Source organism: Enhydra lutris, unplaced genomic scaffold (genome assembly GCF_002288905.1).
Source record: "Enhydra lutris kenyoni isolate GAN:26980312 unplaced genomic scaffold, ASM228890v2 scaffoldscaffold2, whole genome shotgun sequence".
Lineage (NCBI taxonomy): Eukaryota > Metazoa > Chordata > Mammalia > Carnivora > Mustelidae > Enhydra > Enhydra lutris.
In genome coordinates, this window is record NW_019154086.1 from 18,034,120 (window position 1) to 18,178,298 (window position 144,179).

The window sequence follows — 144,179 nt, forward strand, 5'->3', positions numbered from 1 at the left end:
GGGCTCTGGCCTGGCTATCAGCTCTTACGGCCCAGAGTAGGGCGACAGCAAGATGCACCTGCCCGTCTTACCGTGCTATCCATGTAGCCATCTGGAAAACTCTCACTGCGCTCATGCAAGAAAAATGAAAAAGGAAGCCATGGGTTATATGACATTTTTCAGGTGTCATTCAAATCCTACCACTGGGTAAATACAAGGATGACATGAAAATCCAGTGATTTCTAAATTAAGAAGGAAACATGAACTTTTTCTTCTCTATGTTAGTTTTTGTCACTCACAGCCCAGCCAGATTGCCCATGCTTTTATAGCCTAGGAAGTATGTGGATCATAAGAAACTAGTAGAAAGCCCTCAGCTAGACCTGACCTTACAAAAGTGCACTCCTAGCCTCATCGCTTATATTCCAACTGCCCCTGCGTGGCTTGATACCCAGGTAGCATTTGGGACCTATAGGGAATTGCCCTTTGGAAGCCACAAAGCCTAGGGTAGGTTATACCACATGTGGCATATCTAGGAGCTCATTAGGACATTTCCGACACAGTGCTTTAGGACCCATTCGGCAGCCTCAGGAATTTCAGTTGGATACAGAAAGAACCTCTTGTTTGTTATTCTAATTGTGGTCCTTATACAAATGGAAATGAAATGTACATTCTGCTCTTCCTTTGCAAGTAGATTGGGCAAGTGATATCTGAAAGAACCAGCCTTGTCACCCACTTCTTTTACCAATCAGTATCCATCTCAGACAATAGATTAACTCATGCATTCACCCTTTCATTTATTCCACAAACACTTATCTACATCTCTCACGCACGGGGCTATGTGAGAGGGTAACACACATGGGATATACAAAAATGGTGAGAGCTCTCTGCCCTAGTGGGGAGAGAAATCTAGACAGATAAATTATAAGTACTATTTGTTTGTGAAGTGGTATAATTCATGTACCAATAAAAATCTATATCGGGAAACCCAAGCAGGCAGGTTTGGTAGAGATGTTATTTGAATCGGATTTGAGGAATGAGCAGGACGTTTCCAAACAGACAGCTCTGAAGACATCTTCGATGGGGAAAGAGCAAAGGCCTGCAGAAAATGTGTGTCAAGAGAATGCAGTGTTAGCCCCGGCCTAAGCAAAATACAATTCAGTAAAGGAAATCCGCTCTCCATTGCTTCCTCTCTGCCTTCCCTAAATCACATAACATGGGCAAACTCCAATACAAATAATCTGGCACTTGGTTTCTGTTCCTCTCTGCTGTTATAAACAAAGAAAAAGATTTTGTTACAAGGGCCACAAAGATGCCGCGCTCTTTGCCATCTCCTTTGATCTCACAGGTCGTAGGAAGCAATCTAACGCTGTTGCAGGACAGACGATGTCTCAAGGAGCTGGTTAGTGCCCCAGCAACGAAATGGTCTGGGGACTATATTTTCTAAAGACGGAGTGAAAACGCGGGGTCTGGTAACAGGACAATATTACCTTGAAGAGCTGCCAAGATAGAAGGGCACAGCAACTATCTCTCGGAGCAGATCTGTTCTCCAGACCGGGACTGCCCAGGAAGAATTTAATGTGAGGCACAAATGTGAACCACATATGCAATTTTAAAAAATTTTGTCACTACATTAAAAAAGCTTTAAAGAGTGAAATTCATTTTAATTACGTATTTTATTTACTCTCATCTACCCAAAATATAATCAATGTTGTTAAGTAGTAGCAAGATATTTTACCTTATGATATATATATTTATTTATATATATAAAGTCTTTTTGACATCCCATGTGTATTTTCCACTGACAGCACATTTCAGTTTGGACTTGCCCCACTACAAGTGCCAAGTAGTCATGGGGTTCTGGTGGCTCTGGTCTCAAAAGGCATGGATCTATACCTGAGAAGCTATCTGTGGTCCTCTCTTCCCTGTACCACTCTGCATTGGTTTGTAATCCCCAAATAATCAAAGGACTAGCCAGGGTTAATCAAGATTCTAGCTAAGGACAAGTGGTAAATATTCTCGGTTCTCCATTAATTCACTTACTCACTTACCAAACAATGGTTCAGCAACTATTATTATATGTCAAGTTATGTGCTTCATGTGGGAAAAACAAAGGAAATGGGTCTTGGTCTGTGCTATCAGAGTCTTGTTGAGAAGAAATAAGTACCCAATGAGGGTGCCATGCCTTGAATCTCTGACTGTGTGTCACAGGAAGTCTTAGGAGCTCAGAAGAAAGTCATGAGTGAACAAGGAAAAGAGGGGAGCTAGGGGAATCATTCAGAGCATGGTGGGGCCAGTGAAAGTTTAGTTAGACAGTTGTAAAGTGGAAGGGAAAACATACCTTGAAAGAAAAAGGAATATGTGCAAAGACCTAAGGCATTATTCTGCAAAAAGTCAAAAGCAAAAGTAAAGTAGGGTACCTGGGTGGCTCAATCAGTTAAGCATCTGCCTTCAGCTCAGGTCATGATCTCAGGGACCTAGGATCGAGCTGCACATCAGGCTCCCTGCTCAGCAGGGAGTCTGTTTCTCCCTCTCCCCTTGCCCTTCCCCTTGTTCATGCTCGCTCTCTCTCTCTCTCTCTCTCTGTCTCTCAAATAAATAAATAAAGTCCTTGGAAAAAAAAAAAAGTAAAGCATTATTTACAATAGCCAAGATATGGAGACAACCTAAATGTCCATCGATAGATGCATGGGTAAAGAAGATGCAGTGCACGTATACAATGGAATATTACTCAGCCATAAAGAAGAATGAGATCTTGCCATTCACAGTGTTGTGAATGGAGCTAGAGGGTATTATGCTAAGTGAAATAAGTCAGACAGAAAAAGAAAATACCATATGATTTCATTTATATGTGGAATCTAAGAAAACAAAAGCAAAACAAAACAAGTGAACAAACAAATAAATGCAAAAGCAGAAACAGACCCATAAATACTGAGAACAAAGTGATCATTACCAGAGGAGAGGAAGATGCGGGGGTGGACAAAATGGAGGAAAGGAAGTGGGAGGCACAAGCTTCCATTTATAAAACGAGTAAGTCACAAGGTTAAAAGCTACAATATAGGGAATATAGTCAATGGTATTGTAAGAGCTTTGTGTAGTAGCAGATGGTAGCTACACTGGTGGAGAGCAGAGCGTACAGTATAGAGAAGTGGAATCACTATGTCGTGCACCTGAAACTAATGTAACAGTCTGTGTCGACTGCACTTCAATAAATAAAATAAGTAAAAGCTTTAGCAGCGGGGTGAGGGCGTTCTGAGGATATCAGAGAATATGTTAGAAACATCTGTGTGCCTGGGTTGCGTGTACCCAGCCACAGTTGGCATGACATGGAACCAGAGAACCTGCAAGCCTCCGGTAGGGGTCTAGAATGTTCCAATAATTTCCAGGAAAATCCCTGCAACTTGCTTTTAGATAGGGACAGTAGGTGTCTGTTATTAACGCTCCAGTCCCAAACTAAAAATCCAACAATTTACACCACAAATGTATATGCCCGATGTGAATATAAGGTACTGTCAGTTACTTAAAATATTTTCAAACCAAAGACTGGGGGCTTGAGGTCAACATGTCTTGCTTATAAAATAGAACATCTGATACCAAATCGGAGAACTCTATGCTAAAATATTTCGGCAATAGCAGCAGAATTACACTTACCTTGGTTGACTCCCTTTGACTCTAAGATGGTAGGCAAGCTTGTTTCTCCTCCTACATCCCCACCCCGACACTCACATGTGCAAGCAAGCTGCACTCCAGTTGTGGCAAATCACACACCCTTCCTGAAATACAGAGCTGTGTCTCTCCCATTTGCCCACCCGAGCTCCTGCAATTCCCAGAATGCGCTGCTAATTTCTACCTAACCGGCTCCTTAAAACTCAGCTCAAACACAATGTCCTTGGGGAATCCTCCCCCATCCTCCCACTCTCCCCGCTCTTGGTGGGTGGTACTTGTAGGTCCTCTCTCGGACCCCAGTGAATATCTCCACCACAGCTTTTTCTTCCATTTACTTGCTATCTTCTCCCACAAGACTGTTAACTGCTAGTGGGCAAAGATTTTCTTTTATCTCTATATCCCCTACTCAAGTGCTAAGTGATGATAAATGAATAAATAATGAAACAATCAGTTAGAACAAAATGATTTGGGTTGAAGAATTTATGTTATGAATAATTTCCACACAAAAGGCAGAGTTGGGGCCAAATATTTTTTTATTGAAAGTAATACATGGTAAAGATACAAAAGGTTATAACTGATTTAAAGAGAGGCAGATTTGGGATGCCTGGGTGGCTCAGTCAGTCAAGCGGCTGACTCTTAATTTCAGCTCAGGTCATGATCTCAGGGTCCTGGGATTGAGCCCCGAGATGAGCTCTGTGCTCAGCACAGAGTTTGCTTAAGGATTCTCTCCATCTCCTTCTCCCAGCTGCCCCTCCTCCCACTTTCTCTCTCTCTCTCTCTCTCTCTCTCTCTCTCGTTCTCTAAAATAAATAAATAAATCTTTAAAAGACAGAGAGAAAGAGACATAAATTTGGGCTCAAAGTAGAATTTTCTAACATTCGGGGCCATCCCACAAAAGAAGGGCCCATCTCTGCCTAAGCAAATTATGCCAGTGGGCTGAATCCAGCCCATGCACATTTTTGCAAATAAAGTTTTCTTGTAACACAGCCACACCCACTTGTTTACACATTGTCCATAGATGCTTTCACACCCAGCAGCAGAAGTGAGTAGTTATCAGAAAACCCTAAGGCCTGCAAAGCCTCAAATATTTACCATCTGGCCCTGTAGAGAAAGAGTTTGCTGACCCCTGATCTGCTAATGAAGTTGTGAGATTCCCATTATAGAAAGTATTCAAGTAAGTCTTGATCTGTCCAGGATGTGGAAGAAGTATGTTCTTTTTTTTTTTAGATTTTTTATTTTATTTTATTATTATTATTATTTTTTATTTATTTGACAGACAAAGATCGAAAGTAGGCAGAGAAGCAGGCAGAGAGGAGGAAGCAGGCTCCCTGCAGAGCAGAGAGCCCGATTCGGGGCTCGATCCCAGGACCCTGGGATCATGACCCGAGCCGAAGGCAGAGGCTTTAACCCACTGAGCCACCCAGGCGCCCCAGAAGTATGTTCTTTTTTTTTTTATTTTTCTTTTTTTTTAAAGATTTTATTTATTTATTTGACAGAGAGAGATCACAAGCAGGCAGAGAGGCAGGCAGAGAGAGAGAGGAGGAAGCAGGCTCCCTGCTGAGCAGAGAGCCCGATGCGGGGCTCGATCCCAGGACCCTGAGATCATGACCTGAGCCGAAGGCAGCGGCTTAACCCACTGAGCCACCCAGGCACCCCCAGAAGTATGTTCTTTTAACAGGAGAGTGGTAACCTTTAAATTTCCTCCCCTCTGGGCAGGTCTGTGATTACAGGCCTCCTTTTCTATGACAAGTCATACTCTCTAATTCGTCTTTGACTGACAGCCCTTATAATGGGCAACATTTCTAGGTGTGGAAAAGGAAATCATTGCCCAGCCGTGGTTGAAGTAATGCATCTGACTCCCTAAATACAGTTTACTGGCACTCTGGATAATGAAAGAAATAAATTTTTGCCTTCAAGCATCACCACGGCCCTAGCATAGGAAGCTGTCATGAAAGATTCAGAGGAAGCCAAAAGGACAGTGACCTGACCTGCTGCTCACTCTGTATTTCCCACAGACCTAAACCCAGGCTCTCCCTCGGGACCCCATGTATTAATCAGCTGGCAGCCCTTCGGCCTTCGCTATTCTTTTCGAAGCTGGATGGTGGCAGTGGGAGAGGCCCTCTCCTGCTTGCTTTCTTCTTATCAACTCCCCTCAACAGTGCCTGGAGGTCAGGCCTTCAAGGCTGCTTTTCATCCTTTGGCAGGTTTACTTACCAATTCTTACAAATTCTCGGAGTCAAGCACTCTGGATGAAAAAGAATTCCCTTTCAGACAGTATTTCATCTTCACATATTAACATGAGATTTGTGGAATGTTGTTAATGTTGGACTAAAACTAGGTGTGTTCAACCATTTGTTGTATATTAGGAGGGTTGAAATGTCTGTATGCTTCCAGACTTTCCTTTCCAGAGGCAGGCCCCTTTGGGTAGATCAAGGAAGGAGCTCCTGCATCAGGAAGACAGAAGGTGTGCCTGTATCCTGCCATGGAAGGCCTTGCTGCAGGAAACTGGCCACGGAGGGCAGGGAGGAAGTAAGGGGTGTCTTGTTCCCACTGCCACATCAGTACAGCTCAGCGGCCATCTTAACACATTTATAGTACGACTAGGTATATTGTTCTACAAATAAAGAAGGGACGGAAGCTAGCCCCCAAAGACTTCTTTTTTTTTTTTTTTTAAGATTTCGTTTATTTATTTGACAGAGAGAGCGCAAGCAGGGGAAGCAGGAGAGGGAGAAGCAGGCTCCCTGCTGAGCGGAGAGCCTGATGTGGGACTGGATACCAGAGCCTTGGGATCATGACCTGAGCCAAAGGCAGACGCTTAACCAACTGAGCCACCCAGGCACCCACCCCAAAGGCCTCATTTTCAAGTGGTTACATGAGCTTTCCCCAAAGACACTTAACATTCATTCAACCCCCTTCAAATTGCTCCTCACTAAATCTATCAAGTCCCAGGAGATGCTCAAGGAGGAAGGCAGCTGAAAAGACCCCCAAATATTTGTGGTCGAAATTATTTATGGCTTCTGTTGACTTCTTCCTTGGCCACATTTGAAAATGCTTTCAGGTTTCTAACTAATCCTCCACCTGTCCTTCCCAACCCTTCACGCAGTGGCTGTCTCCTTATTAACCACAGTTGCTATGCCAAGGATCTGCTCTCTTGCTTCCAGATTTCTGCTGACCCTTGTTATCAGTCTGAAGGAACTGGCTGCTTTAGAAGGGAAGGGAAGAAATCTCTCCAGTATCATGTAGTATAAAGGAGGATCATGTAAGTTATAGATGTCTGGGGCCAACTTGCCCAGATCCCTGGCATTGGTTACCATCTCCCTCCTTCTCCCCCTCTCCTCGCTGCTGGAGGATACCTGTGGTAATAAAAAATAATAGAGAACATTTTGCTCCCATGAAACCTTATTGAGATGCTTCACGAGAAGGAGTGACTGGAGGTCCATAGGGAAAACGTTCGGTCAGTGGGATTCAGAGCATCACTCCCTCTTCTGAACTCTTGTAGCACCAACTGGCTGCACAAGTCCATGGCATCTATCAAATCCTGCTCTGCTCTGTTGTCTGTGTGTGTCTGTCTCACCTACTCAGAGAGCTTGTAAAAATTCCTAAAGGCAATATAATCGCATCTGCTCTCCCCAGTACTTCAATAGCTCCAAGCACAGGACTGTGCACCCTGAAATCATTTGACTTTTGTTTTGTTTTGTTTTTTGTTTGGTCTGCTACTTTTGAAGCCTGTGAGCTAGTTTGAATACACTTAAGAATTATTAAAAGTTTGGAGAGTAACCCGAACACAAAGAGAAAGGATCAGATTGTTTCATCCTTCCTTACTGCAGTAGTCAGAATGATGGCACTCCAAAGATGTCCAAGTTCTAATCCCCAGAAGCCGTGAGTGTATATTTGACATAGCAAGAGGGAATTAAAGTTGCAGAAGGAATTAAGGTTGCTAATCAGCAGACCATAAAATAGGAAGGTTTCCCTGGATTATGTGGTTAGACCCAACATAAACACAAAGGTCCTTGACAGTGGACGCAGGAAGTAGAAGGACCAGTGTCAGAGTAAGGCCATGTAAGAAAGACTCTGCTAGCCATCGCTGACTTTGAGGATGGAAGGGGACTCAAGCCAACCATGTGGGCAACCTCTGCAACCTGAGAAAGCCCAGAAAACAGATATTCCCCAGGGCTTCCAGAAAAGAAGGCCGCTCAGCCAATTCCTCACTTTTAGCTCAGTTCTGCCTTCCCCAAAGGTAAGGTAATAAATTTGTGTTGTTTTAAGTCACCAAGTTGATAAAAATTTGTTACAGAATTAGTAAGAAACTAACAGACTCAATTATCCAAGATTTATGGAGAAGGAAAAAAAGTTCAATGAGGAAATATTAAGGATGTTTAATAAGGAAGGGAGTCTAATTTCATGGAGAAGGATAATGTCACCCAGTTTACTTTCCCAAAAATGTCCCTCCTACTTCCCACTGGGCCTTGAGAACTGGGAAAGTAATACCTCAGCCAGTTGAATAGGGCACTGTCCGTGGTTTATGTAAGGAAATCTTTTTTTTTTTTTCTTTTTCTTTCTTTCTTCTTTTTTTTTTTTTTTAAAGAGAGCACATGGAAGGGGAAGAGGGACAGAAGGGGAAGAGGGGGAAGAGGGAGAGAGAATCCCAAGCAGGCTCCACTCTGAGTGCAGAGCCAGAATGGGGGCTCAATCTCACAACCTTAAGATCATGACCTGAGCCAAAATCAAGAGTCAGACAGATATTCAACTGCCTGAGCCACCCAGGTACCCCTCTGTAAGAAAATCTTGTATCAGCGGCAATCAGGGGTCTAGTTTTCATGATGTAAAACCACTCACTATGGTTCCTGGTCAACAAAAATGTCACTGAAAGTGGTGTCCCCAAACCTGATAAGCCGTGGACGTTGCCAACTGAGACAGGCTCAGAACCAATGATACTAGCTGGAAATGCAAGGTGATGCTTGCAGACACAGGTGTCTGCCAAGCCAGGAGGAAAATCAAGAGAACTGGGCTCCAAAGGCCATCTTTGCTAATATCACAATTTTGCTTATGGTCAAACACTTAAAGGGACAGGCTCCCCAGTTCAGTCTTTATCGAGCTGATTAGCCTGGGAGGGCTGCGGAGACTGCCTCTATTACACTCACCGAGTGAAATAGGAGCCTCCGGGGTTCCTGTAATTGCTCAGTACCAAGGTACGAGTCAAACACTTTTATGGGAGTTGGCCTCTAGCCCACTTCTTATGAATACATATAAACACACCTTTTATTGCTCAATAATGTTTTCCCTTTTGCAACTTTTTATGAACCACTAAAAAAATGGGGCCTGTATTTTAATTTTTTCCAAAAAAGGAACCAGAGAAATACCAAATCTTCCAAATGGGAACTCCTCTTGGCTGCTGCCTCAACCAAATATTATTCGCCAAGGGAGCGATGGAAGCCTCAGCATCGACAGCTTGATATTAATTTGGCCCAAATCCAACTGACTTGTTCCCCAGACCGAGTTTCAGCATTCCCCTTTATGAGCCCAATCTCAGCCTCCAGGGTGCCTAGGTGCAATGCAGCAGAATTCATCAGCTCTTTATGCCTATGGGAGGGGCTCCCCACTGGTTCCGTTACTATCAATGTTCTTGCCTTGGCTCCCATCCAGAGAAGCAAGAAGCTCTTTCCTCCACGTACACCTTTCACTACCACCTCTACATCGTGAGTCAAGCCTTTGTGAACCCCTACCTGGACCATTGCAGTAGCTTCCTAACTGAATACTCGATCTCCAGTATCCACGTTTCCCAATCTCTATAACCCACCACACCGTTGCCAAATTAATATCTAAAGGAGAGATGCAATCATATCAGGCCCTGCCCATCCTTAAGACCCAGTTCAGACAATACTTTGAGGCCTGAGAGCATCTGTCTTGCTGTGTACCTCTAATTCAAAGTATGCTCCCTCCTGTCTTGGAGTCCCCTTTACTTTCTTCCTTGATTTATAATTTTTATGTCTCATCCCTTTCTTCACTTGCTTTGGATTGAGAAAGTTACACACACACCCCCTTCTGCTCCAGTTTCTGGATCTATAAAATGCAGACAGTAATAACTGTTTCACAGAATCTTAGGATGTAATGGGATTAGCTCAGTGCCTGGCACATAGTAGGTCCTCAGTATATGCTGTTGTTGTTTGTATTAGCCTGTAATCATCACCATTATCTGTATATAACTCTTTTAGACTGGAAGCCAGGATGAATCTTTCTCTATGGACCTCAGTGAAATATTTTACATACAAAACTATTTGCCACTCCTGGGGAGAAAATGACTCAATCAATAGAACAATCAATCAATGAGGTAAGAAAAAATTTGGAAGCTGAAATTAAAAGTGGGATTTCAGTAGGCCTACTTTTTCTACTTTTGCTACCCAGTAACAGACCCCAACTAGAAGAGCAAGGGTCATTATAGAAGTTCTGAGAGACAGAAAGAGAGCTTTCCATTGAACACTCTGTGGTCGTGAGGCACTTGGAAATACAAGCCCCAGCTCTGTTCTTTTGCAGTGACAGCCTGTGTCTGCAGGTGATTTAAAAATTGGTAATGAAAAGAAGAAAGAAAGGAGGGAAGGGGAGAGGCAAGGAGACCATTCATTAAATCTTTAGAGTAGCCCGTGATAATAGGAAACAGATACCCTAGCCCCCGACCTAGTTTTCCAGCTCCGTCAGTAGTCCCATTAAGAGCCATCCTTGGCGCTGCTACTATGTACAGTAGTTAGGGATGTCCCTCAGGCTTTCTTATCTCCTTGGTTACCATTATGGTTCTGTCATCTATGAATTATCTAAACCTTCTTCAAATCTATTTATATGCTCAGCCTTTGCCACTTTCCACTTGTATCTTAAAGCTTTGCTTTAAGCCTCATCTGGATGACTGGGGTGGGGGGAACAAGCAAAAATAAGTCTTTCCAACAAAAAACCAAAGAAAGTCCCATTGAAATCTTACCTGTGCCACTCACTCAGCAGCCTCGGTCCAGGCATTTGCTCTCTCTGTTTCATTTTGATTCACTTAAAATTGACATAATAATCTTCAGATTAGTACATTAAAGGTTGATTAGATTTTAACTTTTCCTGCCATTTAAGAACATGAAGGAGATTAGATACATGTTACATCTTATTACTGATTCTGGATTAGAATCCATTTTTAATTTGCCTAAATGTGTGCCACTCCCTGATCACTTCTTTGTCATCATATTTTTTACACCCTTTGGATAATTATGATAGGACCACAACAATGGTTGTGTGGACTATGCACTGCAGTACCTAAGGGACAACATTCATATCTTGTTTATCATACATGTACATTTGTTATGAAGATTTCCGGACAAGTACCAGTAAGGTGTTTCAAGGAAGGGCTACCTTTTTCTACCTCACACAAAGATATTAAGAAGACATTATGGCTGGATTTGAGACAAAATATGTCTTCCCCCACTTTATCCTTGGGTCTTTAATACACTTCCATATTAAATAGATTCAAGGGAGCCCACTGGTAATTCGAATGCAATGACCTCCTGCATCAGACTTATCACTCATGGTGTACTGACAGTCCTTTGATGGCAGCTGTTCCTCATGGAGTTGGTTCTTGTAAGATGCCAGCAAGCGGGTGCAGAGGTCTTCTCAGTCAACAGCAGCCCAAGACAAGCCCCCAATGTAGGTAAGTTCCCTTGTTTCTTAAACCTGTCACCTACCAATCTGGAGTGGTCTGCCTCTTTCTTCAATCTCTTCCTGCCCTCTGTGTGCAGGGCAGAGGGGGACCAGGGGAACTCCTGAGACTACAAACCCCAGCACCTAGTCTTGGACCTAAAACAACATAGTCAGGAAATGGTGGCTGAGGGATGGGATGGAGGAAAGAAGTAGAGGGAGGGAGGGAGGGAGGGAGGGAGGGAGGGTAGAAGCAGCGAGGTGACAGGACATGAGGATTTGGCACTGAGACCCACAAGGCTCCATCATTTGGTACAAATTTGCCTCCACTTATAGATTCTGAACTTAAGAACAGAGATCAAAATTTAGAATCAACTTTATATTCCTCCAGCCAAAATGCCTAATATAGACACAAACATGTACTAAACATTCAGTAACTGTTCACAACTTTGAATGTCCTCAATGAAATGTGTTGGCTTCCTTCTTTCTCTTTTAGGGAGCGTGATGTGTTGATTAGCCATACTTTTTAAAATCCACAGGTTTTTGTGGACGGGTAGCTTCTAAATCCAAAATTATAATGAGTTTACTCCTAGTACTAATAGTAGTACCACTGCTCTTCTTGCCTTTTATGCCCAGGAATACTTAAGCAATCCATGGGCAAAGGAGACTGGAATCTTTTAAAAACTCAAAATTAAAGGAGCCTGTCTTCACCTTCTCTCCAGTATGCCAGCAAGAATTAATTGCCTGCTTTGGGACGAATGAGCAGAAGCATCACCCCATCTAGAATGGGAAAACCAGGCTCTTGGGACTCAGAGGACTTCAAAGCTGAGCCTGCTAAGCTGCATCAGTTTAAGGGGGATTTAAACACTTTAGTCTGCTTCCTCTGTGTCAGAAGTGAATCACATTGAGATGAAAGGAGGTCTAGCAATGACAGCAAGCATCTCACATGAGGTCAGTTGGCATCATCTATCCTAGATACTGGAAGTCTAAAGATAGCAACAGTGTCTCTGGAGTTAGCACAACTTTGAATTATTAAGAACAGGGATTCAAGATTAGAAAGAAGCCTTGCATTTAAAAACAGATGGGGGGACGCCTGGGTGGCTCAGTTGGTTAAGCAGCTGCCTTCAGCTCAGGTCATGATCCCAGTGTCCTGGGATCGAGTCCCACATCGGGCTCCTTGCTCATCAGGCAGCCTGCTTCTCCCTCTGCCTCTGCCTGCCATTCTGTCTGCCTGTGCTTGCTCTCTCTCCCTCTCTCTCTCTCTGACAAATAAATAAATAAAATCTTTTAAAAAAAAATAAAAAAAAATAAAAACAGATGGGTTTCTCTTAATTTCTAGGGAAATTAGGAATGCCTAGATGCTGCTGCTGATGGAATTGACTTCTCCTATTAAGCATACTACAAGGTTGATGCTGGGTCATTTGTGCTTTGTTGCTCTGTAAAATTCCAAAATCTTTAAGTGCTCTCAAGAGTAAAAACCCAAGCAAACGAAAAAAGCTCCTTTTGTCCACATCCCTCACCATCTTGCACTTCCCCTCTTCTGCTTTGCACTGAGCACTTTCTGATTAAAAGGCAGTCACCCATAAAAAGCAGGCAGAAGCCCAGAAAAGGTAATGTGTTTTCCCTTTATAAAATGAGTGGAATGTCAAGCTATTACCCAATACACCAGTTTTAAAGATCTTCAGCAAGCTTTCTAGGTGATAAGCAGTACACAATGATTCATTCGTTACCTGAACAAACTTTTCTTGAGCATCTATGTTATGCCGGGATTGAGCTGGCATATGTACTGGTCAGAATCCATCACCAAGGATTTAGGGCAAAAGGCAATGGTCTAGACCTCACAGGCACAAAGGCCAGTGCCCTCCATTCAGTCAAAGGTAGGCTATGATCTCTTCCCAATGATATACTGGCAAGAAAGAAAGAAGGTCTTCATAGTGCCTCTAGTGGCCTTTGAAATAAGTTTTTATAAATCTCATGACTTTCTTGTGAAAAACCTACTTACATTGCACTCTATTTTTGTGTTTCAAGAATTATTTGGTCATAGATAGATACACATAGATACACATATATTTTTTTAATATGCCAGTCTTTAACCCTGTTTCAGCATTTCTCCATGTGTGAATAGACTGGGTATCTCAAAATACGGAAGTGGCCCAGGCATCCCCGAGAGTATAAAATAATACAGCCAGCATTAGTTCATGGAAGTGACATCATTGTTTTCTAGCACTTAACTCATCTCAAAGTAACAATTACTACCCTTCTAAATCTCCACTAAAGGTTTCTGACAACTCTCTTCATAATGGCTTGATGGCATTTCAATGCAGTTTGGAATTATATTCTGCTGTACTTTCATCTAAATCCTCCCCACATCAATTTCCCTCCATTCTTTCTTGACCCATTGGTGTAAGTAGAAAAAAAAAGAGCCATTGACCATCTTTTATAGTGGCTACTCCTTACCTTCCTGCAGTGCATATAGACAAAGTACTTTGCTTATCATAGATGCTGAACAAATGTTGTTCAAATGTAACCCAACAGACTCCTACACCAAATATACCTATCTATAGCTATACATAGATATATAGAGAGTGAGACTATTGAGCAAACTGCTTCTTCCAAAAAACTTCATGTACACTATTTTGCAAAATTCCTGTAAAGTTGTTTTTATTATCCTTGATTATACCGCTGAGGAAACTAAGTTTCAGAGAGGCTAAGTGACTTGCCCCTGGTCACACTGCTCATAAATTACAGAGTTGGGACTTAAGCCCAAGCTCATCTGACCTCAAAGCCATATTTTTGGCTCCAGATTACTAGGTAGTGTCTCACCTTTGATCCTGGGGCTAGATTTGGCTGCTTCTAATTGCCAGCAGTCTCCATATGTACTTTCTAACAAAAACAATTCTTAGCTGTGAACAACTCTACAGAGAATTTGAAAAAAATGAAGAGTAAATTTGGAGAGGTCAAGGCTTTGAAATTTGTTCTCATCATATTTCTTGAAAGTAATTGCCCAGGAAGATAAGGTGGTACTTGCTTCCAGTAAAATGGTGACAGTCCCAGAAATGCTGACTCACTTGTAAGGGAACATCATTCCTGGAACTATGTCCCATATAAAGAGTCCTGTCAGAGCTCTAGTGGGCGTGAGAGGGCCTCCCTGACCATGGCACCTCTTCCCCCTCACGTCAGCGAAGGTGTTCAAGGGACACCGGTCTGCTTGATGCTGACACCACTTTTCTGCCTTAAAGAAGCCACCACTTCTCTGGTTGCATTCTAAAATATGTGGCTGCCAGGACACTTGTTTTCTTTAAAATGAACAGTTTGAAATTAATGACTTATTTTGCCTCCTTTCCTATTTTAGCATTCCACTGTTTGGATTATTATATGCTTACTTCATTTATGTGCAAGTCACTTTTACGAGTTCTGACCCTACATCGTATAGAGCAGGAAGCCGACCTCTGGCCAACCTCTCTCCAAAGCTCCCCACCCCATAATTTCTAGTGTCCTATGGCCAAGCTTTATAAAGATTCATGTCCAGCCTATCATTTCTCATTCTCTTTCTAGTGTTCAGCCTTCAACCCACTGTTCCCTCCACTACAGTAAAATGGTCTTAGTCATGTACTTCCCAAAAGTCACATTGAATGGACATTCTGTTCCTTATTTATTTAATCTCTCCAATATTTAGAACCACTCACCATTCCCTCCTTGAGACTTTTGTATCCTTTGACCTCCTTGGTATCATTTTTTTTTCTTGTTTTCCTCCTATTTGGCCAATTCTCCTTCCCATTTTCATTCATAGGATATCTTTCATATCCTTCATCATTCTTTTTCCTCCTGCATACTGAATGCTGATCATTCATGAGATCCTATTTCTGCACTTCTAACTTAGGTGACCTTACTCTTAAGACACTCTTATAATGTGCCCATACTGCGTCTGTCAACTACTGCAATCGTAATAAAGGCAAGGATCACACCAGTCTTGGTCTGGAGCATAGAAGATGGTTATTAGATGTTTGTGGAATGCAGTAAATATCTATCTTCAACCCAGGTCTCCTTCCTGGGTCCCAGACAATAAATGTATATATGTGTACGTGTGTGTGTACATACTACATGTCTACCTCCTGGACTACTCCACCTGCATGTCCTAAAGGCATCGCACATTTATCTTAGTCAAAAGAAGCTTATTCTCTACTGGCCCTCAGCCTCTTCCTTGCCTTTGGTCCTCTTTTTTAGTAAATGGCATCATGCAAATCAGATACCCTAAATGGTGTCTTTATGACTCCCTCTTCATGCACTTGCCCTCTCCCCATATCCAATTATTCATCAACCACTTATTTTTCTCTTCCAGAGCTTTCAAATCTACCCTCTCTAATCCATCTACCCATGTGACCACAACCTGAGTTCAGGCCTTCATCATTATGTATCTACCATGACCCTTCTAACTGATCTGTCTCTTCACTCTCTGAACACCTCCCGGCATCTTCTATATTGCCATCAGTCAGAGTATTTTTTTTTTCTGAAAGTAAACCCAGTCCTGCATAACTATATATCCAGCATTAAATGTCCATGAATTTCCCCTTTCTCCATCCTTATGAGGACTGCAACAAGCACATTTCATGAAAGCGGCCCTCAAGGCAAATGCAACTATACCTTTGTAACAGGATTCAGCCAATCCCCTGATGGGGATCAGAGCACCAGGTCAAGAGCACCCTAGATTCCTTTTTTTTTTTTAAAGATTTTATTTATTTGTTTGACAGAGAGACAGAGAACACAAATAAGCAGAGCAGCAGGCAGAGGAAGAGAGAGAAGCATGTTCTCCACCAAGCAGGGAGCTCAATGCAGGGCTCAATCCCAGGACCCTGGGATGATGACCTGAGCTGAAGACACACACTTAACAACTGAGCCACCCAGGCACCCCAAAGAGCACCCTAGATTCTCTGTGTTCATGCAAGCATGGTAGTGTCTGTACCATATTCCCAGGCAATAAACTCAACTTGAATAGTACTTATTTCACTGCTGTAAAATTTTTGCTAGCATCCCTTGGGCTAATTAATAAACCTTCTAGTGCTCACTGAGATGGCTGAGGCTTTAGCATTTACAGTAGCCACCTGGTTAGACTCTTGTAAATGCCAACTAACCTCCCCTGGAGTGTAGATTTCTGATCAAGGTACTTCCAGTATTAGCAAGCTGCCTTCGGAGGTAAGTTTAACTAAACACACACTTACGCATTACACTTTCTGTGCTGGAATGATTTTAAACTAGATGACAGAAAATATAATGCCCTATTTTGTGGGGTCTTACATGCTGGTGTAATTTACCTACTGGGTAATTAAGCGGTGCCAGTATATACCCAGCCCTTGGCATCCTTGCCTCAATAATCAATACAGGAAGGAACATGCAACAAAGGTTTTGTTAATGAATAAATGAGTGACTTTCTTAACTCATACGTTGTAAGGACAAAGATTCTGGACAGGAACTCAGAATTCATTTTACCTATCTAGGCTTCTATCTTCTATTTCTCTGATCGTAGCTAATATTAAGTTAAAACATATTGAAAATGCCATCTTTAAAAGTGAAAAACACGTGACTATTGGCAATTTTATATGGTTCAGCCTTCCATGAGGCTTCCAAGCCACCTTCAAATAAATGACAAGAGACAAGTTTAAAGCACTTGTAAGAATCAAGTTCTGTTGAGATGCCTAATGGTGGGGTCCCAGGAAGAGGAACCCCTGCCCAGTGTCGTTCATGCCTCCAACCCCCTTAATATTCCTTAATCATTCAGTGAGGGCTGTGGCTGCCTTGAAGTTGTCACGGATCAATTAAATCCTGGGTCCTTCAGAGGTGACATACAGATTAGTGGCCGGGTGAAAAGAAATCAATTCTTACTTCTCGGGCTGTGGGTACCCAACGATGTCCAGGCGTGACGAGTGAACTCTCATTTCAGACACAAAGGCAAGGGGGGGGCCTCCCTTTTCAGGGCCACTAGCTGATTGCTGAGGTGATGCATGGAAGAATAGGAACCCCAGGGGCCTCGCCTTGCCATTAAGGGCACTGACACAAAAAAGACCTCTTTATACCAGCGGTTCCAAAGAGGGCAGGACAGAATTCCTCTTTCACCAGTCCTTGAAGTAAAATTACCTTGAGAATTCGGGCTTCAAACAGGGATAAGAGCACCAGCTTTCATTACCCAGTCAACAGGTGAAGGGAAGAAATGCTTTCTGTGAAAGAGGGGTGAGGGGAAGGAGGAGCGAGTCAGGGTGAGGCAGGTGAATTCCACCATTTAATAAGCGATCACCCCTGACCCACCAGACCCAGGGAGTGTGATTCCTGAATGGTTAAGTCAAAGCAAAAGAGCAGGTAATTAGACCGCGAGCGCCAGAGCATTGACGAGTGCTCCATTTCCAGGGTTTGCACTGAGAGCAAATTGGATATATCTCCTCTGCTTTTAATATATTCTGTTTTCTAATTAGCAATCAGGGCTGATTTGTCAGTCATTCCACCTCTAATGCATAAAGCACTGGAACATGGGGCGGGGGGAGAAAGCAAGTTCGGAAAATCAATTATGCTTATATTTACATTCCCTCCAGGCTGAGGCGTTACAAAAAAATGCCGAAATATTATCTCTCTCTTTACAAAGGAGCAGAAAGGAAGGGTGAGATTGCAATTCAATATAATGAATAAATCTCTGGCTGTTTGGGGAGAGTTATAATAGCTGAATATTTATGAGACCAATGATGGGAAATGCATTTCATGTGGTCAGCAATTGTGGAAATAGTCTACCATTTTTAAAGAGCCTAGGAACAAGTGCATGGTGAAGAAATATAGGATCATCTTTTCTATGTGGGGAATTAACAGGAATGTTTAAAATCCAGCCTTTTTATTGAATGGGGGGAGGCAGCATGGGAATGCCTCGCACCCCTCCGAAAGCTGCGTGGGCGTAACCACACTCTTACAAGAGGTGGTATATAACCTCCTTCGGGGCTTCTCAAGGGTGTACTCTAAACTCATTCAGTTACACCACTTCCTCAGCCCGCATTCAGTCCCCAAAGAAAATGAAGGCATTTCTTTATCATCAGCCGGTCCGACAGAGCCCTCGGCCAAGGCCACCAGGATCTCTTAATTTCCAGTTTTGTGAAAACTTCCCATACTCATCCTAACAGACTTCCCTGTGATTGTTGCCACTGATGCCTCCTCCCTTCTCCAAAGGCCCTCGTCCTTGGTGTCTGGGATTCTCCGTCTGCCTCTCTGGCCACTCCTTTTGTATTTCTTCCATGAGCTTCCCTTTATCTACGTGTGTCATAAATATCTGTGCTGCCTGCTTCAGCCTGCACATATTCTTTGAGTGTTACTTGTTTCTGACCTTATTGTTTTAACTGCCACTGGCGGGCCAACGATGCCTAAGTCTCTGCCTCTTGTTCTGATGGTCCCTGAGCTTCAGGGTCAACATCTAACGTCCAGATGGGCATTTCCACTGAAAAATTCACCAGCACCGCACGCTCACATAGAACTGGCTTCTTATGGCCCCAGCCTCCAATTCCACTCTTCCTCTTGCCTTCCCTGCTGTGGTTTGCCATGTGTGGCAGGAACCCTCTCTGAGACGCCCCCAAGGCCTCCCACTTCCTGTTCAGGTGGTTTCATCCCCTCCCCTTGCATGTGAGTTAGAACTAGTAATTCGCTTCTAACACATGGAATATGGCCATAAGTACATCCAAGATTTGGTTTCCAAAAGAGATAGTGACTACCTTCTTGCTTGCTCTCTTCCTCTCTCTCCCTGGCTCTGAGGAAAGCCAGCTAGCACGTTGTGCACTGCCCTACCGAAAGACTCAAATGATGAAGAACTGATGTTGCCAGACAGCAGCCTGGGCGTGCCTGCGTCCTGCCGAAAGCCGAGTGAGTGAGTTTGCTAGAACATTCTCCCAGAGTGGAGCCTCAAGGTGGTTCAAGCTCCAGACACTTTGATGGGAGCTTTGCAGAGCTTGATCTGGCTTATATACTATAAGAATTCACTGTTGAATAGATTTAAACAGTGAATTATTTAGGAAAAAACACACATGGTGAAACAATAAAAAAAACAGAAATGATTAACATAGTATTGAGAGCAGTGGTAAACTTTGGTAGGAGAGTATGGAGGATAAAATCAAAGAACGGATCATAGGAACTTTGGAGGTGTTGGTACTATTTAAGTTTGATGGCAAGAAGTGTTTTGTCATTTAAATTTTATCTTTATATGTGTGTGTATGTGTGTGTATATATATGTAAAATGTACTCTTAGTGTACATTTGTATTTGCTACATTTCACAATAAGAAATTAATGTATCCCATACAATCCAACAATTCTATTTCGGGGTGTATATCCAAAGAATTGAAAACAGGGTCTCGAAGAGATAATTGCACACCCATGCTTGTAACAGCATTCTTCACAATAGCTAAGAGGTAGAAGCAAAGTGGCCATGGATAAATGAATGGATAAATAAAATGTATTATAAACATAAAATAGAATATTATTCAGCCATAAATATAAAACAGAATATTATTTAGCCTTTAAAAAGGAAATCTGGGGGGCACGTGGGTGGCTCAGTGGGTTAAAGCCTCTGCCTTCGGCCCAGGTCATGATCCCAGAGTCCTGGGATCGAGCCCCACATCGGGCTCTCTGCTCAGCAGGGAGCCTGCTTCTCTTCCTCTCTCTTTGCCTACTTGTGATCTCTGTCTGTCAAATAAAAAAATAAAATCTTTAAAAAAAAAAAAAAAAAAGGAAATCTGGGGCACCTGGGTGGCTCAGTTGGTTAAGCGTCTGACTCTTGATTTCCATTCTAGTCATAATCCCAGGGTCATGGGCAGTTGCTCCGTGTGGGGCTCCACACTCAGTGGGGAGTCGGCTTGTCTCCCTCTGCCTCTCACCCCAAATAAATCAATCTTCAAAAAAAAAAAAAAAAAGAGGGAATCTTGTCACGTGCTGCAACATGGATGAGACTTGAGGATATTATGGTAAGAGGAATACATCACATAAGGACAGTAGTGTATGATTCCACTTAGATGAGGTACACAGAGTAGTCAAAATTGGACATCAGAAGTTAGAATGGTGGTTTACCAGGGGTGAGGGGAAGGGAGCAAAGAGAAGTTGTTGTTGCTTTTAATTATGTTTTAAAGATTTTATTTATTTATTTGAGAGAGTGAGTGAGTGAGAGAGAGGTCATGAGCAGAGGAAGGAGAAGAGGGAGAGGGAGAAGCAGACTCCTCACTGAGCAGGGGGCCCGATGTTGGGCTCAAACCCAAGACCCTGGGATCATGATCTGAGCCCAAGGCAGATGCTTAACTGAGTGAGGCCCCCAGGTGCCCTGAGGAGTTGTTGTTTACTAGGTACAGAGTTTTAGTTCTGAAGGATGAAAAAGTTCTGGAGATCTGTTTTACAACAGTATAAATATTTTTAACACTACCAAATTTAACCTTAAAAATAGGCCAAAAAATGGGCAAGATGATATATTTTATGATACTGTCTTTCACCACAATTAAAAGAAAAAGTCTTTAATAAAAAAAGTAAATCTATGAGCACCTGGGTGGTTCAGTCAGTTAAGCATCTGCCTTTGGCTCAGGTCATGATCCTGGAGTCCTGGGATCAAGTCCCACCTCAGCCTCCCTTCTCAGCCAAAAGCCTGCTTCTCCCTCTGCCTTTTGCCCTGCTGGTGCTCTTTCTTGCTCTCTCAAAAAATAAATAAATAAATCGTTGAAAAAAATAAATATATTCATTTTTCGCTTCAAAATGGCAAAAGGTATACTTTTTATACAGAAAGATCCTTTCTGAGACTAGATTTAAATGCTAATAAATTGTTTAAATTTTATAAAAATAATTTTAGACATAAAAAAAGAACTGAAAAAAAGAACATTTAAAGTTCAAGTATACCCTTTACTCAGCTTTTTCTTCTAAACTCATATAATTTACATACACAATTTAATGATCAAAACTGGGACATTAACACTGTACCAATACTATTAAGTAAACTAGAAAACGTATTCAAATTCCATCAGTTTCTCCCCTAAAGTCCTTTTATGGCTCCAAAATCTAATCAGAATCCTAGATTGCCTCCTTAGTTTTATTTCTCATTTTCCCTTGTTTTTCATGTTCTTGACAGAATACTGGCCAGTCATTTTGTAGAAAGGAGCTTAATTTTTCTCTCCTGTTTTCTTATGACTGGATTGACCTTAAGTCTTTGGGGCAAGAACACGACATTAAGTACTGTTTGGCCTTCTCAGTGCCTATCAGAAGGTCATGCCTTATTACTTGTGATGTTAGCCTTGATCACTGGCTGAGGTGGTGCCTGCAAATTTTTCCTTCCTAAAGCTACTATGATTCCCTTTGTAATTAGCAGAGATGGTTTGAGACTGTGCTAATACCCTGGTTTTCCTCAAAATTTTACCCAATCATTTTAGTGTCTATCTTAGTTAGAGGATCTTTCTTCTGGATTCGCTCAGGAATGATTTTGTATTTCCTTTCCTTCTGTACTTTTTAATTGGATTTTTTCTGTAAGAAAGAGCTATCCCTTCTCTTCATGTATTTATTTGATTATTTATTTAATCAAATAATCAAGTATTGACTCAAGGATACTTACTTTATTTTATTGATTATATATTTATGTATGTCATATATATCAAATGTTATCATCTTTATATATACAAACACTAAGCCACAAATGCACACATCTATATTTATTTCTACATCAATCTATCTGCATTTTTATTAAAAACCATGAATTCGTATTGGTGCCTCTGATTTGAATCCAATACGATGAGGTTCATTCTTGCCCTCTCCCTTTATTTTTCTGTAACTTCTTTCCCCAGGGAGACCAAGCTGTCATTATCTACAATATATCATGTATTTGTTTAAAACTAGTTTACACATAAGGTTGTTACACTATTGTTCATCAATATCTCTAAGAGAAACAGACTTACTAACTGGATAACAATATTTGTATATCATCTGTTTCATCTTTGGCCTCTCAATATCCAGTCAAAACCTTTTCCAAATCTATTTAGGTAAGTTCTTCTTTAATCCATTCATTTCAGTGCAGTTATGCCTTTCATTTTTAATACAGTTAGATTTGTTTGTTATTGATTACATTCTATTTTAGATTTCCTTTACTTCCTCATTGATTTTATTTATGAAGGAGAAGGTTGTATATGAAACATTACTATGGTTCTAAAAGTCACACCTGTATTTTATTTTATTTATTTGTTTATTTTTTTGAAAGATTTTATTTATTTATTTGACAGTCAGAGATCACAAGTAGGTAGAGAGAGAGAGGAGGAAGCAGGCTTCCCAGCAAGCAGAGAGCCCGATGTGGGTCGGTCGATCCCAAGACCCTGAGATCATGACCTGAGCCGAAGGCAGAGGCCTTAACCCACTGAGCCATCCAGGCACCCCTCACAACTGTATTTTAAAACATGCATAGTACATACTTATATAATATAATGTGTGTGTGTGTGTGTGTGTGTGTGTGTACACCATTATGTGTGTTTCTCCCTCTTCATCCCTACTAACCTGTTCCCATTCATGCCTTCTTCCTGCATCTTTTCCCCCCAACTTCTGCAGGTAATCAATCTCTTTAGTTTCTCATTTATCTTTCCTGTATTTCTTTTGTACAGATGCACAGATACATGTGTATTTTCTTATTTCCCTTCTTTCACACATGAAAGGTAGCATCCCATATACATGTGTTTGTACTTTTCTTTTCCACTTATTTGTAAAAATGTCCTAGAAATCACTCCATAACAGCTCAGAGAGATCTTCCTCATTCCTTTTTACCAAAGCAGACTACTCCACTGTGTAGGTGGTCTATAATGCTTTCAGCCACTCCCCTATGTATTGGAATTTAGATTGTTGCAGGATTTTGCAATTACAATCAATGCTGTCATAAGTAACATTGACATATATATTTTATTTATTGGAAGTATATCTTCTGATTCCTAGAAGTGGGATTTCTGGGTCAAAAAGCAAGTGCATAGGTAGTTTTTTAAGATACTATTAATTTGGTCTCCAGGAGAGTTGTAATGGTGCACATTCTCACCAACAGTTTATAAGTAGGTGTCCGTGTCCTCACAGCTTCACTAACAAAATGTGATGACATGCTTTTTGGTTTTTACCAGTCTCATAGTGAGATGTACGTTAATGTACGTTTCTCTGTTTTAAGTGAATCTGAACATCTTTTCATATGTTTGAGGGCTCTTTGTATATTTTTGTGTCTATTCATGGGTTTTCCCCATTTTTCTAACATGTCTCAGACTTTGTCTCTCAATTTCTCTGTATAAATATCTTTGTGGTATATGTTATAGATATTTCGTCCTGGTTTGTCAATCCACCTTTGATTTTGTTTATGGTATACAGGTTTTATTGTGAAAAAATTTTTAATATAGTTAGATTTCTCAGTCTTTACTTTTATTGATCCTTGATTTTGAGTCATGACTAGAGAGATTTTTTCCTTCACCTTTAGTAAGGTTGAAGGGGAATTCGCTCATGCTTTCCTCACATATTGTACACTTTCATTTTTTACATTTAGATCCCTAATCTTTTGGAGTTCACTCTCGGGTACAGTATGAGATATGAGTCAAATAATATCTTCTTCCAAATGGCTACCCACTTGTCCAGCACTGTTCATTAAAAAGTCCAACCTTACCCCAATGATCATAGATGTCACCTAATAAACTAACTTCTAAAACTGACAATGAAGAGACTATGAGAACCATCAACTGACAAGAGATTTCCAAAAATTATTTATTATAAGAAGCAGATAGAAGAACATTGACCAAAGAGGGTGAGCTAAAGAAGCCATGCCTAAAATACATACAGAGGAGGGACATTTTCCAATGACCAAAAAAAAAAAAAAATCATCAAGAATACATAACACTCTTAAATGGGTGTAACTGTAACATGTCTCTTGACCAATGTTCTAATCTAACAAAATATTATGGGCCTCATTTAACGCAAAAGTTTGGGTTGGAAAGCCATTTCTTTATTGTTTAGAAATTGTTTTCCATTTTAACCCACAAAGCCAGAGGCACAACGAGGAGTTTTCAGCCATAACCATAGCAACATCTCAATATTCTCAACATCCTTTAGGTCCTTGGGACACAGCTGGATATAGTATTCATTTAATTTTTCCAGCTGTGAGTTTTTAGCTTTTGCTTTTGGCTTTTTAAAATTTTACCAATTAATTTCTATTTTTCAGGTAATGAAAATATCAAAAAAAATTTTAATGGAGTGGTTCTGGGGCAAGACTTTATTCTAAAAAGCCATGAAAAGTCAAGCAAAGCAGCTACTGGCTACATAGTACAGGCAATTCCGTTCTGTGTTAGTCCTGATCACTGCTCAGCTTCCCATTCTGCAAAAGCAATGAACTTCAAAAAACACTTTGTGTTCGTTACAAACTGGATGATGATTTTTGTTATAAGTAAGATCAGTTTGACATTTAGGAAACTTTCCAGAAGCTGGTTTTAAGGTGTGCATGAGATGGGTAGATTAAATAACTAGAATTCATACCAAAAGATTTTTCCATTTCTCTGAACTGTTAGAATCAGTGAGTCAGCTAAAGTCTTCTCTTCATGTTTATGAAATGTATTTCCTCCGGGGAGTTCTCCTCACACTCATTATCTCATTAATCATCCACCTATTCCCTTGGAGAAAGGAAAACGGGTAGACATAGGTTATGTTAGCTCTTTTATTCCCAGGAGGGAATATTGATACTCAGAGAGAACAAAAATAGTAATTCAAATCTGTGGGGGGAAAAAAATGCCAACCTAAGGAATGTGTGGAGTAATCATGTAGATTTTACTTTTAATTGATACTGAGAATAAAATGTGAACTCTGCCCAATGAGTATCATTAGTGTCAATTTGTGCTTTAATGTGAAAAGAACTTTAGGGCACTGTACCAATAATGTTGGTTAAAGTTTTGACATAAAATCCAAACTTGTAAGAGTTTTTCTGACCAAGCTTCTGAAAGCCCTATCTTCCTGTGCATGCTATGAAGACTTATCTGTGATCTGCCTCAGATGGGGATAAATTACTGAATTTCTTCGTCTATAAAATGAGTCCTCTGGCCTTGCCCATATGTTTTTGCTCTAGGTACTTGGTGAGAATGAAAGATTAGAGAAGTTCCTTATGCTTTAAGTTCCTTATGGCTAGTCCACAAATTGTTGCAGGTTGAAAGCCGCAGGACCTTAAGAGAAATGAGGACCTTATGCCACTATGACCTCAGTGAGAATTTTAAGAAAATGAAAATATACCATGAAAGTACCTACAGCTGTTTTGTGCCTCCTGATATTTATTTCTGGTGGATCGTGGTTATCATCCCAACCAATGAGGCTTTTATAGGTTGGTCGTTTCCATTTGAAGGTATTGATGGGTTTATCACACAAATGATAGAATGAAACTAATTAACATTTGGAGGTACTACCTTTTAGTGTGTAATTGCAATTATTCTTAAGATCAGCTAAAACAATAAAGCATTATTATCCTCCTTGAATATTTTATATAGATAAAATTATAAAAGAAACTTCTCTAGGATATCATAGCCAGTATGTGGTAGAGCTGAGATTTGAATTCAGGTATTTTAATTCTTAAATACAGGTTCTTTCCAATCCATGGAAACCTTGTCAGCCATAGTGTATCATTTTAATTTGAATTACTGCAATATTTTAAATTGTGTAATTTGTAAAATGGACATGCATCTGTATTTGCTGTTTTGGAAATCCTGGGGTTCTGGATAAGATGGGAACAAATTCAACCTTTGTAAGTAGAAGAAGGATACATAGTGTCTCTTCTTGAGAAAGGCATCCCTGGGGAGTTTGCAGCTCCTAGAGATCCTCTGAAGAAAGTTCCATAACCTGACATATCTGAGAAAAGAGTTGTTGTGGGTATTTTTAATACAACTGAATAGTGGGTACTTCCAAGATAACAATGTTCAAGGCTAAAATTATGACTGCCATTCAATATGACATAATTTTCAACTTTTATTTTGCCCCAACATCCCCGTGGGATACAATACACTGATACCAGTCATAGTGGTGTGGTTCTCTGCTATACCATCCACAGCCAAGTGAGCAATCTGTCTGATTTCTTAAGGATGAGGTGGTGTGGTCTCTGTAGAAATATGGAAAAGTTCCCTTTCTCACATAATTCAGCTGTGGGAGTTGGGGGAGGTAGGGAGAGCCATACTCTCAACATTAACTAACTCCAATACTTGGGACACCTGGGTGGCTCAGTTGGTTAGGTGTCTGACTCTTGATTTTGGCTCAGGTTATGATCTCAGGGTGGTGAGAATGACCCTTGTGTCGGGATCCACACTGGGTGTCAAGCCCGCTTAACATTCTCTCTCTCCTTCTCCCTCTGCATCTCCCCTCTCTCCCTCTGTCTCTAAATAAATAAATTAATTAATTAAATAAATCCAAACCTCATTAGAGCAGACCATGCTTTCACACAAATTATTAGAAATAACAGCCTAAAAAATTACAGATTCCTGTAATTGTATGGGCCTGGTGTAGCCCATACACAACAGGTAGCTTAAAAAGTACATATTATATACATCAGTCCCAAGTCTCCTCTCTGGGCTAACTGGGGGTTACTCTCCGCAGCTACCAGCAGCAACCACGTTCAGGGGCAGTGAAGATACAAATCTCCACATTTTATTAGAAGCACAGAATGACTCCAACCAAGTACCTGTTAAAAGATTAAAACTTCAATCTCTTTGCTCCTCAGTAATTATCAACAACTCAGTTGATTTACTTCCCAGAAACATTTAACCTAACTAGAAATTAAAGAAAAACAAACTAAAGTGATTTTCCACTTCTCAAAACTGTGATTTTTATAAAGTTTAAACCAGTGCTGATGACTCAGACATTTCTGCCTGCGGTGTGCATATTGGTACAAACTTGCTGGAAAGCACTGTGGCAAAGTGATTCAAAAAGTAAAGATAGAGACACCTGAGTGGCTCAGTCCATTAAGCCTCTGCCTTCAGCTCAGGTCATGATCCCAGGATTCTGGGATCAAGTCCCACATGGGGCTTCCTGCTCAGTGGGGGGCCTGCTTCTCCCCTTCCCCCAGCTTGTGCTCTCTCTCTCTCTCTCTCTGGCAAATAAATAAATGAGGTCTTAAAAATATATTTAAAAATTACAAAAGTAAAGATAAAGGCTACGTTATAATTCCAGCTGTTTTATATTCGGGAAAAGGCAGACTGTGGGGACATTAAAAACTGTCAGTGGTTGCCAGAGGTTAGGGGGAAGAGAGGAATGAATAAGTGAAGCAGATAATTTTTAGGGCAGTGAAACTATTCTGTGTGATACTATAAATGGCAAATACATGGCATTACAAAGTTGTCAAACTCATAGAACATACAACACAAGGAGTGAGCCTTAGTGTAAACTGCAGACTTTGGGTAATGACATATCCATGTAGGTTCATTGTTTGTAACATGTGTCCCACTCTGGTTCAGGATGTGGTTAAGAGGGGAAGCTGTGCCTCTGTAGGAGCAGGTGGTATAGAGAGAACTATAATTTTCACTCAATTTTGAGGTGAACCTGAAACTGCTCTAAAAAATTAAAGTATTTTAAAGGAAAAATTTTAAAATTTTTGTTTTAAAAATCTTACTACTAAGAATCAATCTTGAAAAAATACTCAAGATGCAATCAGAAAGTTACATTAAGGATGTTTATCAGAGTAGTTGTGAAAATTTAGAGACTAAATATCTACCAGTAGGATAACAGGAAGAGAACTAATGGTATAGCCATAATGGAATACTAGGCAGACATTGAAAATCAACCTTTTGATGAATACATAAAACTATGAGAAGACTCCCATTGAGGGTAAAAATCAAGATATAAAAGTAAAAGATATAAAAGTGAAGATATAAAAGTGAAATCAGTAGGATTTATAGTCCTTTCCATCTCCAGGATATAACAAAATCTGTATCTAGTAGAAAGTGTGAAAGGTTTTTCTTTTAATTTGTGGATGGGGAAGGCTTTCTGAAGCATGGCAATAAAAGCAGAACCCATAAGAAAAAATGGATGAAATTTAATTATGTAAAATATTTTAACTGCTGGGCATCAATCAAAACAACAATTTAAATAAAATTAGTTGTAAACGGGGGGAAAATACTCACAGCATATGTGACACAAACAAGCAGTGAACTAACCTCACAATCTGGTCATCCAGACCATTTCTTACTTGTGTCTGTTCATATTAAACCTCTCTTAAATCAGTTTCCGTTTCTCTAATAATAGCTACCATGTTCAGTTGTTGTGAGGATGAAATTAAACTTTGAAGTTCTTAGCACAACTTATGACGCATAGTTCTAAATTAAAATAGCTGTTACTAGTAATAAGCTAAAGAAAACTCTAGGAAGTCAGCATTTTTCACCCAAAATATTAGTAAAAACTAAAATGGAAAATAATGCCAAGTTTTGGGAAGGGATGAGGACTCTCATAGTTTGCTGGTTGGGAGTATAAACCTGTAAAGTCTTTTTTGAAGGCAATTTGGCAATATATATCAAAATCCTTAGAATACCCACATTTTCTTGGAGAAATATTGCTTCTTAGAATTTACCCTAAGGAATACCAAACACACTATGATGAATATACAAGGTTTTTCATGAAAAATTGTATGTAAGGTTGGAAATAATCTTAATGTTCAACAACAAGGAATTGATTAAATAAATTATGGTACATTAATACTACTAAGATTTTTTGGTTATAAAAGAGAGAATCATTCAATTTGCCTTAAGTAAGTGAATATTTATTGAAACTATAAATGGCACAGAATGAATTTGAGAATCTTATCCACATTATCATGCTTCGGTGGAACCCAAAAATATTCTCAGAGGAAGCACTAGTCCAACCGTCCATTAAGACCTCCCAAAGATGAGAATGAAATTAAAAGAACCAAGGAGTTATTCAGCAGGCAGCAACCTAAGAAACCCAGGGTATCTGTCCGCTCGGCACTCTGAGTTTGTGCTGACTCAGCTACTATTGAACCACTTCTGCTACCCAGCTACCCCATCCTAGTAGCTTCTAATAATAATAATTTTCTCTTACTCTTAGCATACTGCTCTTTCACTTTCCTTCTGTGATCTCTTCCATGAGGGTATCCTAATTTCTGCTCTGTCACTGACTAAATCCTTGAATTTATCATACAAATTCTCAAAAGAATATGATTGGTTGTGTCAATCGCCATGGTCTCTGAGTAAGCATGCTTTGGTAGTAGACTATCTCGTAGGTCCTAGGTCATTGGAACATGCACAATTGACTGCTCTTAGAAAGGCCGGGATTGGGGGGGCACTTGGCTGGTGTAGCACATTAAGGGATTGACTGTTGATCTTGGGGTTGTAAATTTGAGCCCCACGTTGTGTATAGAGATTACTTTAAAAAAAAAAAAAAGCAGGTTCAAATCAATAAGAGTAGTATCTCATTTTTTTGTAAAAAATATATAAATTTATATTCAGTCATTGCTTGTTGAATCTAATCCTTCCCCGGTTTGATACATTGGATTTCAAATCTGGAAGTAGTGGGAGAGTGGGCTATACCTATTCCACTATTTTAAGGTTATGTATTTTGGGAGAGAGCGTGTGAGTGGGGTGGGGAGGGGCAGAGGGAAAGGGAGAGAGAGAATCTTGAGCAGACTCTGGGCTGAGTGCAAAATCCAAGCAGAGCTCGATTCACGACCCTGAGATCATGACCTGCACCAAAACCAAGAATCCACCAAACCACCTGGGCACACCATATTCCACTATTCTAAATGGGAAAAATTATATATATATATAATCTGTCCATCCAAAAACCCCAACAAATTCTCCAAAATTTAACTAAATATTCTTAAAACCTATATAATAATATCCCTAAGGATTTCTGCATAAATGTATAAAATGCCAGCTACCTACTTATTTAATACTTTGTGGGCTTTTTAATGGATACAGCTTTATATAATATGCAACAATACAGTAGAAATTAGTTTTCCATCTGTACTGCAACAAGCACATATGATAGTGTAAATTTAAAAGTACTATATCTTTTAAAGTTATGTTATGAACATAAGTAACAAGCAAACATGGAAATTGTTTTAAATGATTACATATCAAATAAGGAGTTTAGGGAGAGGAAGGTAGGCACTGCTGATGTTGCTCAGGATGGGGTGAAGGTGGGGCTCCTGGGTGACTCAGTCTGTTAAGCTCAGGTCATGATCCTGGCGTCCTGGGATCGAGTCCCACAGAGGGCTCTCTGCTCAGTGGGGAGTCTGCTTCTACCTCTGCCTGCTGCTCCCCCTGCTTGTGCGCTCTCTCTCTGCCAAATAAATAAATAAAATGTTTTTTTTTTTTTTTAAAAAAGGATTGGGTGAAGATGAGCTGGAGGGAGGCGGCAGAGAGCAAGTGAAAACAGCAAACACCTACAGTTCACTCGTGTTAAGTCCAAGACTCTCGTGAACAGTCATCTCTCTTTGGCACTTGAGTTTCTAGAAGTGGAAGGCTGTGCACCATTATCTAAAATGGTAGATAACCACAGAGCAACCAAAACAAAAAACAAAAAACAAAAAACAAAATCTTGCAAGAACAGTCACTCGTCTGCATAATTCCAAGTTCCCTAAAGATCAGCAACAAATATTTACGGTTCTGCTTCCTTCTCTTCCTTTGACCTAGAATGAACATCAAGTCAAGCAAGTGCAAACAAATGCGTTGGTCCTAAGTTCTTTGTACCATCCACTTCACTAAATCTAGCCTTCTTCACAAGATTTAGGATTTTTGCTCTGCGTTAATCACTTCCTCCAAACCTTGAAAGTCAGCAACAATTGCGGGACTAGTTTCTCCCATACTGCTTTCATTGTTTGTTATGATACCTGCCAAACCCAGTTGATAAATCTGAAGACCTTCTGAATGTCAAAACTCTTCCATAAATCCTGAATCGAAGCAGTGTTGCCGGCATCATCAGACCATCTATCAGCAGATAAGCACCACATACTGCATCACCATCTGTAAACAATATGCCTTGAAGGCTGCAGCAACTCGTAGGTTCAGAGGCCACAGTAATGACATAAGGCTGGGAGGCAAAAAGACCACTGTGATATTATCTCCATAATCGTCAACACTGGAAGGACATCTGGGCGCATTGTCTATTCTCGAAAGAGCCTTGTTCGCAAGTTTTCCATCCTTGTGTGCTCTCTGATGAATAGAGACAGTTAGCCCCTTGTGTAATCACTGAACACTGCCTTGATCCCCCAATCTTTCTGAGCTGAGTATAGCAGAACAGACAATTCCCTCTTCAACAGCCCCTAAAAGGCGCCGGGGTTTTTGAAGTGATACAGCAGCAGTGGTTTTAGCGTCAACATCATAGTCACTTTAAAGCAACGTTAGCCTATTTTGGGTGGTTTATGTTCTAGCACTTTTGTCTCCTTTACTGAAATGAACATGCAAGGTAGCCTTCACTTCCAAATAGCCTCATTTCAACAACAATGAAAATCTGCTTTGCAGGTCAATTGCCTTTGTCAATTGTTGTCTGCAATTCACGGGCCCATTTACTTTCTTCACAGGCTTTTCAGCATTCTGAGGAGACATTTTCATTTCATAATGCGGGGGATCTGATGAAATAATGCACAACGTGTGTAAAGTGTGCAAGCGCGGGGTTCGGGGTTCCGTGTGATCAGAAGAAGAGTTGAGAATCCATTGCAGTGGGCTCTCTATGGTCTCCTCTGAATTTGTGTACAATTTGGTTTGGCTGTTGTGACAATGTGGGTTTGCTAAAGTAAGTTCTTTTTTCAGAGAGTGAATTTGGGAAAGGAGAAATTATGTCATTTAAACACGGATTTGTGTAGTGAGATTCGGAAGACAAGACCTGTTCGTTAGAGTGTGAGAAGAGTATGAAAGGATATAAGCCAAGGTTAACAGTAAACTATCCCTAAAGCCTGGGACAGCCATTTTCATGATTTTTCTTTCTGTTCATTAATGCTTCTAACCTCTCAAGAATGAGAACGTATCAATTTTGGAGCTGAAATGGGGAAAAGAGATCAATTAATAGAATAAAATGTCATCTACCTGGACTAGCAGATCACTTTACACCTGAACCACATGTTTTGGTCCTCAAAGCAGAAAGGCACTTTAACAATATTTCTCATCCGCTAATACTGACTGCAGAACTTTATTAAAAATGTAACAAGGTATTAGGGCTCCTGGGTGGCTCAGTTGGGTAAGCGTCCACGTTCGGCTCCAGTCATGATCCCAGGATCCTAGGATTGAGTCCTTCATCCTGCTCCCTGCTCGGCAGGAAGCTCGCTTATCCCCCTCCCACTGTCTGCTGTACCCCCTGCTTGTGCACTCTCTCTCTCTGTCAAATAAATAAATAAAATCTTAAAAAAAAAAAAAAAAGAATGGAGCACATCATACTCCAACCTTAAACACACCTTCCCTACCAGAACCCACAGGAAGTCATCGCCCCAGTCTGTTCCAGCCACAGATCTACTCCACAGTGGCTTGTCTTTATGTTCCACTCACTGTGACTCAAGGAACTGGTCCTGGGGATGGTGGAATCAGCTGTTGCACAGCGGAGAAGATGTCCAGAATACAGTGCGTGGGACCCGTCTCACAAATACACCAGACACTCTGCAGGCACGTGAGTGACAACCTCAATCCTGGCTTCATCTTAAAATTACTACTTTTTGCCATTGTTCTCTTTTCTCTTTTCCTGTACTACGTTTCTATAGAAACCACCTCAAATCCTTTCCGTACTGTGGCCGGGCAATAAATATATTTATCACAAATGTCTACGGTCCTACCTTAAAATAATTTGTACAAAAATTCATCTCGGACATAATTCAACTTTGTTCTGATAACTATAAAGAAGCTTTGGGGTCTTGTAGTGCCTTAAAATATTATCATATATTATGAACTCCAAATTTAAGGTCACAGGTAAAGAAGAGGACAGGAGGATAGGGGACTGAAAAGAGAGTGATTAAAATTCCTCTGCTAAACACTCTGGGAGATGGGGTGGGGAGGTTGTAGGGACAGTTGAAGGGAGGAAGGCAATAAGGAACACAGGAGAAAAGAGCCTTACAAGAAATTTCTGTCCCCCAAATCATGGACACTAAAATATGGCACGATTTTGAACAGCTGGAAGAGGGCTTGTGGAAGAAATCCATTTGATTTGGCTTTGATTGGCTAAAATATTGAATTTATAATCCTAAAATTATTTGTCTCTATATAGGACAGTATTCACTTCATCATAACAAAGGAAATACTGTGTATTAATATTCAAACTTTGAATTCACCTATAAACCAAACCTGGAAAACTTAACAATGTTAACAGAATGTAACACAATGTAAATGTTGCAATTTTAGCATTATATCGTTAATTTCTTTGGGCACAAACTGTTAATACTCTCCACTTGCCTCACACCCCCCACCATCCTTCCTGTGGCCCTCTGCTCCAGGGCTCCCCTCACACTGGAGCCCCTGCCAGGGTGCACGAGAGCACGCCCATCATCAGCACCACTGTTCCCACTTCCAATGCATCGGACTTGGGGGAGCTGCCTTTTCGTTTCTGGAATGTAGGGGCAGATGGATCAGAGAGCTTCCTCGGGAGGAGAACCACAGAGTAAAAAGAAGAATCATGATACTCTCCCTGTAGGAGGTGAACAGGATGTGTGTGGGGAATGAAAAGGAAAAAAGAGTGGTTAGATGTAGGGGACAGGAAACAAACGAAAAAGTGGATAGACATAGCGGAAGGTAGACAGGCGTTCTAAGAGCCTCCTTCATGTGGGAGATAAATATATTTGTTACAAACATATTTCTCACTGTGGGGAAACTGGAGCTTACTAACCAAGAGCACAGACTTTAGAGCTATCCCACCACCACCACTTATTAACTGGTAACCTCATGCAAGTTATGTAAGGGCTCTGTGCCTCAGTTTCCATGTGTGACAAAGAGGGGGAAGAATGGTGATTTCTCAGGTCCAATGTGAATGACATTGTGAATGACAAAGAGGGGGAAGAATGGTGATTTCTCAGGTCCAATATGAAGATAAATGAACTACCTGAGTGCTAATAAAAATTTGCTCAGTGGGTTAAGCCTCTGCTTTCGGCTCAGGTCATGATCCCAGGGTCCTGGGATTGAGCCCCGCATCGGGCTTTCTGTTCTACAGGGAGCCTGCTTCCTCCTCTCCCTCTCTGCCTGCCTCTCTGCCTACTTGTGATCTCTGTCAAGTAAATAAATAAAATCTTTTTTAAAAAAATGTGCTCAATAAATTTAATGTTATCTAAAGTCATTGAGAGGGGTGCCTGGTGGCTCAGTTGGTTAAAGATCTGACTCATTTAAGCTCTGGTCATGATCTCAGTACTATGAGATGGAGCCCTGTGTGGGGCTTCACGCTGGGCATGGCAACTGCTTAAGGTTCTCTCTCTCTACCCTTTCCCCACTCAAAAAAAAAAATAATAATAATTGGGAATTATGAGATGTTGTTTCACTTAGTATAATAAAAAATCAAACAAAAATAACAATTGTTTTAAATTGGAGGTAGAAGGGGGCGAGGAGAAAGTGTAACGTACGTAGACTAAGTATTTTTTAGCCTCTCAGAAGTCTAGCTAATAAATAATGCGTAAAGTTGACAGTTGAAGAAACGGCAGTGTTTTGTATTATTTAAAGTTAGGGAAGTAACCATTAGAAACACTAAAACCAGGAATAGTAAATGCATTTATTATTTTTTAATCAAGTAGAAAATTATACAGTTCTTCATTTAAAAAAATAAAGTTATAATAAATTTGGCATGAGTTAATTCTAGGGAAGTTGAAACCACAAAAGCCAAACAAATCAAGCTTAATCTATTCTTTTGCAAATGAATTCAGCCTGGCAGATTTATTTGGAAGTGAAAAATAATCTCTCAGCCTACAATATTTTCCCAAGTCTCTGCCACACTTTCCCAGGGTTATTTCCAGCAATGCCCCTCCTCTTGGCAGCGAGGCACAAATCCTGGGGAGGTATAATATTAGTGCCTTATGTCACATTTTCCAACTCTGCAAAAATTATCCTGGCCCACAGCCCAACTTCATCCGGGCTTATGTGGCTGCTTTTCTAGCTCCAGCATGTGGGTGCAAGGTATGGGGACAAGGAAACACTTTCCCTAATGGATTGCTACAGAGGTTATCAGTTTTCACACTTTTTGCAGGCAGGTGATCAGCCAAGTACTGTTTCCATCAGTAACAACAAGACCGCTCTTTCGACACTTTTGCAGGTCAGAGCTGCCACCTTTCTCATCTCTTTACCTAACACTCTTCCATGCAATGCTTACAAACTGCATTCTTCCTGTGGCACATCTAACTGAAACAGGTTTGATTCACACCTGCTGAGAGGAACTAAAACCCCAAAGGTATTTAGACATACATTGAATGTGGTTATTTTTCACTTCAGTGATGGAGTTGGTTCACTTTCCCCAATATACTTGGAAAATTTCCATTGTTATTGAGCACCTGTTACCTGTCGGATTCTGTGCTAGCAATTGACAATCTAGTTTAACAGAAAAATTTGACAGCCCCCCCCCACCCCTGCAAGTTCTAGGATGAGGGCAAACACAGAATGCTGCTAGAACATGTAGCAGGGGAACTAATCCAGCCTAAGCAAAAGAGTAGAGCAATAGGTAAGGTTTCTTAAAGGAGAGAATAGTTAAGCAAAAAAGGAGAGGAAGGGCATTCTAGGAAGAGGGTGCAGTATTGACAAGGAGCTAGAATAAGACTGGGAAATATTCTGGGAAGGTTTTATATGAAGAAGTGATGAGTGAGGGCTCTAAGGAGGTAGGAAGGGGGCAGATCATAAAGGGAGGACCATTATAATATTCTAAGAAGCATACATTTTTCTGGAAGTATCTAGCAGAAACATCAAAGTAATTTTAAATAAGAAAATAACAGAATCATTTGTTTTTAAGAGATTGTTCTGGGGGCACCCTGGTGGTGCTTAAGCATCAGTTGGTTAAGCGTCTACCTTTAGCTCAGGTAACCCCAGGGTCCAGGGATGGAGCCCTGCATTGGGCTCCCTACACAGTGGGAGTGTGCTTCTCTTTCTCTCCCCCTGCCCCTCCCCTGACTCATGTGCTCTCTGTCTCCTAAATAAATAAAATCTTAAAAAAATATATTACTTTGGCTCTAAAGGATGGACCACAGAAGTAGAAGAATCTGTCAGTTAGGAGGTAAATCAGACACTTCCTAATCTACTTCAAACCCGTCCCTCTTCTTACTGAAGCCAGTGCTGAAGTATGTGCTACCTACTTCTCACTTCTGCCCCAAGCCATTTCTGAGGCTTGGAGGTGTCAGAATTGCCTGGCATTCAGCATGCAAATACAGCCTAGAATTGCTGGAAACCTGACTTTAAAAAACTGGGGATGGAAGCTTCCCCCAATAACAAATAAAATTTTTCCACAGGACTGAGCAACCCTGGCTTGTGGTAGTGGCCAACTTGATAAAGCAAACTGTGTTGGATTTCCCGTCTCTCTTTCTCCATTCCTACTCCCCAAGATAAATCAACTCAAAACAAAACAAAACAAAAACCTTCGACACAGCCTTGTTCCACATTCTGCTTTTGTAGAATGTAGACTAAGACTTGATTACCATATAAGTCAAGGAGAAAGTCATGTACACCTGAAATAAAGTATAATAATTAGAATAGTGATGTAGGCATGGATTCTTTTATAAGATCCTAAGGAGTGAGATCCCAGGCTGACTATGAAGAATAAGAAAGAGAGACAAGCCAAGGCATTGGATGATTCCCTGGAGTCTGGCTCAGGAGACAGTGTGGACAGTAATGCCATTCATAGAAAGACATAGAGGGGAAAAAAAGAAAGAAAAGCAGTATTACAGGGGTGAAGGAGGAGGAAGAGACTTCAGATTTGAACTACAAAGTGTGAGGTGGCTTTAAGTCAGGGAATGGTTAACTTGGGAGCACCCTAATATATAAATCAATTAATAACCAACATAAAGAAACTCATTTATAATAATACAATAATAGTAGCGTACTTCAACAACCCATTTATAACAATGGACAGATCATCTAAGCAGAAAATCAACAAGAAAACAATGACTTTGAATGACACATGCGGCCAGAGGGACTTAACAGATATATTCAGAGCATTTGATCCTAAAGCAGCAGAATACACACTCTTCCCAAATGTACATGAAACATTCTCTAGAATATATCACATACTGGAACACAGATCAGCAAGTAAAAAAAGACTGAGATTATACCACACATATTTTTAGACCACAACGCTATGAAACTTGAAGTCAACCATAAGATAAAATTTGGAAAGACCACAAATACATAGAGGTTAAAAAACACCCTGCTAAAGAATAATTGGGTTAACCAGAAAATTAAAGAAGAAATTAAAAAAAAAAAATACATGGAAGCAAATGAAAATGAAAACACAACAATCTAAAACCTTTAGGACGCGGGGTGCCTGAGTGGCTCAGTGGGTTAAGCCTCTGCCTTTGGCTCAGGTCATGATCTCAGGGTCCTGTGATTGAACCCCATGTCAGGCTCTCTGCTCAGTGGGGTGCCTGCTTCCCCCACCGCCTGCCTCTCTGCCTACTTGTGATCTCTGTCTGTCATATAAATAAATAAACTCCTTAAAAAAAAACAAAACTTTAAGACACAGCAAAGGCCATCCTAAGAAGGAAGTATATTGTGATATAGGCCTACCACAAGATAGAAGGAAATCTCAAATACACAACCAAACCTTACACCTTAAGGAGCTAGGAAAGGAATAGCAAATAAAGCCTAAAGACAGCAGAAGGGAAATAACGAAGATTAGGGCAGAAATAAACAATATAGAAATGAACAAATAAAAAGAAAAACAGTAGAACTGATCAATGAAACCAGAGCTGATTCTTTAAAACAATTAATAAAATTGATAAGCCCAAAGCCAGACTTAACCAAAAGAGAAAGGACCCAAATAAATAAAAGCACAATGAGAGAGGAGAAATCACAACTAACACTACAGAAGTATAAACAATTGTAACAGAATATTATAAAAAATTACATGCCAAAAAACTAGACAATCTGAAAGAAATGGACAAAGTCCTAGAAACAAACCAAAACTGAAACAGGAAGAAATAGAAAATTTGAACAGACCCATAACCAGCAAAGATATGAAATCCATAACCAAAGATCTACCAACAAACAAAAATGCAGGGCCAAATAACTTCTTAAGGGAATTCTACCTACCTTTATTTATTTATTTATTTACTTATTTATTTATTTTTAACATTTTATTTATTTACTTGACTGAGAGAGAGAGCAGCAAGAGAGGGAGCACAAGCAGGGGGAGTGTGAGAGGGAGCCTGATGAGCACGGAGCCTGATGCAGGGCTCTATCCCAGACCTCTGGGACCATGACCTGAGCTGAAGGCAGACGCTTAACGACTGAGCCACGCAAGCACCCCTCTACCAGACATTTAAAAAAGAGTAATAACTATTTTTCTCAAACTGTTCCAAAAATTAGGAATGGAAGGAAAACTTCCAAATTCATTCTATGAGTCAAGCATTACCTTGATTCCAAAACCAGACAAAGATTCCCTGGAAAAGAGAAACACAGGCCAATATCCCTGATGAACATAGTTGCAAAAATTCTCAAAAAGATATTAGCACAACCGATCCAACAGTACATTAAAAGAACTGTTCACGGGTGCCTGGGTGGCTTAGTTGGTTAAGCAACTGCCTTTGGCTCAGGTCATGATCCTGGAGTTCCTGGATCAAGTCCCACATCGGGTTCCCTGCTCAGCAGGGAGTGTGCTTCTCATTCTGACCCTCTCCCTTCTCATGTGTGTGCTCTTTCTCTCTCAATCCCTCTCTCTCAAATAAATAAATAAATCTTAAAAAAAAAAAAAAAAGAACTGTTCATCATGATCAAGTGGGATTTACTCCTAGGCCGCAGGGGTGGTTCAATATTCCTAAATCAATCAATGTGATATACCACCTTAGTAAAAGAAAGGATAAGATCCATATGATCGTATCGATAAGATACGATATGATAACATATGATTTCGATAAGAACCATATGATCCTCAATAGATGTAGAAAAAACACTTGACAAAATATGGCATCAATTCTTGATTTAAAAAAAAATCGTCAGGGCACCTGGGTGGCTCAGTCGGTTCAGCAGCTGCCTTCAGCTCAGGTCATGATCCCAAGGTCCCTGGATCAAGTCCCGTATTAGGCTCCCTGCTCAGCAGAGAGCCTGCTTCTCCCTCTCCCTCTGCCTGCCTTTCTGCCTACTTGTGCTCTCTATCTCTCTGTCAAATAAATAAATAAAATCTTAAAAAAAAAAAAAACATCAGCAAAGTAGGAAGAGGTGGAACATACCTCAACATCATAAAAGCCATATATGAAAGACCCACAGCTAATATCATCCTTAATGGGGAAAAACAGCTTTTCATTTATGGTCAGGAACACAACAGGGATACGCACTCTCACCACCGTTATTTAACATAGTCTAGAAGTCTTAGCTTCAGCAATCACAACAAAAGAAATAAAAGGTATCCAAATCAACAAGGAAGAAGTCAAACTTTCACTATTTGCAGATGACATTATAGTCTACATAGAAAAACCAAAAGATTCCATCAAATAATTGCTAGAACTAATACATTAATTCAGCAAAGTTGCAGGATATAAAATCCATGTATAGAAACCTGTTGCATTTCTATATACCAATAATGAAGCAGAGAAAAAGAAATCAAGTAATAGATCCCATTTACAATTGCACCAAAAACTGTAAGATACCTAGGAATAGATCTAACCAAAGAGGTGTAAGATCTTTACTCTGAAAACTATAGAACACTTATGAAAGAAATTGAAAAGAACACCAAAAAATGGAAGTGTCCCATGCTCACAGATTGGAAGAATGAATATTGGTAAAATGTCTATACTGCCAAAAACAATTGACACATTTAATGCAATCCTTATCAAAATACTACCAGCATTTTTCACAGAGCTAGAACAAAATCAATCCTAAATTTGTTTGGCACCACAAACAATCTTGAATAGCCAAAGCAATCCTGAAAAAGAAAAGCAAAATTGGAGGCATCACAATTTAAGACTTCAAGCTATATTACAAAGCTGCAATCATCAAGACAGTATGGTACTGGCACAAAAACAGATCAATGGACTAGGATAGAAAACCAAGAAATGGACACACAACTATATGGTCAACTAATCTTCAGCAAAGCAAGAAAGACTATCCCACGGAAAAAAGCCTCTTCAACAAGTGGTGTTGGGAAAACTGGACAGCAACATGCAGAAGAATGAAACTGGACCACTTTCTTACACCATATACAAAAATAAATTCAAAATGGATGAAAGACCTAAATGTGTGAAAGGAAATCATCTAAATCCTAGAGGAGAACCCTAGAGCAGCAACCTCTTTGACCTCAGTCATATCAGCTTCTTACTAGATACATCTCAGGAAGCAAGGGAAACAAAAACAAAAATGAACTATCGGGAATTCATCAAGATAAAAATCTTCTGCACAACAAAATAAACAATCAACAAAACTAAAATCCAGCTTAGGGAATGGGAGAAGGTTTTTGCAAATAACTTATCTGATAAAGGGTTATTATCTAAAATCTATTAAAAAAGTTATCAAACTCAACCCATTAAAAAAAAGAAATAAGCAGAAGACATGAATGGACATTTTTCCAACAAAGGCATCCAGATGGCTAACAGATATGTGAAAAGATGCTCAACATTGTTCATCATCAGGGAATCACAAATCAAAACCATGATGAGATACCACCACACACCTTTTAGAAAAGGCTAAAATTCACAACCAGATGTCGGTGAGGATGTGGAGAAAGGGGGGACCCCTCTTACACTGTTGGTGGGAATGCAAACTGGTGCAACCACTCTGGGAAACAGTGCAGAGTTTCCTCAGAAAGTTAAAAATAGAGCTATCTTGGGGCGCCCTGGGTGGCTTAGTGGGTTAAAGCCTCTGTCTTCAGCTCAGGTCATGATCCCAGGGTCCTGGGATCAAGCCCCGCATCGGGCTCTCTGCTCAGCAGGGAGCCTGCTCATATAACCCTTTGTAATATTGATATACACTCTGCAAACAATTTGTCATGTTACAATCCCCCCGCCCCCATAGAGACACGAAACTTGTATTTTGATTGCTTGGATTCCTATCAATTTCCCACAAATGGTGAGTTCCATATTTTTCTTCATGCTCAGTTATACACTAAATTTTTTTTGTATTTTTAATATTTTTAAATTGTATTTCATAAATGTTTGATATTTCCATTAGAAGGATACCCACTCTAACTGTAGTCATGTTGCCCAAAAGTCTTTAGTTAGAATTTTATGAATTACAGTGGCTGAGTTTTATTAAATGACCTTATAGAATCTATTGATAAATCATGGTTTTTTCTCCTATAAATTGTCAGTAAGTCATGTTCGTAAACTTCCAAATATTGAACCACACTTGTATTCTTGAAAGAACACTATTTGATGCAGTAAAATCCCTGAAACTATTCAAAAGACTCTTTACATTAATATTGGATCCATCTAAGAACCTGATTCCCATTTTGGCTCCATAATGGTGCAGAGTTGAGAAATTTGAATCAAACTACTGAGTCTAGGATTTTGATAGATTCTTCCCTCACACTGTGGTCTTTTATCCATTTTGAGTTTATCTTTGTGTATGGTGTAAGAGAATGGTCAAGTTTCATTCTTCTATATATAACTGTCCAATTTTCCCAGCACCATTTATTGAAGAGACTTTTTTCCACTGGATATTTTTTTCCTGCTTTGTCAAAGATTATTTGACCATACAGTTGAGGATCCATATCTGGGCTCTCTACTCTGTTCTGTTGGTCTATGTGCCTGTTTTTGTGCCAGTACCATGCTGTCTTGGTGATCACAACTTTGGAGTAAAGCTTGAAATCAGGCAACAGAATGCCCCCAGTTTTGTTTTTCTTTTTCAACATTTCCTTAGCAATTTGGGGTCTCTTCTGATTCCATACAAATTTTAGGATTGTTTGTTCCAGCTCTTTGAAAAATTCCGGTGGAATTTTGATCGGGATGGCATTGAAAGTATAGAGTGCTCTAGGCAGTATAGACAATTTAACAATGTTTATTCTTCTGATCCATGAGCATGGAATGCTCTTCCATCTTTTTGTGTTTTCTTCAATTTCTTTCATGAGTGTTCTGTAGTTCCTCAAGTACCGATCCTTTACCTCTTTGGTTAGGTTTATTCCCAGGTATCTTATGGTTCTTGGTGCTATAGTAAATGGAATCGATTCTCTCATTTCCCTTTCTATATTTTCATTGTTAGTGTATAAGAAAGCAACTAATTTCTGTACATTGATTTTGTATCCTGCCACGTTACTGAATTGCTGTATGAGTTCTAGTAGTTTGGGGGTGGAGTCTTTTGGGTTTTGTATCACCACGGACAGGACTGGAGAAGATTATGCTGAGTGAATTAAGTCAAGCAGAGAGAGTCAATTATAATATGGTTTCACTTACTTGTGGAGCATAAGGAATAACATGGAAAGACATTGGGAGATGGAGAGAAGTGAGTTGGGTGAAATTGGAGGGGGAGATGAACTATGAGAGACTGTGGACTCAGAACAAACTGAGGGTTTGGAGGGGATGGGAGTGGGGGGTTGTGTGAGCCTGATGGTGGGTATTATGGAGGGCACGGATTGCATGGAGCACTGGGTGTAGTGCATAAACAATGAATTTTGGAACACTGAAAAAGAAAATTTACAAAAGTAAATAAACAGGCACATACACACATACACTCACACTGCAGAACAGAATAATCAGAAAATAGAGAAAAAAAATGAACACCGTATTAGTCTGCTCAGGCTGCCCTAACAGAATACCACAGACTGGGTGGCTTAAACAACAGAAATTTATTTCCTCACAGTACAGGAGACTGAAAATTCCAAAGTCAAGATGCTGAAAGTGTTAGCTTTGGGTGAGGCTTCTCTTGTTGACTTGCAGGTGACCATCTTCTTACTGTGTCCTTGGATGGCCTTTCCTCTGTGGCCACCACTCCTAGTATGTCTATTCCTCTTTTTTTTTTTAATATTTTATTTATTTATTTGACAGAGAGAGAGAGAGAGATCACAAGTACGCAGAGAGGCAGGCGGGGGGGGGGAGCAGGCTCCCCACTGAGCAGAGAGCCCGATTCGGGACTCGATCCCAGGACGCTGAGATCATGACCTGAGCTGAGGGCAGAGGATTAACCCACTGAGCCACCCAGGTGCCCCATGTCTATTCCTCTTCTAAGGACATTAGTTATATTGGATTAGGGCCCCATTCTTATGGCCTCATTTAACTGAAATTACCTCTTTAATAGCCCTCTTTCCAAATACAGTCACAGTGGAGTTAGAGCTTCAACATATGAATTTGAGTGGGGAGGACATAATTCAATCTGCTGCAAACATTAGACTCTCATAATATTCTTTTAGATATATGTTATGTATAAATATGTGTACACTATATAATTTTTTTAGATTTATTTGAGAGAGAGACAGAATGTTTGTGTGGACGAGTGGGAACAGGGGTAGAAGGAGAGAGAGAGGGAGAAAATCCCAAGCAGGTTGCATGCCCAGGATGAGCTCCACCACCCAGATCATGACTTGAGTCAAAATCGAGAGTCAGGCTTAATGGACTGAGCCACCCAGGCACCTCTGCAGTATGATTTTTAAGAAAATTATATCAACTATTTTGTTTGGTAACTTGCATTTTAAATTAGTTCATCATGACTGCATGTGAATAGATGCATTTCAACAACTTTTTTTTTTTTTAAGATTTTATTTATTTGACAGAGATCACAAGTAGGCAGAGAGGAAGGCAGAGAGGGAGGGGGGGAAGCAGGCTCCCTGCTAAGCAGAGAACCCAATGCAATGCAGGGCTCGATCCCAGGACCCTGAGATCATGACCTGAGCCAAAGGCAGTTCAACCCCTGAGCCACCCAGGTGCCCCTCAACAACTTTTTTTAAAAAGATTTTATTCATTTATTTGTCAGAAAGAGCACAAGTAGGTAGAGAGGCAGGCAGAGGGAAAGGGAGAGGGAGAGGGAGAAGCTGGCTCTCCGGTGAGCAGGGAGCCCAATGTGGGGCCGGATCCCAGCATCCTGGGATCATGACCTGAGCCAAAATCAAGAGTCAGAAGCTTAACTGACTGAACTGCCCAGGCGTCCCATGTCAGCAACATTTTTAATGGAAGTATATTATTTCAACGTCTGGATGTTTGATAATACCAATTCTTTTTTTCCTTGACATTTGGATTGTTTTACTTTTGCTACTAAAACTTTGAACATAAAAAAAAAAAACTATTGAGTCTAAGAAGGCTAAAGTAATAGATGAAAATATACTCAGACTTCAGATTAATGTAATGCACCATTATCCTATAATCATGTTGTATGTCACATGACTGATCTTTCCTTTAGTCAAGGGAAGTGTGTTCCATTTACTATGATCATTTTGTTGATTTAGCCCTACTATGTTTATTGGTTAGTCTAATGGTCATACATTGGTTAGACTGTATTTTAATTGTACTCCTAGACTTAATTGTTCATCATTTATTTAGAATGACTGCTTCTATATTCAAAACTGAAATTAATCAGTACTTTCCTTTCTTACATTATCCTTTTAAAATGTTGATAGAATGCTTGTATTTTAACTTCATGAAATGAACTAGATAGCTGCCCATCTTTTTTAATTCTACAAAGTAGAACCATTACTATACCTTAAGTAGTATTTAAATGCTGGAACTCAGCTTTAAAATCATTTGGAATTTGCATCTTTTTCTAACAGTGCATATTTACCTTTCTAACTTGTGCTATTTATGGGGCCATTAGAAGTTTCTACATCCTCTTGAGTCAAGTTTGGCTATACTTTGCTTAGGTCCTCCACATTTTCAAATTCGCTATGGAGTTAAACATTTTCTTATGTCTCTCTCATGAATGTGATTCTTTATTAATATTGTTCTATATTCAATACATCATATATGAATTATACAGTGTAACCCACAAATACAAGAATGGGTTAACATTACAAAATATATTAATATAATGCAACAGATTAAAGAAAAGTGGATAAAACATTTTCTCAATAGAGGTTAATTTTATGTAATATCCATACATGATAACGCATCTTAACAGATAAAGAATATAAACAAACTGTTTTTAATTTGTTAATGGGGATATGCCAAAAAAAAAAAAAACTAGATCTGAGAACAGGTCTCATTACTGAGAAAAACTAGAGGCATTCCCTTTAAAGTTAAAATTAACTACCTGCTAATATTTTGCCAGTATTCACCCAATACATTTCCAACTTCATGCCTTATCTCAGGTCATTTCCTCTCCCTGAAACACCGTAGCTTTGGAGGGAATCAAAGTTCCATCTCCAATAAAATGATAAAAGCTGTATAATTTCTGCCAGAAAAATGTGTACATGCACTAAACACAAATATTTTAAACTATCATAGGATTCACTAGCTCCATACTGCAAAATAGATTCCAGATTAAAAGCTGCTGTGCTGGAGCATCTGGGTGGCTCAGTCCATTAAGCATCTGACTTCAGGGTCCTAGGCTCAAGCCCCACATCGGGCTCCACGCTTAGCAGGGAGTCTGTTTCTCCCTCTCCCCCCACAACTTCCTGCTCATGCTTTCTAATAAATAATTTTTTTAAAATTCCTACATATAGCTCAGTATATATAATGCTTAGAAATGTTAAAGGAGAAAGGAATAAGCAAATAAATAGGCAAGCAAATATGTGAGAGAAGTTGATTTAAGCATTCATACTGACCTATGAAAATTGGTGTAAAGGAATTGTTTAAAACATGAAACAGGGGTGCCTGGGTGGCTCAGTTGGTACCATGTCCAACTCTTGATTTCAGCTCAGGTCATGATCTCAGGGTCTTGTGATCGAGCCCAGCATCATACTCCATGCTCAGCAGGGAGTCTGCTGGAAGGTCTCATTCTCCCACTTCTTCTGCCCCTCTCCCACTCTCTCCAAAATAAACAAATAAATCTTTAAACAACAACAAAAAACATGAAACAAAATATACTTGAGTTTTAATTATTTATTTACAAAGTTCTTACTAATACAACTGCTTTTAAAATCTATCAGTAGAGTGATTTACTATTTAAAAATGGCAAATATGTGGTATAGAAAAAAATCTATATAGTCAGTTAAACTATTAAAGCAGATGACTGGAAATTGTTAAATGACAATTAAGTGTTTACAGTACTCCCTAAACAGATAGGAAAAATAAAAAATTCATAGAAACTTGATTATTTTGTATCACTGACTATTAAAAAAAACCTATTGCGAAAATTAACATCAGGTTTGAAAGATATTTTACAACAGCAAATAAATGTATTTTGATTTTACATTTAATTATGGGACCAAAATAAAAGGCAGACCATACAAATACCTATGTATTTTACTGCAGATTGGTAAAACTGATGCCAATTTTAGAATTATTTCATAAAATGTGTAACAGTCTATACCACAATTTCCCCATGGTCTTACACTTCAAAATAAAATTCCTCACACTATCAAACTAAATGAAGATTTGCTAGTGGCTAAAATCACCCAAAATATATGGTCCCTGAAAAAGTAACAAGTATATACCAATAATACCATATTTGTCAAAATATACGTTATTTTTTAATCTTTCTTTTCTTATCTCAATTTGCAAAAATATTTTGAAACCATCTCCTTTAACTATTATTCTTGTTAATGAGGGCAAATCTTTTAAAATCCACACTCTAGATCTTGAAAACATTTGAGAATAAAATAAACTGCAATAGGAGCAGTTAAATAACTACTTCAAACAGCGCAGGTGAAACAAGTCCCCACTATTAACCAGGAATCTGTGCAGGTGTTTTATCTAGTAAGTTCTGTGATATTACTTAATTTCTTCACAAACTGAGATACACAAATAGGTATTTCCAAAAATTCATTCATGGACAATATACAAAGAGATTCACAGCAGTATTTGGCAAACACCAATAAAATTTATTTACTATTGTCAAGTTGCAAAGCTACTAATATCATGAATAACTTAAATTATTGGTCTTCAAATGAAAGATTTGAGCAAAGAGAAAAATTACATCAAAATCAATATAATTTTTTACATGAATTAACTCAAAATAATGTAAGAGGTTAATCTTACTCTTTCAAGAAGAAAATCAAATGACATAGTTTTAGTGTTACCTATATATTCTTTCCAGCTTTCACCAAGTGCTTATGACAAGTACCATTTAAGTCAGTTTCTTGAGTATGAAGTGTTTATAAGTTGCTATAAATTAACATTTTTTAAGCTTCATATCAAATGAGTTGTAGATCTGCTTAAAGTATGACTTCTTCTTTCAAAGAAGGAAGGCAGGCTGACAAGGGAGGGAGATGGGATACCCTGTAAAGACAAGACAAATATTTTTATATTTACATTTTTCTTTTAAAAAATTATAACATAGTTTAGCATGATGCATATTACTTTACAAATTAACACAACAATTAATTTTAAAACATCCAAAATTCTAAACTCTTTAAATAAATAAAATAATTTAAATTAGGGGAAGGGGAATAGGAAGAAAACATAATTAAAACTATTTTAGCATTTCGAAAACAAAAAAACAAATGGACAGGCTAGTTAACTACATATTAACTGAACTGGTTTACTGCTAATAGGGTATTTCTGTGTGACATTAAAGACTGTTTCAGGTTCTTTGAGAAAACTATAAATCAGTAAATTTTTGAGGTAAAAAGACAAACCCTAGTGGTTTCTTCTTAATCATAAAGCAAAATTAAGAGGAGTGAAATTACTTCATGAAAAATAATTCTCTAAAATTAAAAGGTCATATAGTCCTACAGTTTTTGCATTATGTGTATAATCCATATATAGGTGTAGGTATATAATTTTGCTCCATATAAAAACTGAGCAAAATAGCAGCACTTCTGATAACAGAGATTATTAAGTTACTAAGCTATCTAAATTTATTGTTTCAGAGGTCAAAGCTAAACATCATAAGAATTTTCAATAATAACAAAGGAACATGTACAAGAACACCAAAAACTGAAGAGCAGGTATAAATCAAAATGAATTATAAAGAAAGCTACTGCTTTATTTTAACATACATGAATGTCTAACTATAACTAAAATTAGAGCCAACAAGGTAGCTGGCTGTAAATTCTCATCAACAAGGTAGTAAAATGCAGTATTTAAAGAGCTAGGTTGGTAAAGAATTACCATTCAGGTGATAACAAAGATGATTTAAGTAGATAGTATAAAAGCTTACATTTTCTTCAAGGGAAACGTTTATGATTTGCCATATTAAAAAGCATGAATTTTATATAAATGTCATAAATCTAAGATTAAGAATTAGATTTGGAATAAAAATCTACTTTACATCAAAATTATTACTATTCTTGTAAAATGATCATTTTCATAAATTGGAAAATTTCTAAGGGGATTGATTTTTTTCTGGACGTAAAATTACCTAGCAAAAAAATTTTTATGTGCCAATACACAAGGAATCTCTATCAAGCTTAAATTGTTGTGAATTCAAAGCAGAAATAAAGTTGTGAATTCAGAAGTCCCCACCCACCTAATAATGATTCAGTGAAGAAAGAATACTTTCTTTTTTCACAAATACAAATTTCAAATAGCTAATAAGCTCACATTAAACTTTCACGAGGCTTGTTTCCATTATTGCTTGGCATATCTCCTAATTCTTCACAAATGTCAAAGATGACTTGGATAGGACTTTTTTTGAAATTTGAAAAATCAATACTTCCTTCTAGTATCTCTGAAAAACTAGCTCGTGAGGCAGAATGACGGACAGATCGAAACCAGGAGTTTTGAGAGCGCCCACCAGAAGAGTTTGAGCGCTGTACATAAACATGCTTAGTAAATCCAATTATATTGCTTGTGGAAACAGAATGGACAATCTGTTAGAACAGAAATAAGCAATTGAGAAGAGGACATGAAGGTCTTAAAGATATTTTAAGTACTTCTTATTTATATTATCTACATAAAAGTGACAAAACCATAAATAATTTTCTAAAAATTTTCTGTAAAATCCAATTATATTCATTTGAAAAGCAATGCTTATAATAGTTACAGTTATATAGATGCAGGATATAAAGAAGGGGCAGTACTTTGGCCTAACTGTATTTTGTCCACTTTAATTCGTTTTATCAAATTTCTTTGCATATATTTATATTATCAAGCATAACTTCCCTCCTACTGAAAGGTTGACCTTCCTCCAAAATTTGTGTAAACATACTCATAGGTTAAACTGTAAGTCTCTGAATTAGAGACTGAACAGGCTTTAAAAAATAAATATATAAATAAGAGTTATTGTGTATGAAGTACCTTATCTATAAATTTCATATAATAAAAGGTAACCATTCATAAAACACTAGGCCACTCACTATGTGCCAGGAACTATTCAAAGCAATTTGCATATATAAACTTATTTAATCCTTACAACTACTACCTTAAATTCATCTAACTGATAGTGAACTTGAAACAGAGAGATCTTTAATAACTTGCCAAAAGTCATACAGCTAGCAAATAGCAGAGCCAGGATTTGAACATGTGAGTTCCAGAGTTCATGTTGATAACCACTATTCAAACTGTCTCTCATTAGATAATCACATTGTGTGTGTGTGTGTGTGTGTGTTTAGTCCTTATAGTTAACACTATATGGTTAAGTACTTTTAACTTCTTTTCTCCTCAGCTGCAAAAATGAAGATAAGAGAATAAGAAACTTGCTGAAGGACACACAACTAAGAAGTAACAGTCACTTGCTTTTCTTAACCTTAGTAGATTAGATCAATAATAATTTTACAAAGAATAGATACATCACTCACATAGTTAGTGACAGTAATAAATGTTAGAAATGTCCCTAATATTAATTATCTAATAATTCTGACATCACTAGGAATTTGAATTATTCAGAAAACATTTAAAAATATTTAAAACATTTAAAAATTTAGAACTATATCATCCTCCACATATGAATTTAGAATCCATATCACCCTCATTATATTCTACTCATCAGAGAAATAGTTTAAAAACAAAAAACAAAAAACCTCAATCTCCACTGTATTCTTGGAGCCAATCTCCATAAACAGAACCATTTTATTACTTACACTAACGTGAGGGGCCTAAGTAAAACATGTACCTTTTCTTAGATTTTTTAATGTATCTCAATCTCAATAAAATTTCATATCAAATTATACACTAAGTATGTCTCTAGTTCATTAAGTGAAGTTTCTCTCAGTTACCTTTACCCAATAAAGAGGCTAAAAGTTTAGAGATTTAAAAAAAGAGAGTTATCAAGACTTCCATCTTCAAAAAGTTCACAAATTCCAGACCAACTCCATAAATATGAGTAAGTCTTTAGCCCATAAGATCAAAGCCACTTACTGCTAATGATGATGTGCTAGTCAGACGACTCATTACACGCTGGTCATTGCTGGAAGGACTTCTTCCCTCCACTGAGCTTTGGGATGTCATAAGGGCCCTTCGCAGAGCTCTTTTTGGAGTTTTTGAAAAAGAGAATGCTCTTGTAACCTAGAGATAAAAGGAGTTACAATTAATTAAGCATAGATAAATTTAATACAATTGATGAGAATATAAACAATGCCAAATATACATGACGTTTTTCTACAAATGGTATACGGCAGAATTAGAATTTCTTTGGACAAAACTGTGTGAGAAGATGAAGTACTATATTGCAGACTATTCCACCATGCACTCATAAAGCACTATAGCCCAAAGGGAGAAAGAAAACAGGCTGGAAAAAACTGGACTGGAAAATTAGAAACCTGGGTTTTTATCGGATTCTGCTAAAATTTGGTTGTGAAATCTTTAGTCCAAGGCCACTTGAACCTCAAGTTATTTATTAAAAAAGTGAAAGAGCTCATTTGACATTATTCAACATGTTTATCTAGTATACATTAAATGCTAGGAGATACAAAGATGGTTAAATAAAGTAGAAGGCCTCCCCTCGAAAACAATAACAAAAAATTATAGATCATGACTGCAAATTTTGCTCGAACTATTAAAATTCTAGTTCTACTTTTAAGAAGTCTCATTACATGGAGTGCCTGGGTGGCTCAGTGGTGGCTGCCTGATTTTGCCTCAGGGTAGTGAGTTCAAGCCCCATATTGGGATCCATGCTGGGTTTGGAGCCCACTTTAAATGAATAAATAAATATCCCACTGCCAACATTCTTACATAGTCCTCAACTCTGATAGGCTAAGAAGGGAAGTGATGATCATCATTAGGAAACTAAAACATACTTATGATCAAGAATAGATCCCAGGTCTCCTGATTCTGTCAGTGCCCATTGCCAAAAAATATCTGAGGCAATATTTAAGATGAATGTACACATATCTACATCTAAACGACCTCCAGTACATTTATAGTGAAGCATGGGGCATAGAAGCATCACTATAACAAGAATGGGAGGGATAACAAGTTGTTATAATTACTGAGCAAAAGAATTTGCTGAACTAAAACTATTATCTCTATGCGCCATTTCCTAGAACCAAGAAAACAGCTCTGTTAGACTATCCTTATACTGGTATTTATGGCAATATTATTTTAGTATACTCTGAAAAATACATTTTGGAGATATGTTAAATAATAAGCTAAGACTCACCTTTTTTGAAGTCTTTTTAATTGCTCTAGATGCTCTACTCAATGTACTGTCCATATCTTTAGTATTTACTTCAAAGGATTCTGGATCAGCACTATAGATAAGATTCTCCTGTTGAAAAAAATAAACCTTTTTTATTATTTTAAAATAAATCAGTAAAACAAAATAAAAATACACAACTGTTTCTAAAATCAAGGCTCTAAGCACATGGGAGTATATACAAACGAAGCTACTCGGGCTTTTTATATGCTTGACATAATTTCAACTCTTAAGTGTACTAATTTAAGGAGAGTAAAAAATTAGCATTCACTAAATGAAAAATACATTCCAAGGACTATGGACACCAAAGCAACTGAAACAAGAACTCAATACAAAATCTTTTTAACAACCTTAAAACCAACAAGTTAGAACCTTAGTGGACATAATGCTTCAGTATAAAGTCTGCTATAAAACCAACATCAAGAAACAATTCCCTTGAGATTATCTCAAATTAAAACTTAGACTTTTTCCTTTTTCCTTTCTTCCTCAACCAACATCTAGATGGATTCTAAATTGGAGGTTCTGAATCTGTGATCATCCTAGGAGTGCTAATGGATAGAAATAGGAGGTAGGCAACCTCCCTGAAATCCTGTGCAAAATTCTGTGTGTTCATAAATGCAAAGGTCAGTTTTCTGAGGAACAGGTTTGTAGTTTATGTTACATTCTAAAAGGAGTCAAAGAGTTCATATAGGCCAAGAACACTGATCAAAATTAACCTTAAATGAGACAGCTAATTTCCAAGTAATCCAAAATATCACTTGCTCAAATTACATCTGGACTTTTCGAAAAAAGCAGGGGAGACAAAATGTTTTTGCATACTCCTATAACCAATTTGCACTTTAAATTTATAAATCTAGGTCATGAATCAAGTTTCCCCACTAGTCTAGCACTATTGAGACTAACCTCCACCACTGTCATTCTGTGGCCAGAGAGAATTTAATACAACCTTGTGAATATTGGTTTTTCTGAAAATGTTCTCATATGCAAAATGTAGAAAATATCTGCATATTTAACCCACAGGAATTATGAAACAAAACAATGCACAGTAGTTCTTTAAAATAAAATGTTAAACCCCCTTGCAAACAAATAGTCTTAAAAATCATACTCTACAGTTTGCTTGTTTGGCTCTCTACCATTGACATCCACATAGACAGGCTTGATTTTGCCAAAGCTTCTTAAAACAAGCAAATTCACCATGCCTATTCCAGACCCTCTCTTTCCACTTTGTCCATTTGCTAAAAGACTGTCACTTATCTAATTCTGATGAGGTAATATTACTTGCAATCATCAGTAATTTTTAAAAATATTAATATTTTTCCTGAGTGTAAAAAAAAAATTCCATTATAGAAAAAAAATTTTTTTAAGATTTTATTTATTTATTTGACACAGAGAGAGAGAGAGATCACAAGTAGGCAGAGAGGCAGGCAGAGAGAGAGGGAGAACCAGGCTCCCTGCTGAGCAGAGAGCCGGATGCGGGACTCATCCCAGGACCCTGAGATCATGACCTGAGCCGAAGGCAGAGGCTTAACCCACTGAGCCACCCAGGCGCCCCCCATTATAGAAAATTTGAAAGAAAATTTTAAAAATAAGAAAATTACCCACTGTTAAGCCCAAGTTTTCATGTCCAAGAGACCACCAAGGAGCCAACACCGATGCAATCACATGAGGGTTTATTTGACAAGCTTAAGCTTGGGCCCAAGTATACCCGACACAGCGGAGTAGGGACTTGGACCCCGAACTGGATTACAGTCAGAGTTTTTAAAGGCAGAGTGGGGGTGGACTCGGCAGTAGATAATTGGGCCACGACTGCTGGCTCAGCAGTAAGTGAGGACAAAGGAGATGTTCAGAAGGGCTATCAGGGTAAAGAAGACTGTCAGGATATTGGAGGCCTGGTTATTATCAAGTCAAGGCTGTTCTCCCACTGAAGAGGCACTAACATGATGATAATTGGGAGTTTCCTGGTGGAATGTCACATTTCTCCTATCAAGTGTTCTTGTTAGCGAGATTTAGGTTTAGCTTTGTTTCCATTTTCTTCAACCTCAGCCTCCTTCAATTTTATGGAGGGGAGGGCGATGTTAGGGCTTGAGGAACTGAGTTACTTGTAAATCTCTAGGACATCTGTAAACCAAGGGAGACTCCTGTCTTGCAGGATTGTGATCTCTGCAAGTTAACTGTTTGTTTTTCTTGGCCTCCACACCCACAAGTGTCCTGATCATTTGCTATTTACATTTACACACACTTCTTACATATATTTTTATATGCAAAAGTGTTTTATTTTAACAAAATTTGAGTGGTTCTATTCAGTTTTATATCTTATATTTTTCAATTAGCTGTATATTATGGTTTTCCATATCATTAGATACTCAAAGGAATTACTATTAATGAACAGATGATAAAAGTCTCTTCTGATTATTTGAGAATTAATTTTATCATTTCATTATTTTCTAACACAAAATGCCTCTACTTTCTTCTCCTTAAGAAATAAATATCACATCAGAAAAAAATAAAATACTTAGGAATAAACTTAATCAAAGAGATGAAAGACATACATTGTAAACTACAAAATGTTGTTGCTGAAAGGAATTTAAAAAATACATGAATAATTGGAAAAACATCCTGTGTTCATGAATTGGAAGATTTAATATTAACATGTCAGTACTACCCAAAGCAATCTACAGATTTGATAAAATCCTTATCAAAATCCCAGCGACTTTTTGGCAAAGAAAAAAAAATTTCATGCCAAAATTCATATGCAATCACAAGGGGCCCCAAATAGCCAAGACAATCCTGGGAAAAAGGCACAAAGTTGGCAGTCTCAAACTTCTTGGTTTAAAAACCTACTACTAAAGGGTGCCTGGGTGGCTCAGTTGGTTGAGCATCTGACTCTTGATTTCAGTTCAGGTCCTGATCTTGGGGTCATGGGATTGAGCCCCATGCCAGGCTCCTCCCTCAGCAGGGAGTCTGCTGGAGAATCTCTGCCCCACCCTACACCCCACTCTCTTCTCTCTCTCTAAAATAAATGAATCTTAGAAAAAAAAAAAAAAACTACTATAATCAAAAAGGTACTGTATTGGCATTAAGATATAGAATAGAATGGAATGAAACAGAATGGAGAGCCCAGAATAAACCCTCATATAATATGGTCAAATGATTTGACAAGGGCATTAAGATTATTCAATAGGAAAAGGACAGCCTTTTCAACAAAGATGCTGGGAAAACTAGATATCCACAGGCAAAAGAATAAAGTTGGATCCTTACCTTATACCACACACAAAAATTAATTCAAAATAGATCAAAGATCTAAATATAAGAACTAAAACTATAAAACTCTTAGAAGATAAGAATACATAGGTCAAAACCTTCAAGATACTAGATTTAACAGTACTATCTTGGATATAACACCACAGGCAGAGGCAACAAAAGAAAAACAAAAAAAAAAGAGATTTAATAAAAATTGGTAAATGTTGTACAAAAGACTCTATCAACTCTATCAACTAAGGCAACAAAAGAAAAAAAAAGAGATTTAATAAAAATTGGTAAACATTGTACAAAAGACTCTATCAACTAAGCAATCCAATAGAACAGGAGAAAATATACATCATATAACTGACATATCTGAGAAGGGATTAATATCCAGAATATACAGAGAATGCCTAAAACTCAACATCAAAGAAAGCAAAACAAGATTCAAAATTCACCACCTACAACTACATTTTCTTACAAGTTTTTTAATGGTTTCACTTTTAACTCACGACTCTACCTATAAACTTATGTGGATATGAGGTTAGGATATATATCTAATTTTCCCTACGTATTTAACCAACTATCGTAGCACCATATGTTAACAATCTTATTAAATTGTTAAAGTACTATATTTATCATGTGTAAAGTCTTATTTCAAGGACATTTATCCTTTTCATTGTGCAGTAATGTTCTTATCATTGTAACTTTAAAAATATAATGTAATATCTCATAAAAGAAGTATAGTTCTTTACTTTTTTTATTATTGCTTTTTCTTTAAAAATTATCTTTGGAGTCATTCTGTGAAAATCCAGTAATGTCCTGTAGGATTTTATAAGAACTACAATGAATTGACATCCTTGTTAGTCAGCATTCTCATTCAGGAACATCATAGATTTCTCTGCAAAGTATTATATAGTTTCCTTAAAATAGTAAACTTTCATTTATCTCTTACAAAGCTATTCCTAAATTTATACCAAGTTTTATTGGAAAGAGGGGTCTTCCTTTCCTATACCTTCTAGTTGGTTACTGCCAGCATAGAGAAAAACTACTGAGGGGCACCTGGATGGCACAGTCGGTTAAGCCTCAACTCTTGGTTTTGGCTCAGGTCATGATCTCAGGGTCATGAAATCGAGCCCTATGTTGGGCTCCATGCTCAGCGGGGAGTCTGCTGAGGACTTTCTCTCCCTCTGCTCCTGCCCCCCTCCAGCCAACTGCCATGCTCTCTCATGGGCTCTCTCTCTAAAATAAGTAAGTCTTTAAAAAATAAAAAAGAAAAACTATTAATATATATGTATTTATGAGAAACTATGAGAAACAAAGCAGTCAGGACTGTGATTCAAGTTCTGCCTATCCCTGAGTCTTCCTTATCCCCATTCACATACACCTGTAAGGTTCTGCATTAAGATTTCCTACATCTTATAATAAAGGGATCACATTTCCTTCATTGCTGTACATATGACACCATAAACTAAGCACAGCTGTAACTTTAGTTTTATGAATTTGAATTTGTTCTCATTTCATTTTCAATTTTAGTTTCATCTGATTTCATTTCAAACTGGCTTTCATTCAATCAACAAACATATATTAAAAACCTATTTGATAGAAGTTTTTTATGTTCCTAGATACAAAAGGAAATTCAGAAAAGGGATGTTTTGACACAAATATCTCTTCCCTCATGATGTTTTGTTTTCAAAATTCAAAGTAATTCATCAATGCTCACTCTCAATTGGTCAACCCAAGACATTTTTAAAAAATTAAACACTTAAGGGATGCCTGGGTGGTGAAGTCAGTTAAGTGTCAGACTCTCAGTTTTTGGCTCAGGTCATGATCTCATAGTTGTGAGATTGAGCCCCACAATGGGCTCCACGCTCAGCATGGAGTCTGCTTAAGATCGTCTTTCCCTCTCTCTCTGCTCCTCCTGCTCATGCGCACGCTCTCTCTCTCTCAAATAAATCTTGAAAAAAAATTAAACACTGAAAGATCCAATAGAATTAGGTGGGACACAATAAGAAGCTATAGGAGAATTAATTTAATAAAAGTGACTAGTTACAAAACTAACATCCATATCAAACATTAACCTACATACAAAACAACTAGAAAACAATTTAGCTAAAAGATCTCATTTATAAATAGAATTATAGATAGAAAATTACCTAAGAATACATCTAACCAGAAATCGATGTGTCTACACTCTTTTTTTCTGGAAAGATAGATGAAACTGTCAAAAGTTGCACTGCTGAAAAAAAGACTAGTGGGACAAGGGCATATGTTTTACTGGAGTATACTTCTGTCCATTTGATTTTTTCTTATGTGCAAATATTATTTTTCCATTTAAGTTAGAGAGTAAAATTCACAATATGAATATAAAACGAAATCCCTAAGCAGTTGCTAATAAAGAAAAGAGATATTTTCCTATTGCTATCTTAACTATTATTAAGCATATAATAACAAACTTTGAACTGAAAAGAGAGCAGATGGCTTCCTGTTTTCTCTCAACAAACAAATAAACTACTTCTAATTTGGTTAGGGTAGATATAGGGGGTCTTTTACATTTCTAGAAGCTCTGGGTTCAGAATGCCTGAAAGAGTAAGCACCTAGGTAGCTCTAGTGGCTGAGAAGACGTATAGCTGTTTGCGAAGATATAAAGATGGAAACACTTCCTTTAGTTCTCTCTACACAGAGAAAGGTAAATAGGGCAAATCACAGACAAAAATGTAAAGTAGGAGAAACTCTTCTTTATTATTCCACGGTTTTTTTCTACTAGTCTTGTCTTATTAACAGTTCCCATTCTCTCTACTCCAAATATTTAAAAAACTTACTCTGGGCTTCCTGTCGTGACCTGGTCTTTCCCGAAGTTTTTCCTCTCTCGTCCCCACTCAGGCTTCTCTGACAGGCACTTCTGCAGAGGATTGGATATTGAGACTGTCTAAAGCCACAGGGAAATGGTGGGAAATTCACCATAACCATTGCCAGAAAGAGTGATTTATGGCTTTGTTCTTTTCTTAAGCTCTCAGCTTGGCTTCATACTATATCTTGTGTGAGCTTTTTATTCCTGAATCTTGGCTAAACTCCTCAGGCTTAACCTATTGGCCTCAAAAATAGTAGGCAATTGCACTACTCATCTACCTCCTCATTACCATAGTAATCGGTTATATACTCTTATAAACCTGATGAGTACCTCTCTACTCAACTCCATTTATACAATCCCAGGCAACTATGCTAAAAATCAACAGCAGAAGAAATACCAAGAAGACACCAGCCCAACCTTAAGAGATATTCCTATTAGTGAAGTAAATTAAATGTTCTTTCTTGCAGCCAAAGAACTTTATGTCAAAAAGTAAATTGTATGAAGACTAACATCAAGCATTTAAAGTTTTGATGAAATAATTTTGACCATAATTATTTTTACTATCTTTTATAATACCTAACACTGAAATGTAAAAAAAGTTGAACTTGTCTTAAGATTAAGTTCCATTGATATTATAAAATGTTCTCAAATATTAGAAATTAATAAATAAAATACAGCATAACCACATACCAGACTTTTTAAAAAGTAATTATCAGTAAAAGCAAAGTCCCTCCAAATAAAAACTTTATTCTATTCCCCTAAATTAATCGTCTAAAAAAAACTTTACTCTTCTAAATTTCCAAAATAAAAATAAAATTTATGCTAGAACTAAAACTCACTTTTAATAACATACTAATATAATTCTAAAAACATTTCATGATTTACTCAACATATCTCAAGGATTAAAGGCTAGAAAGGGAAGGAGTTCTTCAGTAAGCCCCAAATTCACATGTACCTAAGACTCGTTCTAAAGACAGATCTGCAAATTTTAAGATTAGAAAGTAGTAATTGGGGGCGCCTGTGGGGCTCAGTGGCTTAAGGCCTCTGCCTTCGGCTCAGGTCATGATCTCAGAGTCCTGGGATCGAGCCCTGCATCAGACTCTCTGCTCAGCGGGGAGCCTGCTTCCTCCTCTCTCTCTCTCTCTCTCTCTCTCTCTGCCTATTTGTGATCTCTGTCTGTCAAATAAATAAATAAAATCTTCAAAAAAAAAAAAAAAAAAAAGAAAGAAAGTAGTAATTGATTTCTCCCAATGAGAGACATATTAATTTCAGGAGAAATTAAATCTCAGCTACAAATTTATTCATGGGTGTTAATTCAAAAGAAATTTTCCAGCATTTCTGACATCTTGAGCTAATGAGCCCACACACGTGAGTTATCAAACCCTTTTTTCCTTAAGCTCTCCTCTCCTACTAGTCTTCAAACACAGATGCTAAAGAAAAAGTAACTAGTATCATGATGCCTCCCCTTAGCTTGTGCGTCAGTGATTTCCTCAAGCTCTATAATCATATTTACAGCTCAGAACGTCTGCTTTAGCCAAATTAAAATAGTACCAATAACAAATATTTATATTAGCAACTTATTATGTGTGGCTAATAACCAGCAGAATAATTTTAAGTACAAATCATAATAACTCCATTATAAATAACATTGGCTCAGAAGCACAAACTCTTATATGTTCCACTTTCAGTCTATTATTCATGTAGCTAGTTCTTAAACTTGTAAACAGAATTTCTAAGAATGAATATTGCTACTGAAAAGTAGCCAGGTGATTTGACTAAAATATTAAAACTTGATTTTCTTAAAGAAATCTGAAGAATTAGTAAGTAGTAAAAGAACTGAACTGCAAAAAAAAAAAAAAAAAAAAAAAAAAAGAACTGAACTGCAGCATTGGGCATTTAATTTTCAAATTACTTCCTCAGTAGGGGCAGTGGAAGAATAACATTGTTTAAATCCACTTGTTAATAAATTATACTTTTGATATTTGAGATTAGAAATCTGCAATGGCTTTAGAAAGCTACCATCTGGTCTTAGGCAATATATGAACCTTAAGAGTATGGACCATACATTTAAAGGCTACATGCTGGCAAGAGAACAAAAATACAAACCTAAGTATTCTGAGAGATAAAACTCTCAACAGATTAAAACTCTACTGTTAAATTCTAAAAAAACAGACAATGGGACACCGTATCCATGGGGAGAAAAGCTATACAAAAGGGTTTAACCAAGAATCGGAATACCTGGGTTCTAATGTAAGCTTTACGTTCTTGTCCCTAATGTCACAGGTAAAATAATGAGATTAGATTAGGTTTCATTTCAGCTCAAAATTTTTAAGTCATTTATAAATGAGCATGAAGAATGAAACAGTACAGAATAAGTCAGCTATATTACTTTGACTTTTAATTAAGTAAGCTCCCATTGTTTAGGTAACCCAAAATTTGTAATAGAAGGACAAAAACTACTGATTGAAAGAATCAAGAAAATTTTATCTTTACACTGTGTGTGTGTGTGTGTGTGTGTGTTTATTTAGAAATCTTCAACAGGCAAATGTTATCAAATGGTAAGATATCAACTCAGGGCTTTTTAAAATTTACTCTATGTAGTATTTTAAATGTGGGAAAGAACTCAACTGAAGTCAGTGAGAATATCTCAATTTACAAAATATTTCTTAGTAACAAAATTTCACAACTTGAAAGAATTTTGTGATTTAAGTATAAATCAGGACATAGTTAAACATTTGCTGCCATCTTGTGGCTAATGTATGAAATTTTTCCATTAGCTGTTTATATTTTAGTTCCAGAATTATTAGCCATCCTATGGCTAGTAATTCAGTAGATTATTTTATGGAAATTTTTCCACTGAGAGCACTTCAGTATTATGGTTATAAATTTGGAAAGAACTACATAAGCCATCTAGTCTGACATGATAAATGTAGGAGTAATTTCTACAATAGGCAGTCACTATACTACAAGAATCCATTTTGTATATGCATTCTTAGAGAGCTGTGAAAAAAAAAAATTCCTCCTAACAATGAGCATTTTTGTAAGCTTTCTAACAAAAGCTGTCTCCATCATTTTTCAAGCTAGTACTGTTGTATGCACTAGCCTTCTGTGAACCTTTTTGTGGAACAATCTTTTATTTATAACAACATATTGTTGGCCCATAGAAATTAAAAAAACAAAAACAAAACCAAATCGTGCCGGATGAAGTGTTCTGTAAATGACAATTAGGACAAAGTAGTCAATCTCAGGATTTTATTCTTTGGTTTTCCCTGTCAAAAACTGAAATCTTGGGTGCCTGGGTGGCTCAGTCATTAGCATCTGCCTTCAGCTCCAGTCATGATCCTAGGGTCCTTGGATCGAGTCCTGCATCAGGCTCCCTGATCAGAGGAGAGCCTACCTCTCTGCCAACTTGTGCTCTCATCCTCTCTTTATCTCTCTCTCTCAAAAATAAACATATAAATAAAATATGTTTAAAAAAAAAAAAAGAAAAACATTTAAATCTCCTCATTAAAAAAAAAAAGGTCTGTTAATTGTTCTCAACATTTAAGGAGGTTTTAGTCAAATATTATCTACTCTATAAACCACTAAAATTATACCTCAATAGTCTTCAAGGTCAGACTTAACTATGATAAAATAATATTCCAACAGGAATGTCCAAGGTAAATTTCCATTATGGTGCTACTGTACTGAAAAGGGTTGTTTATCAATACATTCTCCTCTATCTATGTCATTTGTACAAGGACGAAAGGGTCTATACCTGTCTATCACGTCTCTCCCATATATAATGAAGAAAATATATCAAATTATCTGTTAAGGGATCTAGATTTCATCCAAGATCTCCTATAGGCTCTCTGATTTCTGTGAGTCATTTAACTTTAGTAATTTGATTTTCTCATGTATCTGCATGTTAAACTGTGTAAGATAATTATATATTCATAATGGTATTTGATTTTCAGAGGTTGGGTTGAGAAAACCGGATTGGCAATTTGCCGAACAGAAAAAACAACTTGCTACAACTCATCTATTGCTTTCAATAAGATAAAAGACTAGAACAAGATGCCCTCTATTTTACAAACAGCCAGGTCAAAGAGCACCAATAAAAATCTCAGGGTACATCAGAACAAGTCCCAAAAGCCTCACTCAGTCAGAAAGGCACAGGAGCTATTAGGCTTTGAGGACCTATCTGTAAGTTAGGGACTCAAAATGTCCGTGTGTCTATATTTTTAAAAATCTTTTCCAAAACAACTTTTTAAACCAGTTTTCCTCAATTCATGTAAAACTAAAACTCTCCTACATTCATAATCACCGAGTCATCAGAAAGGTACAGGGTTAGTCTGAATGCATTGCAATGAAGTTAAAACTTTCATTTTAATAGTTGTTTAAGAACTTACAGCGTCCGCTTTACAAATGGTATTGGCTACATGTCGACATAGCATCTTTAACCAGTTTTCTTTTGGAAGTTCCTCTGATGTCATCTGGAAACTGAGCAGCACATTTGCCCGCTCTGTTGGTGGCCTCACGAGCAAGGCAAAAGCATTATGGCAATCTAAGGTTCCAGAATAAGTATAAACATTAAGTGTTACTCCTTAGAAATGATAGATTTATTCAAGCTTAGTTTCCTCAGAGCAATAAAGTTCCAATAAAATTATCTCTTCTCCACCCTTTTCATCCCTCTATTTTTTTTTTCCCAAGGAGATCCTTCTATCCCTCTATTTTTAACTGGACAAAGAACATCCATATTACATTGAAACACTGGTAAAAATTATAATAGTAAGTACCATGTAAGAAACCAACAATGAAATTTACTGACATTAAGTAGTATTTTCTATGAAATTTAATATTTTCTATGAGATAGTTTTTTGAATTAGATTATATCATTTCTTAGAATTCCTGAATTTAAGTTTTAAATTAAAATGGTATAAGATTAATTTGGTAACTTAAATCAAGTTCAAAGAAATAAAATATCCAAATATCAAAACTGTTACAAAATGTTTTTGAACCAAAATGCTAAAACAGAACCTATTTTAAATAATAATTATAATCTATAAGTCAAATCCAAAAATATGGAGGTGATTTAAATAAAGGCACTATTATAACCCTTAATAAATCCAGAATTTGACAACCAAATCAAGGTAACAATATAAGTTGCTGTTCAAGTTTTCTTTGTTTCTCATAAACTTCAAAGTCTTCCATTATTAGTGGGCCGGATCAGTAATGGAACCAGCTTACACCATAAAAACATTATGTCTAACATCTAAAATAGGGCCATACACACACATCACTAGATGCCAACTAACCAGATGATACTGGTTTTGGTAGGTATAAACTTTTGGTAATTTCAGGCCTTCAGAGAATCTCCCTAACACTATCAAGCTTGAGTAGAAACTCTCCTTAATACACATTTGACCCATGTTAATTCTACCATAGTTACTTTGGGTGCATTTATTCAAGTACTTCTTTCCTGGCCATATCCTAAACATATTTCTAGCAATGCAGCCATTGCTGACAGGGAAGGAATAAGATGCAGAGTACAGGCAATAGACGTGATTTCTTTTGGATTCTGAAGGAATAAAAGTAAGTTTTGTTGTGGTAAGAGGCTAGATTAAGGCACTATCTTTTTTTTTTTTTTTTAACTTTCACATCATTTATTTTAAAGATTTTATTTATTTATTTGACAGAACTCACAAGCAGGCAGAGAGGCAGGCAGAGAGAGGGGAAAGCAGGCTTCCTGCTGAGCAGAGAGCCGGATGTGGGGCTCCATCCCAGGACCCTGGGATCACGACCCGAGCCGAAGGCAGAGGCCCAACTCACTGAGTCACCCAGGTGCCCCTAGGGCACTATCTTGACACAGAACCATTTAAAAGCTACTTTATCCCTTAAGGGATGGAAGATATCCCACAGGTTGAGAGAGCATTTTCATTTAAGAAAAGTAAGATATCAAGTAGGTTCCTAGAGAAGAGTGGGGATAGATGTCTAAGAAAAATTACAAAACTAACCAACTGTATTTAAAGATAATTTACCAGTTTAGGAGTGCCTGGGTGGCTCAGTTGGTTAAGCGCCCAACACTTAATTTCAGCTCAGGTCATGATCTCAGAGTTGTGAGATCAAACCCATGTCAGGCTCCAGGCTCAGTGGCGAGTCTGCTTGAGATCGTCTCCCTCCCCTTCTCTCTGCCCCTCCCCCAGCCAACACGCTAGCACTCTCTCTCTCTCAAATAAATAAATCTTTAAAAAATAAAAATAAAAATAAAAGGAGAGTTTATCAGTTTAAAACAAAAAAACAACTCAAAAACAATGAATAAAATTATTTTCATTTGCTAACAGTTTATCCAGTGAGCATACCTTCTGTTTCTCTTATGTCCAGTACCTTCTTAATTTGAGAAAGAGGCATTAGATGAATATGCTTAAGAGAAGCTGGGGGTCGGGTATGGCCAGGAGGACTCCTAAAAGTGCCAATAACCTTGTGTCGTTTTCTTGCTATCTGATTACAGAAAAAAATAATATGAATGAAAACAAAGACCAAATACATAAAAATGATAATCACATAAATTTACATGAGATCCATTTGACAATTAGTCATTCCAGAATTACTCTGTGATAAAAAGCAGAGTTACCATGTGACAAATTCATACAGGCATGTAATTGTGTAACAGAAATGCTCATGTATGTACGAGAAGAATGTTAAAAGTCAGGAAAACAGACCAAAGAAGATCTATGCAAAAGGTCCCAGAGGTGTGAAATAACTTAGAAGCACTTTGAGAGGGAACAGCATTGAAAGACAGAGGAATCTTCAACAAAAAGCCTTGAGTTCAGAAAGGGGAATAGTTGTTCTGGATCTTGGTCTCAGGTTCAAAAGATAATCGATTTTAGTTTAAGAGCAGAATTCACAATGATCTCAGATCCTGTACAAGACATTGAAGACAAAAGAGTAAAAAACACAGAAATGGTTCTGGGTCTCGTGATATTTACATACCACTGAGAAAGAGGCAGAGTAAAGAACTAACTAAACAATACATTATGCAAATGATACAAATTATGAACTCAAGGTGCAGTGTTAAGATTAACTTTACCTAAACTAGGAATTCCTGCAAGAGAAAGAGATAGGTAAAGTAACTCAGGGGAAGACAGGAGTAAAATCAGAAAGGACCCTGTGATTCATAATGTACTGAATTCTGTGAATTTTCTAAGGTCTTTAAATTTATTTTTTTCATTTCCATGAAAGTCTAGTGTACTATTTTGCGTTTTTAGAAGAACATCTTTTTTGAGGTCATAATCATCAACTGAAAGACATTAACACAAAATTATTTAGGATAAGTTAATTAATGAATTGAGATTGGTCATCATCATGAATGATAAAGTCTGGCTAAAAATGCAAAAGACAGTCAATATCATATTCACACTGAAGCAGAAATAGGATATGGATCTATGTTACATTATCAAATATTAAAATTTACATTAACATAGGAAAAATAAGCAATAAAGATTTTCTTTAAGTAATTTCCACTATAAATCTGAATATACGTTTAAATCAATTTGGCTAAGCAAATAATTTTAAAGTTCATTTTTTTAAAAAGAAAAAACAATAACGAGTACCAATAGTGATGACACAAATGCTAGCACATCAAAGTAAAAATTCAAAGCACAGATAAAATATAAAAAGGAATACATGTCTGTAAATCCTCTATCAGCTTAGCTTCAGTAAAACATCAACTGTCAAATTTAAGAGAGGTCAATTTAGATCTTTATCCATTTTAAATGTTTCTAACTTTTATCATATTCTTCACTGCAAATTTGCTAAGGGTTTGGTTTTATTTTGTTTTTTTTTAAACAAGCTAAGGAATAAAAGTTTAGAATTATAAATCTTGAAGTCTAAATTGAATGTTGGGGATAGAGCTCTTTCGGTTAATATGATTCTGAGAGAGAGAGATAAGATACATAGAACAAAAAGTCAGTGGACTTAAGGTAAAAGAAATATGAAACTGGAATATCACATAATGAACTCAGAAGCTACAGGGAATAACCAATGACAGAAATTAAAGTGGCAGGTAAGTCGATGAGCCAGTTATAGAAAACTCAATGGAATTTGAAGACATATGACCAAAAATTTAAAGTAAACCACAACTCTGTCAAGATTAAGAGGATAAAACCCAGAATAGATTAGCAAAGAAGTACAGACAATGGAGCCAGTTGACCTGGGCACTTCAATGGGAAAAACCGAAAACGGGATTTTAAGAGAAGTTAATAAATAGAAGTACTGAGCAACTATGTACAGTAAAACCTCACTGGAAATTGACTTCACCCAGCCCCTGTTCTCCAAAAGCAGGCTGAAGTTCTCCTCATGGGGGTGACAAGTAGTTCAAAATTATCTGCCTCATGATTTTTTATGACTTTTTCAGTTCAGGGTATGGTCAATTATGTGTAGTATTTTCACTGTCTTTTGTGACATTACTGACCAATATAAATATCGTTTTTTATTAACCTCACTACAACAAAACTCTGCATTTAACACAAATCAAGTTTTGGTGAAATTTTATTATACCTGTAACTGCACATGGTTGGTTCTTTAGAATTCCCCTGTATTTTATACTTTAAATAATAATATACATAAGAGGGCAGCACTTCTAGAGAAGTAGAAAAGCATAAAAGGAAGAGGTACAGACTTTAAAGAAAAAGGAAACCCATCAAATCATTGCAGTGAAAGCAACAGCAAGTTACTCAATAACAGAAATGTCAAAAGTCTTCTGGTTAGTATTTGTTTTCAAAATACACAGGTATTTTTTTTTTTTTCTGAGATAAAGGAAAATACACATCTTTATATCTTCCATTAGACTGTTTAGTTGTTTAAAAATACTATTAAGAGTTGGAAAAGCACACAAAGATGATTCAATTTGCCCACATAATTAATATGTGGGAAATACCTGAATAGAGGAGAATTTTAAAATTAAAATCATTGCACCCCATCTGATACATCAACCACTCACCCTAAAATGGGCTGTTTTAAGCAAAAATCAGGGATCACAATTCATAGTAGTAAATAATCACATTATCCCACTCATCAACAAAATATAGGCTCCCTCTTCGCTTGAAAAATCTACTTAAATTTCAAATTATTTTGTGGATCTTGAACAAACATACATAGAAACAAGAAGTTCCTAAAATTCTTAACCTAAGCATTTATTAGCATGAAAATAAACTAAATTTTTCATTTTGACTTGTATTTTAAGTCATGAAAATTTATCACACTTCCTAGTATTGGCCTTCTCTAAAAGCAGTCTATTAATAGTATTAAACCAACAAGCGGTCTCAAAAAACTGATTACAGGGGCACCTGGGTGGCTCAGTGGGTTAAAGCCTCTGCCTTCAGCTCCGGTCATGGTCTCAGGGTCCTGGGATCGAGCCCCACATCGGGCTCTCTGCTCGGCAGGGGCCATGCTTCCCTCTCTCTCTGCCTGCCTCTCTGCCTACTTGTGATCTCTCTCTGTCAAATAAATAAAATCTTTGGAAAAAAAAAAAAAACTGATTACATTAACTTTACTTTAACTTGTATATTATACTTCAATCAAAGCTTGGCTTTAAATATTCAGGCAAGTCACATAAATCAGCAGTTTATTATACTACATTAAGTACAAATTTACCTCCAGGCAGTCATTGAAGAGAAAGAGAGTTACTTGCTCCCCTCTGTCACAGGGGTGTTCACCTAGAGAAATTGTTTCAACTCGCTGGACTAAGCTTCGGTGAGAAGACAAAAGATTAGCCTGTATAGAATGAAAATATTAGTAAAAGAGATCACCTGGTAGTAATCTTTTTAAAGTTACCATTTAAAAGAAAATGGTGCCAGGCACCTGAGTGCCTTAATTGATTAAGCATCTGGGTCTTGATTTTGGCTCAGGTCATTATCTCAGGGATCAAGCCCCACGCTGGGCTCTGTGCTCAGTGAGGACTCTGCTTCAGATAACTTTCTCTCCCTCTCCCTCTGCCCTTTCCCACCTTCCAGAATAAATAAATTTTAAAAAGAAAAAAAGGAAAAAGGAAAAGAAAAAGATGGTGCCAAAATTCTGTTCATATTTAAAATACAGAATCTAAATAATAAAAATAAATTGACACTCATCAAAAATGAATACTTACTGGGCATCCATCTACTTCATAAACAACATCAAAAATTTGCTTTTGGGCTTCTGTTTTTCTCTTATCCTCGTTAATATGGCTGAAAAATTAATAAGTTTAGTTTTAAAACTTCAACTTTTAAAACTTAATAAAATAGGAAAACTGCATACAAAGACATCTCATGTCACAAAAAAAGATCTTCCATGTGAGTCTATCTTAATTTTGACAACTGAATCAGTTAAGATATTTCCCAACAGCAGCCAACTATATTAAAAAAATTCCATAGAATCCTTCAGAAAATTGTTTTACTATCTTCTTTTATATTATTTTTTTATTATACCCACGATATACTTCCTAAAATACAATAAACCCATACAAACTTTAGGTTAATAGAAGTTCTAAATCTAAGTTCAGTTAAGATTTTATGTAGGTTATTCCTAAGTCATATGCTAATTATTTTATTGAAACAAAAACTAAGACTACTACTTCCATATAAGATGAATTAAGAAGGAAAGGATACAACTTCTTCCTGAAACAACTAAAAAACCATCAAGATATAAAGAAACAGGGTTGGGGCGCCTGGGTTGCTCAGTTAAGCATCCAACTCTTGATTTTGGATTAGGTCATGATCTCAGGGTCCAGAGATCAAGCCTGGCTCCACTCCATGCTGTGTGTGGAGTCTGCTTAGGGTTCTCTCTCTCTCTTTCCCTGTGCTTCAATCATACCCCTAACCCCCCACCCTCACCACGCACAGGGTGCTCTCTCTCTCGAAAAAGAAAGAAAGGAAAGGAAAGGAAAGGGAAGAGGGGGTGTCAAGACACTAGGAAGTCAATTCTGTGAGACAGGAGACAAATAAGGCAAACCCAATTTAATGCTGTCTATAAAAGACACACTTTCATATAAATAGGCCGAAAGCTAAATGATAGAAATACTCTACCCAATAACAACAAAATACACATTCTTCTCAAGTGTATATGGACCATTTTCCAGGTTAGGCCATAAAATAGGCCTGAAAAATTCTGAAAGGATTGAAATAACACAAAGCATCTCCTCCTACAACAACAGAGTAAAATTATAAATAATAAAAGGAAATTTGGAAATTCACAAGTACGCTGGAATTAAACAGCACACTCCTAAATAACCAATGGGTCAAGAAGAAATCATAAGGAAATTAGAAAATCCTTAGGGAGAAGACAAAAACACAACATACAAAACATACAGCATGCAACTAAAGCAGTACCTATACATTTATAGCTATAAATGCACATATAATAAAAAAAAATTCAAATCAATAACCTAAACACGTTAGGTTATATTGATTTAAGACTCCGCTCTGAGCAATGGGGAGAAAAACAAAGTAAATCTAGAGCAAGCAGAAAGAAAGAAAGAAATCATTGAATAGAAATTACTGAAATAGAGAATACAAAAAATAACTGAAAAATGAACAAAATTATTTACTTCTTTAAAAGATTGACAATATTGATAATCCTTTAGCTAGACTGGCCAAGAAAAAAGAAAAAAAGAAGACACAAATTACTAAAATCAGGAATAAAAGATGGGACAGCACTACCAACCTTACAGAAATAAAAGGGATTATGAGAAAACTATGGACAACTACACGCCAACAAATTAGATATCTTAGCTGTAATAGACAAATCCTACAAAGACACAAACTATAGAAACTTGCTCAAGAAGAAATTAAAAGTCTGAATAGATCCATAACAATAATTTCAATTAGTGATTTTTAAAGCCTAAATGGCTTCACTGATGATTTCCACCAAACACCTAAAGAATTAGTACCAATTCTTCCCAAGTTCTTCCAAAAACCAAAAGAAGGTAACTTTTCAAAGTAGTCTCTAAAACCAGTATAAGCCTGATACCAAAGCCAAAAGACATCACTAGAAAATTATAGACCAACATCCCAAATGAATATAGACACCAAAACCCTCAACGAAATACTAGCAAACCAAATCCAGCAACATAAAAAAATATACTACCCCAGGAAATACAAGCTTGAGTAAACAAGCAAAAATCAATAAATGTAATACATCACACCAAGAGAATAAAAGGCAAATACTACATGATCACTTAAAAAGACAGAAAAAGCATTTGACAAAATCCAATGTCCTTTCAGGATAAAAACACTCAACGAACAAGAAATAAATAAGGACTTCCTCAATCTAATAAAGGCAATCTATAAAAGTCCCAAAGCTATTCAGTGAAAAACTGAATGCTTTACCCCTAAAATCAGTAATAGGGCAAGAACAGGATGTTCACTCTCACCACCTCTGTTTAACATTGCAGTGGAGCTTCTGGCCAGGGCAATCATCACATGAAAAAATGCTCAACATCATTTGTCATTAAAGGAAACACAAGTCAAAACTACAAAGAGATATCAATGGATATACACATCTATTGAAATTTCACAAATTAAAACAACTAACATCTGAGAGTTGGTAAGGACATGGAACCCCTGAAATTCACCATATACTGATGGTAGGAATGTGAAATAGTACAACTACTTTGGAAACAGTTTGGTAATTTCTTTTTTTTTTTTTTTTTTTTTAAGATTTTATTTATTTATAGGCAGAGAGGCAGGCAGAGAGAGAGGAGGAAGCAGGCTCCCTGCTGAGCAGAGAGCCTGATGCGGGCCTCGATCCCAGGACCCTGAGATCATGACCTGAGCTGAAGGCAGAGGCTTAACCCACTGAGCCACCCAGGCGCCCGGTAATTTCTTAAGTTATACATACACCTACTAGTTGACCTACTCATTCCTACCACTAGGTATTTATCCAAGAGAATGGAAAGCATATATTCATACAAAGACCTGTTCACAAATGTTCATACCAGCTTTATTTGTAAGAGTCAGAGATAGGGGAAACAATCAAAATGTCCACCAACACATAAAAGCATACATCAGTTGTGGTACATCCATACAATGGAAAACAATAATAACCAAGGCACTACTGATATGAGCAATGACCACTCTCAAAATAATCATGCTGAGTGAAAGACTGACGAAAGACAATATACTGTCTGATTCTAGTTTTGTTTTGTTTTGTTTTGGTCTGATTCTATTTAGGCAAAATTCTAGGAAATGCAAATTATACTGATAAAAACAACACCAGTTGTTATCCTGGCATGAGCAGGACTAGGCATGAGTAAACTTTTGGAGGTGACAGAAATTGTCCCTTATCTTGATGGTAGTAGTATACATGGGAGTGTATACATACCAAAATTAATCAAACTACATTTGAAGCATAATATAGCTTGAAAATAAAAAACAAAAAACACATACATACTAAAGCTACTAAAGCACGGATCTATAACAAATTAATCTGTATAAGCTAAGCATGTGTGGGCATCTGGGTGGCTCAGGGGCTTAATTGTCTGCCTTCAGCTCAGGTCATGATCCCAGGGTCCTGGGATCAAGTTTGCATCGGCCTCCCTGCTCAGCGGTGAGTCTGCTTCTCCCTCTGCTCCTTACCCCTTTCCTGACTTGTGTTCTCGCTCTCAAAAATAAATAAAAATTAAAAATATATGTAAATAAATAAAAACACCAAGTTAAACAAGTGTAACTAATGTTGTAAGAATCTAATCTTAGGAGGATTTTGTTTGTTTAAATGGTAAGGACTAGTTAATTGGCCTGAAAAATTATAGTTGTTTCAGTCAAACATAATAAGCATTTAAAACCCAAGCTAAATATTCAAAAGTCTCAAGAACTCAGATGTGGTGAAACTGTATTAAGTTTATAAATCAGCATCACAATTCAACACTAAAATAGCAGCTCCTATAACTCAACACTTATTGAAAACCTATTATGAGCACAGCATTCAGGATAGGGATATATTAGAAAGATTCTTAAATTCTCAGAAAGCATAAATAATGTTGAAAAAGAAAAAAATCTTTAATCACCTGTCTTATCAGTATGGCTCATTATCCCTAAAGCAGCCAATAGATACTATTCTAAGGGAGACAACAGGTCAAATGACTATTCCCTACTTAGGTAATCTATAATCTTTGTTTATAGAACATATCATACATAAATACCAAATACTATAAGCTGCCATCAAAATAATACTGGTAAAGTACTCTACACACCAAACAGGTAGATTGGGCAAATAATAACCTTTCAGTACTCTCTTTTGTGAGGACAAGTTACCACTGACTGTCTACTTCATAGTTTGTTGAAAGGATCAAGGTAAATTATGTGCAGAGTATGTTAAACCATGAAGTGCTGGAAAAAACTATTCTCCTACCGTCAAAATAACAAAGCAAAAGCATGAAGGCTGGCTGGCTGACATATAAAATATAAACATAAGCAAAAAACAAAACACCTGTAATCCTTTCGGCAAAAACAGAAGCTATTATTCGTTAATTTGAGCATTATTCTACTGGTGGACCCTCCCTCTAGAGCTAGCAAAGTCTCTAAGAGCTCCTTTTCAAGTATTTTAAGAAACTGTTTCATACAGAAGCACCTCAAGAAATCTGAGAAGTCATTTAAGGAAATGACTTCTATCTATTAAACATGTTGATGACAAAGTCCAAAGAGTAGAAGTGCCCTCACCCTCCTTGAGGCAAAACAATTAATAGCAACAGTTTTTTCTGATTATAATAATCAGGAAAGATAATTTCTGCGGTGCCTGGGTGGCTCAGTCGGTTAAGCATCTGCCTTTGGCTCAGGTCATGATCCTGGCATGAGAGTCCCACATCAGGCTCACTGCTCAGTGCGGAACCTGCTTCTCCCTCTCCCTCTATCCCTCCCCCTGCTGGTACTCTCTCACTCGCTCTCTTGTTCTCAAATAAATAAAATCTTAAAAAAAAAATCAAAATGTAAAATATAAGAAATAAAGATCATTTTTTTTTCTTTAAGTTTATTTGCTTATTTATTTTTAAATAATCTCTACACCCAACATAAGGCTTGAACTCATGACCCCTAAGATGTGGTATATATATGTGTGCACACATACATGCACACACACACAATGGAATATTAGCTATCAAAAAAAAAAAAAGAAAGAAATCTTGCCATTTGCAATGACATGGATGGAACTAGAGGGTATTCTGCTATTATGCTAAGGGAAATAAGTCAATCAGAGAAAGATAATTATCATTTGATTTCACTCATATGCGGAATTTAAGAAATAAAACAGAGCATAGGGAGGGAAGGGATAGGAAAAATAAAACAAGATGAAATTAGAGGGGAAAACAAACCATAAGAGACTCTTAGTCATAGGAAACAAACTGACGGTTGCTGGAGGGGATGGGGGTGAGGGTGATGGGCATTAAGGAGGGCATGTGATGTAATGAGTACTGGGTATTATATAAGACTGATGAATCAATTAACTCTACCTCTGAAACTAATAATAGACTATATGTTAATTAATTGAATTTACATTTTAAAAAAAGATCATTTCTGATTAGAGCTATGTCTCCAAGTTAGACCTATAGTAATTAGCCTAAGTTTAACAATCAATCACCCAAGTCAATTCTACAGGGTTTATACCTTTAATACATCTCCAACCAACCCTATCAATTCATACTCCATTAAATTCAAGGTAAGAAACAAAAAGTCAAAAGTAAAAATGAAAGAAGTATTATAAACCTTTTTTTTTTATTTCACCACAGTCAACTTCCTAGTTACATTTGAGTAGTTTAAATGAAGACAAGAACATGCTATGACTGGAGGTATATAAAGAACATGTCCAGAAGTACGTTTATAATATTACCAAATTTCTAAATCATTGTTTCTTTCTATACATAATAGTTTAATACCTTAAGAAATAAATGTTTTTGGTTAATCAATGTATTCTCACAATACTTCTCTCATCATTTTAATGTATAATCATACTATTAGAAAAATAATTCAGACATTACTTTATAAAAATTTGCTATTAATATTTTTCTCTCCATTTATGATTCTAACTATTCTACAATTCCATTTTAATCTAGGAAACAATAAGAAATTGAAATAATGCACTTACGTCATTACTTCCTTTAGTGATCCAATAGCTTTTTCTAGAGTGCTTTTGTCAGGATTTTCTTCAGCTGTATGCTTCTTAAGATCTGTTATATAAAATGTTTTTTTTTCCCAAGATTAGAAAAATAGTAGTAAAAAAAAAATCGTAGTTTTTTATGTAAGACTTCAAAATACTGTACATCTTAGAGTTCCGGGGTGGCTCAATTGGTTAAGTGTCTGACTTTGGTTCCAGTCATGATCTCAGGGTCCTGGGACCTTGAGACAGAGCCCATTGTCGGGAAGCTCAGCAGGGACCTGTCTGCTTATCCCTCTTCCTCTGCCCTTCCGCCTGCTCATGTCTCTCTCTATCTTTCTCTCACTCAAATAAATAAATCTTTAAAAAATAAATAAAATGGTGTCTATTTTTATATAGGCTGATTAATTTTTAAAGATATTACCTAAGCTTCACTTCAAAAGTTTTATGCCATGCTCTCTTGGGAGTTCTCTTCTTGCACAATTGTTAAGGTTCCACAATTTTGTTGACTAAATTTTTAGAATATGTACAGATTTTTCTTACACTGTTATCTCAATTCTCTTTTAGTAAAACTTGGGGACACCTAGGTTCTTCAAGCTGTCCTTTTTTTTTTAGATTATAAGGAGACTAGATGAACAAAATAGTGTGATTTAACTCTGTAAAGCATTTTTCAAGCTCTCTCCATAGTGCTGAATGAAAACACACAATCCTCAAATTAGCTGAGAAGTCATTATATGTTATATTTCATGTTGGGGCCCATGGCTCCATCACAGAGAGCATTTGGTAACCTAGAAAGAAGGTTTTGTGTAACTTAGAGGTTTATCACATGCTGAATCTTTGACTCTTATCCAGGTTAAGTTCCCTATGCTATGTTCCATCTGATGGTTTCCTAGCACCATGCCGACCTGATCTCTGAAATTCGAATGATAGGAGAAAGGCTTAGAAACTATTTGATGGATTTCTACATGTACTTAATGAAAAAATAATGAAGACAAGTAAATAAAAAAAAAAAATGCTTTACAGAGTTAAATCACACTACTTTGTTCATCTAGTCTCCTTATAATCTAAAAAAAAAGGACAGCTTTTAAAGATGGGGGAAATCATCTTATAAACTAGCTATTCTAATCTACATTAGAGGACCTTAAAAGGAACAAAAATGCAAACAAAAAAACCAAAAATTTTTAAATTATAACAATTCATATATTACCCAAAATATTTAAAGAGAAAAATAGATTAAACAGTCATAAAATTAGCCTCCTTATTTGCTGCTATCCATAATAATGTGCTTAAGGACTGGGGATCAAAATACTTTATTACAGACTTACTCCTATTTGTAATTTAGTTTTCATACTTAATTTTAAATATATAAAAATTGATCCTGTCCTAAAAATATTCACTACTTTAATCAGCTAAACTTAAAGGTATACACATATGCTTTTCTTTTGCTACAGGCAAAATTTACTCATAAAAATTAACTGCAAAAAAACAAAATTGGGGCGCCTGGGTGGCTCAGTGGGTTAAAGCCTCTACCTCCGGCTCAGGTCATGATCTCAGAGTCCTGGGATCAAGCCCCACATCAGACTCTCTGCTCCATGGGGAGCCTGCTTCCTCCTCTCTCTCTCTACCTGCCTCTCTGCCTACTTGTGAACTCTGTCAAATAAATAAATAAAATCTTAAAAAAAAAAAAAACACCAAAATTAACTCTCTTTAAGCTCTAGAATAAATGGATGCAGGCTTCAGGAGTCCGGTACAATTGAAGAAACAAAGTATATAGACCAAGTACACAGACTTTATAAAGATTCAGATTGAGACATGAGTCATCTCTCATCTTGTGATTTTGTGGGTGAATTTTGTTTACATGGATATAAACTGATTTTCCATTAATGACACACCATGAAATGTAAGGTTTTCCATAGAAAAACAAAACCTGAAAAAATAATAGTCAATGTAGTTGATATGGTAATAAATAAAGCATTTTAGGAGACTGAATTATTATAGTATCTGTGATTTTAAGATTATCCATAAAGGTATTTTCTACATAAGACATAAACTTTAATGCTGAAATTTAAGAAAACTACGAAAATAAAAAGAATTTCAAAATTTTTAGAGCAAAACAATTCATAAAAAACATCCAAAGTAATCTGAAAACAGATCTGACAAGTACCATTTAAAAGTAACGCAACACTGGGTAACCTCTGTACCGGTCGAATGAGAAGTTCAACAAGGCTTTGCCGTCCACATTCTGGTTTAGCTTGGTTTATCTGAAAGGAATTAATTTAACAATAAAAAAGTTTTCCTGCAAACATCAAACACCTTACATTTATTAGGTTATACCTTACCACAAGGGTCCTGAAAAGAACTAATAGAAGAGATGAGGTAGCAGTTGTTCTCTGGAAGATTACTGTGGTGGAATAATCTTCCAGGACCTGAAATGACCTCCTGGCCACTCAAGGATTAAGATCTTAAACACAAAGTGAGTTTCTCTGCACACTCCTATAAATTCCATCTTAAGTTTCTCTTGAGTCTACACCATTCACGAGAAAAAAGTTTTTGAGGTATTAAGTATGCAGATACCACTGAGTAAACAAAATAAAGCACTGGTAAAGAAAAAAAAATCCTTAAAGGCAAAACCAAATCACACCAACAAATGTCTGAGAACTAAAACATGTATAACTTTAAAAAAATCTGAGTAGTTACAAATAACATTTTCACTCACTCAGCTCCCTCGCAGCTTCTGCTATCTAAATCTTCGGAAGACTATTATCACTGCCCCCCCTTCAGGTCTGGCTGAAGTTAACAGGTTAAACATTTAAGATGTTCTTATATGGATAGATTTTTACTAAAAGCATAATTTAAATGAACTCCTTCAGAAATTATTCTCAGACTTTTTTTTTTTTTTTAAAGAAACACACATTACCTTCAGAAAAGCATGAAATCTTGGTTTCTGTTTTTCACATTTAATAATTGTTTCCTTGCTCATTTCAAAGAAGTTTACAAAGGGAGGGTAGGTTTTTACCAAATCTTTCGACTAGGAAGAAGAAAAAACACATTAATTTGTTATATATGTTACCCTTAGATAATGAAATTTAAAGCCAAATAATAAATAGTCAAAATCTGACATACTGGATGAAAAAGAAAAATTTAAAGTAAGTTTCTTCTCAAGTTAAATATAGAAATTTTACAAATTTCTCATTAATGAGTTAATTGCTAACCAAAACGCATCAACTGGTACATATAGCCTAAAACTTGAAAAGCAAAGATTCAGAAAGAATACTAATTCTTATTGCATTGACAGAAACATGACAAAGTTTAAAAACTTCTGTAAGTTCAGAATATAGTAATTAGTACCCAAGAACATGTTATTTATTGATGAATCCAAACCACCATTTTTTTTTTTTTTTTAAGATTTTGTTCATCCATTTGACAGAGAGAGAGAGAGAGAGATCACAAGTAGGCAGAGAGGCAAGCAGAGATAAAGGGAGAGGCAGGCTCCCTGCAGGGCTCGATCCCAGGACCCTGAGATCATGACTTGAGCCGAAGGCAGAGGCTTAACCCACTGAGCCACCCAGGTGCCCCAGTTTTATTTTCAAACTACCATTTCAAAGATCAATTATATTACCCCAAAACTCAACAACAAAAAAAGGAAAAATGTCTTGGCTAATTGAGGAGACTAAAAGGTATCAAAAAGATATGCAAAACATTATCCAAAATATGGAAAGAGCCCAGTTGTCTACTGACAGATGAACGGATAAAGAAATGTGTATGCATGCATGCACGCACACTCTCTCTGAAATATTACTCAACCATCAAAAAGAATGAAGTCTTGCCATCTGCAACAACATAGGTAAAACCAGAGTATGGTATTATGCTAAGTAAAAGAAGTCAGTTGGGGAAAGACACCAAATGATTTCAATCACATGTGGAATTTAAGAAACAAAACAGATTAACATAGGGGAAGGGAAGAAAAAATGAGATGAAAACAGAGAGGGAGGCAAACCATAAGAGATTCTTAACTCTAGGAAACAAACTGAGGGTTGCTGGAGGGAATGGGGTAACTGTGTGATGCGCATTAAGGAGGATACTTGAAATAATGAGCACTGGATGCTCTATACAATTTGATGAATCACTAAATTCTAGCTCTGAAACAAGAAAGAAAGGAAGGAAGGAAGGAAAGAGAGAGAGAGAAAGAAAAGAGAAAAGGAAAGGAAAGGAAAGGAAAGAAAAGAAAAAGATATGTAACAATAATCTGCATATTTGGAATTCTCAGTCAACCAGAAAAAAAACATATAAGACTATATGGTAAGGATGGAAGTTAGGAGGAGGTTTCAGAAAAGTATATGCACCAGAACTCAAGGAACTGAAACTTCTAAATTATATTCAAAGAAACTGAAAGATACTTATAAACCTTATTCACAGCATCTCTTTCAAAATGAATATACTTTATTTGATAAAATTAAGTTATGTGGCTCCTACCCTAGTAGAGAAAAAGCAGTTCATTAGAAGCTGTTAGGCAGAGAAATAATGACAGCAAAAAAGGTATCAACTATAAAGAAAAAAAACCTCAATTATAGAAAAAAAATTTTTAATTCTATGATGGACAAATAAAGTCATATATAATAAGAGATTATAGCACAGTATGACAATTAGTGTCCCTAACAATGACCTTAGGGTATCAAGAAAGTGTCAACTTATATATAGCAATTATGTTTCAGAAGACAGGAACACTTCCAATATATTTCACAAACAACAACGTCAAAGTTGAAAGCTCTCACATTTAAACAAGTAACTGTCATTCCCTGTGAGTACTTGAGATGATGCTTTAACCTGAAATCCTAAAAGAGAAATAAAATACTTACATATTTAAGAAAGATGTCACCAATGCTTTTGCTCTCATCCCAATTAACAATAAGGTCTTCAAGATCATCCTATAAGAGCACAAAGTGAAACATTTAAGCTTGCATTTGACAGTCCCTTAAACATCTTTCAGTATTTTTGAAATATTTGAAAGAAGCACCTTACAAAATATCTTACTTTGATGTGCAAAACAATTAATATAACACATTCTTTCTCCTCAACAAGGAATTAACTTTTTGACTAGAAGGAAAATAGCCTTGAAAAATATTAAGAAAATATAGTGTCACGTCAATAAGACTAAGCCTAACTTTCCAAATTGATATGACAGCTGAACATCTTTTTCTATTAACTATAAAGTTGATTGCCGCTATTAATTATAGAAAACTACTTTTGATCTTGCTGCTGAAGCATCTTATTTTACATCAGCCATTTGAAACTATAATCTCTAACAGGTCAGCAAATTTTACTTAAAGGGCCAGATGGTAAATATGTTAGGCCTTGCAGGCCACATGGTTTCTGTTACAAGTACTCTGCCCTTGTTCTGTGGAAGCAGACATAGACAATCCATAAGTAACTGAATGTGGCTGTGTTTCAATAAAACTTTCTTTACCAAAACAAGCAAAACACCAAAATCCAAAACTGACTGGATTTGGTCCATCAACCATAGTTCGTTAATTCCTGATCTATAAAACTTTTCTATCGTCATCCTAAAAAATGAAATATTTATAAGAAATTAGAAGACATGTAAAACCATTATAGTATAATAAAACACAAATCAGAAGATAAAATGAGATGCCAAGAAATGACACATTTCCTAACTGAAATTCTGAAAGTGACTTTAAAGTAGAAATTAATCAATAAGCTCTTATAACCAAAAGTTCTCCAAGTGTCAACAACAGGCCCCTCAGGACATCCTTTTAGTGGGATTCATGAGATTAAAACTATTTTCATTACAATACTAAAGTTCTATTTGACTTTTCCACTCTAATTCTCTCAAATTATACAACAAAGTTTCCTAGAGTCTACATGATTTGGGATACTGCAAGTGACGGAATTCAGAAGTTGATATGAGAAGCTGTCTTCTCTTAAACCAGACAGAAAAAATGTAAAACACCATCACTCTTCTCACTATTTCTGCTTTGGAAATTATTCTCCATAAAGATTATGTTACTTATGCTACCCACATAATGAGTTATTATTACTTTAAATGTATTAATTTTTAAATTGGATTGGATATCCACATGCAAAAAGATGAACCCTCACTTTACCCAAAAATTAATTCAAAATGGATTACAGACCTAACTATAGAGCTAAAACAATACAACTTCTAGAAGAAAACATAATCTTTAAAACCTTAAGTTAGGCAAAATTTCTTAGATATGAAAGCAAAAGTAAAGTAAATAAAAGAAAAAATGGATAAACTGGACTTCATCAAAATTAAAAACTTTTGTATTTCAAAAGACACCATTAAAAAAATGAAAAAAACAAACAATAGACTGAGACAAAGTATGTACAAAACACATAGCTGATAAAGGACTCATATCAAGCATTTATAGAGAACATTAGCAAGTCAATAAGATGACGAACACCCCAATCAAAAAATCAGCAACAGAACTAAACACACATTTCACCAAATACAAAAATGACAAAAAGCGGGGCACCTGGGTGGCTCAGTGGGTTAAATCCTCTGCCTTCAGCTCAGGTCATGATCCCAGGGTCCTGGGATCGAGCCCCACATCCGGCTCTCCGCTTGGTGGGGAGTCTGCTTCCCCCTCTCTCTCCTCCCGCCTCTCTGCCTACTTGTTATCTCTCTCTCTGAAAAAAAAAAAAAAAAATTTTAAAAAAAAAAAAAAAAAGAAAAAGCACGTGAAAAGATGCGTAACATCATTAATTTTTTTTTCTTTGAAAAGGCAGGCAGAGAGAGAGAGGGGGAAGCAGGCTCCCCACTGAGCAGAGAGCCCTACGTGGGGCTCAATGCCAGGACCCTGGGATCATGACCCAAGCCGAAGGCAGAGGCTTTAACCCACTGAGCCACCCAGCACCCCAACATCATTAATTATTAAGGAAATGAATATCAAAGCCACAATGAGGGGCAGCTGGCTGGCTCAGTCAATGGAGCGTGCAACTCTTGATCTCAGGGTTGTAAGCTTGAAATCTACGTTGGGTGTAGAGATTACCTAAAAATAAAATCTTATACAAGCCAAAAAACCAAAAAACAGACCACATCACATCCTAAAAATGGCTTAAAAAAAAAAAACGATAAAAGTATTGGCAAGACCATGGAGACATTTGAAGCTCATACATTACTGATGAGAATGTAAAATGATGTAAAAGTTTGGCAGTTTCTGAAAAGTTTTAAATATAAGACTACCAATATGACCCAACAATTCTCTTCCCAAGTATCTACTGAAAAGAAATGAAAACATGCTCACACAAATATCTACATACAACGTTCATAGCGGCATTATTTGTAAAAGCCAAAAACTGGGAAAACCCTAAATTTCTGTCAACTGGTGACAGGATAAAGAAATGTGGCAGAGCTATGTAATAGAATATTATCTGTCCATGCACAGGAACTACTAACATGCTACATCATACAGGAAATTTAAAAATATGCTACATGAAAGAAGTCAGACATACAATATACTGTATATTTGTATTTGTATGAAATGTCCAGAAAAGGCACATTCATAGAGACAGAAATCAGATCAGATTAGTTGCATCACTTAGTAAAGTCATTAAATCATTGAATAGTATATTTGAAATAGGTGAATTTAAAGACATATAAAATATACCTCAATAAAGTTAAAAAATTTGAAGCATCTCGAAAAATATTTTTAAATTTTCCATTTTAATTTCAAATACAGTTAATACCAATAAATAAAACCCACATTAACAAAAGTTCCTCAATAATGATACTAGCAGATTCAGAAAAGTTTTAAAAAGGGGGAAAAAAATACTTCTGATAGCAGAAGAGTAAACTCAAAGCAATAATACCATAACAGCCCAAAAATCAAGAACTAAGATTTAACCATTTAAAATTGCATTTGGAAGAAACAAAAGAAAGCACCCCGCAGAATTCTTCTAAGTACTTAGTATTAATTTAATCCTTTTAGATAGAAATTATTATCATCCTTATTTTTCAGAACAGGAAATTGAGACACTGAGAGGTTAAATAACTTGCCCAAGGCCACAGAACAAACCCTAGAGCCAGAATTTAAAACTAGTTAGTCAGTGTCAGAATCTACTACATTATATTGACCGAAGCATAGTCTTATTTACAAACTTCCTCTCTCTTTTGTTTCTCTTTTGGTAGAACATACGACTCTTGATCTCAGGGCTGAAGTTTAAGCACCACATTGGGTGTAGAGATTACTTAAAAATAAAATCTTAAAAAAAAAATCCTTAACAGATTGTAGTGCTAAGCTGTTATTAACTATATTTACGTATGTATTTAATATAAAGTACACAGAAAATTCAGAAAACTGTGATACAAAAGAGAAAAAAACTTACAGGTCTGGCAATCTAAACTAGTGGTCCTTTTCTGAAGAGTAAAAAACTGGGGTCCCTGGATGGTTCAGTCAGTTAAGCATCTGCCTTCGGCTTCAGTTATGATCTCAGTGTCTTGGGATTGAGCCCTGCGCTGGATGCCCTGCTCAGAGTGGGGTCTGCGTGCCCCTCTCCCTCTGTCCCTCCCGCTGCTCAAGCTCTCTCTCAAATAATAAAATCTTAAAAAAATAAAGTGTAAAAAACTGTAAGAAGGGTGTATATACTTTTGTAAGAACATTGCTATCAGAAAGCAATATAATCTCTAGGCACTCTGAAAAATAATCTATTTCTGATGAACCTTGAATTCCTAATGTTTGTTGATTCAGCATTTCTGCCTTCATGAATGGTTACCTCAGAAACTATGTAATAAAGAAATTAAGGCTTAGAGAGATCAAGCAATTTGACTCAAATCACATAGTTGTGAACCAGTTCAAACTCAAGTAATCTAGCTCCAGATTCCATTATTCCACTTGATCTACACAACAGGTCCTCTCCATTAGAAATGGGAGTCAAGACAGGCAGGTAGGTCCCTAAGGATAATATTCATAGTGCCACCATTTCTTACAATGTTTCTGTCTGAAAATGCTTCTCCCAATTTAGCACAGACACTGGGGTACATCTCATTCTCCTTGCCCATAACACATCAGGAATTCTCCATAGGATTCTCCCAGGTTTACCTCCTAGCCATTAAGAAAGAACTCCATAGTTCTAAGACATAGAGCAGGCTCCAACAACCTGCTGGAAGAGGAGAAACTAAACAGATGGGACTAAAAGAGCTGAGCTTACTTCTTTTCATCTTTGTTAAGATTTCTTTTGTACTGTTATTATCTACTTTTTTAAATATTTTTTTTGTTTTGTTATTATCTACTTATATTTAAGATGGATTTCTCTTTTACCTAGCTCACCACACAATAAACCAAATTAGCAGACTTCCCAATACACACCTGTTCCTGAAACAAGCACCAGGATACTTTGAGACTTACATTAAATTAACAAAGGATAAACATATAAAGAAAAAGTACTCTATCCAATCCCTCCCCCTTCTCTTTTGTTTCATCATAGTTCCACACAAAAGCAGGCATTTGTACATCAAGGATGAATGTTGATAAATTCTGAAAAGGAAGTATTCACAAATAGGAAAAGAGAGATGTTGATAACAACCTCAAAAACTCTCATCTTAAACTAAGTGTCATCAGTGTAGTACTTTGGAGTCAAATTAAGAATGAGGCCAAGTTGTTCATGTGCTATCTAGATAAGGAAACACAGACTTCCAGTCTGATCTGGACATGTAAAACCAGCATGACCACCATTCAGCAAACATTTACTGACAGAAATCTAAGTGCCAGACACAGTGGTTGTAAACACAGTGAGCAAAACTTGTTTTAATCCTTTACAAAATGTCTGAACATTAGTTTACTCAGCTTCTGAATTTAGATTATTAATATGAATTGCTATTGTTATTTATTGAATGCTCAGTTAAATATCAAGCACTATGCTTAGTGTCTTCTAAATATGTAAAAAATAAAAAAAATTCCACAACCCCCAACTCAGACACTTACTATCCCCATTCTACAGATAAGAAAACTGAAGCACTTCACTACCTGACTTCATGACCAAATATGCCTCATTCCACAGTCTACATCTGTAATCTCTATGTGATACCATAAAATACATACACACCAGTGCTTCTCAGGAATTCTGTATTAACAATATGAAAAACTTTACCAATTTAGGACACATTTACACAGTTTAATCCTTTACACACTAAAAGAGTATACCTACAGCATGATCAAGTTGCAATATACCATTAATAGCCAAGACATGAAACAATCTAGCATCCATCAACAGATGAATGGGTAAAGAAAATGTATGTGTATATAAAACTGAATATTACTCAACCATAAAAAAGAAAATCCTGCCATCTGCAACAAGGATGAACCTTGAGGGCATTATACTAAGTGAATTAAGTAAGAGAAAGACAAACATTGTATGATCTCAATTATATGTGGAATCTAAAAAAACCCAAACTAACTAAAGAAATAAATAAAACCAAACTCATAGATACAGAGAACATATTGGTGGTTGCTAGAGCCAGGATGGGGGGCGAGGGGGAGGCAAAATGGGCAAAGGTGGTCAGAAAATACAAATTTCTAGTTATAAGGTAAGACAGACCTGGGGATGTAACATACAGCATAACAATGGCTAATAATACTGTTACATGTTTGGAAGTTACTATGAAAGTAGATCTTAAAAGTTCTCATCACAAAGAAAAAAGAATTTGTAACTATGTGTGGTGATAGATGCTAACTAAATTTATTGTGGTGATCACTTCACAATATATACACATATCAAACCATTATGTCATATACTAAAACTAACACAATGCTATACCAATTATATCTCAAAAAAAAAAAAAAAAAAGCAAGATAGCATTAGGGTTTAAGAAAAGAAAACAGTCTTTGAAATCAGATAAACAAGTGTTCAAACCCTGAATGCAGCATTTATTAGATGACTTGACTTTGGAAATATTATTTAATTTCCATGTGTAGCAGTTTTACATCTATAAAACAGAGACAATAATACCAACTTCTTGGTACTACTCAAATAGCTGTGGCAGTACTTGGTGGCTAGCTACATTTAAAAGAAGGGAAAAAAACTGCTATGTATAAAAAAAAAACAAGAAAATACAGAAAAACCTTTCAAATTTGGGTGATGAGATTATGGGTATTTTCTTTTCTTTCCTTTTTTTTAGATTTTTTATTTGTTTGTCAGAGAGAGAGAGCACAAGCAGGGGGAGCAGCAGGTAGAGGGAGAAGAGGCTTCCCGCCCAGCAAGGAGCCCAAAGGGGGATTCTATAATTCAGATTGATCTTTTTATGGAATATGGACTAAACATTAATATAAGGTGTCCTGAGGAGAAAACGGATCAATTTTGCTCAAGCACCTTTTAGGAAAAATAAGAGGAAATAAAGTTTAACTACTTTTAAGAGTTCAGCTAAACTTGCTCCCAAATTACTTAACTATGAGAGACTGATAGCTATAAATCACGAACACTTCATCACAGGAAAAAAAATCATTAAAAAGATAGCACTGTCTTATGTGGTTTTTGTATTTATTTGACCAAATATAGAGAAACAAACAAAATGGTCTCTAAGTCTTTCCAGCTTCACAGTTTTTCAAACATCCCAAAGCAAAACAAAACATACAAACTGAGAGGAACAGTAGAAAAATAAGAAAATAAGCACTAGCAACCACATGTCTCTTTTCTCTAAAAAAAGACTTAAGAAGGTTTAATCCCTTATTTTCAGAATTAAAAAAAGAATCAAAAAGCAGGCAAACAACAAATATTAATAAGGCACTGGAGCAGAGGGACATAAACGATTGAAAGGAATAAATAAGAGAATAAGAAGTTTTAGGTATAAACCTCATTTGGCCAATCAACAGTACTCGAGAAATTATATAAACACAATCCAAAAAGAATTACTTACCAACCTAACATATAAAATTTACCTTTATCTTCATGTGCACGTCAAAGATATCAGGGATACTACCAAAAATAGTCTTAATCTCTTCTGGTGCAAGGATAGGCCCACCACGTTGTCCTTCCTCTTCCAAAGGTACTTGAAATAACTAGAAGATTTAAAAAAAAAAAAAAAAAAAAAAAGACTAGTTTAGATAGATTGTAGGAAAAGGAAAAAAAGAGCAATCATATAGATAGTGATAAGAGAGGAGATATTAAGAGGTGCCAGGGTGGCTCAGTTGGTTAAATGTCTCCCTTTGGCTCAGGTCATGATCCCAGGGTCCTGGGATGGAGCTCTACATCAGTCTCTCTTCTCAGCAGGGAGTCTGCTTCTCCCTCTGCCTCTCCTCCCTTCTACTCACCACTCCTCACCCCTGGCTTGTGCTTTCTCTCACAAATAAACAGATAAAATCTTTAAAAAAAATGTTAAAAAGGGAGATGTTAATGGAAAAGAAAGAACCAATTAAAACAATACTTCTTAAATTTGAGAACTTTTTTCTTATAACATTTTCTATTTTATCCTATTTATTTATATATCTCTGTGTGTATACACATTCCTTTAATAAAATGCTGTTAGAATCTAATAAAAGTTTATCACACAGTTCTACAAATCATTTAAATTGTTAGAAAACAAGAGTAATTTGGTTTTTTTTAAAAAAGATTTTATTTATTTGAAAAGATTTTATTTTTTTATTTGACAGAGAGAGGCAGGCAGAGAGCGAGGAGGAAGCAGGCTCCCTACTGAGTAGAGAGCCCGATATGGGGCTCGATCCCAGGACCCTGAGATCATGACCTGAGCCGAAGGCAGAGGCTTTAACTCACTGAGCCACCCGGGGGCCCCAAGAGTAATTTGTACTTTCTATTCAAGTTACTAAGGAAGACAATAAGCAATCAGTTTTTTCCAGACATGCACTTAATATAAGTACTAAATGTCTTGACATAGTAGTGTAGACACCTGGTTTATAAATAGAAAAAAGACTGGATTTCAAACCAGAAGACCTGTTAATGTCTATATTGGTGCTTGTATCAATCTTAAAAAAAAAAAGGAAAAAACCTATAACTAATAAGTGAGCTTAGCAAGGTCACAGCTCAGCATTCAGATATGCATGTTCTCACTCCCTCTCTCAACACACAGATCACATTCCTATATACTAGTAATGTACAAATGAAAACCAAAATTCAAAAAGCAGTTCACTTACAATAAAGAACTAAAATTAGTATAAATATAATAAAATACATACATCATGCTGAAAGTTACAGGAAGTTGATGAAAGAAACCAAAGACCTAAATAAATAAGGACATGGACCGAAAGATTCAACACGGCAAGAAATGTCCATTCTTCCCCAATTTGACTTATTGATCTAACCTGATGTCAATCAAAATTCCAGGACTTTTTGTAGATAAAGAAAACCTAATTCTAAAAATTTATATGTAAAGGCAAAGGAACATCTTTGTATAAAGTTTCAGTATTCATGACTGTGATATTGGTGAATGGAAAAATATATAAGATTAATATAGAATAGAAAAACATCCACAAACCAACACACACACAGATGACCAAGTAATATTTGACAGATACAATGGTGGAAGGCTTATCATTCAACAAATGGTACTAAAACACCATTTGCCCTAGGCAAAAAAATAAACTAAAAACGGATCATAGGAGGCGCCTGGGTGGCTCAGTGGGTTAAAGCCTCTGCCTTCAGCTCAGGTCATGATCCCAGGGTCCTGGGATCGAGCCCCGAATCGGGTTCTCTGCTCAGCAGGGAGCCTTCTTCCCCATCTCTCTCTGCCTGCCTCTCTGCCTACTTGTGATCTCTGTCAAATAAATAAATAAAATCTTAAAAAAAAAAAAAAATGGATCATAGACCTAAGCAAAAAACCTAAAACTATGAAACATTTACAAGAAAACATAAGAGAAAATCTTGTAATTTGGGCTTAGGTAAGAACTTTTAGATAAAAAAATCAAATGCATGAACTATAAAAGAAAAAAAATAATAATTAGACTTCATCAAAATTTAAAAGTTTTCAACCCAGAATAAAAAGACATGATAAGGGGGTGCCTGGGTGGCTCAGTTGTTGAGCATCTGGCTTCGGCTCAGGTCATGATCCCAGGGCCCTGGGATGGAGCCCCAAGTCAAGTTCCCTGCTCAGCAGGAAGCCTGCTTCTCCCTCCCCCACTCCCCCTGTTTGTATTACCTCTCTCACTGTCTCCCTCTCTGTAAAACAAATAAACAAAATCTTTAAAAAAAAAAAAAAAAAAAAGACATCCTAGAGACTAGGAAAAGATATCTGCAAATCACATATCTGACAAAGGACTAGTATGCAAAATATATAAAGAATTCTCAAAACTCAGGAAGGAAACAACTCAATTAAAAATGGGCAAAATCTTAAGCAGTTATTTTATCAAAAAAAGATACAGAGAAGAGATGTTCAACATCGTCAATCATTACAGAAATGAAAATTAAGGCCATAATAAGATACCATTACATACTTATCTGTGTGGCTAAAACAAAAAGTACTGATAATATCGAAACTGGTTGGGATGTGAGCAACTGGAACTCCCACACATGGATGGTAGAAATGCAAAATCGTAACCCCTCTGGAAAAGGGTATGACAGTTTCTTATAATGTTAAACATTACTTACCATATGATTAAACAATTCCACTTCCAGGTGTTTACTCAAGAGCAATGAAAATTTATGTTCACATAAAACCTATACATAAATGTTGTTAACAGCTCTTTTTATAATCATCCAAACCAAAAACAACCCAAATGTTCTTTAAGGAGTCACCAAATAAAAATGTGGTACATCCATACAGTCTTATACTATTCAACAATAAAAAGGATCAAACTATTCACACAGACAAGTTAGAAGAACCTCAAAGGCTAAAAAACACTAGTCCAATAGTTATATTAACTGCAATCCCATTCACAGGACATTCTCAAAAAATACAAAAATTTTTTTTAGAAAGACAAAATTATAGTGATAAAGAAGAAATCAGTGGTCACCAGGAGTTACCATGAGGAAAGGGTGTGACTTATAAAGGAAAAGGAAGTACCAGGAGTTTGGGGTGGGGGGCGGATAGAAATGTTCTGTATTCTGACTGTGGTAGAGGCTATACAAATTTTTTCATGTGTTAAAATTCATAGAACTGTACAAAGAAAGTCAGTTTCACTGTATGATAATTTAAAAAGTAAAATTTTAAAAAGTCAATTGACTATTCAAACTAAAAATAATAATGTATTGTCGGGATCTTAATATATGTCAAGTAAAATGAACGCCAATAGCACAAAGGGAAGGAGGAGATGAAGTAAAAAAACAAAAAAGCTAAAGATAAAAGGAAAATACATTATAAACAGTATATAACTATACAAACAGTATATAACTATAAACAGTTTATAGTAAGCATAGTGGTATGAGACTATCTACAGTCTAATAATTCAAGGGCTTTTTTTTTTTTAAGGCATTTTAGTGAATTTAATTAATATAAAAATTAAATTCTGACCCCCCCCCCCCCCCCAGTGCATTTACCATGGCCTGAAAGGATTTACAGTTCCGGGTAATAAATGCTACCAAAGTACATGAACAGTATATGCCAAGGGGATTTTCTGCTACTTGACTACATTTTGGCTGACTATAAAAACTTAACTCATCTAGAAAGATTTCCCTTGAGGGAGAAGAGCAAAGCTGACTTAAAACAAGTAAAGTTCAATACAGCAGAGGGCCTCATAAACCCGTGACTACAGCTAAACAAATTAACTGTGAAGAATAACCTCTCCATGAATACCAAGAAAGAAGTCTTTCCATTTCTTATCCATGCACTTTATCAACAGCACAAGCAACTAAAGGCTATTATACTGAACACTAATGAGTTATATTAAGAATTCAAATAGAGGTCCATTAAAAATTAACCCCAATCAGAAATTCCCTATTATTTTTCTATTCAAAGACAAGCTTGATGGTATCAACTTTATTTTCCTGACAATCTGCTTTATAACCTAAAACAATCTATTCTCTCTGCAGATGCCAAAATAATATACTAATATTGTCTTTCAGAACCTTGAATTTCAGTTTATTCTTAGTATCTTCTTCAATCGCATCCTATAAGGATCCATTAGAATTCTTCTTCTTTGGCAATAACTTCACAGTACATTTTAATGATTTGCAATGAGTTAACATTTATGACTAACCACTGCATATTCTAAGAAACTTGATACATGAAAGGATCACCAAAATAATTACATCCATATTGTTATGCTTCATTGCTATTGCTTTTCACATATTTACAGCAGTAAATAAAGCAACGACTCCTAGAATGCACACTTTCAGGAAACGTTACCTACCATATCTATGTATAAATATAAATAAATGCAGTATCATGACAGGGAACTTGTGAAGTTCTGTATCAAATAAAACTTGGTCTCCTCTAGATCATCTACAGAGGATCCTTCTCTTTTTAGTCACTATAGAAAAAGGTGTTATTTCTGTATGAATAAAAGCTACTATTGTAGTATGGCATTTCCCTAATAGCAGTTTTTTGTCATATATTTTCATTTTTATTACCTACGTACAAATTCTATGCTTATATAATTTTCTTATAAGAAATATTATCTCTGGGCGCCTGGGTGGCTCAGTGGGTTAAGCCTCTGCCTTCGGCTCAGGTCATGATCTCAGGGTCCTGGGATTAAGTGCCGCATCGGGCTCTCTGCTAGGCAGGGAGCCTGCTTCCCCCCCCCCCCCCCCTGCCTCTCTGCCTGCTTGTGATCTCTCTCTGTCAAATAAATAAATAAATTCTTTAAAAAAAAAAAAAAAAGAAATATTATCTCTTAGATTTTTTTTTTTAGTTACAACATGGATCATTTTGCAACCAAACTTTTACCTGAATAATTGTGGCCAATATATTTACATAATTACTTTCAGTCTGATAAAGTTCTTTTGCAACTTGCCATCTGGCTGACTGCTTCGAAGGAACTGGAGTGGAATTTTTAGAAGACTTAGTACAAGACTTTGGTGTTTCTAAAAGGTAAAAAGGAAGAAAGATTTAATGAAAAACCAGATGTAAGTACCAGACATTCTGCAGATTTAAGAACAAAAAAAGGGGTAAGTATATCCACTCTTAGAAATATACCCATTTAGCTTTTCATTAAAGTAAAATTTCCTCATAGGATAAGGCCAGAAAAAAATAATGGTCAAAAGTATCCATGACTCCAAATTGACAGACATTATACAAATAACTGGCCTGTACTCTTCAAAGATGCCAAAGTCATTAAAAACAAAGAAAGCTGAGGAACTATTCCAGATTAGAAGAGACTAGTGAGAGATAACAACCCATGATCCTGGACTGGACCCTAGACCAGAAAAAAGAATTTTTCTTTTCCTATAAAGGGTATTAGCTAAACAACTGATAAAAATTAAGTCAGTCATACTATTAATATCAACTTCCTAATTTACAATACCTCTACAGTAGCGGTACAAGAAATGTCCCTCTATTTTGGGAAACACACATTTAAGTATTTAGAAGAAAAGGCACATCATATCTGCAATTTAGTTTCAAACAGTACAGATACAAAAAATATGTGTACATATAGAAAAAGAGAGAGAATGAATGAATGCTAAAGCAAACATGGCAGAATATTTCCATTTGGGAATTCTGAGTAGAGTACTAGAATCTCTGTACTATTTTTGCAGCTTTTTGCAATCTGAATTTCAAAATAAAAAGCTCAAATAATAAAATAAAATGAAGAACTATATAAAAATATTTAAGTTTAAGGATAAAAAGGTTATGATGACATAGTAAGAGAAAACTTACATATATAGAGGAAGGCTTCCTCAACAACACACAACAACATCAACTGCAAATTCTGTTAGTTCTCAACATAATATAAAACATCCAGTGCAACACAAAGTGGGAGGACACATTAGAATACTTTATATGTGTTTCAAAAAAGTTAAATTTCATAAGAGCTGGAGATATACTTTCTTACTCTAGATACGGTTAAAGTACTTTAACATAATGTACAGAATCTCCTAATGGCAAGTTTTTAAATAAGAAAACAAATGTATAACACACAATGACATGACAAAAACAATATAAAGACCCAGTATATCATTTTTACTCAATGATAATTTTAAATATTAAAACAATGATGCATACTATGGAGTCTGAATGCTCTTTAAAGCTAACAGACCAAAAACTTTCCCACTTGCCATGCATTATTTCAGACTATTTTCCAGACCCAAGAGCTTCTGCCATTACATGTCAAGAAGAAAAATCTGACATACATTTATTCAATTTAATTATTATGTTCACACAGTGATCTACTAACTGGGGATTCTATACAGAGCACCTAATATATTAGTATAGTTGTCATGTCTATTATCTTTAGTGATTCATTTCCTTCTCCATCCCCTAAACTGCATATTCAAAGCTTCAGTCCTTTATGATCAGCTCTTACCACCCCATGCCCAGTATGTCACAATCATGGAACCAACAAATTCTCAGACCTAAGTGTCTAATCATAATCTTTCCACCCAAGCACCAAATTCAATTTTTCCAAATACCCGCCAGACATTTGTACCTCAATTTAACCTGGATAGTCTCTAAAACTACACTATCTTCCTCCAAAATATAGACTTCTTATTTTTGTCAAGGTAACATTTCTTCTATTTTAATACTCTGCTGTCATCTCTTATTCCCTTCCTGTCACTCCATTCCATCACTATCTCCATAGTGCTTCCTACTTTCCTTTCCAACCATTAGCAACCCTGGTTCAGGGCTTTATCACCCTGTGGGCAAGCCACTATAGATTACTTCATGGTCTAGCCATCTCTGAACAGTCTTCATTTTAATCATTGTTCAGAATAATCTACTACAAATTACCTACTCAATCAATTACTCTACTGCTCAATGTTTCTAAAGTTCATTATTAACGACAATACGAAGTTCAGACATACCAGTCTGATTTCAAAGTACTTTAATATTAGGCCCGAATTAACCTTTCCAATTTAATTATTACTCCTCCATACTTGTAAGCAAACTGACCTATTCGTTATCCCTTAAAATGCAAGTTTGTATAGTATTATTTGTATTCTCGCTCCCCTCATTGCTCAACTCCCCCTCAGTTTCCTGGGCCTTCTACAAGTTGACACTCAACTCCTTCCATGAATATTTACTGAGTACCTACTCTATACTAGGCATTGAAAACAAAGCAAAGTAGTAGACAAGGTTCTTGTTCTCTTAAAGCTTACATTCTGGTGAAACAAATAAAAAATATAATTTCTAACAGTGAAAACTATTGCTAAAAACAATTAGGTAATGGGTTAGTGAGAAGTGCTAGAACAGGGACTTAACTTCGCAGAAAACACAAAAAGATTTCTTTAAGGCAAAGAGGGCAAGTATAAAGTTCCTGAGGTTTGAATGTAATGGAAATATCCAAAAATAACAGAGATAGTGTGACTGAAGCTTAGAGTATTATTGGAGAGCATGATATTGTCGTATGAGGTTGGACATATGTGGGAAGGATCACATAGGAACTCGAAAGCTATGGTAATACAAAATCATGGGAATGACTTCAAGCACAGGATTGGCATGATCTAATTTATATGTATTTTAGGACCTAAGTGCTGCATATAGAATGGCACAAATGTGGGCACATGCTGACTCAGAAGAGCATGCAACTCTTAATCTCAGGGTCATGAGTTCAAACCCACGGTGGGTATAGACATTTCTTAAATAAATAAATTTTTTAAAAAGGCAAAATGAATATAGAGAAAGCATTTAGGAGACCAACATAATCATCTAAGAGAGATCCATTTTATAGAAAAGGCTGATAAAGGAAGAGTGGCAAAGGAATAGAGTTGAGAGTGGTAGAGAGTATCAAAATCCAGAGTTTTAATTTGATTATGGTAGGTTTAAGATATGTATTAGACAAGGACAAGTAAGTATTAAGTAAGCAGTTGGACAGGGAAGAAGACATATTGGAGAGTCAACAGCATATGAATGTTTCTTTTTTTTTTTTCTATAATCATTTTTTTTTAATTTATTTTCAGCATAACAGTATTCATTGTTTTTGTACCACACCCAGTGCTCCATGCAGTCCATGCCCTCTCTAATACCCACCACCTGGTTCCCCCAACCTCCCACCCCCCCCCCCCTCTTCAAAAGCCACAGAATTCAATGAGACCACTTAGGGAGAATACAATAGACTTCAGGAACAACACTCAACGGTTAGAACTGGAGAAGTTAGGCAAAGGAGAATGAGAAATGAGGTACAAAAGTTAAGAGAAAAAAACTATATCCAGGAAGAAATAGCTATTCATGTGTTAAATGTTGCTGACTGCATAAAAACTGTCAGTCTTGGTGCACCTGCGTGGTTCAGCTGGTTAAGTGTCTGACTTCAGCTCAGATCATGATCTCAGGGTCCTGGGATTAAGCCCCACGTCAGCCTCTAGGCTCAGCAGGGCGTATGCTTGTCCCTCTGCCTCTCCCCTGGCTCATGCTTTTTCTCAAATAAATAAATAAAATCTTAAAAAAAAAAACAAAAAAAAAAAAACTGTCAGTCTCCTCACCAAGAGCAATTTCATGTAGTAAGGGCTTAAGTTCAATTGGAATGGGTTGAAAAAGACAATGAAAAGCAAGGAAATGACACAACAGATCAAGGCAATTCTTTGAAGAGTACTCATGTAAAAGACAAAAGAGAAACGGAATAATAAGTAGAGTGAGTCATGGGGTCAAGAGGTTTTGATTATTTCTTGAATCTAAAAAACAACATATTTGTGTGAAGATTAAAAAATAAAAATACAGGGGAAAAATTGATGATCATGAGGAAAGTGTTAATTGTAGGGCCTTCCTATATCATTTGAGAACAAACTGAGCTCACCCTCCACAGATTTCACCATACCAATTTTCTCCATAATACATGTGACACCCTCTGTGATCTTGTTTTGCTAATGTTAAGAATTTGCTCTTTGAACAGCTCTATCATTTTCTAGAGTGATATACAAATAAAATATAGAAAGCACTTAGCATATAATAAGCAATCATTAAATGGAAGCATTTTTCTGTGCTTTTTCTCCTCAGCTAGAACAAAGGTAATAAAAGGCAGAACCTTTCATATTCTCTGTGGTAGTGATTTATCTATATTCTAGTAATTATTCCATTCCACTAAATTTTAATGATCAATTTTTTAAAATGTGAATTACCTCCATAGTTAATGCTAGACTCTGGTGTGTTGGAGATATCTAGGAGTGACCCTATAGAAAGGGAATGTTCAGCTGACGGGCGCTTACGGGGAGGAAAAGGTGACATGTCTGTCTCTCTTGAAAGCTGAGCAAGGGTCTCTTTTAAACGACGTCTTTTGCGATTGCTGTTTGGGGTATTTAGAGAAAGCAGTGACACTGATTTCTTGAGCTCAGGAGTATTAGCCTGCAATCAAAAGCACAAAAGCTCAATTTTACTTCCTTGGTTCTATACTGAGACAGGAACAGAAGAAAAATATATTTACAAGTCTAACAAAATCTGGATTCTGCACAATAATTTTACCACTCCATACTCTGCCAGGTAGTTTAGAAGAGTCATAAAACACAACAGTCCAGGGACCACTGTAATTGCCCAACCCCAAGCACCTCATTCTGTTTCTTCACAGCTCTAACACCATTCCATATTCGTCCGTAAGCTTGTTACTATCTAGTCCCCCACTAGGCCATAAACTCCAGAGGGCAGGGACCATTCATAGTTTGTTCACTGCATCCTTAGCATTGAGCACAGTGTCTGGACATATTGCTCTCCAATATTTGCCAAATAACATTCGACTTTAAAAGTTCTCTCCTGAAATTTTAAGCAGTTTTAAAACTTTATGGGTAAGAGCCTTACGCTGAGAACAAGAGTCAGAAGACAAGACAATAGAGTACCTATCTAGATTTTATAGTAATACAATAAATCTGCACCTCACCTTCATTATTCCATTCAAATTAAATCTCCAACTAAAGAAAATCTTTAAGTCTGCTTCTACGACTTTATGCCACATTTTGGTGAATGATACCACTCTTCACCAATCTAGCATGAAGGTTCCATTTTCCTTGCCTACAATTTACTACTAAAGTCAGTTTTCTAATGACATCTCTTCTCTTAATATTCTTCAATGGTCCCCAATACTTAAATTCTTTAACATTATTAAGAACTCCTTAGTTCTACCTAAATCATAAGCTTTATTTGTTGGCCTTCTTTCCCACACTCTTTTTCTAGAGCTACACTAAACTACCTGCTATTTCAATATACTTTCAAGCTTCACACCATCTCCATCTGCTATCAAACTTGAATGTCCTTACAAGATTACGTTAGAAAGTTGGCTCAACATTTATTTGCTCTTTTCAGTCCTGCCCGAGTCTCTAAGTGAGGCTAGTTAAAGTAATTACTCAACTATAGTATATATTCTGCACTATAATTGTATTATCTATTTTTCCCTTAAGGTTCTAAGTTTCTAAAGATAAGATTTTATTGTTCATAATGGCATCACTAAGAAGTACCACAAAATGACATATATTAGATTAAAGTAATTCTATTGCATTAGTTTTACTTAAATCTACACAAACTGTTACTCAGTATCTAATTGTTCAATTATTCTCAAACTCTTAAACATGACATAAAAGATGATTGGTAGGCCAATTCTACCATGCTCTTTTTGGACAGAAATGTTATCTTTACACAATCAAATTCACAGAACAAATGACTAATGGACAAAAAAAGCATACCTTTTCATATAAATACATAGTTTCTCCAGCTCGGGCATCCATTTGAATGCTCCCCCAGAACCACTAGGTAGGAGAAAAAAAAATTTAATTAAGAATTTATCTTATCAGAGAAGTGATTAGTAGTATTTTTAAAAAGCCAATCTTGGAGCTTCTAGCTGACTCAGTTGGTAGAACATGCAAATCTCAATTTCGGGGTCATGAGTTCAAGTCCCGCATTGGGTGTGGAGCTTACGTTAGATAAAAAATAAAATGAAAATAAAATTCTATATATTTAAAAAAAAAAAGCCAGGGGTGCCTGAGTGGCTCAGTGGGTTAAGCTCTGCCTTCAGCTCAGGTCATGATCTCAGAGTCCTGGGAGGGAGTCCCGAATCGGGCTCTCTGCTCAGCAGGGAGCCTGCTTCCCCCACCCTCTCTGTCTGCTTGTGACCTCTCTCTCTCTCTCTCTCTCTCTGTCAAATAAATAAAACCTTTAAAAAAAAAAAAAGCCAATCTTATTCTAGAATTACTTGCCTCCTGCTTGACCACATAAAGTTTTTTCGAAGGTTCAAATGGAAGTTCTTTTACTACATTCTCTTCAACTACAAGGTGAGTGCATCTTTCATCTCCAACAGGTAAACAGTTACCTCCTAAAGAGAAATACATGCAAGCATAAATAAACCAAACTATTTATCTCCAAACCTGAATTTTTAAAGAGGCATATTCGCCAGGAGATGATTAAGCAAGAGTGGGGAAAAAATATAACTTTTAAATTATAGTGTATTCTAAAAAAATTAAAAAATAAAAAATAAAAAAATATAGTAAATTCTACCTTGCATTTTAGTCATTTCTTCCATATTGGTTTTTTCTTCATCTGAAAATCCTAAGAAACTTAAAATACAATCTTGAAAAGGAGGAACTTTAAATTCATTTCTAAAGTCATCAACTGAAGCACAGAAATCCCTAAAAAGAAAATACACTCTTCTAAAACCAGCTTAACTTAAATTCAGTTAAGTATATCAATTTATAAATCTATAATAATTCTCAAGGTTTTCAGGATATCTACTTATTGAAAAAATTTTACATGTAGTCCTGAAATGTTCACAAAAACATCAGTTAAAAAAAAAAATTGGTGCATCCTTGGTCATCCCCAAAGTAACTTCTAACAAAATTCGATCACAAGTAGTCTTTACAAGATTCAAATCCTTGCTCTGTATATGAAATATTCTCTTATTCCAGGGGTTTTATAGTTTCATGAAATGTTAAGTAATGATGTAGTAGAATAGCAAGGAATTTCGAAGTTGGAAAGCTTAAAACGTTACAAATTGTAACCACCACTTAGAAAGTAACCAGAAAAACACAGTGAAAAAATGTAACAATCTAAATATCCAGATGCATTAAGTTTTTACCTAATAGTTTTAAAATGCTAATGATAATCAAAACTATTTCACAAGGAAGAGTCTGAAGATATCACAGACTTCTTCCAACTTTCAATTTTTTATAATTTTTTTTATAACTTTGCTCCTCCTAGACTTTATTCCTTAGGCTACCTAAAGACTAAATTCATTTTGTCTATACTATCTATGAATTTAAGGGTTTGGACACTTGGATTTATCTTCATAACATACTTAATTCAAATATTGAACTACTGAATTTCTAAACACTTACTGTTCATTCCGCCTTTCCCAAGCTTTATAAATCCATTCTGACTTCATAATTGGAGTGCCCAGACTCACAGCAATCTAAAAATATAAACATTAATTACAATAAATTTTCACCTTAAATAACTGCATTCATGGAATTTCTAATCAGTTTTACACACAGAGTTTTTTGCAGCTTTAGATCATTATTCATCTGCTTTATGATAAAATATAAAGAAAAATTAACACAAAAACTGTCTTTCAATCATACAAGTTAGGTTAAAAAATTTAGAACAAGTTCCATGATGTCCAAATCATTTCCTTATTTTAAATAAATATAACTCTGAAGCTAAGTTCATCTTTATTTTATTATATTTCTATTTTCCCATGTTTACTTCCTTGGAAGTACTGACCCCAAGACAGGACTACAGAAGAAAATATCTGATTAAGTCACAAAAAACTAAGATATGAATTGGAAAGTATACCTCTCAGGAATTCAACATTACCCAAAAATTACCATTTGTTACATAAATACACTGATGGAGGGTGGGAACAAGGTGATAAATTCTTCCTAAGATATTCAAGTGCAATCTTAAACTAAGATTTTAATTCTAATTAGTTTCTCCTGTTCTTTTATAGTTTGTACTAGTTAAATCTCACAATCATCTTATAAAAACAAAGCTTTGTGCTTATTAAGACCATTTAGACAAGAGTGAAATATCTGCTCAACACTTCCCAACCCCCTTATTCACCAATGCTTATAGTAAACTTTGCTAATATTAATCAACTCTCTGAAATGTTACCCATCTACCAAACCTCCACAATTCTACTCATTCACAAATCCTACTTATTTCAAGACCATTCAGGTACCATTGCTTCCATAAAAACCTAATAAGGGCCATGCTCCTTTGATTTAAAATTTTTACTAAATGTACATATAGCAAAAATTGAATTTCTGATCCTCAATAAACTATGGGAAAAATAGATAGGATGAAAGTGCTGTTATTAAATCCATCCCCCTCCAAAATGCTATACTGAAATGCACCCAAGTTTACATACCCTGAATTTTTCTCCTTGTGTACAATTTGCCACCAAGTGTGTAACTTTTGAATTAAAGTCTTTTCGAATAACTCCACCCATGTGATGAACCAATGTCACCAATCTGACCTCAAAAGAAAAATTAGGCAACATTAACTTTATGATTAATTTGAACAAAATTTTAAATTATGTTTAGAAGTCATTTAGGATCTACTGAATAACTTTTATTTATAAAGTACATACAAGAATTTTTATACAGTTATGAATTTTATGTCAAAAAAATTAAAAATTCATTGCCTAATTGGCACAGGCAAAATTATACATAGAGATAAGCTAATAAAGATAATTACCCAAAACTTAAACAACTGGCTTTCATACAACCTAAACAGAAGACTATTTTTTTTAAACACCAGGTTATATAACACTAAGATTCTTCCCACAGTTACAGTAATACCCCATTAGCTCCAACAAAGAAAATTTTATGAATCAGAAAAGTTTCTATGAATTCTCTAGAGCAATGAATATACTTTAAGGCTGGATTTGTATAACAAAAAAATGTAATGTATTAAAAAAAACTTCAAAGAATGTGGCTGATGATACTTAACAAAAAGACAATTTAAATGGATCCAATAATAATGAAGTTTTTCTCTTAATTCATATGCCTGTCAACCTAAACAAAATGTTTTGGTTTTTTTTTAAGATTTTTATTTGTTTATTTGACAGATCACAAGTAGGCAGAGAGGCAGGCAGAGAGAGAGAGCGCGCGAGAGGAGGAGGCAGGCTCCCCGCTGAGCAGACAGCCCGATGCAGGGCTCCATCCAAGGACCCTGGGATCATGACCTGAGCCAAAGGCAGAGGCTTTAACCACTGAGCTACCCAGGCACCACAAAATGTTTTTTTACAAGGCTCCTCAGAATGTTTATTCATAAAATTTCAAACAGTATATTCATAAATTCTCCTTCAATATGTTTAAAATAAAACCATGATATAATTAACCAAAAAAGTGTCAATTTAAATTTATTTGGCTGGAAAAAATATTCCTTGAATAGAATGTTTTGAAATACTTACTAGTTCCTCTTTTTTCCTAAATCCAGTAAAGCATAGTACTAGATTCATCATGCTTGTACAATAGAGTGGACGACATGAAAAAGGCAAAGGCTAAAGGACATAACAATTTTAAATCTGTGAGTTTATAGTAGAGAAGAGAACACATCTTTTCAAGCTAAAACATATTTCCCCCTCTTGCCAATCAACTTTGTCAATCCAAAGATTTCTTGCATTTTTTAATAGGCAACCAAAAAATAGCAAAAAACAGATTACAAGTTTTATAATACAAAAATCCCCCATAACTCCTAATTCATATTTGACAGACATAATCTAAACATACTTAACTACTGGCAAATGAAACACATTTATATGCAAACTTTCAGTTCTAAAATATATTTTGACACAAAGTTTTATCTACTAGGAAAAATTTAAGACTCCATAAACTATTGTAAATGATTCTAATTAAAATTAAAATAGTTCAAAATATTTTATAACAAACACCACGTAAATTACACATATACTTAAACCAAATATGATTCCAATTTTTGAGCTAAAAACATGCAAATAGTAAATAACTTTAGCAATGGAGATATATATATAATGGAAAAAGAATGGTTAAAAAAAATAGGTATAGTTACATAATTTCCACCATTATGCAAGTATTTCACAATTTTGATCTTGAAAGATTTACTTGGTTTTTGAAAGCAACACCTCTGAATCAAAACAGAGAATTAAGGATTATCGTGCACTTTACTAAGTATCTATAACAAAAGAAGCACAAAATTGACCTAAACAATTTTAAGTTAATAAGGCAAGCTTAAGAACGGCAAAATGTAGCAACAAAACCAAAGCATATAGACTAACTCTACTACAACTCTAACACTGAAATGTTATTAAAAACAAAAAACTGGGGTACCTGGCTGGCTTAGTTGGAAGAGCATGAGACTCCTTACCTATGGGTCAGGAGTTCAAGCCCCATATTGGGTGTAGAGATTACTTAAAGTAAATAAACTTAAATTTACAACCCAATATTAAAAATATTTTTAATAAAAAAATTATTTTTATTATTTATTTTAATAAAAAAAATATTTTAATAAAAATAATTTCTTTAATTTTAAACCATGCAGTAACAAATAAAAATGGAAGTGTGTATTTATTCTGTGGAAGAAAGTAAGTTTATATATGTATATACATTTCTGGAATCCACGTTTAACAAATTATTTCTTCCCAAGACATTTTAGGTATTAAGATATTTATGTATGTATATATACATACAAATATGTTAATTGTCATTATTTAACCTCCAAAAGTCTTAGATTTTCACTCCAAAAAGTTACAATAGAAAGATTTTTAAAACAATATTAGAGTAGCCAATACTACCCCTGTTCTAAATCTTACATATTCCCAACAATTAACAGGATTTTTCTGCTTATGAATTTTCACAAAATTCATGAATAAAAATTTAACCTTGAAAGTCATAATAAATGTGTATTTTCTTACCTCTCCTTTTTGGGCACAGTTTAAGATAACTGGTGGTCCAATAATTCTACAATCAGTCTTGTGTAACTCATCAAAAATGGAATCCTGGAAGTCCATGACTATGAATACATTTTCAAATTCTGGAGAATCCAAACTTTCAAATTCTTCCAGTGATTCCATCTTTACAAAGGGCACTTTAATTTCCTTGATTTTTTTCAGGTGGTTATTAGAAATAAAAATTATTTATAGATTATAAAATTAATTCATTTAACTCTAAATAACACCTAAAAATCAATTCACTATCAATACTTTTATTTTTATATTTGTAGTAAACTTTTAAGTTTAAATAGTACTTTTATTGTGTAATAAGCATTATACTTAATAGTGAACAGCCTTATTTCTTTACTTATTTGTATTTTTATATAAACATATCTCCATCTATATTGATATTAAATTTTGAATATTAGTATTATAAAGGCATGACTTTTGACATGGCTTACTCATTATCAATCATCTAATACACATATAAAACTAAAATGATGATTTCTTTTAAGTATACACATTTTGATAGTAAGATACATTAGAAAGATGTCCACTATTACTTTTTATTCTCACTAAGAAAATGATGCCACATTTAACAGTTCTTCCTGCGTAATCAACTTCAGAATGATTTATAGAAATGAAAATAGAAAAAATACTATCGCACTTAGTATCTACAAGAAGGGTGAAGATTAACTTAATCATTTCAGTATATATGAAGGAAATACGAGAAAGATAGGAAACATATAGGTAGTTGTCATGTGGCAAATGTAGACTATAAAAAGGCTAATTTACTGTTTAACATTTTATAATATACATCTATGAAAAAGAATGACGATATTTAAGTACCTACATGACTCCTATGCAAAAAGAATGGAATCATTTAGAAGAAAATTCTGAATAGGTGAATTGTTTGGACTTTATTTGCTAGGCTGATGTAATGAGCTGAATTGTATATCCTCAAAATTTACATTGAAGTCCTAACCCCCATACCTCAAAATGAGACTGTATTTGAATACAGGGACTTTTAAGAGGTAATTAAGGTTAAATGAGGTCACCAGGTGGGCCCTAATCCGATCTAATTGGTATATTTACGAGAAGAGGAAATTTAGACACACAGAGTTATCAGGGATGTGCATGCCAGAAGGGCCAAGTGAAGACATAACAAAAAAGTGGTGGCCATCTGCAAGCCAAGGAGAGAGACCCGAAGAAAAACCAAACCTGCCAACATCTTGATTTGAGACTTCTAGTCTCCAGAACTTTGAAAAAATACATTTCTGTTGTTTAAGCCACCCAGTCTTGGTATTTTGTTATGGCAGTCCTCACAAACTAATAGAGCTGGTATATAGGTCCCATCACCATTAAACAGAATTTAAGAACACAATCAAGAGTAGTGCAGCATGCCACATGCAATGAAATGCTTGACCTACCATATTAACAACACTTTTTATTAATTTTTCATCCGATTTTCCAGGACAACTTTCTCTTATCTTTATAACAGGGACTTCCATTATTTTAATAGTCTGTGGAAAAGAGACTTACGTATAAGATTAAGAAAACTATAAAATTATTTAAGCACTGATGGAAGAAAAATAGCCTTTCCTAAAAAAAAATTTTTTAAAAAAAGGCTAAAATTCCATACCTTTAAAGCTTTTGTAAGTTCTTCTTGTTTTCCAGCTTCCTGAACCAGTATCATTCTCGTTTCAATTTGAGGCATTTCTTCTATTAAAATTAAAAATGTTCAAATATGTTTATCAGGTACTAATATCAAAACCAGCAGTTCCTAAAGGAGTTGATCCCATTTACAATTGCACCCAAAACCATAAGATACCTAGGAATATATCTAACCAAAGAGGCAAAGAATCTGTACTCAGAAAACTACAGAATACTCATGAGAGAAATTGAGGAAGACACAAAGAAATGGAAAAATGTTCCATGCTCATGGATTAGAAGAACAAATACTGTGAAAATGTCTATGCTACCTAGAGCTATCTACACATTTAATGCAATTCCTATCAAAATTCCATCAATTTTTTTCAAAGAAATGGAAAAAATAATCCTAAAATTTTTATGTAACCAGAAAAGACCCCAAATAGCCAGAGGAATGTTGAAAAAGAAAACCATAGCTAGCAACATCACAATTCCAGACTTCAAGCTCTATTACAAAGCTGTAATCATCAAGACAGTACGGTACTGGCACAAGAACAGACACATAGATCACTGGAACAGAACAGAGAGCCCAGAAACAGACCCTCAACTCTACTGTCAACTAATCTTCGACAAAGCAAGAAAGAATGTCCAATGGAAAAAAGACAGTCTCTTCAACAAATGGTATTGGGAAAATTGGACAGCCACATGCAGAAGAATGAAACTGGATCATTTCCTTACACCACACACAACAACAGACTCAAAATGGATGAAAGACCTCAGTGTGAGAAAGGAATCCATCAAAATCCTTGAGGAGAACACAGGCAGCAATCTCTTCAACCTCAGCCGCTGCGACTTTTTCCTAGAAACATCGCCAAAGGCAAGGGAAGCAAGGGCAAAAATGAACTACTGGGACTTCATCAAGATCAAAAGCTTTTGCACAGCAAAGGAAACAGTCAACAAAACCAAAAGACAACTGACAGAATGGGAGAAGATATTTGAAAATGGCATATCAGATAAAGGGCTAATATCCAAAATCTATAAAGAACTTATCAAACTCAACACACAAAGAACAAATAATCTAACCAAAATGGATAGAAGACATGAACAGATATTTCTGCAAAGAAGACATCCAAATGGCCAACAGACACATGACAAAGTGCTCAACATCACTCAGTATCAGGGAAATACATATCAAAAGCACATTGACATACCACCTCATACCAGTCAGAATGGCTAAAATTAACAAATCAGGAAACAACAGATGTTGGTAAGGATGTGGAGAAAGGGGAACCCTCCTACACTGTTGGTAGGAATGCAAGCTGGTACAGCCACTCTGGAAAACAGTGTAGAGGTTCCTCAAAAAGCTGAAAATAGAGCTACCCTATGAACCAGCAATTGCACTACTGGGTATTTATCCTAAAGATACAAATACAATGATCCAAAGGGGCACATACACTGCAATGTTTATAGCAGCAATGTCCACAACCTAACGAAGGAAAGGGCCCAGATGTCTATCAACAGATATACAATGGAACAGTGGAATACTATGCAGCCAAAAAAAGAGAAATCTTGCCTTTTGCAATGACGTGGATGGAACTAGAGGGTATTATGCTAAGCGAAATAAGCCAATCAGAGAAAAGACAATTATCATATGATCTCACTGATACGAGGAATTTGAGAAACAAGACAGAGGATCATAGGGGAAGGGAAGGAAAAATTAAACAAGATGAAACCAGATAGGGAGACAAACCATAAGAGACTCTTACTCTCAGTAAACAAACTGAGGGTTGCTGGAGGGGAAGGGGGTGGAAAGAATGGGGTGGCTGGGTGATGGACATTGTGAAGGGTATGTGCTATGGTGAGTTCTGTGAATTAATGAATCACAGATCTGCACCACTGAAATAAATAATATGTTATATGTTAATTTAAAAACAAAAACAAAAACAGTTCCTAATCCCGGTTTTGGCTATATCTGGCATATTTTTCTGTCTTTGAGGAGATCATAACATTCTCTAAAACTAAAACAACTTAATTCTCAGTTTATTTTTAAAATTTGGCCATCTATCACTTTAGAGAAAGAAAAAACAAATTGCCATGGAGTATACAGTACATTAATGAGTACTCCTCGTAACCGAAAAAAGCATTCACTATTTTGCAAAGCCATCCTCTTCAACAGCACATGCAACTTCAGGACAGACCCATTTATAAAGTGGTTAAGGGAAGAAGTGGCTTTTCACCTAACCAGTCATAACTGGATAAATTCTAACAATGTTGCAGCTGGACTGCCCTCATATACAGAAAAAGTAATATTCAAAAATAAGGTGCTTTCTCCTTCAAAGCTGGGAAGCATTAATCCAAACAATAATCAAAAATCTATACAGTATAAGTGGCTAAAATCAACACCACAAGAAATAACAGATGTTGGTGAGGATGTGGAGAAAAAGAACCCTCTTGTGCAGTTAGTGGGAATGCAAACTGATACAGCTGCTGTGGAAAACAGTATGGAGGTTCTTCATAAAGTTAAAGATAGAGCTACCTTATGAGCCATCAACTGCACTACTGGGTATTTATTCAAAGAATACAAGAATACTAATTCAAAGGGATACACACACCTGTATGTTTATAGCAGCTTTATCTACAATAGCCAAATTATGGAAGCCAAGTATATCCATCATCAATTGGTGAACAGATAAAGAAGATGTGGAATATAAATATAATTAAATATTACTCAGCCATAAAAAGAATGAAATGTTGCCATTTGCAACAACATGGATGGTGTTAGACGGTATAATGCCAAGAGAACTAAGTCAGTCAGAGAAAGACAAATACCATATAATTCCACTCGTGTGAAATTTAAGAAACAAAACAAGCAAAGTGAAAGAAATAAGAGAGAGAGAGAGAGAGAGACAAAGAAAAAACAGACTCTTAATTATAGAAAACAAACTGATGGGGGGGCAGTTTAAATATGTGATGAGCACAGGATGATGTATGGAAGTACTGAATTTCTATATTATACACCTGAAACTAATATAACACTATATATTAACTAACTGAATTGAAGTAAAAACTCTAAAAAATCTACAAAGTATAAAGAGATTGTCAACAAATATTTACTCATAACTACTGTAGCTTAACAGTATTATAGTTAAATTCTAAATTTCTAGTCAGAAAGTTTAGGATTAAAACAGTGATTTGCTGTTTTAAAGCTGATTAATAGGTTTACCTTCAACATATGAAGCAGATCCAATAAATACATTTTCCTTAGAAATTTCAGTAACTTTAGAATCAAAAATAGAGGAGTCTGCCAAGCTTGTCCTCCCAGTAGTAGATGTTAAGACACTATTGTCAGCCATTATTAGTACTCTTCTCTGTTGGCTGAAAAAAATAAAGATTGAATAAAAATACATGAGTATTGGACAAAAACATGCATTAGAGGCTCTACTTTTATATCTAGAATTTATAAAAAGCAGTATTACTCATTTTTCTTAATACTGAACCAAAGAAATGTCATTCAACTTCTGAGCCTCAGTTTCCCCTTCTGTAAAATATACTACTACCTGACTGATAGGAATATAGTAAAACTAACAACGTATGAAAAGTACTCAGAACATTACCTGACATAATGAAAATTCAGAAGGTGGTCATAAATATTCTACTTCCTTCCTTCTCCATCCCTTTGCCTCAACCAATCCATTCTTCTTTTCCTATCTTCATTTACAATACTACCATCATCACTCAAATAATCCCTGTCAAAAACTAGATCTATCCTTACTCTTCCCTCTACTTTATTTGCCCTCCCCCAAGTTCCTACCAATCCTATCTCAAGTATTCTGGAACCTCACTGGGTTATCTCTGATTGTTAATTTATTGCCAAAACAGCTTCAAATTTTAGAAAAAGGAGCTGAGACCTGGCCCCATTTCTCTATGCTCAATGCTACAATGGCCACTTGGTCAACTACAACAGCTCCAAACAACTTTATCATCCTAAAAACAAATGTGACCATATCACTTTCCTGCTTAAACTTCCATGAACACTCTTCCCTATATTGTCAAGTCCAAATTCACCATCAGGTGTAGGTGTACAGTTTCATCCTAGCCTACCTCTTCAACCTCATCTCCTGTTTAATTCCCACAGTCCACATATATCCTATGCTCCAGCCACAATGTATTTCTCAGCATTTTTCAATCACAGATCACGATTTACTCCATACACCTAGTTACACTGAATAGTACTCAATTCTCCACCTAGCACAACTTTCAACTCCCAACCCACTGCTTTTGACTCATTCTCTGTGGATGTCTCTGTATATCTCGTGAGAGATTGCTCTCTTATCTGTATTTTCTTATTAATTTACTATCATCTGTCCTTTAAAAGATTTAACAAGAAAATTACACATGGGGTAATGCCAATATGACTCTGGACATTTAAGGAAACCTTTTCTTTTTTTTAAAGACTTCAGGACCTAAGAGTTGAAAAGCTAGGCAAACAGGAAATAAAGAAAAAGTTAAATGAATTTTCATCAATTCATATCAAGGGTATTATGTAAGCTTATTATCCTCAAGTTAATTTCCAGAATATTGGGCAAATATAAAGAGGAGGCCCTATCTTTATCTGGTACATGTCTGACCTACTTTAGCCTCCTACTTTTTTTACATTAATAAAATAAACAAATATCTTCCACCAGCTTTTTATCAAAGTAATGGTTTAAATTATATGCTATGGAGAAATAGCATTTAGTAAGGTGTCATTAACATCATACCTAGATGTTGATGCTAAGTAGCATGAATATATGCACATTAATAATATCCAAAGACCTAAGCATAACTGTTAGGCTCACACTTCAAAGCCAGGAAACCCAGCTTCCTGTCTCAACTCTGCGCTCAGTTTCCACATCTAAGAAGATAGCACAACTCAAATCCAGTTGTGATGAAAACTGAATATATGGCATCATAAAGGGGCAATTATTAACTTTCATAATATTCACAATGTGAACATGTTTAATTGTCTTACCATACATCCCTAGCAATCATTATTCTAAGGCTCTCCAAAGGAATGCCCCATTAGTTGTTAGTAACAGTCTCTACTTAGAATCAATGACAAATTCTATCCAGTCCTTATTTTTTTTAAGTCTCTTACACTTAAAAGTTCTCAGTAAGAAAGATTCTACAAAGGCTATCACTCAAAGTTCCCTTAAAAGAACCTTAAAAATAGTCAAGAGATAAACCAACATACTTTAAAGAATGAAGGAGGGATATTTTAATAATCAAAAACGCCTTATGAGTTTACCTTTTCTCTTATGCCTGTTTAAAGGCCATCAAAATAGGTAATTAAAAATTAAAACTGTGTCTGATAATATTGTATGTATATGATCAATATATTGCTGAAATAGCTTCAAATTTTAGGAAAAAAGAGAGTTGTATGTAAAGTTGATGACAACATCAGCACTCTGATTAAAAACGGAAATACACTCATTACTTTTTCACATTCATGTATTCTGTAAACTTGTATAAGAGGATTAGTGCTCATAAACCAATACAGCTTATTTCTCATCCAAGAACATAATCAAGCAGCTTTTGACTAAATAACTACAACACATGCCTCTTTTCATTCCAAAGAGAAATCCGTCACTTAAACAAATACCACTTTAGGTTTCTTTTTACTTATTTTTTTAGATAATCATTTTTCAGAAGAGCTAAATGAAATACTGGATACGATGGTGGTGTTACTGACAACAATAACATTAGTGCTAACATTAAAAACATTATGTTAATACTTAACGCTTAATATGTGACATTGTTCTAAGTCTTTTTACTTGTATTAATCTTTGAAACCATCCTAAGAGGCAGGTACTATTACGGTCTCCATGTCATAAAGAAGCCTAGAAAAGAGAGGTCAAGTAACCATCCAAGTCAGTAAAACAGGGATTCAAACCCGGGCTGATTCCAGAGGCTCCAGTTTTAACCACAAAGCCAAATAAATCTGTACCCCGGAGGAAGGCGCAAGCGGGCGGTGGGGGGGGGGGGGCGGTGTTAGGCGGAGGCCGGAATGGGCTGGCGTTTTTAAAAACTAAAAAGTCTACTTCCTACACAGAAGGCACCAAGAAGAATCCTAGAGCGAAACCACTAAGCACTCTAAGATAAGCCCCCAAAGGCAGCAGCGTGGGCAGCCAGAACCGCAGGGACAAGGCGGCTTGTCGAAACCACTCTTCCCAACTCCCTCCCTTCACCCAGACCTTCTTCCGGAAGAAATATCTCACCAGGTGAGGGATGAAGATGCCCAACGACCAGGACTTCGGGATCCCACTGCGCGTCACTGCTTAGCTGTTGGGAGCGCAGTGGGGGAGTTTCCAGAGCCAGGAAGCCTGAGCAGGGGTGCTTCGGAATTCGCGGTCATCGGGGTGGGGCAGTCCGACAAGAAAAGGAGCCCAATGCTCCGGGGACGTTGGCCCACTCCCACCTCCCCAACCCACATCCACAAAGTCCTCACCACTCTCAAAAAAACGCCTCGGAAGTCCACCTGTTCAAGCACTGATTCCCCTTACTGGTACCGCCATTCCTCGCGGGTGTCAGCCACAACCAATTCAAAAAATGAGCCTCCTTCTCTAAAAGCCATGCCGATTGGCGCGTGATGTCAACCTCCTACCCATAGGCTGCGGTCTCCAGAGGGGCGGTGATTGGCCACTGCTCTCCGCACCCTCCCCTCAGGAGCCGATGGATTGGCTCTGCGTGTGTTTCAAATAAACCTAACGGCTCGCACGTCGGAACGTCAGGAGTTGGTAGAGAAGTACCCGGATGTGACCCGGAGGCCGTAGCGATAGTCCCTCGTTGTGACAGGTGTGTCTGTGGCTACCGCTTGTTTACTCAATAAACTTCCATTTCCTGAGTCAAGTTTGAGTGGATTTCTCCGCCCCGCCAGCTTTTTTTTTTTTTTAGCGTCATTAAATCCTTTAAATCCGTGCTCCCACGGTTGAATTTTTCTTCACTGCTTGCTGGAAGCTGGAAGATTTTCCTGCCTGCGTACTTTCTGCTTTAGGAATGTTATTTAAATTTGGCTTTAGAGGCTTTGACTTTGGTGGTTGTGTTGGCCTGGAGGGGCCCTGGACAGGGGAACTCGTGGCTCTCCTGGTGGAGTTCAAACAGCAGCCGCTTGTTTAAATTCTAATGTATGTAAGCACTGCTCCGGTCTGGGGAATTTCACCGGTAATTAGAATAAATTCTTAGTGTTTCCTCGGACTTTTTTTTTTTTTTCTAATATAAGTTTACATTTGAATAAATGTAAAAATAGGTCAGGAGATTCTAGAATCTCTTGGAGCCAAAGTAAATTGTTTCCTGCTGCCTCCTGCGGCCACCGTGAGATCTTTTCTTTCCTGTAAAGTCTAGCCAAGAATTTATCCTTTGTCCTGTAATTACTAAAGCTATGGTGAAAACAATCTTTTATTTTCTTCAATTTTTAAACATAATGCCCTATAACATGATATCTTAAAAATACTTCTCCCCCCAGGTAGGTTTTGCATAGTTCCCAACTAAGCGCTGATTTAAGTAAAAGAAAGGAATTCCGTTGCCCAAACTTAAATCCCAGTAAGAGAAGGAAAACTTGTACTTTTGCAGTGGAACACTTCCAACCATGTCACACAGGTGAGAATTTACAAGTTTTTCTAATTTTGTCAAGCCACCTTAGGATGACTGGAAAGTGTGTAATGTAATCCAAAAAATGAGTGACACAGTCTGGTATTATTGGTCTCCCTGTTTATAACTGAAGAATATTTGCAGTCTGCCTTTCATTATAATGCTGTGATAACCGTTAAGGCAAATGAAAAGAAAAATAGTCATTGAAATTTCACTTTGGAATGTGCTTTCATACTTAAACCAGGGTGTGCCCAGCATTCCAAAAATTCTCACCAAGGAAACATACTAAGCTACTGAAGAGAGCAGCCTATTTCCTCTGTGCACTGCTCTGTTAAAGGGGCTTTGCACCCAAATCTAATGACCATGCCGTATCACCACACAAAATGTATGCTAGCCTAGCAAAAGCTATACTTGATTTCTTTTAGGGGATATATGGCAATTTGACTAACAGACAATACAATCTTCTATTTCATAACCATGTAATAACCTCCTTTTACATTTCCTATCCATGTGACCTCAAGCAAGTTAGTTAACCTCTCTATGCCTCAGTTTGCCCTTCTATAAAACGGTCGAATAGTACTTCATAGTTTTGTTGTGAGGATTTAATTGATGTAATAGAAACGGGTGCCTGGCAGGTTCAGTCTGTAGATCTTAGGGTTGTGAGTCAAGGCCTCACAGTGGGCATGGAGCTATACACACACACACACACACACATATATATTTTTAACATTTATATATATATATACACATATATATGTAAAACATTATATATTTATATTATATATATTTAAAACATATATATTTATAACATTTAATATATATTTATATTTTTATAATTACATATATTTAAAACATTAAAACATATTCTGGCATATGGTAAACATGCAAGAGAATGTTAGCTGTTAAAACTATTACTACTTTTACTACTATTGTTATTTCAACTAAGGGGCCCTATAAATTGCCTGATTATCTTCTCACCCCTGACCCCAAGAGCACTGGCACCTATGCCTCCCTTTGCCCTGCCCTACCCCAGCCACAAACTAGCCCCCTCTCCAAACAAGCTCCAAGCTTGATACAGCCAAGACCTTCATTGCTTTCTTTCCCTACCAGAGGGAGGACAATTTTTCTTTTATACCAATCTATTCTTCCTTTTCTCCTTTAAGGAAATCCTGCTGTGCTCAAACTGTCTCCTCTTGTTTCAAGACATAGCTCCCTTGCTGCTGCCCTTGGCCAGGCTTTTGTCCCCTTCCAAGGCAGGTCCTAGCTAAGATTCTTTATGTTAAATGTTAGCCTCTTTCTCCAGGCCCCTTCACTGGAAATACAGTTATTAAATTTATGTCAGCCTCTGTTTGTATGGGGTAGACAGGTAAATCAAAATAAGGAGAAATTTGAAAGAATAAACCATTAAACAATTCTTATATATCATCCACAACTCCTAGGATACCAAATGAACAGGTTTCAGATACCAAATACTAATTAACTGAATTTAAATGCTTCGTAGTAGTGTATGACATATTTTCCCCCAAGCAATAAAACGATATCTACAGATGGGGGATAAAAATTTTGAAGGTAGAGAAAATGAAATGTGAAAGAACTACTGAGATTCTTCCTTTGAGGATTAGCTTTCTCACCTCCATCTCCAAATTGGGTGACTCTCTTTCTTGACCTCCATAGCCTTATTCCTCTTCTAGTTTATTCCCTCTTATTCATATTTCCTCTTTTTCCTCCATTCCCGCACCCTCCATCTCCTTCTTTCAAATTCTTCAGAGCAGCAGAGAATGGGGAATTAGGAAAGTTAATTTTGAGTTACAGGATATCTTTCCCACCTCATACCCTAATAAGAACTAGTATATCTGAAAAATTATTAAATCTGTTGCAATAAATGGGCAATATCTGTTGTAGTGGACTTTGATTTTATTACCTAAAGCTGTAATGAAATATATTACAATTTCTAGATTTTATTTTAAAAATGTGAAATGTTGGGATACCTGGGTGGCTCTGCCATCTGCCAACCCATCTGCCTTGGGTTCCAGTCAGGATCTCAGGGTCCTGGGATCAAGCCCTCCATCGTTGGCTCCTCACACTCCCTGCTCAGCAAGGAGGCTGCTTCTCCCTCTCCCTCTGGCTCCCCCCTACCCTGCCCCTGCCCTGCTCATGCTTACTGGCCCTCTCTCTCTCTCTCAAATAAATAAAATCTTTAAAAATTTTTTAAAAATAAAGTGCTTTCATGTGGAGTGACAAAAAAATTTTTAAATGTGAAATGTTATCTACCAATAATTCTATTTTATAGTAAATTTAAATACTTCATCATAGGATTGAATGTTTTACTGTAACTAAATATTAACATTGTGATGTCATGAAATTGTTTTTTTCCTTCTAGCACCATCCTTACCTCCTCAAAGTATTTTTGAAGTCTGTACCTATATATAATGCCACACGAGATACAAAGATTCAGTTCCTCTAAGAATTTATCACTTAAGGTATTTATTTCAAAAATTTTAATGACTAGCCTTGGAATTCTGTCCTTTCTTGAAATTAATAACATTTTCCAATGGAAATGTCATATATCCAAGTAGGTTATAATGCAGCATCTTTTAAGCTGTCATCTCTGCCTATAAAAAAGCTTTAGAAATTAAAATCACAGGAGCCAGAAGAAGCCATTTTAGATACCTCAATAACCAGTAATTAGGATATGAATTGTATCTTTATTCATATGAATCATTAGGCCATAAATCACTTACCATAGATTTCCAAGGCTATACAAATTTAGCACTTAAAGTTTCACTTGGACAAAGAGAATTAGCTTTGCTTGATGGAGCAAGAGGTTTCCAAATATGGAATATGATGAGGCCATTATTTCAAATTATGTAATTTGATTAAAAAAATTTTAGATGTGGGAAAAAATCTCGGCTCGTTAGTTTCATTCCTTATTTTACAGAAGAATTTTACCAAGGCCAGCACCATAGAGGTTATATTCCTTACCCAAGGTCAGGTAACTAGTTAGTGGCAAAATCAACATCAAATGTTTTATTTTCATTAAGCTATTCTGTCTTTATTAAAATATTAGTGTTTATATTTTACATCATACTTGTAAAAGTGCCAATATCTTTATTTATAATCCATATATATATATATGTATTTTTTTTTAACCTTTAAAATACCTTAAGATACTTTCAATTACATAAGAGCCCTGTTGGTCTTGTTGATGTATGTATCTTCAGTAACTAGCAACAGTTCCTGGCATACATTAGGTGTTTCATAAATACATTGTAATTGATCCCTAAGAATAAACATTGCTCTCTAATCCATCCTCCCACCTGCATTCAGAGTGACATTATGCAAATACAAACTCATCTTAGCACCACCTCTTTAAAACACTTAAGTCCTACTAGGCCTGCATGGTCTAACCTCTACCTACATTTCCAGCTTCAACTTACACCATGTTCACTTTCTCTGAGTTCTATACCACCTTTTCTTCTCAAGGTTTTTTGCACCTGCTCTTCTCTCTACCAATCCTTCTGATCCCCATTCCTTCAATCTTATTTTATAATCTTATCTCTTATTTTTACTTTTATCTAACCCATTATTTATGACAATTTTTCAGGAAAAATTCAGTGGCATATTTCCAAAATTAATACATTTACATCAAGGATAAAATAATTTGCATCTTTGACATTCAAGTACATTACCCAAGAATTGAATGATTTTTATACCACAGCCAGTCCACTTATGAGTAGAAGAGTGTTAATGCTAATGGTTCTGATCTAATTCATGTATACTTGAATAGTTTATGAGCATAGGCAATTATCCATATCAAAAACTCTGCCAGTTAAGTTTTGCCAGCAACTTCATCTTGGTAGAATAGTGTTTGCCATGACAATAATTTGAATACTTTGATTGTACCTAGTAGTATTTTTGTTGCTACTGTTCAAATGAATGGAAAAAAATGGAATTGTTAATACAGGTGAAATAAAAATGGAAACCAGGTCATCCAAAAACGGTAAATATTTGACCTCAATTTTATGGTCATTTGCAATAAGCAGTTTAACTGTGGGTTTAATAATGAAGGAAAAATTACATGTAAGAAGGGCACCTGGGTGGTTCAATCAGTTAAGCGTATGCCTTCGGCTCAGGTCATGATCCCAGAGTCCCTGAATCAAGTCCAGCATCAGGCTCCATACTTATCAGGGAGTCTGCTTCTCCCTCTGCCTCCCGTCTCTTGATCAATCTCTGTCTCTATCAAATAAATAAAATCTTTTTTAAAAAATTACATGTAAAAAATAACAAGTTCATTGGGAAAATTATTTAAAAAGTGAGATTTTAAATGATATTTAAGTGCACAATGCAACTATATATAAATACTATGTATAGAAAAAAATTAACTATGAAGAAATACAAAAAATGTTCTTAGTGTTTGTATCTAGCCAATAGCATTTGAGATTATTTCTCCCTCTACTTTCCTTTTTTTTTTTTTTTTGTAATTTTCAAACTTTTATCATCATGTTTTAGTGAACAGTTGTTTTCCTGGCTGTTCAACATTTAACCCTTCCTTCCTAATAATAGTCTGATTTCCCTTTTGAGAAATCCCTCATGGGAATATGGTTTTAGTGAGAGGTACTGCTTCTTTGTTACCACAGATATGAATGGGGACACATTCTTCCCATGATTAAAGCTCTGCCAATCAGATGCTCTCTTCATCTCTTCATAGGACTTTGAATGTTTAGCATGTGCTAAAGCTATGGAAAGCAGTTAGGATCATATGTATTCTGATAGCAACAGCAGTATGCAGACCGGAGTCTTTGAGTCCAATAATCTCTGCTGGTGTTTCCACTACATACTCCTCCTCCTCTCTAGCTCTTGCCCATTTCCCAAGGTTGATCCTTACACTGATTCTGCAAAAAATAAAAATAAAAATAAATAAATCTTTTTTTTTTCCTTCAAGATAGAATTGATTTCTATTGCCTGTGACCAAGAGTGCTAAGATGTGTTGTGCTTTTACAAATACAGATCTTGTTGGCTCTACCTTCAGAATACATACAGAAGCCTACAAGTTCTTATCCCCTCCATTACCCTTTTGTAGGCTACTATCTTCCCTTACCTGAATTATTGCAGTAGCTACTAACTCATCTCCTCAGTTTCACCCTTAGACCTCCACTGTCTATTCTCAGTAAAGCTGCTGGAGCATGCCTTTTAAATCAGAAGTCAGATCTTGTCACTATGCTCAAAAGCCTTTCATGGCTTCCCATTTCTTCCATTCTAAAACCAGTGTTCTCACAATAGACTTTATGGCCCCAGCACAATCCTTACCAACATCATCACCTCTCCCCTGCACAGTTTTACTCACCTGTAGCCGCCCCAACCTCTTTGCTGCTCCTCGTGTCAGGAGCACGTGGAAGGCATGCTCCTGAGTCAGGCTGTTTCCTCTGCTTTTATGTTCTTCCCTCATACATGCATGACTTTTTTCCTCTTTTCTTTCAATTCTTCTTCAAATGCACTGTCTCAATCAGCCTAGGTGGCTACCCCAACCAGAACTGTAGCCCCTTCCCAAACACCTCTGGTCCCCTTTGCCTTGCTTTTTTTTTTTTAAAATTTCATAGCCGTTATTACCGGCAGTTATGTCATTGCTTATTGTCTGTCTCTCTATACTAGCATGTGAGCTCCACGAAAGCAGAGAGTCTTGTCTGTTTCGTTCCCTGGTATATTTCCAGTAACCAGGTCACTACCCGCTACATAATAGGTGCCCAATTTTTTTTTTTTAATAAGGATAAGCAAAAGAAGAAATGAGGACTAAAAAATGAAAATGTGGAAGAAAGATTTTAAAATTTCTAAATATTATCTACATGTTATAATGACAATTTAGTCATTTATTAACTGTTTTCAAGCTTTTTTTTAAGTTTTCATTTGAATTCCAGTTGGTTAACATACAGTGTAATATTAGTTTCAGGTGTACAACTTAGTGATTCAACACTTCCGTACATCACTTGGTACTCATCATGACAAATGCTCTCTGTAATTGCCATCACCTATGTCTCCCATTCCCCCAACAATCTTCCCTGTGGTAACTATCAATTTGTTCTCTATAGTTAAGTTTTCAAGCTTTTTGAGTATTTCTTCAATGAAACATCACAATGAACTCCCATATACAAAACATATAAAAGCCAAGCTGAATTGAAATAAGGAATAAGGGCACCTGGGTGACTCAGTCTGTGAAGTGGCTGACTCTTGTCTTATGCTGAGATGGTGATCTCATGAGTGGTGAGATCAAGCTCCTTGTCTTGCTCCCGCTTTGGGCTCTGCGTTCAGTGAGGAGTCTGCTTGAGTTTCTTTCTGTCTCTTCCTCTGCCTCTGCCCCTCCCCCTGCTCACTCACTCTCTCTCTCTCAAATAAATAAATAAATCTTGAAAAAAAAAAAGTTAAACATATGACTGCATAAGACCCAGCAATCCCATTCCTACACGTAAGAATCTTTGAGGAAATATTCATGATTGCTAAAAACTGGAAAAAAAATTAAATGTGTCTCATTAGTGAATGCATAAACAGATAGTGGTACATCCCAAATATGGAATACTACTCAGCAATTTCCATGTAATAAAAAGGATGATTCTCAGATGCATTATGTTAAGTAAAATAAACCAGAAACAAAAAGCTACATGTTTTATTATTCTATTTATATGGCATTCTGAAAAAGACAAAGATGGGGACAAAAAACAGATTGGTGATTGACAGAAGCTGAGGCTGAAGAGACAATTTTAGTACAGAATGACACAGGAAAACTTTTGGGAATGGTGGAATTACTCATTTTTTATTGTGGTTATAGCTACACAAATGTATACCTTTGTCAAAACTCATGAATTTTACTGTTTGTAAGTAATACCTCAATAAACATACTTTTAAAAAGAACAAAATGGAATCTGTTTTCCATTTTCAAAATTTTCTAAAATGGGAAATATAACAGTTAAAATCTAAAATTAACTGGATGGGCTAAACAGTAGAATGTAGGAAAATGTTCATTAACTTGAAAAGAGATTAATAGAAATTATTCAATATTAACAACAAGACAAAGATTTTGGATAAAAAAAAATGACAGCTTCAGGAACCTGTGGAAAAACATCATATATAATTGGAGTCCCACTGTTAAGAAACTGGCCAAAAATCTCTCAAATTTGACAAAAGACATAGACAGCTTTTGCTAGAAGAAAACATTTCTACTTCCAAAAGATCAGCAAACCCAACTTAGGATAAATACTAAGAAAGTCTTGCATATCATAGTCAAATTGCTGAAAGCCAAAAAGAAGTTTTAAGCCCATGTTGACTGAGCTACTGAAATTGTAGCAAGTATATGGGACCAAATAAACTGTATGAGATGCTAAAGTCCAGAGAGTACAGAAAGGAAAAGAATTCCATACTTTAGACAGGAGTAAATGAGAAGAAACCTAAAATTCAGGCAATTGTATGATTCTGAAAGTTCTTAACCTTTGTCCTATAATGAACTAACTATAAACTTTTTTTAGGTACCACTGCCTTTGAACTCATATCCCATAAGTTGTAAATTCCTGTACTAATAGATATTCTTGAAGCAGTTTGTGAGTTTTTGTGAGGACTGTATAAAATAATATTAGTGTTTAGAATAGTTCATTGAAAGCACTCAATAAATGCTAGCTGTCACTATTATTATTTATCTCACAAATATTTATGAAGTACTTATTATATACCAAGCACTGTGCTAGGCACTGCGGATACAACTAAGAGAAAAGCTGATGCTGACTTTGCCCTACAGAGGTCAGAGTTTAGTGAGTTCTATCTAAACAATCCCTGTTTTATCCTACTGCCTTTCTTTTTGTGCAACTGGAGTTCACAGGGCCATGTAGCATCCTAACCATCCATAGTAGAGAGGTAATTTCATGGTAATGTGTATAAAATAGAAAAATGTTTCCCTAATGCACACTAACATGAAAGTTGTGATGCTTGATATAGTCACAGATGTGGAAAAAAAAATCTAATGCTTTATCTGTCATTATTTTTACCTTCTCTTTCACACACAGTTGAACTTATTTTATAGAGGCGATTAAAATATTAGGCTATTTTCTCCTTCATTAAGCTTAATTTCCTTTAATTTTTCATTAACATTTTGCCTACTTCTCTTTTTGAAGATTAAATGGAGCTGTTATATATAGTATCATATTGAGTTGAGATGTTTATCAAGATTTTAAAATTACATTGTTTCATTTTCCTAATTAAAATACTTTTTGTTTGTTTTCTTTTCCTTTTCACATGAATGTGACTGACCAAAGAATTTATATGTATTAAATTACTGCTCTTTGGAACACCAACATGAAATTAAAAGCCAATATGTTACCATATAATAGATACCTCTAGGCAGCACTTCTATATTGCTTGATTTTTAAAATTGTGAACATGGATTATTTTTATAATTTTTAAGTTAGGGAAGCAAAGTACCCCTAATTGTGCTATTTTCCTTATCAAACCCTTGACTCCCTGTTAGTTATCAGTAACATACATCTAAGAACTGTCCCATGAACACTCAAGGTCTTCTACCAACTCTCCTCCAAAGCAGATAGAACAAATATGTTTTCATGCTATGAAAATAAGAAACATAAGTTAAAAGACCCACATCCTGGAAACTCTTGGAATACCTTGTGGTGGAAAACACAATTCATATATTTATCTAAATTTTTAAAACTAGAAATTAATCATCTACCCATACAACTAATCATACAGATCTCAAAAACAAAAACAAAAACAAAAAAGGTTAGTCTATTCCATTATCTTGTTAGAATTATAATGAATATATTTACCATTTTATTATCTTAGGTCCCTAAAGAAAAATCAACTGTGTTTGATTATCACAAGATTATCAAAAGGAAGGAATTTTTTAGTTAAAACCAACATTGTACTGTCTTGAGGAAGCTCTGGCTTGATTTCTTGACTTGACTTTGGTATTTCACAAGACAGAAAAAAAATGCTTATTACACCACAGTTCCTCTTCTTGAACCAAGAGATAGGGCATTAAGCATAGGCTTTATTTCCTAAGCCATACAAATGAAGAGCTAAGTTCTATTTCACTGTCCTTGGTTTACACCACATTACTGGATTATACCTCCACCAACTTCACTTGGTTGACCTTTTTATATCTCCTCTCAAATGTGGACACATTCCAAAAAACCAGGGATCCCACAGTGGTATCTTTCCCGTGCATCTTGAATAGCTTAGGCTGAGTCAAAATATACCGGCCCCACTACTCCTTTTTTTTTTTTTTTAAGTTTATTATCTTTTTAAAAAATAATCTCTGCAATCAACATGGGACTGGGACTCACAACTCTGAGATCAAGAGTCACATGCTCTTCCAAATGAGCCAGCTGGAACCTCTGGACCCTCTGGTTCCACTACTTTTATAAAGGCTTGGAATCTGCTCCACAGTACTAGGCGCAAAAAAACACCATTTTCTTTAGTGTTCTAAATTAGATGTATCTGCTTAAGCTTGCTCTTCATCAAGATTGATGGGAAATCCATCATTAATCCACCTTATTTAACTGATTTTATGGGAGAATGAAGATAGGACAGGGAAGAATAAACTGGAAGCCAAAATCCATCTTTACCTCAAAGAACTGGTCTCATTTTTTCCCTCTCCTTCCCTCCAGTGCTTCTGAAACAAAATGGCTTACTTCCTTGAGGGCAAACAGGAGAGTGCACGTGGGGCCTTCAATTTCTGGACCTTTCAAGGAAAGGAACTCTGGTTCCTACATGTTCTTTGTTTAATGCTAATTTACTATAGTATTTATTTATTTATTTAAGATTTATTTACTATTTGAGAGAGAGAGAGTGAGAGAATGAGCAGGGCAGGGGGTAGGGGCAAAGGGAGAGGGAGAGAGAGAGAATCTCAAGCAGACTCCCTGCTGAACTCGGAGTATGACACAGGGCTGGGTCCCACCACCCAGAGACCATGACCTGAGACTGCAACCTTAGCAGAAACCAAGAGCCATCCATGCAACTGACTGAGCCACCCAAGTGTCCCACTACACTAATTATTTAAACATGAGTTAGGAGATATTAAATCAAAGTGAATTTAAACATTGATTATTTACTTATTGAAACGTATAACTGAAGTTTCATAATTATTAATTAAAAACCACAAGTCTGATGTCAGATTTTCTTAAATATTACATATTCATTTATCAAACTACACACAAATTATATTGATTATAAAACTTATTACTACTTTTATACTTCAAGTAGTTAAAAAAGTATTATACTATGGATTTAAATTTATGATTTTCATTATTTCTATACTAATCTTATTATTATTTCTCATTCCTCTTAGGGGTTGCCTTCCTTGGGTCACAGAAATATTAATTACCTTGAGGGGTAGAGTACCAAGTAAAACAACCAAAAAACATCAGTGCAAGGTAGCCAGGATCACAGATTCTGGATTGTCAGTATATTGGGTCTGGCTTCAAATCCTAGCTACTGATCTCCAGGCTAAAGTTCCTTTTCATATTTATTTTCTGTGGCAGAGACTCTAATGTGAAATTTAGGATGAGGTATTTTGGGCAGAGAAGAGTCAGAATCAATAAGAGCACTGGGAATAAATCATGGAATATTAGAGCTAAAGAACACCTTGAAATTAGTCTCTGCTCACTTCACTTTCTAAACGTGGAAAAGAAAAAGAAAAAGAAAAGGAATCGGGTACTGATCGCAAGACTGTTAAGATACCATTTTTAATAATCTAAGAGTCATAATTTTATGGTCATTACCAAGGATGCTGGTAATTAAAAAGAAGATTAATGTGAGAGCCAAGCTAAGCAAAACTGATAGCCATCACTGTGAATTTATTCTGTAAATGACTAAATCAGGGCTTTCAATCACAAATAACAGAACCAACTCACGCAAGCTAGTTTTAACAACAACAAAAACAATCATTCTCAGAACCTAAAGCTTCTTGGAGCAATATCCAAAGCCACCACCAGATTGTCCACAGTGCTCTGGGAATAAGTTGCACAGACTACCAGCAACCCTCGCTTCTGATGCCACTGAGAATTCAGTGGCCCTTAGCCAGATTCTATGCAACACCTCCTTCCTCATGATGCTCTTTTGAGACAAAGGCATTCCATGAGTGCTGCTAATGGCAGGATCTAGGGGACATGCTGGATGTCTGAGATGTGAGAGACACTAGGAATGTGACATATATAGCCTCTAGCTTGCAGACCCAGGACTCACAATGTGGGAAATAAGCAACATTTATGAAGAGTGTTCAAAAGTGGGGCACCTGGGTGGCTCAATGGGTTAAAGCCCTTGCCTTCGGCTCAGGTCATGACCTCAGGGTCCTGGGATTGAGCCCCATATCAGGCTCTCTGCTTAGCGGGGAGCCTGCTTCCTCCTCTCTCTCTCTCTCTCTCTCTGCCTGCCTCTCTGCCTACTTGTGATCCTTGTCTGTCAAATAAATAAATAAAATCTTAAAAAAAAAAGTGTTCAAAAGATTCTGGGAGACCACAGATATACTAAATGTTCACTATGATGCTCATGCAAGGTTTCTTTGGAATGATGTCCCATTCATATGCTCCCAAACATTTTCACTGTAAGGCATATGAAAAGTCAGATGATTCCCTATTTATTTATTTATTTATTTATTTAAAGTAAGCTCTACATGGGGCTAGAACAAACAATCCCAAGATCAAGGGTTGCACGCTGGACCAACTGAACCCAAAAGATAATTTTTGAAAAAACGAGTCAGGTGCAGCTTTATGAAGTAGATTATCAAATACTTTCTAAAATTAATGGGACTTTTACTTAATTGAAATAGTATATGTGTATATATATAAAAGTATATGTGTGTATATATTGGCTTGTGTGTGTGTGTGTGTGTCCATTTATAAATTTATAATGAGTTAATCATGAATATTGCAAAAACTGAATGATTTATCTTACCAAAGGTAAAGAAAAATAACTTTAGGCCAATGAATCTAGTAGACTTTAATCATGTTCCATGTTTTTTTCCCAATGATAGAATTTTGTGCCAATACACATTTCTGTGATTTGATCATGATCACTTACTGAGTTAATACTATATCTTAACCATTCCTTGTTTTTTTCCCCACACATAAATTACTTTTTCATGGTAGCTTTTGCATTTTTCTTATAGAAGTGTGGCATTAGAGCCTTATTTAAAATACCTTTTGTAATGTTTACCTTGTATTCGCATTCTCATATAACTGGTAATTCTTTGAGCTAGAAAGAATCTTAGAGATCCTGGGTCCAAGCCATTGTTTTACGGAGGAAGAAACTAAGAGTCAAGAAAGTTGGGTAACGGGGCGCCTGGGTGGCTCAGTGGGTTAAGCCTCTGCCTTCAGCCCAGGTCATGATCTCAGGGTCCTGGGATCGAGCCCCACATCGGGCTCTCTGCTAAGCAGGGAGCCTGCTTCCTCCTCTCTCTCTCTGCCTGCTGCTCTGCCTGCTTGCGATCTCTCTCCCTCTGTCAAATAAATAAATAAAATCTTAAAAAAAAAAAAAAAAGTTGGGTAACTTCCCAAGGTCATAAAGATAGCGAATGGTAGAGCATAGTCAAGAATTCCCAGCCAACTTTCCTTCTGTTAGGACAGGCAGTTTGTGACAAATATAAAGGATTGTTTTATAAATACAATTTTTGAATTGGATAAATAAATGTAAATAGGTATAACTTTCAATAAAAGTTCAAGTGTATCTGGTATAAGATGGTTCTAGTACCAATTTTCTTAGGTATTTTTGTAAACTTCTGTTTCTACATTATTTTTAAAATATTATGTAGTAATGAATGAAGAAAATTAAAAAACTCAAAGTGTTAAAAAGAAATTAAAATTATTCATAGTTCTACTACATAAACAGAAATGCATCTGAGGTTTGGGTATATTTATCTCCAGTTGTTGTATTTAAACTTTGTATTTCTTTAAACTTAATTGTTGTCATAATATGTATTTACTTATTATAACCTAAGCAATTGTTTGTGGTAGTATCCTGCTTTTTAAATTATTTTAATGAAAAAATAAAAAGAAATAAAAATAAAAAACATAAATTATTTTAAGGGCTAAGTGTTCCATTTACATTTAGGTACAATGTTTACTTATTATAATATGTAGAAGAAACTTATTTTTATATATTTTAAGTATATATAATTTTTAAAATAATCCTTATTAAGGAATTTTTTTTCTACATAAAGACTCGTATCATGGCATCATTTATAAAAGGAAACTGGATACTGTGTATTTACCTACCTTTCATAACATCTATTTTCATCTATGATCTATTCTCTCTTCAAAATTTTTTGCAGGGGAAAAACAGGATCCTGAAAATTACTTTACATTCCTTGACTCTCAGTAAGGTTAAATATCTTCCTATGTATCTCTTTACTGTGCATTTTCTGTCACATGAATATAAAGATTGTTAAAATGTACTTATTTTATCAATGGATTTTTATATAGATATAAACTTTAATATAACAGAAACTTAAAATATTTAAACAAATGCATCAAAAGTCTGCCATATCAAAAAAGAAAAAAGACTGCCGTATCATATTTTACTATATATATCAAATTATCACAACTGAGTAACAAACTTCAAGGAAAAAAATCCTTAAAAAGTGCTGATGTAACATCCATACCTAATGATAAAAGGATCAATTCATTTAAAAGATGTAATAATCCTCTATATATATGGACCCAACAGTAGAGCGCCTAAATATATTAAACATATACTGACAGATTTGAAAGGAGAAATAGACAATACAGTAATAGCAGGGACTTCAACAATGGTTAGATCATCTAGACAGAATAAAAACAAAATTGGACTTGAACCATGCTTTAGACCAATGGCTCTAACAGATACATACAGAACATTCCATCCAACAGCAGCAGAATTTACATTCTTCCCAAGTGCACACAGAATATTCTCCAGAATAGATCATATGGTAGGTCACAAAACAAGTCATAGCAAATTTAAGTATACCAAGTATCTTTTCCAAACACAACAGTATGAAACTAGAAATCAATAAGAGGAAGAAAGCTGGAAAATTCACAAATACGTAGAAATTAAACAACACACTCCTGAACAACCAATGGGTCAAAGAAATCAGAATGGAAATGAAAAAATATCTTGAAATGAATGAAAATGAAAACACAACATACTCAAATATGTGGGATAGTACAAAAGCTGTTTTAAGAAGGAAGTTTATAATAATAAACATATTAAGAAAAATAAAGATTTCAAGTAAATAACCTAACTTTGTATGCCAAGAAACTAGAAAAAGAACAAAGTCCAAGGTTAGTATAAGGAAGGAAATAACAAAGATCAGAGCAGAAATGAATGAAACAGAGAACAAAAAGACAATAGGGAAAACAAATGACACTAAAAGCTGTTTTTTTGAAATTTAATTTTGAAAACAAAATAAAATTTTTAGCTAAACTAAGAAAAAAAGAAGATTCAAATAAGTAGAATCAGAAATGGAGGGGGAGACATTGCAACTGATAACACAAAAATACAAAGCATCATAGAGACTACTGTGAACAATCATGCCAACAAACTCGATAACCTAGGAGAAATGGATAAATTCTTAGTAATGTACAACCTGCCAAAACTGACTCATTAAGAATAGAAAATCTGAACAGATCAGTAACTGGCAACAGTAATAAAAAAAGAGTCTCAAGAAGAAAGGCCCAGCACCATTTGGTTTCTCTGGAGAATTCTACCAAACATCTAAAAAATTAATGCACATTGCTCTCAAACTTCCAAAAAATTGAGGAGGAGGGAACACTCCCAAACTCTCTTTACAAGGCCAGCATTATCTTAATACCAAAGCCAGATAAGGACAGTACAAGAAAAAGAGAGGTAGAGATCAGCATCTTTGATGAAATGAAAATTTCAGAATATCAGAGAGATAATTCGCACTTCTCCTGCTCATTGCAATATTATTCACAATAGCCAAGATATACAAAAAACCACAAGTGTCTATGTCTATCAACAGGTATACAAATAAAGAAGCTCTGTTGCAAGCACGTGCATGCACACAAACACAGTGGACTAATTCAACCATGAGAAAGAAAGAAATCTGCCACTTGCAGCAACATGGATGGACCCTGTGGCATTTTATGCTTAAGTGAAATTGGCCAGATGGAGAAAGACAAATATTACTGCATGATATCACTTAGTATGTGGAATCTAAAACAATGAAATAAAATAAAATGTCAAACTTAGAAACAGAGTAGAAAAATGAATGCCTTGGGCTGGGAGGTAGGGGAAATAGAGAAAGTTTGGTAAAAGGGTACAAACTGCCACTTTTAAGTCCGACACAGAAAGAAAAATGCTGAATGACATCACTTATTTGTGAAATCTAAAAAAGCCAAACTCACTGAGAGTGAGAGCAAAATGGTGGTTGCCTGGGGAGGAGGTAGGAAAATGGGGAGATGTTGATCAAAGAGTACAAACTGCCAGTTATAAGATGACTAAGTTCTGGGGATCTTATGTATAACATGGTGATTATAGTTAATAATACTGAATTATATACTTGAAAGTTGAGGGAAGAGTAGATCTCAAATGTTCTCACCACAAGAAATGGTAATATGTGACACCATGGAGGTATTGGGTAATGCCTTGGGGGTAATCATTTCGCAATATTTAAGTGTATCAAATCAATACATTGTATACCTTAATCTTATACAATGTGACATATCAATTATATTTCAATAAATCTGGAAAAAATAAAATAGGGATAAAAGTTTTACTTTAAAAAAAGGATTTGGGTATTTCCAAGTGCTCTCTCTCAGAGGAGATATTCAAAAGTTTTGGATTACTTCCCAAAATTAGACATACATAAAAAACAGATTTGAATTTAGTAAACTTACTGTTTTTTGTTATTGTGTTATATTCATTTTGTTACCTGATTATATTAGCTATGGAAGAGAGGTGATGATTTTCACATTGTCGGCCCTTCAGATCTCAATATTAGATTTTATCTGCTATATGTATTTACTGAACTTTGGCTATGTGCCTAGGACTGAGTTGGGACCCGGCTATAGAGCTTAGGGCAGACACTAGAATAGGTAAGAACTTAAATCTGGGGTTCAAATTTTTAAAAAGAGTAACTTTGGGGCACGTGGGTGGCTCAGTGCGTTAAGCCTCTGCCTTCGGCTCAGGTCATGATCTCAGGGTCCTGGGATCGAGCCCCGCATCAGGCTCTCTGCTCAAGAGGGAGCCTGCTTCTCCCTTTCTCTCTACCTGCCTCTCTGCCTACTTGTGGTGTCTTTCTCGCTTTGTCAAATAAATAAATAAAATCTTTAAAAAAAATAAAAAAATAAAAAGAATAACTTCTGGGCATATTCTGGGGACTAACAAAAGTAAATGCCCAAAAGAACTAACCAACGGTTTATTTTTCTGAGATAAGCCATATTTAAAAACCAAGAAACAGTAGAGAAACCTAACTGAAAGATATAACCCACTTGATTTATTTTTAGCATGTCTAATTGCTAAATTTTAAATGTCATCCTGACTACCTGGCCTAAACTTAGGCCAGTGGATATTTTAAACAATTATTATAAAGCATATTTTATCAATAGAAGTCATTTATTCCTGAGATGCATAGACAGATTTTCCTATCTTTGATATATATACATTCATTTAAATCAGTGAAATAAATTCTGATTGTACATCACTATCTTTGGTTCCACTGGTAGTTCAGTTAAGAACAGACCTGAGGAATGTCTGGCTGGCTCAACTGGTAGAGCATATGACTCTTGATCTCTGGGTTGTGAGTTTGAGTCCCATGTTGGGTGTGGGGCCTACTTAAAAACAACAAAAACAGACCTGAAACTTCTGCTGATTAATTTTATTATTCTGTATTATTCATAACATCAGGAGAAGCTGCTCTCTGAAGGTTTCATGCTCTTGCCACAAACCTTAGATTACACAGTATACTTGCATATGCCTTTCTCCACTTGTGTGTCTGATGTGCTTCTACACACCTTTGAAAACTATTCTTTCTACACCTCTACTATAGCACTTAGCAATTTTTCTTTCATTTTCCTGTGTACTGTTTATTTTTTTTTCCTAGTAGACTGAACACTCCTTCCATGCAGGGATATTATCCCATCCCCAAGCATGATAGTGTTCAGTACTTAGTAGGTCATTGGTAAATGTCTGCAGACCTTAGAAAACAAATGACATCTATGTCCCAAGGTAATAAGGTAATTGTGATATATTGTGACGTTATATAAGCTTGAATATTATCAATTCCTTGATACATAATTGCATACGTATGCCTGAAAAAAAATATCTGGTTCCTAGGTGCACACATAAAATGGGAGGAGCCACTTTATATAAAAAAATTATGAAGTCACTTTCTCAGGAATCATAGGAAGATAAGCCTTAAATATGTTACCCATAGTTTTTTGCATCAGTCTGAGAATCTGAAAAAAAAAAATGGAAAATGGAGAAAAGACACTTAACCATGACACTGCTAAAAGATTGGCTTTTAAGCAGGCAAATATCCACTAGTCTTTCTGAAACAAGATTCTGAAATAAAATCATTTTAGTGTTTTCAGAAATATTGAAAATCACTTTAAAAATGGTTCCTTCAGGATATAAGTACCCAGCAACATAACGCTCTTTCCAACTCATTTCCATCTTTACTCAGAGGTAGGTCTTTTAAATTAACTTTGTGAGGAAGATAAGACCAATAGGTAGTCACTTAGCAGTTACAGAAGGTACTCACAAGCTTCAGGGCCCAATTACATGCTGAACTTTACAAAATATTGTCACTCGGAGGAAGTGACATCTAAGCAGAGATCTCAGTAATAAGAACAAGCCAATGAGGATGGAAAACAGGAGCAGAGTGCCAGGCAGAGGAAACAGCACGGAATGACATGTATAAAGATCCCGAGGCAGAAAAGCCCTAGCGTATCTGATTGGAAGGAAGCCAATGTGGCTGCAGCATAGAATAAAGATGGAGAGGGCAAGAGGTGAGTTACAGAGGTAGGCAGGGGCAGCCAGACCAGCCCAGAGTAAGGTCTGTAAAGGAGTCTGGAACTTACTTGAAGAGGATATTCAAATTCGCATGAGATTGTCTGGAACCCTGATTACTTTCCATCAGATACAACTCAGGACCAACAACTATGCCCAGTCATCTACATAGACTACCCCTTTTCTCGTGGGTAGATCCACCAAGGACATCAGAATAACATTCAGTTCCCTGGAGAGCACAGCAATTTTTAGAAAATAGAATGTGCCCAGTTTTAAGCAATAAATATCTTTGGTCAAAGGTCCCAACTTGTATCTTACTGCAGACCATTTTCTTGTACCTTCTTTACATTCTCCCTACGCCCGCCCCCATCACCACCAAGTGTGAAAAATAAAAAAGAGCAGAGTCCTTATTGCCTTGCCTCACTCCTTTATTTCCTAGGCTAGGTATATATGTTGAATGAATGAAGTATTGGAAACAAGTAATGAAGATGTTTAAATTTATCTCAAAGCGGTCTCTCTCTTTTTTTTTTTTTAAACTTCTGAGATTTACAGAAGCATGGAGAGTTACAGTGGTTCCTTCCATCCTTCTTGGTTTGTCTCTTAGCGTACTGCTTAAGGGAAATCGTACTGCACTAGGAGGTAAGAGAAGTAAATATTGGTTCTATCGCTTACAAACTGGAGGACTGTGAGCAAGCTGCTCCTGGCCTCGAGAATTTTGTCAATAAAACTGAGCTTGTTACTACTGCTAAAGATAAAAGCTATGAGTCAGATGTGGGGGGTTTGTTGTGGTTTGTCACCAGCTCTAAGATCTATGATTTTATGAATATAATCAAAATCTAGGAAGAAAATATCAAAATCTACAAAGTAAAACTTTGAATTATTTTACAGATTACCTGAAAACAGATTATATTAATTCAGTAGTCAGTTTGGTTGGTATCTCTGGGATTATTTCTAATCACCTATAAAGATTAGCTTCTAACTTTATGCACATGCACTCACCCACAAACATATACAACTCTTTCTGTTTAGAGTTACATGCTTAACCAGTGGCTACAACAAAAGCTACAAAACAATGATTTCAAACTTGAATGCTTGAAATGCCATTGAAGTGTCCTCTTTACATAAATGTTTTCTTCCAACTTCGAACAAGAAACACATTTTCTCCTAATAATCTCATTATCAGTCCCATACTTGGGACTATTTCACTTCTCTGGAACAGATTAAATATAAATGACTATATTAAGGTGAAAAATTATATGTACCAAGTGATTTAAGGCCTAGTTTGATAAGTTTGGAGCTGTCTTCATACCACCTCCTTAAAACAGTTCTTCCAAATATTTTCCTCCTGGATCTCTGCTTGTAATTCTGCTAGTAAAGTTCTTGGGCCCATTCTATATCCACCCTCTCTTCCCCCATCGGAAATGTGGACTCAAGTGATTTTTCTGCTTTCATTGACCCACTGAAAGAATTTTTTTTCAGGTGGCATTTCCTTATTTATTTATTCTTGTATATTATATAGATTTCTGGCTTTTATGTTATTTATAATCCATTAATTATTTATTTTTGATGCTAAAACTAGCCCCCCCCCCCTTTAGCTATTGGGAGATCCTTCAGGCTGTCACCTGTGTCCTTTTGACCAGTCCCATCAGTTTTGAGCACTTCCTTACCTTCTAGCACAACAGACTCAACTTGTACTTTACTTACCCCGGTCTTGGAATCACCCTCAGCCATCAGAGTCCTGGTTCTTTTTACTGGCGAATGAGATTTGAAACCAAGACTTGGATGCTAGCTAGGCTACTGGCCCGTCACTGATTGAACTATGGGAATTTAGTATCTTTTTCCAGCACTTATCAGCTAGAATTTATATTCCATTGCAAGTCTGGCTCTAGAAGACAGTGTAATTTTATTCTTCCTCAGTATCTCCATTGTGAGTCAGAGTGGCCCACGGGCTTTGCACACACAGAGAGACTCATCACACCGAAACTCTTCTGGGTTTTAGTTTGGGATCCTGCAGGAGCGAGCCCTTAGTTACGGGCGTGCAATACAGACCTGTGTCCTCCTGAGCCCGCTGTGCTGTGTCCAGCGCAGCCCGCTAGCGTTCTCAAACCCCGAGCGGCTGCAACACTTTGCAAGGACACCGAAGAGGAGGCACGTCAGCGCTCCCACTTCCTCCCGACACCGCCTCTGATTGGCTCCTGGGCGCATAAGAAACCCGTGAATGAGTGGCTGACCCTTACAAAAACTTGCCGGAGGTCTTTGGGTGGCACCGATCTCTCCTCCGCGTCCACCCGCGGGCACGCCGAGCCGGAGGAGGATGAGGTCGTCCTGTGTCCTGCTCACCGCCCTCGTGGCGCTGGTTGCTTATTACATCTACATCCCCCTGCCCAGCTCCGTGTCGGATCCCTGGAAGCTGATGCTGCTGGACGCGACTTTCCGGAGCGCACAGCAAGTGGTGAGACGCAGCCCAGAGCTGATTCTCTCTCCCTCCTCTTAAGTAATATTTGAAGGGGGAAAGCAAGATTTCCGGACCGCGTCCCACGAGAACGCATATTTTTCTAACGCAATTAGGCGATCGATTTTTAAGGTGGTTCAGTCTGGCGTTTTCGGGGCGTCGCATTTGCCTCCTTGCTAGCAGCCGGCTAGATCTGTATCTTCTCCTCTGCGTTGGTGGCCGCCAAGGTGAAGTTCTTGAATAGAATTTGACAACTATTTAACCCTTCGTCTGTCCTAAATATCCCCCCTCTTTCTTGGTTGGCAACGTCAAAATAAATAAATAAATAAATTAAATAAATAAATAAATAAATAAAAACACCTTTCAGCATTTTTATAAAATCTCCCCATTTTCCTTCTTCTGTAGGGGCCAGCAGAGAGTGAGTTAAATGTTTTAGGAAGGCTGTGGGAGAAAACAGGCTCTGATTCCTGGTCGTGTGCAGCCACCTTAGAAGCAGAAGCGGGCCCCCGCGATCTCCCGAGGTCCCCTGACTGTGGAGCTCTCTGTTCCTGGGGGCAGCTGGCAGGGCTCCTGCGAGCACTTGAGTAACCGCGGTGATCTCCCGTGATCTCCCGTGTCGTGCGTGGTGCTTATCAGCTCAGCCCAAGAAGGAGGCCAGGAGGCCTGGCTGCCGCTCCGAAGACCAGGCAGCGGAGGGGGCGGCAGCCGCGGTTCGCGTGATGCACTTGTTTTCTGCCTGCCATGCAGCATTTCTTTTCTGTCCTTGTTTGTCAAGGAGATCATCTTTGAGCCAGGATACTCCTGCTCACCTTGGCAGGGGAGCATTTCTGTCTCTTGTGCCATGGGGATGGATTTCTTTTACCCGTAGACAGTGCGGTGTAACTGCAGTTTATTCTACAGTAAGAGACATTAATTTTAGTGCCAGAGAATCTAAAATCTTAACTACAGTCTGCAGCCAAGGCGGGGTCCTATTATTCTAACCCTTCTTAATCTCAGGTTATTTTTGTAAGCTCCTTTTTTTTTTTTTTTCCTTTTTCTTTTTTTTCAGGAGTGACTAGAGAAAGAGAGAGAGAGAGAGAGAAAAAATCATGATTTTCCTAGCAGGCTGATGTTCCTTTTCCCTGTCCATTCTAATTGTGTGTAAAATCACAGAGTCTCTGAGGCTTTGTCCTATCAAAAAGCCCCTGAAGGAGGGTATTGTAGCACATTCCTACTTGGGATTTGTTGGTTTTTTTTTTAATTATTTTAAAAAAATTTTATTTTTAACTAACCTGTACACCCAATGTGGGGCTCAAACTCACAACTCTTGAGATTAAGAGCTACCTCTTCCACCTACTGAGGCAGCCAGACACCCCAGCGATTCGTTTTTCTTAAATTCAGCCATATTTTCTGTTCCCTGTTGTCTCTTAGGAATGGTTTATGAAGTTATAGATCTCCTTTCTTCCCTCCTGCTGACTGTAATGCTGACCTGGTGGAAGAATGAACATTCCCTTCTCTAGCGTTTGTCCCAAGAAAGGCGGTCTTCTTGCAGGAAGCCCTGAAGTCCCTCTCTTCCTTCAGAAATTATGTAATTTGGGAGTGGTATCCTTTAAAGTTCTTTTAAAGACCTTAAATTGTCTTTACCTGGGTGGGTTATAATGGCCTTCAACAATAAAAAGAAGAATGACTAGTTAGAGGAATAAGAAAAACATGAAAAAAAAAATCCAACTGCTATATTGGCTACAGAGATTTTTCTTAGTTTTCAGGTCACCAAAGGAATCTTCCCCATCATGTGTAATTTGGGAAAAGTCAGGTTCAGAGAAAAGCCATTCTTCCCCAACTATAGGCTGTCAACCCAACAAAGGCAAGACCTTTGGACCCAATGATCCTCTGTATAAAATGTGCCCTCAGCTGGCGTTTGGGACTGATACTGTGTGTAAAGCCAAGTCACAGAGATAAATAAGGTAACCAGTTATCTTCACCTGACACTGTGGCTTGAGAGTGGGTTTGCCCAGAAGTGGCTCTCATCACTTTTCCTCTAAATTGTGAAGTATCAGAAAGATTGTTCAGGCCACATGGTAGCATATTCTACCCATTAAAGCAATTTACTAATGTCACTTCAAATTGTGCCAGGGAAAAGACAAGGTGACTTGACACATTGTAAGTAAATACGAAAGCATGACTGCTGGAGGTATGCCTCCCTGAGTCCCATCCCAACCAGGCCACTTGCTGGCATCAAGGCCAGGCAATTTACAAACCTTCTCTGATCCTCTGTTTTCCCTGTAAAACAGGCTTAAAACCTACCTTACGAGGTTGCTATGAGGTTTAATAATGTATTTAGATGTCTGGAACTTCTAGTTATAACTCTAAGAGTTGTTACGAGGGTCCACTACAGATTATGGAGAAAATCTGTGGGATTGCCCAACCTTGTTGAAACAGTAAAACAAATGTAAACTGGAAGTGATTTATCTCATTGAAACCTGGGGAGCTACCACTAAATTGCATGGCATGAAGTTTGTTACCCAAGCAATTTTAGTTAGAGTTGATTTGCTCATTGACAAAAGCCTTTGAAGCTACTTCAGAGGTGAAGCTTGGCCTACTTCTTAGCACAGTCGGCACGTGCCCAGCATCAAGAATGATGGATGCTGCTTTTATTCTGTGTCATTGGCAAATGCTGCACCTCTTCCTGCCCATTCTTGTCTCCTTTATCTTGTGCAGGTAAGTCAGATAATTGAGATTTTGTTCACTGTACTTTGTCTTTCCTTGGGATCCTCCCATATAACCTAAGAAGAAAATACTTGAGATCTTTCTCTGAAGTCATTTCAAACACAGATGCTGCATTAAAATCCCCAAGGAGCTTTACAGATCCTGATGCCCAAGTTCTGTGCTTTATTCAGAATCTCTGGGAGGTGAGTCCCAAGCATCAGGAGCTCTAAAAGCTCCCCAGGTGATTTCAATGTGCAGTAAAATTTGAGAACCACTGCTCTTTAAGGTCAATCAAATGCATTATGGATCAAATAATCTATATTCCTTAAATTGCACTAGTTATCTTGCACACAGGTTGCTGGAAATGAGCCCTTTTACATTAGCATGGATTAGTTTTTCAGATTAGTTGATTGACACTTTGGCTGTAAGAATCTAAGGGGATAAAATACTAGTTAGGCAAATTACATTGTTATAGCAAAACCTTCATAAGATGTTGAGCTGTGGAAAAACATGAAAGGTTTGGGAAAGGCAGTGGAGAAGATTGGTCAGCAAGACACTAGGGGACAAAAGTAGAGAGTTGAGGGAGGTGCGTTCTGGAGACTGATTTCAAAATGCTATGTAAGGAAAAGTTTTTTCAAAATGGTAATCCTGGTACAGGTGGAGATACTGAGAACTGTGCACTGCTGATTTGGGCAATATGCATTGGAAATAGTAGAAGTAGGCTTATTCTTTGACCCAACAATCCCTCAGTATGAATTAATTTTGAGTAATCAGTGATATAGTCAAAACTATAGCTGTAGAGATCGAAACAGTTTGCAGGATTAGAAACCTTATTCAACTAGTCCAAAAGCACTACTTTTTTTTTTTTTTTAAAGATTTTATTTATTTTGAGAGTAAGAGAGAGAGTGAGTAGAGGGGCAGAGGGAGAGGGAGAGCCAGAATCTCAAGCAGACTCCACACTGAGTGTAGAGCTCAGCGTGGGGCTCCATCCTACAACCCTGAGATCATGACCTGAGCTGAAATTAAGAATCAGTCACTCAACCGACTGAGCCACCCAGGTGCCCCAGCACTGCTGTTTCATGAGAAATATGGGGGAACATTCACCAACCTTGTTTTGTTTTTGCAGCATGATTTAAAAAAAAGTGAAAGGAAGAAAAATAAGAAATTATATAAATTATGGAACACACATTTTTTAATACTATACAGTCAAAACATTTAGGTTGTAAAATAATGTTTAATGACCTACAAAAAATATGTACTTTATGTTAAGGGAGGAAATGCAACAAAAATATATAGTTCTGTATATCTATATACCAAAACATACAGATATGTACATCAGTAGCTATACCAGGCTATCTTTACTTAGAGAAAAGGCAGAAGGGTATAATTTAAAATATAATGCTTTTTTTCTGGTCCATCTTCAATTTTCATTTCTATATATTCTAGCTTTTCTATGAATGAGTGTAGTAATAAGAAATTGTTTTAAAAAGTTTTTATAGATTTCCTACTTCTAAAAAAAGGAATTGATATGCACACACATACCAATGTATTATTTTAGTCATTGTTCTATAAGAAAGTCAGATTTCTTTAAAAAAAAAAAAAAAAAAGCATCCCAGCTCCCCTGATACAGATATCACAGTGGCATGCTTCGTACGTAGTCACTTAGATGTGACACAGTTAGGAAGCCCACTGTGTGCAGTTTTAGGGAGATGCTAGAATGACCTAAAAGAACCTACAGCGTGGTAGAATGGAGAAGACATGTTAATATATAGCTATTAAGAAGGCAGCTGCTGACAGGCATTACTGAAGAGGCACAGTTTCAGAAGCTCATAGGAGGGAGAGGTTATGTACAGTTTAGAGGAAGGTAAAGATGGCGGCTAAAGGCAATAGGTGTCTGAAGGGAGCTCAGAGCAAGGGCTGGGTTTGGCTCACCTTGATCATTTCCCAATTTACTAATAACTCTACTATGTATCTTTTTTAAAAAAGATTTTATTTATTTATTTGAGAGAGAGAGAAAGAGCGGGTGCAAGTAGGGGAGGAGCAGAGGGACAGGCAGACTCAGAGAGGAGTACAGAGCCTGATGGTGGGGCTCAGTTCCATGACCTGAGGTCATGACCTCAGCCGAAATCAAGAGTGGATGCTTAAACAAATGAGCCACCCAGGTGCTCCTCTACTGTGTATCTTTTTGATGACATAATGTAAAACAGATGATTGAAATTGATAATTTTGCTGAATGTTCCCCTGTTTCTTCTGGATGACAGTGCTTTTGACCCAGTTGAACAAGGTTTTTCATCTTGTAAAATGTCTCCAAACGTCAAAATGCAACCTGGCTTCCCCGGGATGTTCCATGCATGAATGTGCGTTCAGGCTGTGTAAGTGTGTGGTTTAAATCCAGCTCAGCCGGATGCCATGCAGAACTCTGGGTTTGCTAACCTTTTTCATAACTGTTTGTGAACTGCAATGTTTCCTACTGTCTCGTAAATTTAACTTAACATTAGTAAATAGTAAATTTTGTCCGCTGCCTTCTAGACTTGTTGTGATACATATTTCTTCATTTAATTAAAGATTTCACCAATCACAATAATTCTGAACTAACTTGATGGAATTTTTATAAACACCTGCAGCAGAAATGCTTTAAGAATACTTTAGGGGCAGGGCATCTGGGTGGCTGTGTCCAGTAAGTGACTGACTCTTGATTTTGGCTCAGTTCCTGATCTCTGGATCATGGGGTCGAGCCCTGCATGGGGATCCACACTCTGTGGGGTGTCTCCTGGAGATTCTCTCTCTCTCTTTCCCTCTGCTCCTCCCTCAAGCTGTCTCTCTTTCTCTCTCTCTAAAATAAATAAATAAATCTTTAAAAAAAAATTAGGGCAGATTGATTTAGTTACCAGATGTGTTAGGCAATGCCCAATTTATAGTTTATTTTGTTATTTTTTCCTAGAACTCTATAAATATAGCCCTCAGCACAGGAATGCTATATTACTTTATTTTAGTGGGACGTTCTGTTTCTATCATGTGACTTGGGCTTGACCTGAAGACATTTCTGGGAGGTACAGAAGTGTGTTAATGCACAATTACTTGTTTTAAAATACTGAGTATATATTTTCACTGTCAAATGAAATGATATAGGAGATCATTACTTCTTTTCTCCATTTTATATTTATAAAGAATTAAGAAATGTAGTTGAATGTCTAAGTGGCAAACCTAGTTATATTCTCTACCCAGTTTGTGTCCTACTACGAAATTTTAACAATCTTTCAGTGTTTCCAAAATAAAACTAAAATCCTACCCTTTGGAAGTCATCACTCCTTCAATAAATAATAACCGAACACCAGTGCTAAGAACCGGCAAAACAAACATGAAAAAGACCCGTACCTAATCTCTAGCAGTTTACAATGACGCGAAGGGAAGATATATGCCTATTGACAGTTACAGAGGGTGTTCTTTTTTTTTTTTTAAGATTTTATTTATTTATTTGACAGGGACACAGCGAGAGAGGGAACACAACTGGGGGCAATGGAAGGGGAAGGAGCAGGCTTCTCACTGATCAGGGAGCCCTAGGCAGGGCTGGATCCCAGGACCCCTGGATCATGACCTGAGTAGAAGGCAGGTGCTCAACAACTGAGCCACCCAGGTGCCCCTACAGAGTGTGTTCTTGAATAACAGAGTTTTTGACAGAGGTTTCATGGGTTGCTCCAAGAGCCTGAAAAAGGACCTCTAACGTAGAACCAGGCCCCAGGCATTGAGGACTGTTTCCCCTTCACATTGGCATCTAATCTGAGTTACCAAGGTTGATTGTTTACAGAAAAAAAAAACAAAAAAAACAAAAAAAAAACCACCTGACAAAAAACTAACCTCTGTAAAGCACATAGTAAGCGGATGTTCTTACTCTCCTTCCCTTACAAAGAAGGAAACTGAAAATGCAAAGGAAAATAACTTGCACAAGATGACACAGTTTATGAGAGATTGAACTCCTGCCTGTCTCACTCTGAGCTCAAGAGCTTAACCATTGTACTAGCTGCCTTTCCACAGGAGCTGAGTGAACGAGATGCAGGAGAAGAGGAGGGTGGAGAAGGGAGGGTGGAAGGGCATTCCAATGGGAGAGGGACTGTGCCAGAAGGGACAGTCCAATGGGAGAGGATTATATAGCTAAGGAATTAAAGTGGTTTAGACTTCAGAGAGGTAAGGTTGGAGGGAGCCACAGACCAGATAACAAAGGGCTCTGTGGGCTGAGAAAGGGGCCACTGAAAGATTTTTCACAGGGAAATCACATAGTCAAATCTGTGTTCTAGAACAGTCTTCTCAGTGAAAGTGAGTGGAAAGTAGTGAAAGTAGTGGGAATGGATGTGCATAGAGTGAGAGTAAGACTGAGAGATCCTACAAGGGATACCCCCAGGGGGATACCAGTGGCGACACAGGATGTAGAGGCCTGCATTAAGAGAAATGAGACCCTAAAGGAACATGATTTCTTATTATATTTTACATTTATATAGCAGTCTAGATTTTACAAAAGGTTTCACTTAATCACCCTCTCTCTCTCTCTCTCTCTCTCTCTTTTTTTTTTCCAAAAAAATCTGTGTTTGGCAGTGCCTGGGTGGTGCCCTGGTTAAGCATCTGACTCTTGGTTTTTGCTAAGGTCGTGATCTCAAGGTCGTGTGATCAAGCCCCAAGTCCCACTCTGTGTTCAGTGTAGAATTTGCTTAAGACTCTCTCTGCCCCTCCCCTGCCTCTCTCTCTCTTTCAAATAAAATGAATAAATCATTTTTTTAAAATGTGTTCTAAGTTTTTTTGTTGTTTTTAGTTTTTGGTTGTTGTTGTTGTAGTTTTTAAGTAAGCTCTATGTGGGGCTTGAACTCATGATCCCAAGAAGAGTCACATGCTCCACCCACTGAGCCAGCCTGGTGCCCCACCCTTCCTTTTATTTTTGTAGTGAATAACTGGCTGTCATGAATTACTTCCATTTATCAAGTGAGGAAACTGAGGTTCAAAAAGGGTCAGTGACCTCCCCAAGATCACATGATTCATTTATATTGGCAAAACAGACACTAGAATCGAATGTCCTGGTTTCCTATTTTCCTGCTCTCACTTGCTGAGCCAGGCCGACCTAAAAACAAAGTCCTCCATGATGGATTTGCCCTTTTTGTCTCTAGTGCTGTCTCTGTGACCCACCCCTCGTAGCTGCAGCCAGGCACATAGGAGTGCTCATGATAACTTTGACACTAGCTCACTGAATCCTGACCTTTTTCTGATCGCCCCCAGTTAAATTAATCTTCAGTAGTGCTTCCCAACCTTTTTCCATGCCATAGACTCGATTATGCTTGTAAAAATATGCCAGAGGAAATTGGAGGAGATAAGGAGGGAATCGATCTGTATGGGCTTGAATGATAGAACTGGCAAGATTTATACAGAGGATTACACAAATGGGTCTCAAATAGAATATGGATGCTGATAAATCTGGAGTAGCTATAAAAAATGGTTTTGAGTTTTCACCTCCATGAAACATCGAAACATCAATGTCTTGTGGCCCACCTGTTGGGAAGCTCTCCCCCCTCTCCACAGTTTATAACTATTTAAGTACAAGTTTGTTATTATTGTTATTAAACATAGATAGATAGTCCCCAAGGTACATATGTATCTAGGTAGTCCTATAACTTATTGTCCAAACCAGGACATTTTTAAGAGTGCTAGGAGCTGCTATAATAATCATGCTGGGAAAACTACCCTAAACCAGAATTATTCCCAAACAGATCTGGACAGAGTTTCAGTCTGCTTTTATTTGGCTTGCCAACATTCAGCATAATCAAGTCAAAGTTGTAGAATGATTCCTGTTGTGCTCCCTGTTCTGCTGAAATCTGACTGTTAACCCTCCAGTGACCCACCCCCGTCATCCCTTCCCTCACCCCCAGGCTTCATGTCCCCTGCAATAGTGGCAGAATAGAAGTACTGACTTCCGTGATAGGCACATAGAGCCGGCCACAGTCAATCCCACATTGCGGTATCTAGCCTCAGTGTTCCCATGATGTCTGCACACTTGATACCTCTGCCTCCCATGCCCTCCCACCAGTGGACTTTAGCTAACATTCCACACATCTTTCAACACCCACTCAAAAAGCATCTCTTTTGGAAACTTTCCTTTTTCCCCAATCAGCCTTAATCTCTCTGTCCTTTATACTCTGCTGGCATTCACATGTGTGTGGCCCATTATGTTTCTTTCCTTAGGTAGATGTTTCTTTATGTACAAGCTCCCCACCAAATTCTAGGCTTTCTCAGCTATCATAGACATAATTCCCCTCTTATCCGTTTTAGGGTTTGGTTTTGGTTTGAAGATCATTTGTTATAGAGAAAACAAGAATTCATGGTTCTGCTTACTTTCAGTCTTCTGTATTACTTCACTTGCACCAAAGAGCAGACTTAGTGCTCCCATTGGCCTGTGACTCTGAACTTACCCCCAAAGGATTTTTTTGCTGCCCTTTGCAACATTTTTTTTTTTTTGCAAGCCTCACTGTTTTCTGGGTTTTTAACTGCCTCATATTATTTTTGCAAATTGATGCTTATTTTTGAATTTGTAATAAGTGTATCTGTCTGCTTCTTGTTAAACATTAGGCTCTCTCTTTAAAAGATCACTGGTGAAGGGGTGCCTGGGTGGCTCAGTGGGTTAAAGCCTCTGCCTTTGGCTCGGGTCGTGATCCCAGAGTCCTGGGATTGAGCCCCACATCTGGCTCTCTGCTCAGCAGGGAGCCTGCTTCCTCCTCTCTCTCTCTCTCTCTCTCTGCCTGCCTCTCTGCCTACTTGTGATCTCTGTCAAATAAATAAATAAAAATCTTTTAAAAAAATCCTTTATCAGAAAAGATCACTGGTGAATTCCCACATTCACTTGATACTGTTCTACCTTTCCCTTTTCCTCTTAAATGGATAATTGACGAATGCTTCATGAGAAATTAATTTGACTGACCCTCTTCTGTGCTGCCTGTCCCATAATATCGTCCATGCTCTGGGATTCACATTACCCTTTCTTTGACGGTTCTGAAGTCTACTCTTCTAAAATGCAAGATGTTTATCTCACTCTTCCTAGTTTATGCCTCAGTTCTAAGGGTCACTCTGTCCCAAGCTTGCAGGCCTTTCCATTTCATGGCACAGTTCTTCCCTGCTAGTGAGAAGTATGTCCATGGCAGCAATAATTCCTGTTTCCTTGACTTTCTTAGCAAGTCAGTTCGGCATGTATAAAATGATCTGCTTTTAATAGAATAAGATTGCTGGCAGATAAGAGTATAATATTGGATCCATTTACTGAATAAATAAACACAACCACTAGCAAGGTTAAATAACTGCTGGCTGTGAACGGGATCTGTTGGGCTCCATAGCCCTTTCTATGATATTCCATAGCTTCCTATTATGATTGTTCCTTCTTCCCTCCTTCCCTTCCAAACCCACACTCTGAACTATTTTGTATTAGTTGTTTGATCCACATTAAGAAAGCATCAAGCAGGGGCGCCTGGGTGGCTCAGTGGGTTAAAGCCTTTGCCTTCGGCTCAGGTCATGGTCCTGGGGTCCTGGGGTCCTGGGGTTCTGGGGTCCTGGGATTGAGCCCTGCATCAGGCTCTTCACTCAGTGGGGAGCCTACTTCCTCCTTTCTCTCTGCCTGCCTCTCTGCCTACTCTCGCTCAGTCAAATAAATAAAATCTTAAAAAAAAGAAAGAAAGAAAGCATCAAGGATGTAGCATGGATTTATGAATTTCAGTCCTAGAGGATTTTATGTATTATGCCTTCAAAATTTTAGTCCTGGAGGATTTTAATATATATTACACACTGGAGGGTTCTATGGTTATATAAGACCAGGAAATAATGAGTTAATCAGGATTTCTTTATTTACTTGTAAAACATTTCAGAATTCCTACCATACTAACATGTATTTTGAGTCTTGGAATATACAGTGAGTCCCAAAATTAACTATAGGTCTTCATTTTAGAAAAAACTTCATGATAGGGGTGCCTGGGTGGCTCCATTGGTTAAGCATCTGCCTTTAGCTCAGGTCGTGATCCCCGGGTTCTGGGATTAAGCCCCACGTCAGGCTCCCTGCTCAGTGCGGAGTCTGCTTCTCCCTCTCCTTCTGCTCCTCCCCTTGCTCATGATCTCTCTCTCACTTACTCTCTCTCTCAAATAAATACAATTTAAAAAAGAAAGCTTCATGATACTGATGGTGTTTTAACAATTTGGGAGACCATTTTCATAGTGCTTAAGAGCATGGATTTGGGGATCAAGGAGATCTGTGTTCAAATCCAGACTCTGAGCTATTCAAACTGTGTGACTTTGAAGAATGTATTTAACCTATGAGTTTGTTCCTTGATCGTGTAAATCGTTGTGATACTTAACCCATAATGGTATTATGAAGATTGCATGGGGTGGTGTGTATAAAGCTTTATTGTTTGTTGTCATTATCACACATTAGTTAATATGTAAAGGACTTGGGGGGCATCTGAGTGGCTCAGTCAGTCAAGCATCTGCCTTTAGCTCAGGTCATGATCTCAGGACCCGGGATGCAGCCCTGCATTGGGCTCCCTGCTCAGCTGAGAGTCTGCTTCTGCCTCTCCCTCTCTCTCTGCACCCCTCCCAACACCCCCCTCAATGCTCATGTTCTCTCTCTCACTTTTTCTCTCACTCTCAAATAAACAAATAAATAAAATCTTTTCAAGAAATAGGTAAAGGACCTGGAACAGTACCTGACCTAAGAAATATGTATAGTCCAGATCTGATTTTTTTTTTTAATTTATTTGACAGAGATCACAGGTAGGCAGAGAGGCAGGCAGAGAGAGAGGAAGGAAAGCAGGCTCCTTGCTGAGCAGAGAGCCCGATGCAGGGCTCGATCCCAGGACCCTGGGATCATGACCTGAGCCGAAAGCAGAGGCTTTAACCCACTGAGCCACCCAGGGGCCCCCCAGATCTGATTTTTATAACTGCCTGCAATATACTCCAATAGTAAAATACTGTTTTGTATTCTTTTATTTTCACTGTTACTCTTGTCAGTCTGCTACTGCTCTTACCAGCAGACTGGATTTCTGTATAGATATAGATCTTAACTTCAACTTCTGTTGGCTGTGGCTACGGTTTAACTACTGGCTTCAGCACTAACTAGTTGTGAGAGTAGCTGGGCAAGTTCCTTGAACTCTAACCTTAGTTTTCTCATCTATACAAGTGAGACAATGGTAGTGCTTCCCTTGAGGCTTGTTATATGGACTATATACAGTTGCATATATAAAATTCCTGCACAATGCTTGCTGTAAAGCAAGAACTAAAAACTTCTTCCTCTGGTTAAAGTTTTGGAGTCTGTGGGCTGAATTTGCTGATGTTCTAACTGAATAGATCTACAAATTATCATCCTCGTAGCTAACTCATACTGTTCTGTTTTGTCCTGTATATACTCAACCTTTTTAAGAATCCTGTAAGGTAAGTACTATTGCTATTCCTGTAAATGAAGAAACTGAGGCACAGAGGGGGTAGGTATCTTGCCGAAGTCACCCAGAGCCAAAACTCTAATTCAGGCACTCGGCCTTTGGAGTTGGTGCTCTAAAATTCAAAGGAATTGAATGTCTCTCAGGCTTTCACTGTCTTATAGCAAAGATTTCCACTGGAGCCTGCCAAGTTATCAATTCGTTTTAGAATATGATGTCACCTGAAA

At 36.9% G+C, this 144,179-nt stretch overlaps 3 protein-coding genes and 1 pseudogene across 3 annotated transcripts in view; 3 read left to right on the forward strand and 1 right to left on the reverse strand.

Annotated features, from left to right (window-relative positions):
- LOC111149534 (spermatogenesis associated 16) overlaps positions 1-128 on the forward strand; it is a 241,417-nt gene extending 241,289 nt beyond the window's left edge. Inside the window, exon 12 of the mRNA XM_022506632.1 lies at positions 1-128. This exon is cut by the window's left edge and continues 55 nt beyond it. Within this exon, the coding sequence (XP_022362340.1) occupies positions 1-128 (128 nt within the window).
- A 48,609-nt stretch (positions 129-48,737) lies between these two features.
- On the forward strand, positions 48,738-58,598 carry LOC111149961 (annotated as a pseudogene).
- LOC111149939 (epithelial cell transforming 2) lies at positions 49,030-110,371 on the reverse strand. Its single transcript, XM_022507216.1, is given in 25 exon segments — positions 49,030-49,074; positions 49,076-49,252; positions 50,739-50,885; positions 51,979-52,086; positions 62,497-62,651; positions 64,447-64,585; positions 67,739-67,858; positions 68,229-68,307; positions 74,192-74,273; positions 76,365-76,461; positions 77,118-77,228; positions 79,057-79,125; positions 86,113-86,232; positions 91,008-91,144; positions 95,330-95,552; positions 96,878-96,940; positions 97,388-97,503; positions 97,686-97,816; positions 98,522-98,595; positions 99,553-99,660; positions 100,600-100,689; positions 102,079-102,261; positions 103,739-103,818; positions 106,970-107,121; positions 110,234-110,371. Coding segments are annotated over 24 exon segments (2,784 nt in total). The 5' UTR covers positions 107,100-107,121; positions 110,234-110,371.
- Positions 110,372-131,509: 21,138 nt separating this feature from the next.
- Positions 131,510-144,179, forward strand: part of LOC111149950 (neutral cholesterol ester hydrolase 1) — a 55,439-nt gene continuing 42,769 nt past the window's right edge. The window contains exon 1 of the mRNA XM_022507224.1: positions 131,510-131,821. Coding sequence (XP_022362932.1) covers positions 131,684-131,821 — 138 coding nt within the window. The 5' untranslated portion in view covers positions 131,510-131,683. The remainder of the gene's footprint in view (positions 131,822-144,179) is intronic.